This window comes from Pseudophryne corroboree, chromosome 6, assembly GCF_028390025.1.
Source record: "Pseudophryne corroboree isolate aPseCor3 chromosome 6, aPseCor3.hap2, whole genome shotgun sequence".
NCBI lineage: Eukaryota > Metazoa > Chordata > Amphibia > Anura > Myobatrachidae > Pseudophryne > Pseudophryne corroboree.
Window position 1 is genome coordinate 687444335 of NC_086449.1, and position 109170 is coordinate 687553504.

General features: G+C 35.7%; 21 pseudogenes; all 21 read right to left on the bottom strand.

Annotated features, from left to right (window-relative positions):
• Window positions 1-4651: 4651 nt before the first annotated feature.
• LOC134939143 (5S ribosomal RNA) lies at window positions 4652-4770 on the bottom strand (annotated as a pseudogene).
• Window positions 4771-8876: 4106 nt separating this feature from the next.
• On the bottom strand, window positions 8877-8995 carry LOC134937462 (5S ribosomal RNA; annotated as a pseudogene).
• Window positions 8996-13141: 4146 nt separating this feature from the next.
• LOC134937320 (5S ribosomal RNA) lies at window positions 13142-13260 on the bottom strand (annotated as a pseudogene).
• A 4141-nt stretch (window positions 13261-17401) lies between these two features.
• LOC134938573 (5S ribosomal RNA) lies at window positions 17402-17520 on the bottom strand (annotated as a pseudogene).
• Window positions 17521-33792: 16272 nt separating this feature from the next.
• Window positions 33793-33911, bottom strand: LOC134939161 (5S ribosomal RNA; annotated as a pseudogene).
• Window positions 33912-42259: 8348 nt separating this feature from the next.
• On the bottom strand, window positions 42260-42378 carry LOC134937581 (5S ribosomal RNA; annotated as a pseudogene).
• Window positions 42379-46510: 4132 nt separating this feature from the next.
• LOC134937313 (5S ribosomal RNA) lies at window positions 46511-46629 on the bottom strand (annotated as a pseudogene).
• A 4128-nt stretch (window positions 46630-50757) lies between these two features.
• Window positions 50758-50876, bottom strand: LOC134937488 (5S ribosomal RNA; annotated as a pseudogene).
• Window positions 50877-55091: 4215 nt separating this feature from the next.
• Window positions 55092-55210, bottom strand: LOC134937170 (5S ribosomal RNA; annotated as a pseudogene).
• A 4035-nt stretch (window positions 55211-59245) lies between these two features.
• On the bottom strand, window positions 59246-59364 carry LOC134939194 (5S ribosomal RNA; annotated as a pseudogene).
• A 4120-nt stretch (window positions 59365-63484) lies between these two features.
• Window positions 63485-63603, bottom strand: LOC134939195 (5S ribosomal RNA; annotated as a pseudogene).
• A 4114-nt stretch (window positions 63604-67717) lies between these two features.
• On the bottom strand, window positions 67718-67836 carry LOC134939196 (5S ribosomal RNA; annotated as a pseudogene).
• Window positions 67837-71953: 4117 nt separating this feature from the next.
• LOC134939197 (5S ribosomal RNA) lies at window positions 71954-72072 on the bottom strand (annotated as a pseudogene).
• Window positions 72073-76200: 4128 nt separating this feature from the next.
• On the bottom strand, window positions 76201-76319 carry LOC134939198 (5S ribosomal RNA; annotated as a pseudogene).
• A 4120-nt stretch (window positions 76320-80439) lies between these two features.
• Window positions 80440-80558, bottom strand: LOC134937245 (5S ribosomal RNA; annotated as a pseudogene).
• Window positions 80559-84678: 4120 nt separating this feature from the next.
• On the bottom strand, window positions 84679-84797 carry LOC134937246 (5S ribosomal RNA; annotated as a pseudogene).
• A 4120-nt stretch (window positions 84798-88917) lies between these two features.
• Window positions 88918-89036, bottom strand: LOC134937247 (5S ribosomal RNA; annotated as a pseudogene).
• A 4120-nt stretch (window positions 89037-93156) lies between these two features.
• On the bottom strand, window positions 93157-93275 carry LOC134937249 (5S ribosomal RNA; annotated as a pseudogene).
• Window positions 93276-97394: 4119 nt separating this feature from the next.
• Window positions 97395-97513, bottom strand: LOC134937250 (5S ribosomal RNA; annotated as a pseudogene).
• Window positions 97514-101631: 4118 nt separating this feature from the next.
• On the bottom strand, window positions 101632-101750 carry LOC134937251 (5S ribosomal RNA; annotated as a pseudogene).
• A 4119-nt stretch (window positions 101751-105869) lies between these two features.
• On the bottom strand, window positions 105870-105988 carry LOC134937252 (5S ribosomal RNA; annotated as a pseudogene).
• Between the last annotated feature and the right edge of the window lie 3182 nt (window positions 105989-109170).

Genomic DNA, 109170 nt, shown 5'->3' on the forward strand with positions numbered 1-109170 from the left:
AAATAGGAATGAACCACTACCTGTGGTTCATAACAGTATCCCCTCCTTAAGGGTGAGCTCCGAGCACCCCATGACACCCACTGGGAACATAAACAGAAGTATAACATAAAATACAGAACAAAAATGCAAAACAGGAATGAGCCACAGCCGTGGCTCATAACAGACATAAAGTGCAAAAAGTTAAAGTGCTTATCTGAGTCAGAGGTCAAATGCTGCCCCATCATACAGACTTCATCAAGTAGTAAAGGCAGAGTGGGACTGAGCTCATATTTATACCTGCACTGCTCTTAACTCAATTATGACATCATATCCTGTTTAATAAAGGTCTATTTTACTATGTAATAAACTTCAAATATAAATATAACTTCCTCCCTGTGGGCAGATGCTATAGCAAACCACATGAAAAACGAGAGTTTTGGAGCTTAAAATAATGTACAGAACAGATAGTTCTGCCTTGGTCTGCCTTGCTGGTTCTGATCAGGCCCAACACTGCTTTGCTTCCAAGTTCGGTCGAGATTGGGCCTTTCCAGTGTGGTTTGACTGTAGAATATTTTCTTTTTTTAACCATGCCTGTGTTGCCCGCTACAGTGAACTAAGTGGTGGTTAATTGACCATAACAGTGTCAATGACTACCAATACAGTGATATAGTGCAGGATGGGAACATGAGTGTGTGGTGGTGGTAGGGAAAGTGGGGTAGGATATGTGGGGTGGAAAATGGGGAATACTGTTCGCTCTTCAGTGTCATGTTCTTTCATAAAAACAGAGCAATTTCATAGTTCTCATAAAACCCCATCGGGTGTAGAGTCCGTAACTGGAATATCCAGAACATCTCTCTACATGAAAGTTTATTGGCTAAGTCGCCTCCTCTTTCTCCCAGTTTTACCAATTTTATGGCTTTAAAAGTTAGTGATTCTGGATTAGACTTGTGTGTTATGTTAACATGTTTTGAGACAGCATGAGATTCCACCTTGTTCTGTATGTTTCGGATATGTTCTTGTATCCTCATTTTCAATGGTCTTTTCATTTTTCCGACATATTGCTTTCACAGTCTCATTCCAACAAATATATGACAGATTGGGTGTTACAATTGATAAAGTCTTTAATTTTATACTCCTTTTTTTCTGAGTCCTAACCAGATGTAGGAACTTGCATATGTGCATTTAGGTAGTAAACGACTCTCCTCTTGTGCATTAGTTAACATACTTGGGGCCAAAATGTCCTTTAGATTCCGTGATTTTCTGAAAATAATTTCAGGGCGTGGAGGTAAAAGTTCTTTGAGAATCGGGTCCATTAGTAAAATTCCCCGATGGTCATTGAGTGAATTGGCAATGGACGCCTTTTGCCGGTTGTATGTTGTAATGAACGCCGTACAATCTTTTTATTTTCTCTATGTTTATATTCCAGCAATTTTGATATTTCCAAAGTTTTGGCTTTAGTCACCCACATGTACGTGTCTTTCCATCCAAGGTCTTTCAATATGTTTAATACAGAGATTGTATCTTTTAAATAAGATGGTAATTATTTCACATAGGTTTTTAGAAAAACATCGGCATATTCAGATAGATTCGAGGTAAGTCAGTCAATACCTGCCACTATTGGTCTTCCTGGTGGGTTGGACTGATTTTTGTGAATTTTTGGCAGAAAGTGAAATAAAGGGGTAGAGGGGTCTAATCTCATTAAATATTGAAATTCACCTTTAGTGATAGTGTCTGTACATAAACCGTGTAATAATAGTATTCGGAATTCTTCAACAAATGCATCTTTAAGATCGCCTATTAATTTTTCATATGAGGTTTCATTCCCCAATAATCTTAAGGCTTTTTGGTGTATTTGTCGCGATCCATTATGACCAGCCCCCCCCCCCCCCCTTTGTCAGCTTGTTTTATAAATATGCTGTTGTTCTTTTGTAGGTTTTTAAGTGCTTCACTTTCTTGGTTTGTGATGTTCTTCTCCTTTATTTTCTCCTGTTAGGTTTCACAAAGGTCCAGTCAGTTCTTAACAGACTTTAAGATTGCTCCCTTTGGAATCTAACGGGTAGTATTTTGATACCAGTTTCAGACCTGATTTCAACTGATTCTCATAATTGCTCATGATGGCATCTTCCTTCCTAAGAAAATGTCTTTTGAGAGTTAATTTCCTTAAAAATTTATTTAAGTCAATGAATGTTTCAAATTTGTTAACACCTCCCATGGTAGCAAAAGTGAGGCCCTTGTTGAGTAAGGATACCTCTGGTTTCGTTAATATATGTTTTGATAGAATGAATATCCCTTTTTATCTTAGATCCGTTGTTAGTGTTCTTTTCTTGATCTCTCTCCCTCCTGCTGCCCCAATTTACTCTTCTTCTGTGTAGCATCTTTTTAGTGGCGATGCTTGTCTGTAATCTTCTTTCAGTGTATTCCTCATTATTTCTTTTGGCCTTGTTCCTAATCATTTGGGGAAAAAAACATTGTCGGTATTTGATCCCAATATCTGTAGGGCTGTAAATCTGTTTGATGTCCCTTTGTTTGAGGATGGAGTTGTCACATCTGAATTCTGTCTTGGTTTTCTTTTTATGGGTACTGTTTTCCAATATGATTTAACTGTTCTGTCGTTTGGTTGTCCTGTTGCTCCAAATCTACTCCAATTCTTAATTCGTCCTTGTTCATAATCGTATTTGTCCCTGAGAAAATTTTTCTCTTTGCCTTTAGTGACCTCTTCTTCAATGCGTTCTAGTTTTTTGATGAGGACTTTCTCATTGATGTTGTAATCTTCTTTGCCTTTAAATGGTTCCAGTTCTGCCTCTTTGTTTTTGATACTGTTCTCAAATTCTAATAGACATTTTTTCTTCTCCTCAACTAGGAGTTTCATCAGATCAATAGAACAGTTGTGCAACACTTTATCCTATTTTTCTAAAAAGGTTATATCAAGATTTCCAAATGTGGGTTGTTTGGAAATTCTCAGACCTCTTGGTATTTTATCAACTGATATATAGTGTTCTAGGCCTTTTATATCCCTCCACATTTTTACTTCTTTAGTGAGGAGTCTCTCTATTCCCCAGAACAAATCATCTAAGTCGCAAGGTGGGAGGGGTTCACTATTAGGTTTTTTTCTCATTATATATTTTTTTGACACCAATCAATTCTCTTTGTTGTTCAATCTTAATTTCTTAACGTAATTATAATGCTAAATTATTTCCCAGGCTACAGTGATTATTGTTACCAATAAAAATCACAAAAAAACGGAAAAAAACTGTCCCACAAATGCAAATTAAGCTAAAGACTCTGCAACACAACATATATGGCTGTTCTGCTTTGACACTCCCGATATATAGGGTGTCTGCTTATCCCCCAAGTAATACTGGGATGGTAAATCCCTAAATTAATTGAATTTAGGAAGGAAAAGGATGGGGGTAGCGACCGCTGGTGTCTATAAATAAATAAAAAATACTTAAAACAATTAAAACATTTATTAAGAATTCACAATCTTTTTCTAAAAATGGGATACAAGGTAATTTCACATATATAAAAAAAGGACATAAAGTGCAAAAAGTTAAAGTGCTTATCTGAGTCAGAGGTCAAATGCTGCCCCATCTTACAGACTTCATCAAGTAGTAAAGGCAGAGTGGGACTGGGCTCATATTTATACCTGCACTGCTCTTAACTCAATTATGACATCATATCCTGTTTAATAAAGGTCTATTTTACTATGTAATAAACTTCAAATATAAATATAACTTCCTCCCTGTGGGCAGATGCTATAGCAAACCACATGAAAAATGATAGTTTTGGAGCTTAAAATAATGTACAGAACATCTTTAAAAGTTCAGTTTCTGTGTATTGGTGGCACTTTCGCCACACTTCCGGTGTCCGGGTGCATTGAAAGTCCGGAGCACGTCACTTCTGCCCCACTTCCGAATCGTTTCCGTGCATGTGCATGCCTTCTCTTATGGTCTCAGTCAAAGTAGAGCCTTAGCTTCTGCTGTGTATATGTCTCCTGATGTGGCGGCCATCTTTCATTAGGTTTCTCTATATGGTGTATGGTGGCGGCCATTTTTTAGTAGCTTGTGGCAATCATGATATAGGACCTTTTCACATGTCATGGGGCCATTTCCATGGTGGTTAGTGGGAAAAGGAAAACACATTGTAAATTCTCATATACAGTAGTGCTAATATTGCAATCGCTTTGATTAATATTAATAACATTTTGTCAAAAACCATGTATATATGGAACCAATATAGTATTAGGTCTATTTAGAAAAATGTAAATACTGGTAATTGAATGTAGAGATATGTAAAAATAAGTATATAAATAAACATGCAAGGAAAAATATCTATATAAAAATATAAATATAAATATATTAATATGTAAAGAAATACATATAAAAATATATAAAAATTTATACAAATATATAAAGATAAAAGAAAATAGAGATTTAAAGAGGATTGTGATAGTGCCATGACAATTAACATTTTTAATATATCAGTGATATTAAATATTAACGTGAATACGCGCACTATTGTATAGCATTTGTTATAATGGTGCTTTTATGTATTAAAGTGAATATGTGCACTATTGTATAGCTTTGTCATAATGGTGCTTCTATGTGTATTGATATATTAATTATTTGTGTTATCTAGTATGCACAGACAGCATATTCGGTATTACAAGTTTAGTTTACAGCACCTGATCTTCCCAGGTGGTCTGCCTTGCTGGTACTGATCAGGCCCAACACTGCTTTGCTTCCAAGTTCGGTCGAGATTGGGCCTTTCCAGTGTGGTTTGACTGTAGAATATTTTCTTTTTTTAACCATGCCTGTGTTGCCCGCTACAGTGAACTAAGTGGTGGTTAATTGACCATAACAGTGTCAATGACTACCAATACAGTGATATAGTGCAGGATGGGAACATGAGTGTGTGGTGGTGGTAGGGAAAGTGGGGTAGGATATGTGGGGTGAAAAATGGGGAATACTGTTCGCTCTTCAGTGTCATGTTCTTTCATAAAAACAGAGCAATTTCGTAGTTCTCATTAAACCCCATCGGGTGTAGAGTCCGTAACTGGAATATCCAGAACATCTCTCTTCATGAAAGTTTATTGGCTAAGTCGCCTCCTCTTTCTCCCAGTTTGACCAATTTGATGGCTTTAAAAGTTAGTGATTCCGGATTAGACTTGTGTGTTGTGTTAAAATGTTTTGAGACAGCATGAGATTCCACCTTGTTCTGTATGTTTCGGATATGTTCTTGTATCCTCATTTTCAATGGTCTTTTCATTTTTCCGACATATTGCTTTCCACAGTCTCATTCCAACAAATATATGACAGATTGGGTGTTACAATTGATAAAGTCTTTAATTTTATACTCCTTTTTTTCTGAGTCCGTGAAGGTCTTCCTTACCAGATGTAGGAACTTGCATATGTGCATTTAGGTTGTAAACGACTCTCCTCTTGTGCATTAGTTAACATACTTGGGGCCAAAATGTCCTTTAGATTCCGTGATTTTCTGAAAATAATTTCAGGGCGTGGAGGTAAAAGTTCTTTGAGAATCGGGTCCATTAGTAAAATTCCCCAATGGTCTTTGAGTGAATTGCCAATGGACGCCTCTTGCCGGTTGTATGTTGTAATGAAAGCCGTACAATCTTTTTATTTTCTCTATGTTTATATTCCAGCAGTTTTGATCTTTCCAAAGTTTTGGCTTTAGTCACCCACATGTACGTGTCTTTCCATTCAAGGTCTTTCAATACGTTTAATACACAGATGGTATCTTTTAAATAAGATGGTAATTATTTCACATAGGTTTTTTAGAAAAACATCGGCATATTCAGATAGATTCGAGGTAAGTCAGTAAATACCTGCCACTATTGGTCTTCCTGGTGGGTTGGACTGATTTTTGTGAATTTTTGGCAGAAAGTGAAATATAGGGGTAGTGGGGTCTAATCTCATTAAATATTGAAATTCACTTTTAGTGATAGTGTCTGTACATAAACCGTGTAATAATAGTATTCGTAATTCTTCAACAAATACATATTTCAGATCGCCTATTAATTTTTCGTATGAGGTTTCATTCCCCAATAATCTTAAGGCTTCTTTGGTGTATTTGTCGCGATCCATTATGACCAGGCCCTCCCCCCTTTGTCAGCTTGTTTTATGAATATGCCGTTGTTCTTTTGTAGGTTTTTAAGTGCTTCACTTTCTTGGTTTGTGATGTTCTTCTCCTTTATTTTCTCCTGTTAGGTTTCACAAAGGTCCAGTCAGTTCATAACAGGCTTTAAGATTGCTCCCTTTGGAATCTAACGGTAGTATTTCGATACCAGTTTCAGACCTGATTTCGACTGATTCTCATAATTGCTGATGATGATCTTCCTTCCTAAGAAAATGTCTTTTGAGAGTTAATTTCCTTAAAAATGTATTTAAGTCAATGAATGTTTCAAATTTGTTAACACCTCCCATAGTAGCAAAAGTGATGCCCTTGTTGAGTAAGGATACCTCTGGTTTCGTCAATATATGTTTTGATAGAATGAATATCCCTTTTTCTCTTAGATCCATTGTTAGTGTTCTTTTCTTGATCTCTCTCCCTCCTGCTGCCCCAATTTACTCTTCTTCTGTGTAGCATCTTTTTAGTGGCGATGCTGGTCTGTAATCTTCTTTCAGTGTATTCCTCATTATTTCTTTTGGCCTTGTTCCTAATCATTGGGGTAAAAAAAACTTGGTCGGTGTTTGATCCCAATCTCTGTAGGGCTGTGAATCTGTTTGATGTCCCTGTGTTTGAGGAGTTGTCACATCTGAATTATGTCTTGGTTTTCCTTTTATAGGTACTGTTTTCCAATATGATTTAACTTTTCTGTCATTTGGTTGTCCTGTTGCTCCAAATCTACTCCAATTCTTGATTCGTCCTTGTTCATAATCGTATTTGTCCCTGAGAAAAATTTTCTCTTTGCCTTTAGTGACCTCTTCTTCAATGCGTTCTAGTTTTTTTGATGAGGACTTTCTCATTGATGTTGTAATCTTCTTTGCCTTTAAATGGTTCCAGTTCTGCTTCTTTTTTTTTATACTATTCTCAAATTCTGATAGACATTTTTTCTTCTCCTCAACTAGGAGTTTCATCAGATCAATAGAACAGTTGTGCAACACTTTATCCCATTTTTCTAAAAAGGTTGTATCAAGATTGCCAAATGTGGGTTGTTTGGAAATTCTCAGACCTCTTGGTATTTTATCAACTGATATATAGTGTTCTAGGCCCTTTATATCCCACCATGTTTTTACTTCTTTAGTGAGGAGTCTCTCTATTCCCCAGAACAAATCATCTAAGTCGCAAGGTGGGAGGGGTTCACTATTAGGTTTTTTCTCATTATATATTTTTTTTACATCAATCAATTCTCTTTGTTGTTCAATCTGAATTTCTTAACGTAATTATAATGCTAAATTATTTCCCAGGCTACAGTAATTATTGTTACCAATAAAAATCACAAAAAAATGGAAAAAACTGTCCCACAAATGAAAATTAAGATAAAGACTCTGCAACCCAACATATATGGCTGTTCTGCTTTGACACTCCCGATATTTAGGGTGTCTGCTGATCCCCCAAGTAATACTGGGATGGTAAATCCCTAAATTAAATGAATTTAGGAAGGAAAAGGATGGGGGTAGCGACCACTGGTGTCTATAAATTAATAAAAAATACTTAAAACAATTAAAACATTTATTAAGAATTCACAATCTTTTTCTAAAAATGGGATACAAGGTAATTTCACATATATAAAAAAATGACATAAAGTGCAAAAAGTCAAAGTGCTTATCTGAGTCAGAGGTCAAATGCTGCCCCATCATACAGAATTCATCAAGTAGTAAAGGCAGAGTGGGACTGGGCTCATATTTATACCTGCACTGCTCTTAACTCAATTATGACATCATATTCTGTTTAATAAAGGTCTATTTTACTATGTAATAAACTTCAAATATAAATATAACTTCCTCCCTGTGGGCAGATGCTATAGCAAACCACATGAAAAACGAGAGTTTTGGAGCTTAAAATAATGTACAGAACATCTTTAAAAGTTCAGTTTCTGTGTATTGGTGGCACTTTCGCCACACTTCCGGTGTCCGGGTGCATTGAAAGTCCGGAGCACGTCACTTCTGCCCACTTCCGGATCGTTGCCGTGCATGTGCATGCCTTCTCTTATGGTCTCAGTCAAAGTAGAGCCTTAGCTTCTGCTGTGTATATGTCTTCTGATGTGGCGGCCATCTTTCATTAGGTTTCTCTATATGGTTTATGGTGGCGGCTATTTTCTAGTAGCTTGTGGCACTCATGATATAGGACCTTTTCACATGTCGAGGAGCCATTTCCATGGTGGTTAGTGGGAAAAGGAAAACACATTGTAAATTCTCATATACAGTAGTGCTAATATTGCAATCGTTATGATTAATATTATTAACATTTTGTCAAAAAACATGTATATATGGAACCAATATAGTATTAGGTCTAGTTAGAAAAATGTAAATACTGGTAATTGAATGTAGAGATATGTAAAAATGAGTATATAAATAAACATGCATGGAAAAATATCTATATAAAAATATAAATATAAATATATAAATATGTAAAGAAATATATATAAAAATATATAAAAATTTATACAAATATATAAAGATAAAAGAAAATGGAGATTTAAAGAGGATTGTGATAGTGCCATGACAATTAACATTTTTAATATATCAGTGATATTAAATATTAAAGTGAATACGTGCACTATTGTATAGCATTTGTTGTAATGTTGCTTTTATGTATTAAAGTGAATATGTGCACTATTGTATAGCTTTGTCATAATGGTGCTTCTATGTGTATTGATATATTAATTATTTGTGTTATCTAGTATGCACAGACAGCATATTCGGTATTACAAGTTTAGTTTACAGCACCTGATCTTCCCAGGTGGTCTCCCTTGCTGGTACTGATCAGGCCAAACACTGCTTTGCTTCCAAGTTTGGTCGAGATTGGGCCTTTCCAGTGTGGTTTGACTGTAGAATATTTTCTTTTTTAACCATGCCTGTGTTGCTCGCTACAGTGAACTAAGTGGTGGTTAATTGACCATAACAGTGTCAATGACTACCAATACAGTGATATAGTGCAGGATGGGAACATGAGTGTGTGGTGGTGGTAGGGAAAGTGGGGTAGGATATGCGGGGTGGAAAATGGGGAATACTGTTCGCTCTTCAGTGTCATGTTCTTTCATAAAAACGGAGCAATTTCGTAGTTCTCATTAAACCCCATCGGGTGTAGAGTCCGTAACTGGAATATCCAGAACATCTCTCTTCATGAAAGTTTATTGGCTAAGTCACCTCCTCTTTCTCCCAGTTTGACCAATTTGATGGCTTTAAAAGTTAGTGATTCCGGATTAGACTTGTGTGTTATGTTAAAATGTTTTGAGACAGCATGAGATTCCACCTTGTTCTGTATGTTTCGCATATCTTCTTGTAACCTCATTTTCAATGGTCTTTTCATTTTTCCGACATATTGCTTTCCACAGTCTCATTCCAATAAATAAATGACAGATTGGGTGTTACAATTGATAAAGTCTTTATTTTATACTCCTTTTTTACTGAGTCCGTGAAGGTCTTCCTAATCAGATGTAGGAACTTGCATATGTTGCATCTGCCACATTTGTGTGATCCTGTGCATTTAGGTAGTAAACGACTCTCCACTTGTGCATTAGTTAACATACTTGGGGCCAAAATGTCCTTTAGATTCCATGATTTTCTGAAAATAATTTCAGGGCATGGAGGTAAAAGTTCTTTGAGAATCGGGTCCATTAGTAAAATTCCCCGATGGTCATTGAGTGAATTGCCAATGGACGCCTCTTGCCGGTTGTATGTTGTAATGAACGCCGTACAATCTTTTTATTTTCTCTATGTTTATATTCCAGCAGTTTTGATCTTTCCAAAGTTTTGGCTTTAGTCACCCACATGTACGTCTCTTTCCATTCAAGGTCTTTCAATACGTTTAATACAGAGATGGTATCTTTTAAATAAGATGGTAATTATTTCACATAGGTTTTTAGAAAAACATCGTCATATTCAGATAGATTCGAGGTAAGTCAGTCAATACCTGCCACTATTGGTCTTCCTGGTGGGTTGGACTGATTTTTGTGAATTTTTGGTAGAAAGTGAAATATAGGGGTAGTGGGGTCTAATCTCATTAAATATTGAAATTAACTTTTAGTGATAGTGTCTGTACATAAACCGTGTAATAATAGTATTCGTAATTATTCAACAAATGCATATTTCAGATTGCCTATTAATTTTTCGTATGAGGTTTCATTCCCCAATAATCTTAAGGCTTCTTTGGTGTATTTGTCGCGATCCATTATGACCAGGCCCACCCCCCTTTGTCAGCTTGTTTTATGAATATGCCGTTGTTCTTTTGTAGGTTTTTAAGTGCTTCACTTTCTTGGTTTGTGATGTTCTTCTCCTTTATTTTCTCCTGTTAGGTTTCACAAAGGTCCAGTCAGTTCATAACAGACTTTAAGATTGCTCCCTTTGGAATCTAATGGGTAGTATTTCGATACGAGTTTCAGACCTGATTTCGACTGATTCTCATAATTGCTGATGATGGCATCTTCCTTCCTATGAAAATGTCTTTTGAGAGTTAATTTCCTTAAAAATTTATTTAAGTCAATGAATGTTTCAAATTTGTTAACACCTCCCATGGTAGCAAAAGTGAGGCCATTGTTGAGTAAGGATACCTCTGGTTTCGTCAATATATGTTTTGATAGAATGAATATCCCTTTTTCTCTTAGATCCGTTGTTAGTGTTCTTTTCTTGGTCTCTCTCCCTCCTGCTGCCCCAATTTACTCTTCTTCTGTGTAGCATCTATTAAGTGGCGATGCTGGTCTGTAATCTTCTTTCAGTGTATTCCTCATTATTTCTTTTGGCCTTGTTCCTAATCATTGGGGTAAAAAAAACTTGGTCGGTATTTGATCCCAATCTCTGTAGGGCTGTGAAACTGTTTGATGTCCCTGTGTTTGAGGATGGAGTTGTCACATCTGAATTCTGTCTTGGTTTTCCTTTTATGGGTACTGTTTTCCAATATGATTTAACTGTTCTGTCGTTTGGTTGTCCTGTTGCTCCAAATCTACTCCAATTCTTGATTCGTCCTTGTTCATAATCGTATTTGTCCCTGAGAAAATTTTTCTCTTTGCCTTTAGTGACCTCTTCTTCAAAGCGTTCTAGTTTTTTGATGAGGACTTTCTCATTGATGTTGTAATCTTCTTTGCCTTTAAATGGTTCCAGTTCTGCTTCTTTTTTTTTATACTGTTCTCAAATTCTGATAGACATTTTTTCTTCTCCTCAACTAGGAGTTTCATCAGATCAATAGAACAGTTGTGCAACACTTTATCCCATTTTTCTAAAAAGGTTGTATCAAGATTGCCAAATGTGGGTTGTTTGGAAATTCTCAGACCTCTTGGTATTTTATCAACTGATATATAGTGTTCTAGGCCCTTTATATCCCACCACGTTTTTACTTCTTTAGTGAGGAGTCTCTCTATTCCCCAGAACAAATCATCTAAGTCGCAAGGTGGGAGGGGTTCACTATTAGGTTTTTTCTCATTATATATATGTTTTTGACACCAATCAATTATCTTTGTTGTTCAATCTGAATTTCTTAATGTAATTATAATGCTAAATTATTTCCCAGGCTACAGTAATTATTGTTACCAATTAAAATCACAAAAAAAAAAAACCGGAAAAAACTGTCCCACAAATGAAAATTAAGATAAAGACTCTGCAACCCAACATATATGGCTGTTCTGCTTTGACACTCCCAATATTTAGGGTGTCTGCTGATCCCCCAAGTAATACTGGGATGGTAAATCCCTAAATTAAATGAATTTAGGAAGGAAAAGGATGGGGGTAGCGACCACTGGTGTCTATAAATAAATAAAAAATACTTAAAACAATTAAAACATTTATTAAGAATTCACAATCTTTTTCTAAAAATGGGATACAAGGTAATTTCACATATATAAAAAAATGACATAAAGTGCAAAAAGTCAAAGTGCTTATCTGAGTCAGAGGTCAAATGCTGCCCCATCATACAGAATTCATCAAGTAGTAAAGGCAGAGTGGGACTGGGCTCATATTTATACCTGCACTGCTCTTAACTCAATTATGACATCATATCCTGTTTAATAAAGGTCTATTTTACTATGTAATAAATATCAAATATAAATATAACTTCCTCCCTGTGGGCAGATGCTATAGCAAACCACATGAAAAACGAGAGTTTTGGAGCTTTAAATAATGTACAGAACATCTTTAAAAGTTCAGTTTCTGTGTATTGGTGGCACTTTCGCAACACTTCCGGTGTCCGGGTGCATTGAAAGTCCGGAGCACGTCACTTCTTCCCCACTTCCGGACCGTTGCCGTGCATGTGCATGCCTTCTCTTATGGTCTCAGTCAAAGTAGAGCCTTAGCTTCTGCTTTGTATATGTCTCCTAATGTGGCGGCCATCTTTCATTAGGTTTCTCTATATGGTTTATGGTGGCGGCCATTTTCTAGTAGCTTGTGGCACTCATGATATAGGACCTTTTCACATGTCCAGGAGCCATTTCCATGGTGGTTAGTGGGAAAAGGAAAACACATTGTAAATTCTCATATACAGTAGTGCTAATATTGCAATCGCTATGATTAATATTAGTAACATTTTGTCAAAAACCATGTATATATGGAACCAATATAGTATTAGGTCTATTTAGAAAAATGTATATACTGGTAATTGAATGTAGAGATATGTAAAAATGAGTATATAAATAAACATGCAAGGAAAAATATCTATATAAAAATATAAATATAAATATATAAATATGTAAAGAAATATATATAAAAATATATAAAAATTTATACAAATATATAAAGATAAAAGAAAATGGAGATTTAAAGAGGATTGTGATAGTGCCATGACAATTAACATTTTTAATATATCAGTGATATTAAATATTAAAGTGAATACGTGCACTATTGTATAGCATTTGATGTAATGTTGCTTTTATGTATTAAAGTGAATATGTGCACTATTGTATAGCTTTGTCATAATTGTGCTTCTATGTGTATTGATATATTAATTATTTGTGTTATCTAGTATGCACAGACAGCATATTCGGTATTACAAGTTTAGTTTACAGCACCTGATCTTCCCAGGTGGTCTCCCTTGCTGGTACTGATCAGGCCCAACACTGCTTTGCTTCCAAGTTTGGTCAAGATTGGGCCTTTCCAGTGTGGTTTGACTGTAGAATATTTTCTTTTTTAACCATGCCTGTGTTGCCCGCTACAGTGAACTAAGTGGTGGTTAATTGACCATAACAGTGTCAATGACTACCAATACAGTGATATAGTGCAGGATGGGAACATGAGTGTGTGGTGGTGGTGGTAGGGAAAGTGGGGTAGGATATGCGGGGTGGAAAATGGGGAATACTGTTCGCTCTTCAGTGTCATGTTCTTTCATAAAAACGGAGCAATTTCGTAGTTCTCATTAAACCCCATCGGGTGTAGAGTCCGTAACTGGAATATCCAGAACATCTCTCTTCATGAAAGTTTATTGGCTAAGTCACCTCCTCTTTCTCCCAGTTTGACCAATTTGATGGCTTTAAAAGTTAGTGATTCCGGATTAGACTTGTGTGTTATGTTAAAATGTTTTGAGACAGCATGAAATTCCACCTTGTTCTGTATGTTTCGGATATCTTCTTGTAACCTCATTTTCAATGGTCTTTTCATTTTTCCGACATATTGCTTTCCACAGTCTCATTCCAACAAATATATGACAGATTGGGTGTTACAATTGATAAAGTCTTTATTTTATACTCCTTTTTTACTGAGTCCGTGAAGGTCTTCCTAATCAGATGTAGGAACTTGCATATGTTGCATCTGCCACATTTGTGTGATCCTGTGCATTTAGGTAGTAAACGACTCTCCTCTTGTGCATTAGTTAACATACTTTGGGCCAAAATGTCCTTTAGATTCCATGATTTTCTGAAAATAATTTCAGGGCATGGAGGTAAAAGTTCTTTGAGAATCGGGTCCATTAGTAAAATTCCCCGATGGTCATTGAGTGAATTGCCAATGGACGCCTCTTGCCAGTTGTATTTTGTAATGAACGCCGTACAATCTTTTTATTTTCTCTATGTTTATATTCCAGCAGTTTTGAATTTTTCCAAAGTTTTGGCTTTAGTCACCCACATGTACGTGTCTTTCCATTCAAGGTCTTTCAATACGTTTAATACAGAGATGGTATCTTTTAAATAAGATGGTAATTATTTCACATAGGTTTTTAGAAAAACATCGGCATATTCAGATAGTTTCGAGGTAAGTCAGTCAATACCTGCCACTATTGGTCTTCCTGGTGGGTTGGACTGATTTTTGTGAATTTTTGGTAGAAAGTGAAATATAGGGGTAGTGGGGTCTAATCTCATTAAATATTGAAATTAACTTTTAGTGATAGTGTCTGTACATAAACCGTGTAATAATAGTATTCGTAATTCTTCAACAAATACATATTTCAGATTGCCTATTAATTTTTCGTATGAGGTTTCATTCCCCAATAATCTTAAGGCTTCTTTGGTGTATTTGTCGCGATCCATTATGACCAGGCCCACCCCCCTTTGTCAGCTTGTTTTATGAATATGCCGTTGTTCTTTAGTAGGTTTTTAAGTGCTTCACTTTCTTGGTTTGTGACGTTCTTCTCCTTTATTTTCTACTATTAGGTTTCACAAAGGTCCAGTCAGTTCATAACAGACTTTAAGATTGCTCCCTTTGTAATCTAACGGGTAGTATTTCGATACGAGTTTCAGACCTGATTTCGACTGATTCTCATAATTGCTTATGATGGCATCTTCCTTCCTAAGATAATGTCTTTTGAGAGTTAATTTCCTTAAAAATGTATTTAAGTCAATGAATGTTTCAAATTTGTTAACACCTCCCATGGTAGCAAAAGTGAGGCCATTGTTGAGTAAGGATACCTCTGGTTTCGTCAATATATGTTTTGATAGAATGAATATCCCTTTTTCTCTTAGATCCGTTGTTAGTGTTCTTTTCTTGATCTCTCTCCCTCCTGCTGCCCCAATTTACTCTTCTTCTGTGTAGCATCTTTTTAGTGGCGATGCTGGTCTGTAATCTTCTTTCAGTGTATTCCTCATTATTTCTTTTGGCCTTGTTCCTAATCATTGGGGTAAAAAAAACTTGGTCGGTATTTGATCCCAATCTCTGTAGAGCTGTGAATCTGTTTGATGTCCCTGTGTTTGAGGATGGAGTTGTCACATCTGAATTCTGTCTTGGTTTTCCTTTTATGGGTACTGTTTTCCAATATGATTTAACTGTTCTGTCGTTTGGTTGTCCTGTTGCTCCAAATCTACTCCAATTCTTGATTCGTCCTTGTTCATAATCGTATTTGTCCCTGAGAAAATTTTTCTCTTTGCCTTTAGTGACCTCTTCTTCAATGCATTCTAGTTTTTTGATGAGGACTTTCTCATTGATGTTGTAATCTTCTTTGCCTTTAAAGGGTTCCAGTTCTGCCTCTTTGTTTTTGATACTGTTCTCCAATTCTGATAGACATTTTTTCTTCTCCTCAACTAGGAGTTTCATCAGATCAGTAGAACAGTTGTGCAACACTTTATCCCATTTTTCTAAAAAGGTTGTATCAAGATTGCCAAATGTGGGTTGTTTGGAAATTCTCAGACCTCTTGGTATTTTATCAACTGATATATAGTGTTCTAGGCCCTTTATATCCCACCACGTTTTTACTTCTTTAGTGAGGAGTCTCTCTTTTCCCCAGAACAAATCATCTAAGTCGCAAGGTGGGAGGGGTTCACTATTAGGTTTTTTCTCATTATATATTTTTTTGACACCAATCAATTCTCTTTGTTGTTCAATCTGAATTTCTTAATGTAATTATAATGCTAAATTATTTCCCAGGCTACAGTAATTATTGTTACCAATAAAAATCACAAAAAAAACGGAAAAAACTGTCCCACAAATGAAAATTAAGATAAAGACTCTGCAGCCCAACATATATGGCTGTTCTGCTTTGACACTCCCGATATTTAGGGTGTCTGCTGATCCCCCAAGTAATACTGGGATGGTAAATCCCTAAATTAAATGAATTTAGGAAGGAAAAGGATGGGGGTAGCGACCACTGGTGTCTATAAATAAATAAAAAATACTTAAAACAATTAAAACATTTATTAAGAATTCACAATCTTTTTCTAAAAATGGGATACAAGGTAATTTCACATATATAAAAAAATGACAAAGTGCAAAAAGTCAAAGTGCTTATCTGAGTCAGAGGTCAAATGCTGCCCCATCATACAGAATTCATCAAGTAGTAAAGGCACAGTTGGACTGGGCTCATATTTATACCTGCACTGCTCTTAACTCAATTATGACATCATATCCTGTTTAATAAAGGTCTATTTTACTATGTAATAAACTTCAAATATAAATATAACTTCCTCCCTGTGGGCAGATGCTATAGCAAACCACATGAAAAACGAGAGTTTTGGAGCTTAAAATAATGTACAGAACATCTTTAAAAGTTCAGTTTCTGTGTATTGGTGGCACTTTCGCCACACTTCCGGTGTCCGGGTGCATTGAAAGTCCGGAGCACGTCACTTCTGCCCACTTCCGGATCGTTGCCGTGCATGTGCATGCCTTCTCTTATGGTCTCATTCAAAGTAGAGCCTTAGCTTCTGCTGTGTATATGTCTCCTGATGTGGTGGCCATCTTTCACTAGGTTTCTCTATATGGTTTATGGTGGCGGCCATTTTCTAGTAGCTTGTGGCACTCATGATATAGGACCTTTTCACATGTCCAGGGGCAATTTCCATGGTGGTTAGTGGGAAAAGGAAAACACATTGTAAATTCTCATATACAGTAGTGCTAATATTGCAATCGCTATGATTAATATTAGTAACATTTTGTCAAAAACCATGTATATATGGAACCAATATAGTATTAGGTCTATTTAGAAAAATGTAAATACTGGTAATTGAATGTAGAGATATGTAAAAATAAGTATATAAATAAACATGCATGGAAAAATATCTATATAAAAATATAAATATAAATATATAAATATGTAAAGAAATATATATAAAAATATATAAAAATGTATACAAATATATAAAGATAAAAGAAAATGGAGATTTAAAGAGGATTGTGATAGTGCCATGACAATTAACATTTTTAATATATCAGTGATATTAAATATTAAAGTGAATACGTGCACTATTGTATAGCCTATGTTGTAATGGTGCTTTTATGTATTAAAGTGAATATGTGCACTATTGTATAGCTTTGTCATAATGTTGCTTCTATGTGTAATGATATATTAATTATTTGTGTTATCTATTATGCACAGACAGCATATTCGGTATTACAAGTTTAGTTTACAGCACCTGATCTTCCCAGGTGGTCTCCCTTGCTGGTACTGATCCGGCCCAACACTGCTTTGCTTCCAAGTTCGGTCGAGATTGGGCCTTTCCAGTGTGGTTTGACTGTAGAATATTTTCTTTTTTAACCATGCCTGTGTTGCCCGCTACAGTGAACTAAGTGGTGGTTAATTGACCATAACAGTGTCAATGACTACCAATACAGTGATATAGTGCAGGATGGGAACATGAGTGTGTGGTGGTGGTAGGGAAAGTGGGGTAGGATATGCGGGGTGTAAAATGGGGAATACTGTTCGCTCTTCAGTGTCATGTTCTTTCATTTAAATGGAGCAATTTCGTAGTTCTCATTAAACCCCATCGGGTGTAGAGTCCGTAACTGGAATATCCAGAACATCTCTCTTCATGAAAGTTTATTGGCTAAGTCGCCTCCTCTTTCTCCCAGTTTGACCAATGTGATGGCTTTAAAAGTTAGTGATTCCGGATTAGACTTGTGTGTTATGTTAAAATGTTTTGAGACAGCATGAGATTCCACCTTGTTCTGTATGTTTCGGATATGTTCTTGTATCCTCATTTTCAAAGGTCTTTTCGTTTTTCTGACATATTGCTTTCCACAGTCTCATTCCAACAAATATATGACAGATTGGTTGTTACAATTGTTAAAGTCTTTAATTTTATACTCCTTTTTTTCTGAGTCCGTGAAGGTCTTCCTAACCAGATGTAGGAACTTGCATATGTTGCATCTGCCACATTTGTGTGATCCTGTGCATTTAGGTAGTAAACGACTCTCCTCTTGTGCATTAGTTAACATACTTTGGGCCAAAATGTCCTTTAGATTCCATGATTTTCTGAAAATAATTTCAGGGCATGGAGGTAAAAGTTCTTTGAGAATCGGGTCCATTAGTAAAATTCCCCGATGGTCATTGAGTGAATTGCCAATGGACGCCTCTTGCCAGTTGTATTTTGTAATGAACGCCGTACAATCTTTTTATTTTCTCTATGTTTATATTCCAGCAGTTTTGAATTTTTCCAAAGTTTTGGCTTTAGTCACCCACATGTACGTGTCTTTCCATTCAAGGTCTTTCAATACGTTTAATACAGAGATGGTATCTTTTAAATAAGATGGTAATTATTTCACATAGGTTTTTAGAAAAACATCGGCATATTCAGATAGTTTCAATACCTGCCACTATTGGTCAATACCTGCCACTATTGGTCTTCCTGGTGGGTTGGACTGATTTTTGTGAATTTTTGGTAGAAAGTGAAATATAGGGGTAGTGGGGTCTAATCTCATTAAATATTGAAATTCACTTTTAGTGATAGTGTCTGTACATAAACCGTGTAATAATAGTATTCGGAATTCTTCAACAAATGCATCTTTCAGATCGCCTATTAATTTTTCATATGAGGTTTCATTCCCCAATAATCTTATGGCTTCTTTGATGTATTTGTTGTGATCCATTATGACCAGGCCCTCCCCCCTTTTTCAGCTTGTTTTATGAATATGCCGTTGTTCTTTTGCAGGTTTTTAAGTTCTTCACTTTCTTGGTTTGTGATGTTCTTCTCCTTTATTTTGTCCTGTTAGGTTTTACAAAGGTCCAATCAGTTCATAACAGACTTTAAGATTGCTCCCTTTGGAATCTAACGGGTAGTATTTCGATACCAGTTTCAGACCTGATTTCGACTGATTCTCATATTGCTGATGATGGCATCTTCCTTCCTAAGAAAATGTCTTTTGAGAGTTAATTTCCTTACAAATTTATTTAAGTCAATGAATGTTTCAAATTTGTTAAGACCTCCCATGGGAGCACAAGTGAGGCCCTTGTTGAGTAAGGATACCTCTGGTTTCGTCAATATGTTTTGATAGAATGAATATCCCTTTTTCTCTTAGGTCCGTTGTTAGTGTTCTTTTCTTGATCTCTCTCCCTCCTGCTGCCCCAATTTACTCTTCTTCTGTGTAGCAACTTTTTAGTGGCGATGCTGGTCTGTAATCTTCTTTCAGTGTATTCCTCATTATTTCTTTTGGCCTTGTTCCTAATCATTGGGGTAAAAAAAACTTGGTCGGTATTTGATCCCAATCTCTGTAGAGCTGTGAATCTGTTTGATGTCCCTGTGTTTGAGGATGTAGTTGTCACATCTGAATTCTGTCTTGGTTTTCCTTTTATGGGTACTGTTTTCCAATATGATTTAACTGTTCTGTCGTTTGGTTGTCCTGTTGCTCCAAATCTACTCCAATTCTTGATTCGTCCTTGTTCATAATCGTATTTGTCCCGGAGAAAAAATTTTTCTTTGCCTTTAGTGACCTCTTCTTCAATGCGTTCTAGTTTTTTGATGAGGACTTTCTCATTGATGTTGTTATCTTCTTTGCCTTTAAATGGTTCCAGTTCTGCCTCTTTGTTTTTGATACTGTTCTCCAATTCTGATAGACATTTTTTCTTCTCCTCAACTTGGAGTTTCATCAAATCAATAGAACAGTTGTGCAACACTTTATCCCATTTTTCTAAAAAGGTTGTATCAAGATTGCCAAATGTGGGTTGTCTGGAAATTCTCAGACCTCTTGGTATTTTATCAACTGATATATAGTGTTCTAGGCCCTTTATATCCCACCACGTTTTTACTTCTTTAGTGAGGAGTCTCTCTATTCCCCAGAACAAATCATCTAAGTCGCAAGGTGGGAGGGGTTCACTATTAGGTTTTTTCTCATTATATATATTTTTGACACCAATCAATTCTCTTTGTTGTTCAATCTGAATTTCTTAACGTAATTATAATGCTAAATTATTTCCCAGGCTACAGTAATTATTGTTACCAATAAAAATCACAAAAAAACTAAAAAAAACTGTCCCACAAATAAAAATTAAGATAAAGACTCTGCAACCCAACATATAGGGCTGTTCTGCTTTGACACTCCCAATATATAGGGTGTCTGCTGATCCCCCAAGTAATACTGGGATGGTAAATCCCTAAATTAATTGAATTTAGAAAGAAAAGGATGGGGTAGCGACCACTGGTGTCTATAAATAAATAAAAAATACTTAAAACAATTAAAACATTTATTAAGAATTCACAATCTTTTTCTAAAAATGGGATACAAGGTAATTTCACATATATAAAAAAATGACATAAAGTGCAAAAAGTTAGAGTGCTTATCTGAGTCAGAGGTCAAATGCTGCTCCATCATAAAGACTTCATCAAGTAGTAAAGGCAGAGTGGGACTGGGCTCATATTTATACCTGCATTGCTCTTAACTCAATTATGACATCATATCCTGTTTAATAAAGGTCTATTTTACTATGTAATAAACTTCAAATATAAATATAACTTCCTCCCTGTGGGCAGATGCTATAGCAAACCAGATGAAAAACTAGAGTTTTGGAGCTTAAAATAATGTACAGAACATCTTTAAAAGTTCAGTTTCTGTGTATTGGTGGCACTTTCGCCACACTTCCGGTGTCCGGGTGCATTGAAAGTCCAGAGCACGTCACTTCTTCCCCACTTCCGGATCATTGCCGTGCATGTGCATGCCTTCTCTTATGGTCTCAGTCAAAGTAGTGCCTTAGGTTCTGCTTTGTATATGTCTCCTGATGTGGACTGTATGTTTTGGATATGTTCTTGTATCCTCATTTTCAATGGTCTTTTCGTTTTTCTGACATATTGCTTTCCACAGTCTCATTCCAACAAATATATGACAGATTGGTTGTTACAATTGATAAAGTCTTTAATTTTATACTCCTTTTTTTCTGAGTCCGTGAAGGTCTTCCTAACCAGATATAGGAAATTGCATATGTGCATTTAGGTAGTAAACGACTCTCCTCTTGTGCATTAGTTAACATACTTGGTGCCAAAATGTCCTTTAGATTCTGTGATTTTTTGAAAATAATTTCAGGGCGTGGAGGTAAAAGTTCTTTGAGAATCGGGTCCATTAGTAAAATTCCCCAGTGGTCATTGAGTGAATTGCCAATGGACGCCTCTTGCCGGTTGTATGTTGTAATGGACGCTGTACAATCTTTTTATTTTCTCTATGTTTATATTCCAGCAGTTTTGATCTTTCCAAAGTTTTGGCTTTAGTCACCCACATTTACGTGTCTTTCCATTCAAGGTCTTTCAATACGTTTAATACAGAGATGGTATCTTATAAATAAGATAGTAATTATTTCACAAAGGTTTTTAGAAAAACATCAGCATATTCAGATAGATTCGAGGTAAGTCAGTCAATACCTGCCACTATTGGTCTTCCTGGTGGGTTGGACTGACTTTTGTGAATTTTTGGCAGAAAGTGAAATATAGGGGTAGTGGGGTCTAATCTCATTAAATATTGAAATTCACTTTTAGTGATAGTGTCTGTACATAAACCGTGTAATAATAGTATTCGTAATTCTTCAACAAATGCATCTTTCAGATCGCCTACTAATTTTTCATATGAGGTTTCATTCCCCAATAATCTTATGGCTTCTTTGGTGTATTTGTTGTGATCCATTATGACCAGGCCCTCCCCCCTTTGTCAGCTTGTTTTATGAATATGCCGTTATTCTTTTGTAGGTTTTTAAGTTCTTCACTTTCTTGGTTTGTGATGTTCTTCTCCTTTATTTTGTCCTGTTAGGTTTCACAAAGGTCCAATCAGTTCTTAACAGACTTTAAGATTGCTCCCTTTGGAAATTAACGGGTAGTATTTCGATACCAGTTTCAGACCTGATTTCGACTGATTCTCATATTGCTGATGATGGCATCTTCCTTCCTAAGAAAATGTCTTTTAAGAGTTAATTTCCTTACATTTAAGTCAATGAATGTTTCAAATTTGTTAAGACCTCCCATGGGAGCAAAAGTGAGGCCCCTGTTGAGTAAGGATACCTCTGGTTTTGTCAATATATGTTTTGATAGAATGAATATCCCTTTTTCTCTTAGATCCGTTGTTAGTGTTCTTTTCTTGATCTCTCTCCCTCCTGCTGCCCCAATTTCCTCTTCTTCTGTGTAGCATCTTTTTAGTGGCGATGCTGGTCTGTAATCTTCTTTCACTGTATTCCTCATTATTTCTTTTGGCCTTGTTCCTAATCATTGGGGTAAAAAAAACTTGGTCGGTATTTGATCCCAATCTCTGTAGAGCTGTGAATCTGTTTGATGTCCAAGTGTTTGAGGATGGAGTTGTCACATCTGAATTCTGTCTTGGTTTTCCTTTTATGGGTACTGTTTTCCAATATGATTTAACTGTTCTGTCGTTTGGTTGTCCTGTTGCTCCAAATCTACTCCAATTCTTGATTCGTCCTTGTTCATAATCATATTTGTCCCTGAGAAAATTTTTCTCTTTGCCTTTAGTGACCTCTTCTTCAATGCGTTCTAGTTTTTTGATGAGGACTTTCTCATTGATGTTGTAATCTTCTTTGCCTTTAAATGGTTCCAGTTCTGCCTCTTTGTTTTTGATACTGTTCTCCAATTCTGATAGACATTTTTTCTTCTCCTCAACTTGGAGTTTCATCAAATCAATAGAAAAGTTGTGCAACACTTTATCCCATTTTTCTAAAAAGGTTGTATCAAGATTGCCAAATGTGGGTTGTCTGGAAATTCTCAGACCTCTTGGTATTTTATCAACTGATATATAGTGTTCTAGGCCCTTTATATCCCACCACGTTTTTACTTCTTTAGTGAGGAGTCTCTCTATTCCCCAGAACAAATCATCTAAGTCGCAAGGTGGGAGGGGTTCACTATTAGGTTTTTTCTCATTATATATATTTTTGACACCAATCAATTCTCTTTGTTGTTCAATCTGAATTTCTTAACGTAATTATAATGCTAAATTATTTCCCAGGCTACAGTAATTATTGTTACCAATAAAAATCACAAAAAAACTAAAAAAAAACTGTCCCACAAATGAAAATTAAGATAAGGAGTCTGCAACCCAACATATATGGCTGTTCTGCTTTGACACTCCCAATATATAGGGTGTCTGCTGGTCCCCCAAGTAATACTGGGATGGTAAATCCCTAAATTAATTGAATTTAGGAAGGAAAAGGATGTGGTAGCGACCACTGGTGTCTATAAATAACTAAAAAATACTTAAAACAATTAAAACATTTATTAAGAATTCACAATCTTTTTCTAAAAATGGGATACAAGGTAATTTCACATATATAAAAAAATGACATAAAGTGCAAAAAGTTAAAGTGCTTATCTGAGTCAGAGGTCAAATGCTGCTCCATCATAAAGACTTCATCAAGTAGTAAAGGCAGAGTGGGACTGGGCTCATATTTATACCTGCATTGCTCTTAACTCAATTATGACATCATATCCTGTTTAATAAAGGTCTATTTTACTATGTAATAAACTTCAAATATAAATATAACTTCCTCCCTGTGGGCAGATGCTATAGCAAACCACATGAAAAACGAGAGTTTTGGAGCTTAAAATAATGTACAGAACATCTTTAAAAGTTCAGTTTCTGTGTATTGGTGGCACTTTCTCCACACTTCCGGTGTCCGGGTGCATTGAAAGTCCGGAGCACGTCACTTCTTCCCCACTTCCGGATCGTTGCCGTGCATGTGCATGCCTTCTCTTATGGTCTCAGTCAAAGTAGAGCCTTAGCTTCTGCTTTGTATATGTCTCCTGATGTGGACTGTATGTTTTGGATATGTTCTTGTATCCTCATTTTCAATGGTCTTTTATTTTTCTGACATATTGCTTTCCACAGTCTCATTCCAAAAAATATATGACAGATTGGGTGTAACAATTGATAAAGTCTTTAATTTTATACTCCTTTTTTTCTGAGTCCGTGAAGGTCTTCCTAACCAGATGTAGGAACTTGCATATGTTGCATCTGCCACATTTGTGTGATCCTGTGCATTTAGGTAGTAAATGACTCTCCTCTTGTGCATTAGTTAACATACTTGGGGCCAAAATGTCCTTTAGATTCTGTGATTTTCTGAAAATAATTTCAGGGCGTGGAGGTAAAAGTTCTTTGAGAATCGGGTCCATTAGTAAAATTCCCCAATGGTCATTGAGTGAATTGCCAATGGACACCTCTTGCCGGTTGTATGTTGTAATGGACGCTGTACAATCTTTTTATTTTCTCTATGTTTATATTTCAGCAGTTTTGATCTTTCCAAAGTTTTGGCTTTAGTCACCCACATGTACGTGTCTTTCCATTCAAGGTCTTTCAATACGTTTAATACAGAGATCGTATCTTATAAATAAGATAGTAATTATTTCACATAGGTTTTTAGAAAAACATTGGCATATTCAGATAGATTCGAGGTAAGTCAGTCAATACCTGCCTCTATTGGTCTTCCTGGTGGGTTGGACTGATTTTTGTGTATTTTTGGCAGAAAGTGACATATAGGGGTAGTGGGGTCTAATCTCATTAAATATTGAAATTCACTTTTAGTGATAGTGTCTGTACATAAACCGTGTAATAATAGTATTCGTAATTTTTCAACAAATGCATCTTTAAGATTGCCTATTAATTTTTCATATGAGGTTTCAATCCCCAATAATCTTATGGCTTCTTTGGTGTATTTGTTGCGATCCATTATGACCAGGCCCTCCCCCCTGTATCAGCTTGTTTTATGAATATGCCGTTGTTCTTTTGTAGGTTTTTAAGTGCTTCACTTTCTTGGTTTGTGATGTTCTTCTCCTTTATTTTCTCCTGTTAGGTTTCACAAAGGTCCAGTCAGTTCATAACAGACTTTAAGATTGCTCCCTTTGGAATCTAACGGGTAGTATTTCGATACCAGTTTCAGACCTAATTTCGACTGATTCTCATAATTGCTGATGATGGCATCTTCCTTCCTAAGAAAATGTCTTTTGAGAGTTAATTTCCTTACAAATTTATTTAAGTCAATGAATGTTTCAAATTTGTTAAGACCTCCCATGGGAGCAAAAGTAATGCCCTTGTTGATTAAGGATACCTCTGGTTTCGTCAATATGTTTTGATATATGAATATCCCTTTTTCTCTTAGGTCCGTTGTTAGTGTTCTTTTCTTGATCTCTCTCCCTCCTGCTGCCCCAATTTCCTCTTCTTCTGTGTAGCATCTTTTTAGTGGCGATGCTGGTCTGTAATCTTCTTTCACTGTATTCCTCATTATTTCTTTTGGCCTTGTTCCTAATCATTGGGGTAAAAAAAACTTGGTCGGTATTTGATCCCAATCTCTGTAGAGCTGTGAATCTGTTTGATGTCCAAGTGTTTGAGGATGGAGTTGTCACATCTGAATTCTGTCTTGGTTTTCCTTTTATGGGTACTGTTTTCCAATATGATTTAACTGTTCTGTCATTTGGTTGTCGTGTTGCTCCAAATCTACTCCAATTCTTGATTCGTCCTTGTTCATAATCATATTTGTCCCTGAGAAAATTTTTCTCTTTGCCTTTAGTGACCTCTTCTTCAATGCGTTCTAGTTTTTTGATGAGGACTTTCTCATTGATGTTGTAATCTTCTTTGCCTTTAAATGGTTCCAGTTCTGCCTCTTTGTTTTTGATACTGTTCTCCAATTCTGATAGACATATTTTCTTCTCCTCAACTTGGAGTTTCATCAAATCAATAGAAAAGTTGTGCAACACTTTATCCCATTTTTCTAAAAAGGTTGTATCAAGATTGCCAAATGTGGGTTGCCTGGAAATTCTCAGACCTCTTGGTATTTTATCAACTGATATATAGTGTTCTAGGCCCTTTATATCCCACCACGTTTTTACTTCTTTAGTGAGGAGTCTCTCTATTCCCCAGAACAAATTATCTAAGTCGCAAGGTGGGAGGGGTTCACTATTAGGTTTTTTCTCATTATATATATTTTTGACACCAATCAATTCTCTTTGTTGTTCAATCTGAATTTCTTAACGTAATTATAATGCTAAATTATTTCCCAGGCTACAGTAATTATTGTTACCATTAAAAATCACAAAAAAACTAAAAAAAACTGTCCCACAAATGAAAATTAAGATAAGGAGTCTGCAACCCAACATATATGGCTGTTCTGCTTTGACACTCCCAATATATAGGGTGTCTGCTGGTCCCCCAAGTAATACTGGGATGGTAAATCCCTAAATTAATTGAATTTAGGAAGGAAAAGGATGTGGTAGCGACCACTGGTGTCTATAAATAAATAAAAAATACTTAAAACAATTAAAACATTTATTAAGAATTCACAATCTTTTTCTAAAAATGGGATACAAGGTAATTTCACATATATAAAAAAATGACATAAAGTGCAAAAAGTTAAAGTGCTTATCTGAGTCAGAGGTCAAATGCTGCTCCATCATAAAGACTTCATCAAGTAGTAAAGGCAGAGTGGGACTGGGCTCATATTTATACCTGCATTGCTCTTAACTCAATTATGACATCATATCCTGTTTAATAAAGGTCTATTTTACTATGTAATAAACTTCAAATATAAATATAACTTCCTCCCTGTGGGCAGATGCTATAGCAAACCACATGAAAAACGAGAGTTTTGGAGCTTAAAATAATGTACAGAACATCTTTAAAAGTTCAGTTTCTGTGTATTGGTGGCACTTTCGCCACACTTCCGGTGTCCGGGTGCATTGAAAGTCCGGAGCACGTCACTTCTTCCCCACTTCCGGATCGTTGCCGTGCATGTGCATGCCTTCTCTTATGGTCTCAGTCAAAGTAGAGCCTTAGCTTCTGCTTTGTATATGTCTCCTGATGTGGACTGTATGTTTTGGATATGTTCTTGTATCCTCATTTTCAATGGTCTTTTATTTTTCTGACATATTGCTTTCCACAGTCTCATTCCAAAAAATATATGACAGATTGGGTGTAACAATTGATAAAGTCTTTAATTTTATACTCCTTTTTTTCTGAGTCCGTGAAGGTCTTCCTAACCAGATGTAGGAACTTTCATATGTTGCATCTGCCACATTTGTGAGATCCTGTGCATTTAGGTAGTAAATGACTCTCCTCTTGTGCATTAGTTAACATACTTGGGGCCAAAATGTCCTTTAGATTCTGTGATTTTCTGAAAATAATTTCAGGGCGTGGAGGTAAAAGTTCTTTGAGAATCGGGTCCATTAGTAAAATTCCCCAATGGTCATTGAGTGAATTGCCAATGGACGCCTCTTGCCGGTTGTATGTTGTAATGGACGCTGTACAATCTTTTTATTTTCTCTATGTTTATATTTCAGCAGTTTTGATCTTTCCAAAGTTTTGGCTTTAGTCACCCACATGTACGTGTCTTTCCATTCAAGGTCTTTCAATACGTTTAATACAGAGATGGTATCTTATAAATAAGATAGTAATTATTTCACATAGGTTTTTAGAAAAACATTGGCATATTCAGATAGATTCGAGGTAAGTCAGTCAATACCAAGCCTCTATTGGTCTTCCTGGTGGGTTGAACTTATTTTTGTGAATTTTTGGCAGAAAGTGACATATAGGGGTAGTGGGGTCTAATCTCATTAAATATTGAAATTCACTTTTAGTGATAGTGTCTGTACATAAACCGTGTAATAATAGTATTCGTAATTCTTCAACAAATGCATCTTTCAGATTGCCTATTCATTTTTCATATGAGGTTTCAATCCCCAATAATCTTATGACTTCTTTGGTGTATTTGTTGCGATCCATTATGACCAGGCCCTCCCCCCTGTATCAGCTTGTTTTATGAATATGCTGTTGTTCTTTTGCAGGTTTTTAAGTGCTTCACTTTCTTGGTTTGTGATGTTCTTCTCCTTTATTTTCTCCTGTTAGGTTTCACAAAGGTCCAGTCAGTTCATAACAGACTTTAAGATTGCTCCCTTTGGAATCTAACGGGTAGTATTTCGATACCAGTTTCAGACCTAATTTTGACTGATTCTCATAATTGCTGATGATGGCATCTTCCTTCCTAAGAAAATGTCTTTTGAGAGTTAATTTCCTTACAAATTTATTTAGGTCAATGAATGTTTCAAATTTGTTAAGACCTCCCATGGGAGCAAAAGTAATGCCCTTGTTGAGTAAGGATACCTCTGGTTTCGTCAATATGTTTTGATATATGAATATCCCTTATTCTCTTAGGTCCGTTGTTAGTGTTCTTTTCTTGATCTCTCTCCCTCCTGCTGCCCCAATTTCCTCTTCTTCTGTGTAGCATCTTTTTAGTGGCGATGCTGGTCTGTAATCTTCTTTCAGTGTATTCCTCATTATTTCTTTTGGCCTTGTTCCTAATCATTGGGGTAAAAAAAACTTGGTCGGTATTTGATCCCAATCTCTGTAGAGCTGTGAATCTGTTTGATGTCCCTGTGTTTGAGGATGGAGTTGTCACATCTGAATTCTGTCTTAGTTTTCCTTTTATGGGTACTGTTTTCCAATATGATTTAACTGTTCTGTCGTTTGGTTGTCCTGTTGCTCCAAATCTACTCCAATTCTTGATTTGTCCTTGTTCATAATCGTATTTGTCCCTGAGAAAATTTTTCTCTTTGCCTTTAGTGACCTCTTCTTCAATGCGTTCTAGTTTTTTGATGAGGACTTTCTCATTGATGTTATAATCTTCTTTGCCTTTAAATGGTTACAGTTCTGCCTCTTTGTTTTTGATACTGTTCTCCAATTCTGATAGACATTTTTTCTTCTCCTCAACTAGGAGTTTCATCAAATCAATAGAACAGTTGTGCAACACTTTATCCCATTTTTCTAAAAAGGTTGTATCAAGATTGCCAAATGTGGGTTGTTTGGAAATTCTCAGACCTCTTTGTATTTTATCAACTGATATATAATGTTCTAGGCCCTTTATATCCCACCACGTTTTTACTTCTTTAGTGAGGAGTCTCTCTATTCCCCAGAACAAATCATCTAAGTCGCAAGGTGGGAGGGGTTCGCTATTAGGTTTTTTCTCATTATATATTTTTTTTTGACACCAATCAATTCTCTTTGTTGTTCAATCTGAATTTCTTAACGTAATTATAATGCTAAATTATTTCCCAGGCTACAGTAATTATTGTTACCAACAAAAATCACAAGAAAACGGAAAAAAACTGTCCCACAAATGAAAATTAAGATAAAGACTCTGCAACCCAACATATATGGCTGTTCTGCTTTAACACTCCCAATATATAGGGTGTCTGCTGATTCCTTTAAGTAATACTAGGATGGTAAATCCCTAAATTAATTGAATTTAGGAAGAAAAGGATGGGGTAGCGACCACTGGTGTCTATAAATAAATAAAAAGTACTAAAAACAATTAAAACATTTATTAAGAATTCACAATCTTTTTCTAAAAATGGGATACAAGGTAATTTCACATATATATAAAAATGACATAAAGTGCAAAAAGTTAAAGTGCTTATCTGAGTCAGAGGTCAATTGCTGCCCCATCATACAGACTTCATCAAGAAGTAAAGGCAGAGTGGGACTGGGCTCATATTTATACCTGCACTGCTCTTAACTCAATTATGACATCATATCCTGTTTAATAAAGGTCTATTTTACTATGTAATAAACTTCAAATATAAATATAACTTCCTCCCTGTTGGCAGATGCTATAGCAAACCACATGAAAAACAAGAGTTTTGGAGCTTAAAATAATGTACAGAACATCTTTAAAAATTCAGTTTCTGTGTATTGGTGGCACTTTCGCCACACTTCCGGTGTCCGGGTGCATTGAAAGTACGGAGCATGTCACTTCTTCCCCACTTCTGGATCATTGCCGTGCATGTGCATGCCTTCTCTTATGGTCTCAGTCAAAGTAGAGCTTTAGCTTCTGCTGTGTATATGTCTCCTGATGTGGACTGTGTGTTTCGGATATGTTCTTGTATCCTCATTTTCAATGGTCTTTTCGTTTTTCTGACATATTGCTTTCCACAGTCTCATTCCAACAAATATATGACAGATTGGGTGTTACAATTGATAAAGTCTTTAATTTTATACTCCTTTTTTTCTGAGTCCGTGAAGGTCTTCCTAACCAGATGTAGGAACTTGCATATGTTGCATCTGCCACATTTGTGTGATCCTGTGCATTTAGGTAGTAAATGACTCTCCTCTTGTGCATTAGTTAACATACTTGGGGCCAAAATGTCCTTTAGATTTTGTGATTTTCTGAAAATAATTTCAGGGCGTGGAGGTAAAAGTTCTTTGAGAATCGGGTCCATTAGTAAAATTCCCCAATGGTCATTGAGGGAATTGCCAATGGACGCCTCTTGCCGGTTGTATGTTGTAATGGACGCTGTACAATCTTTTTATTTTCTCTATGTTTATATTCCAGCAGTTTTGATCTTTCCAAAGTTTTGGCTTTAGTCACCCACATGTACGTGTCTTTCCATTCAAGGTCTTTCAATACGTTTAATACAGAGATGGTATCTTTTAAATAAGATGGTAATTATTTCACATAGGTTTTTAGAAAAACATCGGCATATTCAGATTGAATCGAGGTAAGTCAGTCAATACCTGCCACTATTGGTCTTCCTGGTGGGTTGGACTGATTTTTGTGAATTTTTGGCAGAAAGTGAAATATAGGGGTAGTGGGGTCTAATCTCATTAAATATTGAAATTCACTTTTAGTGATAGTGTCTGTACATAAACCGTGTAATAATAGTATTCGTAATTCTTCAACAAATGCATCTTTCAGATCGCCTATTAATTTTTCGTATAAGGTTTAATTCCCCAATAATCTTAAGGCTTCTTTGGTGTATTTGTAACGATCCATTATGACCAGGCCCTCCCCCCTTTGTCAGCTTGGTTTATGAATATGCCGTTGTCCTTTTGTAGGTTTTTAAGTGCTTCACTTTCTTGGTTTGTGATGTTCTTCTCCTTTATTTTCTCCTGTTAGGTTTCACAAAAGTCCAGTCAGTTCATAACAGATTTTAAGATTGCTCCCTTTGGAATCTAATGGGTAGTATTTCGATACCAGTTTAAGACCTGATTTCGACTGATTCTCATAATTGCTGATGATGGCATCTTCCTTCCTAAGAAAATGTCTTTTGAGAGTTAATTTCCTTACAAATTTATTTAAGTCAATGAATGTTTCAAATTTGTTAAGACTTCCCATGGGAGCAAAAGGGAGGCCCTTGTTGAGTAAGGATACCTCTGATTTCGTCAATATATGTTTTGATAGAATGACTATCCCTTTTTCTCTTAGATCCGTTGTTAGTGTTCTTTTCTTGATCTCTCTCCCTCTTGCTGCCCCAATTTCCTCTTCTTCTGTGTAGCATCTTTTTAGTGGCGATGCTGGTCTGTAATCTTCTTTCAGTGTATTCCTCATTATTTCTTTTGGCCTTGTTCCTAATCATTGGGGGTAAAAAAACTTGGTCGGTATTTGATCCCAATCTCTGTAGGGCTGTGAATCTGTTTGATGTCCCTGTGTTTGAGGATGGAGTTGTCACATATGAATTCTGTCTTGGTTTTCCTTTTATGGGTACTGTTTTCCAATATGATTTAACTGTTCTGTCGTTTGGTTGTCCTGTTGCTCCAAATCTACTCCAATTCTTGATTCGTCCTTGTTCATAATCGTATTTGTCCCTGAGAAAATTTTTCTCTTTGCCTTTAGTGACATCTTCTTCAATGCGTTCTAGTTTTTTGATGAGGACTTTCTCATTGATGTTGTAATCTTCTTTGCCTTTAAATGGTTCCAGTTCTGCCTCTTTGTTTTTGATACTGTTCTCCAATTCTGATAGACATTTTTTCTTCTCCTCAACTAGGAGTTTCATCAGATCAATAGAACAATTGTGCAACACTTTATCCCATTTTTCTAAAAAGGTTGTATCAAGATTGCCAAATGTGGGTTGTTTGGAAATTCTCAGACCTTTTGGTATTTTATCAACTGATATATAGTGTTGTATGCCCTTTATATCCGACCACATTTTTACTTCTTTAGTGAGGAGTCTCTCTATTCCCCAGAACAAATCATCTAAGTCGCAAGGTGGTAGGGGTTCACTATTAGGTTTTTTCTCATTATATATTTTTTTGACAACAATCAATTCTCTTTGTTGTTCAATCTGAATTTCTTAACGTAATTATAATGCTAAATTATTTCCCAGGCTACAGTAATTATTGTTACCAATAAAAATCACAAAAAAAATGGAAAAAACTGTCCAACAAATTAAAATTAAGATAAAGACTCTGCAACCCAACATATATGGCTGTTCTGCTTTGACACTCCCGATATATAGGGTGTCTGCTGATCCCCCAAGTAATATTGGGATGGTAAATCCCTAAATTAATTGAATTTAGGAAGAAAAAGGAAGGGGCTAGCGACCGCTGGTGTCTATAAATAAATAAAAAATACGTAAAACAATTAAAACATTTATTAAGAATTCACAATCTTTTTCTAAAAATGGGATACAAGGTAATTTCACATATATAAAAAAATGACATAAAGTGCAAAAAGTTAAAGTGCTTATCTGAGTCAGAGGTCAAATGCTGCCCCATCATACAGACTTCATCAAGTAGTAAAGGCAGAGTGGGACTGGGCTCATATTTATATCTGCACTGCTCTTAACTCAGTTATGACATCATATCCTGTTTAATAAAGGTCTATTTTACTATGTAATAAACTTCAAATATAAATATAACTTTCTCCCTGTGGGCAGATGCTATAGCAAACCACATGAAAAATGAGAGTTTTGGAGCTTAAAATAATGTACAGAACATCTTTAAAAGTTCAGTTTCTGTGTATTGGTGGCACTTTCACCACACTTCCGGTGTCTGGGTGCATTGAAAGTCCGGAGCACGTCACTTCTGCCCCACTTCCGGAACGTTGCCGTGCATGTGCATGCCTTCTCTTATGGTCTCAGTCAAAGTAGAGCCTTAGCTTCTGCTGTGTATATGTCTCCTGATGTGGCGGCCATCTTTCATTAGGTTTCTTTATATGGTTTACGGTGGTGGCCCTTTTCTAGTAGCTTATGGTACTCATGATATAGGACCTTTTCACATGTCCAGGGGCCATTTCCATTATGGTTAGTGAAAAAAGGAAAACACATTATAAATTCTCATATACAGTAGTGCTAATATTGCAATCGCTATGATTAATATTAGTAACATTTTGTCAAACACCATGTATAGGTCTATTTAAAAAAATGTAAATACTGGTAATTGAATGTAGAGATATGTAAAAATAAGTGTATAAATAAACATGCATGGAAAAATATCTATATAAAAGTATAGCTATAAATATATAAATATTTAAAGAAATATTTATAAAAATATTTAAAAATGTATACAAATATATAAAGATAAAAGAAAATGGAGATTTAAAGAGGATTGTGATAGTGCCATGACAATTAACATTTTTAATATATCAGTGATATTAAATATTAAAGTCAATACGTGCACTATTGTATAGCATTTGTTGTAATGGTGCTTTTATGTATTAAAGTGAATATGTGCACTATTGTATAGCTTTGTCATAATGGTGCTTCTATGTGTATTGATATATTAATTATTTGTGTTATCTAGTATGCACAGACAGCATATTCGGTATTACAAGTTTAGTTTACAGCACCTGATCTTCCCAGGTGGTCTCCCTTGCTGGTACTGATCAGGCCCAACACTGCTTTGCTTCCAAGTTCGGTCAAGATTGGGCCTTTCCAGTGTGGTTTGACTGTAGAATATTTTCTTTTTTAACCATGCCTGTGTTGCCCGCTACAGTGAACTAAGTGGTGGTTAATTGACCATAACAGTGTCAATGACTACCAATACAGTGATATAGTGCAGGATGTGAACATGAGTGGGTGGTGGTGGTAGGGAAAGTGGGGTAGGATATGTGGGGTGGAAAATGGGGAATACTGTTCGCTCTCCAGTGTGATGTTCTTTCATAAAAATGGAGCAATTTCGTAGTTCTCATTAAACCCCATCGGGTGTAGAGTCCGTAACTGGAATATCCGGAACATCTCTCTTCGTGAAAGTTTATTGGCTAAGTCGCCTCCTATTTCTCCCAGTTTGACCAATTTGATGGCTTTAAAAGTTAGTGATTGCGGATTAGACTTGTGTGTTATGTTAAAATGTTTTGAGACAGCATGAGAGTCCACCTTGTTCTGTATGTTTCGGATATGTTCTTGTATGCTCATTTTCAATGGTCTTTTCGTTTTTCCGACATATTGCTTTCCACAGTCTCATTCCAACAAATATATGACAGATTGGGTGTTACAATTGATAAAGTCTTTAATTTTATACTCCATTTTTTCTGAGTCCGTGAAGGTCTTCCTAACCAGATGTAGGAACTTGCATATGTTGCATCTGCCACATTTGTGTGATCCTGTGCATTTAGGTAGTAAACGACTCTCCTCTTGTGCATTAGTTAACATACTTGGGGCCAAAATGTCCTTTAGATTCCGTGATTTTCTGAAAATAATTTCAGGGCGTGGAGGTAAAAGTTCTTTGAGAATCGGGGCCATTAGTAAAATTCCACAATGGTCATTGAGTGAATTGCCAATGGACACCTCTTGCCGGTTGTATGTTGTAATGAACGCCGTACAATCTTTTTATTTTCTCTATGTTTATATTCCAGCAGTTTTGATCTTTCCAAAGTTTTGGCTTTAGTCACCCACATGTACGTGTCTTTCCATTCAAGGTCTTTCAATACGTTTAATACAGATATGGTATCTTTTAAATAAGATGGTAATTATTTCACATAGGTTTTTAGAAAAACATCTGCAAATTCAGATAGATTTTAGGTAAGTCAGTCAATACCTGCCACTATTGGTCTTCCTGGTGGGTTGGACTGATTTTTGTGAATTTTTGGCAGAAAGTAAAATATAGGGGTAGTGGGGTCTAATCTCATTAAATATTGAAATTCACTTTTAGTGATAGTGTCTGTACATAAACCGTGTAATAATAGTATTCGTAATTCTTCAACAAATGCATCTTTCAGATCGCCTATTAATTTTTCGTATGAGGTTTCATTCCCCAATAATCTTAAGGCTTCTTTGGTGTATTTGTCGCGATCCATTATGACCCCTTATGAACCCTTTGTCAGCTTGTTTTAAGAATATGCCGTTGTTCTTTTGTATGTTTTTAAGTGCTTCACTTTCTTGGTTTGTGATGTTCTTCTCCTTTATTTTCTCCTGTTAGGTTTCACAAAGGTCCAGTCAGTTCATAACAGATTTTAAGATTGCTCCCTTTGGAATCTAACGGGTAGTATTTTGATACCAGTTTCAGACCTGATTTCGACTGATTCTCATAATTGCTGATGATGGCATCTTCCTTCCTAAGAAAATGTATTTTGAGAGTTAATGTCCTTACAAATTTATTTAAGACAATGAATGTTTCAAATTTGTTAAGCCCTCCCATGGGAGCAAAAGTGAGGCCCTTGTTGAGTAAGGATACCTCTGGTTTCGTCAATATATGTTTTGATAGAATGAATATCCCTTTTTCGCTTAGATCCGTTGTTAGTGTTCTTTTCTTGATCTCTCTCCCTCCTGCTGCCCCAATTTCCTCTTCTTCTGTGTAGCATCTTTTTAGTGGTGATGCTGGTCTGTAATCTTCTTTCAGTGTATTCCTCATTATTTCTTTTGGCCTTGTTCCTAATCATTGGGGTAAAAAAACTTGGTCGGTATTTGATCCCAATCTCTGTAGGGCTGTGAATCTGTTTGATGTTCCTGTGTTTGAGGATGGAGTTGTCAAATCTGAATTCTGTCTTGGTTTTCCTTTTATGGGTACTGTTTTCCAATATGATTTAACTGTTCTGTCGTTTGGTTGTCCTGTTGCTCCAAATCTACTCCAATTCTTGATTCGTCCTTGTTTATAATCGTATTTGTCCCTGAGAAAATTTTTCTCTTTGCCTTTAGTGACCTCTTCTTCAATGCGTTCTAGTTTTTTGATGAGGACTTTCTCATTGATGTTGTAATCTTCTTTGCCTTTAAATGGTTCCAGTTCTGCCTCTTTGTTTTTGATACTGTTCTCCAATTCTGATAGACATTTTTTCTTCTCCTCAACTAGGAGTTTCATCAGATCAATTGAACAGTTGTGCAACATTTTATCCCATTTTTCTAAAAAGGTTGTATCAAGATTGCCAAATGTGGGGTGTTTGGAAATCCTCAGACCTCTTGCTATTTTATCAACTGATATATAGTGTTCTAGGCCCTTTATATCCCACCACATTTTTACTTCTTTAGTGTGGAGTCTCTCTATTCCCAAGAACAAATCATCTAAGTCGCAAGGTGGGAGGGGTTCAATATTAGGCTTTTTCTCATTATATATTTTTTGACACCAATCAATCTCTTTGTTGTTCAATCTGAATTTCTTAACGTAATTATAATGCTAAATTATTTCCCAGGCTACAGTAACTATTGTTACCAATAAAATCACAAAAAAAGCGGAAAAAACTGTCCAACAAATGAAAATTAAGATAAAGACTCTGCAACCCAACATAGATGGCTGTTCTGCTTTGACACTCCCGATATATAGGGTGTCTGCTGATCCCCCAAGTAATATTGGGATGGTAAATCCTAAATTAATTGAATTTAGGAAGGAAAAGGATGGGGGTAGCGACCACTGGTGTCTATAAATAAATAAAAAATACTTAAAACAATTAAAACATTTATTAAGAATTCACAATCTTTTTCTAAAAATGGGATACAAGGTAATTTCACATATATAAAAAAATGACATAAAGTGCAAAAAGTTAAAGTGCTTATCTGAGTCAGAGGTCAAATGCTGCCCCATCATACAGACTTCATCAAGTAGTAAAGGCAGAGTGGGACTGGGCTCATATTTATACCTGCACTGCTCTTAACTCAGTTATGACATCATATCCTGTTTAATAAAGGTCTATTTTACTATGTAATAAACTTCAAATATAAATATAACTTCCTCCCTGTGGGCAGATGCTATAGCAAACCACATGAAAAACGAGAGTTTTGGAGCTTAAAATAATGTACAGAACATCTTTAAAAGTTCAGTTTCTGTGTATCGGTGGCACTTTCGCCACACTTCCGGTGTCCGGGTGCATTGAAAGTCCGGAGCACGTCACTTCTACCCCACTTCCGGAACGTTGCCATGCATGTGCATGCCTTCTCTTATGGTCTCAGTCAAAGTAGAGCCTTAGCTTCTGCTGTGTATATGTCTCCTGATGTGGTGGCCATCTTTCATTAGGTTTCTCTATATGGTTTATGGTGGCGGCCATTTTCTAGTTGCTTGTGGCACTCATGATATAGGACCTTTTCACATGTCCAGGAGCCATTTCCATTGTGGTTAGTGGGAAAAGGGAAAACACATTGTAAATTCTCATATACAGAAGTGCTAATATTGCAATCGCTATGATTAATATTAGTAACATTTTGTCAAAAACCATGTATAGGTCTATTTAGAAAAATGTAAATACTGGTATTTGAATTTAGAGATATGTAAAAATAAGTGTATAAATAAACATGCATGGCAAAATATCTATATAAAAATATAAATATATAAATATATAAAGAAATATATGTAAAAATATTTAAAAATGTATACAAATATATAAAGATAAAAGAAAATGGAGATTTAAAGAGGATTGTGATAGTGCCATGACAATTAACATTTTTAATATATCAGTGATATTAAATATTAAAGTCAATACGTGCACTATTGTATAGCATTTGTTGTAATGGTGCTTTTATGTATTAAAGTGAATATGTGCACTATTGTATAGCTTTGTCATAATGGTGCTTCTATGTGTATTGATATATTAATTATTTGTGTTATCTAGTATGCACAGACAGCATATTCGGTATTACGAGTTTAGTTTACAGCAACTGATCTTCCCAGGTGGTCTCCCTTGCTGGTACTGATCAGGCCAACACTGCTTTGCTTCCAAGTTCGGTCGAGATTGGGCCTTTCCAGTGCGGTTTGACGGTAGAATATTTTCTTTTTTAACCATGCCTGTGTTGCCCGCTACAGTGAATTAAGTGGTGGTTAATTGACCATAACAGTGTCAATGACTACCAATACAGTGATATAGTGCAGGATGTGAACATGAGTGGGTGGTGGTGGTAGGGAAAGTGGGGTAGGATATGTGGGGTGGAAAATGGGTAATACTGTTCGCTCTTCAGTGTGATGTTCTTTCATAAAAACGGAGCAATTTCGTAGTTCTAATTAAACCCCATCGGGTGTAGAGTCCGTAACTGGAATATCCAGAACATCTCTCTTTATGAAAGTTTATTGGCTAAGTCGCCTCCTCTTTCTCCCAGTTTGACCAATTTGATGGCTTTAAAAGTTAGTGATTCCGGATTAGACTTGTGTGTTATGTTAAAATGTTTTGAGACAGCATGAGATTCCACCTTGTTCTGTATGTTTCGGATATGTTCTTGTATCCTCATTTTCAATGGTCTTTTCGTTTTTCCGACATATTGCTTTCCACAGTCTCATTCCAACAAATATATGACAGATTGGGTGTTACAATTGATAAAGTCTTTAATTTTATACTCCTTTTTTTCTGAGTCCGTGAAGGTCTTCCTAACCAGATGTAGGAACTTGCATATGTCGCATATGCCACATTTGTGTGATCCTGTGCATTTAGGTAGTAAACGACTCTCCTCTTGTGCATTAGTTAACATAATTGGGGCCAAAATGTCCTCTAGATTCCGTGATTTTCTGAAAATAATTTCAGGGCGTGGAGGTAAAAGTTCTTTGAGAATCGGGTCCATTAGTAAAATTCCCCAATGGTCATTGAGTGAATTGCCAATGGACGCCTCTTGCCGGTTGTATGTTGTAATGAAAGCCGTACAATCTTTTTATTTTCTCTATGTTTATATTCCAGCAGTTTTGATCTTTCCAAAGTTTTGGCTTTAGTCACCCACATGTACATGTCTTTCCATTCAAGGTCTTTCAATAAGTTTAATACAGATATGGTATCTTTTAACTAAGATGGTAATTATTTCACATAGGTTTTTAGAAAAACATCGACATATTCAGATAGATTTGAGGTAAGTCAGTCAATACCGGCCACTATTGGTCTTCCTGGTGGGTTGGACTGATTTTTGTGAATTTTTGGCAGAAAGTGAAATATAGGGGTAGTGGGGTCTAATCTCATTAAATATTGAGATTCACTTTTAGTGATAGTGTCTGTACATAAACCGTGTAATAATAGTATTCGTAATTCTTCAACAAATGCATATTTCAGATCGCCTATTAATTTTTCGTATGAGGTTTCATTCCCCAATAATCTTAAGGCTTCTTTGGTGTATTTGTCGCAATCCATTATGACCCCTTATGACCCCTTATGACCCCTTTGTCAGCTTGTTTTAAGAATATGCCTTTGTTCTTTTGTAGGTTTTTAAGTGCTTCACTTTCTTTGTTTGTGATGTTCTTCTCCTTTATTTTCTCCTGTTAGGTTTCACAAAGGTCCAGTCAGTTCATAACAGATTTTAAGATTGCTCCCTTTGGAATCTAACGGGTAGAATTTTGATACCAGTTTCAGACCTGATTTCGACATTCTCATAATTGCTGATGATGGCATCTTCCTTCCTAAGAAAATGTCTTTTGAGAGTTAATTTCCTTACAAATTTATTTAAGTCAATGAATGTTTCAAATTTGTTAAGACCTCCCATGGGAGCAAAAGTGAGGCCCTTGTTAAGTAAGGATACCTCTGATTTCATCAATATATGTTTTGATAGAATGAATATCCCTTTTTCTCTTAGAGCCGTTGTTAGTGTTCTTTTCTTGATCTCTCTCCCTCCTGCTGCCCCAATTTCCTCTACTTCTGTGTAGCATCTTTTTAGTGGCAATGCTGGTCTGTAATCTTCTTTCAGTGTATTCCTCATTATTTCTTTTGGCCTTGTTCCTAATCATTGGGGTAAAAAAACTTGGTCGGTATTTGATCCCAATCTCTGTAGGGCTGTGAATCTGTTAAAATGTTCCTGTGTTTGAGGATGGAGTTGTCAAATCTGAATTCTGTCTTGGTTTTCCTTTTATGGGTACTGTTTTCCAATATGATTTAACTGTTCTGTCGTTTGGTTGTCCTGTTGCTCCAAATCTACTCCAATTCTTGATTCGTCCTTGTTCATAATCGTATTTGTCCCTGAGAAAATTTTTCTCTTTGCCTTTAGTGACATCTTCTTCAATGCGTTCTAGTTTTTTGATGAGGACTTTCTCATTGATGTTGTAATCTTCTTTGCCTTTAAATGGTTCCAGTTCTGCCTCTTTGTTTTTGATACTGTTCTCCAATTCTGATAGACATTTTTTCTTCTCCTCAACTAGGAGTTTCATCAGATCAATAGAACAATTGTGCAACACTTTATCCCATTTTTCTAAAAAGGTTGTATCAAGATTGCCAAATGTGGGTTGTTTGGAAATTCTCAGACCTCTTGGTATTTTATCAACTGATATATAGTGTTCTAGGCCCTTTATATCCCACCACATTTTTACTTCTTTAGTGAGGAGTCTCTCTATTCCCCAGAACAAATCATCTAAGTCGCAAGGTGGGAGGGGTTCACTATTAGGTTTATTCTCATTATATAATTTTTTGACACCAATCAATTCTCTTTGTTGTTCAATCTGAATTTCTTAACGTAATTATAATGCTAAATTATTTCCCAGGCTACAGTAATTATTGTTACCAATAAAAATCACAAAAAAAACGGAAAAAACTGTCCAACAAATGAAAATTAAGATAAAGACTCTGCAACCCAACATATATGGCTGTTCTGCTTTGACACTCCCAATATATAGGGTGTCTGCTGATCCCCCAAGTAATATTGGGATGGTAAATCTCTAAATTAATTGAATTTAGGAAGGAAAAGGATGGGGGTAGCGACTGCTGGTGTCTATAAATAAATAAAAAATACTTAAAACAATTAAAACATTTATTAAGAATTCACAATCTTTTTCTAAAAATGGGATACAAGGTAATTTCACATATATAAAAAAATGACATAAAGTACAAAAAGTTAAAGTGTTTATCTGAGTCAGAGGTCAAATGCTGCCCCATCATACAGACTTCATCAAGTAGTAAATGCAGAGTGGGACTGGGCTCATATTTATATCTGCACTGCTCTTAACTCAGTTATGACATCATATCCTGTTTAATAAAGGTCTATTTTACTATGTAATAAACTTCAAATATAAATATAACTTTCTCCCTGTGGGCAGATGCTATAGCAAACCACATGAAAAATGAGAGTTTTGGAGCTTAAAATAATGTACAGAACATCTTTAAAAGTTCAGTTTCTGTGTATTGGTGGCACTTTCGCCACACTTCCGGTGTCTGGGTGCATTGAAAGTCCGGAGCACGTCACTTCTGCCCCACTTCCGGAACGTTGCCGTGCATGTGCATGCCTTCTCTTATGGTCTCAGTCAAAGTAGAGCCTTAGCTTCTGCTGTGTATATGTCTCCTGATGTGGCGGCCATCTTTCATTAGGTTTCTCTATATGGTTTATGGTGGCGGCCATTTTCTAGTAGCTTGTGGCACTCATGATATAGGACCTTTTCACATGTCCAGGGGCCATTTCCATTGTGGTTAGTGGGAAAAGGAAAACACATTGTAAATTCTCATATACAGTAGTGCTAATATTGCAATCACTAAGATTAATATTAGTAACATTTTGTCAAACACCATGTATAGGTCTATTTAGAAAAATGTAAATACTGTTAATTGAATGTAGAGATATGTAAAAATAAGTGTATAAATAAACATGCATGGAAAAATATCTATATAAAAATATAAATATATAAATATATAAAGAAATATATATAAAAATATTTAAAAATGTATACAAATATATAAAGATAAAAGAAAATGGAGATTTAAAGAGGATTGTGATAGTGCCATGACAATTAACATTTTTAATATATCAGTGATATTAAATATTAAAGTCAATACGTGCACTATTGTATAGCATTTGTTGTAATGGTGCTTTTATGTATTAAAGTGAATATGTGCACTATTGTATAGCTTTGTCATAATGGTGCTTCTATGTGTATTGATATATTAATTATTTGTGTTATCTAGTATGCACAGACAGCATATTCGGTATTACGAGTTTAGTTTACAGCACCTGATCTTCCCAGGTGGTCTCCCTTGCTGGTACTGATCAGGCCCAACACTGCTTTGCTTCCAAGTTCGGTCGACATTGTGCCTTTCCAGTGTGGTTTGACTGTAGAATATTTTCTTTTTTAACCATGCCTGTGTTGCCCGCTACAGTGAATTAAGTGGTGGTTAATTGACCATAACAGTGTCAATGACTATCAATACAGTGATATAGTGCAGGATGTGAACATGAGTGGGTGGTGGTGGTAGGGAAAGTGGGGTAGGATATGTGGGGTGGAAAATGGGGAATACTGTTCGCTCTCCAGTGTGATGTTCTTTCATAAAAATGGAGCAATTTCGTAGTTCTCATTAAACCCCATCGGGTGTAGAGTCCGTAACTGGAATATCCAGAACATCTCTCTTCATGAAAGTTTATTGGCTAAGTCGCCTCCTCTTTCTCCCAGTTTGACCAATTTGATGGCTTTAAAAGTTAATGATTCCGGATTAGACTTGTGTGTTATGTTAAAATGTTTTGAGACAGCATGAGAGTCCACCTTGTTCTGTATGTTTCGGATATGTTCTTGTATCCTCATTTTCAATGGTCTTTTCGTTTTTCCGACATATTGCTTTCCACAGTCTCATTCCAACAAATATATGACAGATTGGGTGTTACAATTGATAACGTCTTTAATTTTATACTCCTTTTTTTCTGAGTCCGTGAAGGTCTTCCTAACCAGATGTAGGAACTTGCATATGTTGCATCTGCCACATTTGTGTGATCCTGTGCATTTAGGTAGTAAACGACTCTCCTCTTGTGCATTAGTTAACATAATTGGGGCCAAAATGTCCTCTAGATTCCGTGATTTTCTGAAAATAATTTCAGGGCGTGGAGGTAAAAGTTCTTTGAGAATCGGGTCCATAAGTAAAATTCCCCAATGGTCATTGAGTGAATTGCCAATGGACGCCTCTTGCCGGTTGTATGTTGTAATGAAAGCCGTACAATCTTTTTATTTTCTCTATGTTTATATTCCAGCAGTTTTGATCTTTCCAAAGTTTTGGCTTTAGTCACCCACATGTACATGTCTTTCCATTCAAGGTCTTTAAATACGTTTAATACAGATATGGTATCTTTTAAATAAGATGGTAATTATTTCACATAGGTTTTTAGAAAAACATCGGCATATTCAGATAGATTTGAGGTAAGTCAGTCAATACCTGCCACTATTGGTCTTCCTGGTGGGTTGGACTGATTTTTGTGAATTTTTGGCAGAAAGTGAAATATAGTGGTAGTGGGGTCTAATCTCATTAAATATTGAAATTCACTTTTAGTGATAGTGTCTGTACATAAACCGTGTAATAATAGTATTCGTAATTCTTCAACAAATGCATCTTTCAGATCGCCTATTCATTTTTTGTATGAGGTTTCATTCCCCAATAATCTTAAGGATTCTTTGGTGTATTTGTCGCAATCCATTATGACCCCTTATGACCCCTTATGACCCCTTTGTCAGCTTGTTTTAAGAATATGCCGTTGTTCTTTTGTAGGTTTTTAAGTGCTTCACTTTCTTTGTTTGTGATGTTCTTCTCCTTTATTTTCTCCTGTTAGGTTTCACAAAGGTCCAGTCAGTTCATAACAGATTTTAAGATTGCTCCCTTTGGAATCTAACGGGTAGAATTTTGATACCAGTTTCAGACCTGATTTCGACATTCTTATAATTGCTGATGATGGCATCTTCCTTCCTAAGAAAATGTCTTTTGAGAGTTAATTTCCTTACAAATTTATTTAAGTCAATGAATGTTTCAAATTTATTAAGACCTCCCATGGGAGCAAAAGTGAGGCCCTTGTTGAGTAAGGATACCTCTGATTTCATCAATATATGTTTTGATAGAATGAATATCCCTTTTTCTCTTAGATCCGTTGTTAGTGTTCTTTTCTTGATCTCTCTCCCTCCTGCTGCCCCAATTTCCTCTTCTTCTGTGTAGCATCTTTTTAGTGGCGATGCTGGTCTGTAATCTTCTTTCAGTGTATTCCTCATTATTTCTTTTCGCCTTGTTCCTAATCATTGGGGTAAAAAAACTTGGTCGGTATTTGATCCCAATCTCTGTAGGGCTGTGAATCTGTTTAATGCTCCTGTGTTTGAGGATGGAGTTGTCAAATCTGAATTCTGTCTTGGTTTTCCTTTTATGGATACTGTTTTCCAATATGATTTAACTGTTCTGTCGTTTGGTTGTCCTGTTGCTCCAAATCTACTCCAATTCTTGATTCGTCCTTGTTCATAATCGTATTTGTCCCTGAGAAAATTTTTCTCTTTGCCTTTAGTGACCTCTTCTTCAATGCGTTCTAGATTTTTGATGAGGACTTTCTCATTGATGTTGTAATCTTCTTTGCCTTTAAATTGTTCCAGTTCTGCCTCTTTGTTTTTGATACTGTTCTCCAATTCTGATAGACATTTTTTCTTCTCCTCAACTAGGAGTTTCATCAGATCAATAGAACAATTGTGCAACACTTTATCCCATTTTTCTAAAAAGGTTGTATCAAGATTGCCAAATGTGGGTTGTTTGGAAATTCTCAGACCTCTTTGTATTTTATCAACTGATATATAATGTTCTAGGCCCTTTATATCCCACCACATTTTTACTTCTTTAGTGAGGAGTCTCTCTATTCCCCAGAACAAATCATCTAAGTCGCAAGGTGGTAGGGGTTCACTATTAGGTTTTTTCTCATTATATATTTTTTTGACACCAATCAATTCTCTTTGTTGTTCAATCTGAATTTCTTAACGTAATTATAATGCTAAATTATTTCCCAGGCTACAGTATTTATTTTTAGCAATAAAAATAAAAATAAAAAACAGAAAAAACTGTCCAACAAATGAAAATTAAGATAAAGACTCTGCAACCCAACATATATGGCTGTTCTGCTTTGGCACTCCCGATATATAGGGTGTCAGCTGATCCCCCAAGTAATATTGGGATGGTAAATCCCTAAATTAATTGAATTTAGGAAGGAAAAGGATGGTGGTAGCGACCGCTGGTGTCTATAAATAAATAAAAAATACTTAAAACAATTAAAACATTTATTAAGAATTCACAATCTTTTTCTAAAAATGGGATACAAGGTAATTTCACATATATAAAAAAATGACATAAAGTGCAAAAAGTTAAAGTGCTTATCTGAGTCAGAGGTCAAATGCTGCCCCATCATACAGACTTCATCAAGTAGAAAAGGCAGAGTGGGACTGGGATCATATTTATACCTGCACTGCTCTTAACTCAGTTATGACATCATATCCTGTTTAATAAAGGTCTATTTTACTATGTAATAAACTTCAAATATAAATATAACTTCCTCCCTGTGGGCAGATGCTATAGCAAACCACATGCAAAATGAGAGTTTTGGAGCTTAAAATAATGTACAGAACATCTTTAAAAGTTCAGTTTCTGTGTATTGGTGGCACTTTCGCCACACTTCCGGTGTCTGGGTGCATTGAAAGTCCGGAGCACGTCACTTCTGCCCCACTTCCGGAACGTTGCCGTGCATGTGCATGCCTTCTCTTATGGTCTCAGTCAAAGTAGAGCCTTAGCTTCTGCTGTGTATATGTCTCCTGATGTGGCGGCCATCTTTCATTAGGTTTCTCTATATGGTTTATGGTGGCGGCCATTTTCTAGTAGCTGGTGGCACTCATGATATAGGACCTTTTCACATGTCCAGGGGCCATTTCCATTGTGGTTAGTGGGAAAAGGAAAACACATTGTAAATTCTCATATACAGTAGTGTAGTGCTAATATTGCAATCGCTATGATTAATATTAGAAACATTTTGTCAAACACCATGTATAGGTCTATTTAGAAAAATGTAAATACTGTTAATTGAATGTAGAGATATGTAAAAATAAGTGTATAAATAAACATGCATGGAAAAATATCTATATAAAAATATAAATATAAATATATAAATATATAAAGAAATATATATAAAAATAATTAAAAATGTATACAAATATATAAAGATAAAAGAAAATGTAGATTTAAAGAGGATTGTGATAGTGCCATGACAATTAACATTTTTAATATATCAGTGATATTAAATATTAAAGTCAATACGTGCACTATTGTATAGCATTTGTTGTAATGGTGCTTTTATGTATTAAAGTGAATATGTGCACTATTGTATAGCTTTGTCATAATGGTGCTTCTATGTGTATTGATATATTAATTATTTGTGTTATCTAGTATGCACAGACAGCATATTCGGTATTACGAGTTTAGTTTACAGCACCTGATCTTCCCAGGTGGTCTCCCTTGCTGGTAATGATCAGGCCCAACACTGCTTTGCTTCCAAGTTCGGTCGAGATTGTGCCTTTCCAGTGTGGTTTGACTGTAGAATATTTTCTTTTTTAACCATGCCTGTGTTGCCCGCTACAGTGAACTAAGTGGTGGTTAATTGACCATAACAGTGTCAATGACTACCAATACAGTGATATAGTGCAGGATGTGAACATGAGTGGGTGGTGGTGGTAGGGAAAGTGGGGTAGGATATGTGGGGTGGAAAATGGGGAATACTGTTCGCTCTCCAGTGTGATGTTCTTTCATAAAAATGGAACAATTTCGTAGTTCTCATTAAACCCCATTGGGTGTAGAGTCCGTAACTGGAATATCCAGAACATCTCTCTTCATGAAAGTTTATTGGCTAAGTCGCCTCCTCTTTCTCCCAGTTTGACCAATTTGATGGCTTTAAAAGTTAATGATTCCGGATTAGACTTGTGTGTTATGTTAAAATGTTTTGAGACAGCATGAGATTCCACCTTGTTCTGTATGTTTCGGATATGTTCTTGTATCCTCATTTTCAATGGTCTTTTCGTTTTTCCGACATATTGCTTTCCACAGTCTCATTCCAACAAATATATGACAGATTGGGTGTTACAATTGATAAAGTCTTTAATTTTATACTCCTTTTTTTCTGAGTCCGTGAAGGTCTTCCTAACCAGATGTAGGAACTTGCATATGTTGCATCTGCCACATTTGTGTGATCCTGTGCATTTAGGTAGTAAACAACTCTCCTCTTGTGCATTAGTTAACATACTTGGGGCCAAAATGTCATTTAGATTCCGTGATTTTCTGAAAATAATTTCAGGGCGTGGAGGTAAAAGTTCTTTGAGAATCGGGTCCATTAGTAAAATTCCCCAATGGTCATTGAGTGAATTGCCAATGGACGCCTCTTGCCGGTTGTATGTTGTAATGGACGCTGTACAATCTTTTTATTTTCTCTATGTTTATATTTCAGCAGTTTTGATCTTTCCAAAGTTTTGGCTTTAGTCACCCACATGTACATGTCTTTCCATTCAAGGTCTTTCAATACGTTTAATACAGATATGGTATCTTTTAAATAAGATGGTAATTATTTCACATAGATTTTTAGAAAAACATCTGCATATTCAGATAGATTTGAGGTAAGTCAATCAATACCTGCCACTATTGGTCTTCCTGGTGGGTTGGACTGATTTTTGTGAATTTTTGGCAGAAAGTGAAATATAGGGGTAGTGGGGTCTAATCTCATTAAATATTGAAATTCACTTTTAGTGATAGTGTCTGTACATAAACTGTTTAATAATAGTATTCGTAATTCTTCAACAAATGCATCTTTCAGATCGCCTATTAATTTTTCGTATGAGGTTTCATTCCCCAATAATCTTAAGGCTTCTTTGGTGTATTTGTCGCGATCCATTATGACCCCTTATGACCCCTTATGACCCCTTTGTCATCTTGTTTTAAGAATATGCCGTTGTTCTTTTGTAGGTTTTTAAGTGCTTCACTTTCTTGGTTTGTGATGTTCTTCTCCTTTATTTTCTCCTGTTAGGTTTCACAAAGGTCCAGTCAGTTCATAACAGATTTTAAGATTGCTCCCTTTGGAATCTAACGGGTAGTATTTTGATACCAGTTTCAGACCTGATTTCGACTGATTCTCATAATTGCTGATGATGGCATCTTCCTTCCTAAGAAAATGTCTTTTGAGAGTTAATTTCCTTACAAATTTATTTAAGTCAATGAATGTTTCAAATTTGTTAAGACCTCCCATGGGAGCAAAAGTGAGGCCCTTGTTGAGTAAGGATACCTCTGGTTTCGTCAATATATGTTTTGATAGAATGAATATCCCTTTTTCTCTTAGATCCGTTGTTAGTGTTCTTTTCTTGATCTCTCTTGCTGCCCCAATTTCCTCTTCTTCTGTGTAGCATCTTTTTAGTGGTGATGCTGGTCTGTAATCTTCTTTCAGTGTATTCCTCATAATTTCTTTTGGCCTTGTTCCTAATCATTGGGGGTAAAAAAACTTTGTCGGTATTTGATCCCAATCTCTGTAGGGCTGTGAATCTGTTTGATGTTCCTGTGTTTGAGGATGGAGTTGTCAAATCTGAATTCTGTCTTGGTTTTCCTTTTATGGGTACTGTTTTCCAATATGATTTAACTGTTCTGTCGTTTGGTTGTCCTGTTGCTCCAAATCTACTCCAATTCTTGATTCGTCCTTGTTCATAATCGTATTTGTCCCTGAGAAAATTTTTCTCTTTGCCTTTAGTGACCTCTTCTTCAATGCGTTCTAGTTTTTTGATGAGGACTTTCTCATTGATGTTGTAATTTTTTTTGCCTTTAAATGGTTCCAGTTCTGCCTCTTTGTTTTTGATACTGTTCTCCAATTCTGATAGACATTTTTTCTTCTCCTCAACTAGGAGTTTCATCAGATCAATAGAACAATTGTGCAACACTTTATCCCATTTTTCTAAAAAGGTTGTATCAAGATTGCCAAATGTGGGTTGTTTGGAAATTCTCAGACCTCTTGCTATTTTATCAACTGATATATAGTGTTCTATGCCCTTTATATCCCACCACATTTTTACTTCTTTAGTGAGGAGTCTCTCTATTCCCCAGAACAAATCATCTAAGTCGCAAGGTGGGAGGGGTTCACTATTAGGTTTTTTCTTATTATATATTTTTTTGACACCAATCAATTCTCTTTGTTGTTCAATCTGAATTTCTTAACGTAATTATAATGCTAAATTATTTCCCAGGCTACAGTATTTATTGTTACCAATAAAAATCACAAAAAAAAACAACAGAAAAAACTGTCCAACAAATGAAAATTAAGATAAAGACTCTGCAACCCAACATATATGGCTGTTCTGCTTTGACACTCCCGATATATAGGGTTTCAGCTGATCCCCAAAGTAATATTGGGATGGTAAATCCCTAAATTAATTGAATTTAGGAAGGAAAAGGATGGTGGTAGCGACCGCCGGTGTCTATAAATAAATAAAAAATACTTAAAACAATTAAAACATTTATTAAGAATTCACAATCTTTTTCTAAAAATGGGATACAAGGTAATTTCACATATATAAAAAAAATGACATAAAGTGCAAAAAGTTAAAGTGCTTATCTGAGTCAGAGGTCAAATGCTGCCCCATCATACAGACTTCATCAAGTAGTAAAGGCAGAGTGGGACTGGGCTCATATTTATACCTGCACTGCTCTTAACTCAGTTATGACATCATATCCCGTTTAATAAAGGTCTATTTTACTATGTAATAAACTTCAAATATAAATATAACTTCCTCCCTGTGGGCAGATGCTATAGCAAACCACATGAAAAATGAGAGTTTTGGAGCTTAAAATAATGTACAGAACATCTTTAAAAGTTCAGTTTCTGTGTATTGGTGGCACTTTCGCCACACTTCTGGTGTCCGGGTGCATTGAAAGTCCGGAGCACGTCACTTCTGCCCCACTTCCGGAATGTTGCCATGCATGTGCATGCCTTCTCTTATGGTCTCAGTCAAAGTAGAGCCTTAGCTTCTGCTGTGTATATGTCTCCTGATGTGGTGGCCATCTTTCATTAGGTTTCTCTGTATGGTTTATGGTGGCGGCCATTTTCTAGTAGCTTGTGGCACTCATGATATAGGACCTTTTCACATGTCCAGGGGCCATTTCTATTGTGGTTAGTGGGAAAAGGAAAACACATTGTAGATTCTCATATACAGTAGTGCTAATATTGCAATCGCTATGATTAATATTAGTAACATTTTGTCAAAAACCATGTATAGGTCTATTTAGAAAAATGTAAATACTGGTAATTGAATGTAGAGATATGTAAAAATAAGTGTATAAATTAACATGCATGGAAAAATATCTATATAAAAATATAAATATAAATATATAAATATATAAAGAAATATATATAAAAATATTTAAAAATGTATACAAATATATAAAGATAAAAGTAAATGGAGATTTAAAGGGGATTGTGATAGTGCCATGACAATTAACATTTTTAATATATCAGTGATATTAAATATTAAAGTCAATACGTGCACTGTTGTATAGCATTTGTTGTAATGGTGCTTTTATGTATTAAAGTGAATATGTGCACTATTGTATAGCTTTGTCATAATGGTGCTTCTATGTGTATTGATATATTAATTATTTGTGTTATCTAGTATGCACAGACAGCATATTCGGTATTACGAGTTTAGTTTACAGCACCTGATCTTCCCAGGTGGTCTCCCTTGCTGGTACTGATCAGGCCCAACACTGCTTTGCTTCCAAGTTCAGTCGAGATTGTGCCTTTCCAGTGTTGTTTGACTGTAGAATATTTTCTTTTTTAACCATGCCTGTGTTGCCCGCTACAGTGAACTAAGTGGTGGTTAATTGACCATAACAGTGTCAATGACTACCAATACAGTGATATAGTGCAGGATGTGAACATGAGTGGGTGGTGGTGGTAGGGAAAGTGGGGTAGGATATGTGGGGTGGAAAATGGGGAATACTGTTCGCTCTTCAGTGTGATGTTCTTTCATAAAAACGGAGCAATTTCGTAGTTCTCATTAAACCCCATTGGGTGTAGAGTCCGTAACTGGAATATCCAGAACATCTCTCTTCATGAAAGTTTATTGGCTAAGTCGCCTCCTCTTTCTCCCAGTTTGACCTTACTCAACAATTTGATGGCTTTAAAAGTTAGTGATTCCGGATTAGACTTGTGTGTTATGTTAAAATGTTTTGAGACAGCATGAGATTCCACCTTGTTCTGTATGTTTCGGATATGTTCTTGTATCCTCATTTTCAATGGTCTTTTCGTTTTTCCCACATATTGCTTTCCACAGTCTCATTCCAACAAATATATGACAGATTGGGTGTTACAATTTATAAAGTCTTTAATTTTATACTCCTTTTTTTCTGAGTCCGTGAAGGTCTTCCTAACCAGATGTAGGAACTTGCATATGTTGCATCTGCCACATTTGTGTGATCCTGTGCATTTAGGTAGTAAACGACTCTCCTCTTGGGCATTAGTTAACATACTTGGGGCCAAAATGTCCTTTAGATTCTGTGATTTTCTGAAAATAATTTCAGGGCGTGGAGGTAAAAGTTCTTTGAGAATCAGGTCCATTAGTAAAATTCCCCAACGGTCATTGAGTGAATTGCCAATGGACGCCTCTTGCCGGTTGTATGTTGTAATGAACGCCGTACAATCTTTTTATTTTCTCTATGTTTATATTCCAGCAGTTTTGATCTTTCCAAAGTTTTGCCTTTAGTCACCCACATGTACGTGTCTTTCCATTCAAGGTCTTTCAATACGTTTAATACAGATATGGTATCTTTTAAATAAGATGGTAATTATTTCACATAGGTTTTTAGAAAAACATCGGCATATTCAGATATATTCGAGGTAAGTCAGTCAATACCTGCCACTAATGGTCTTCCTGGTGGGTTGGACTGATTTTTGTGAATTTTTGGCAGAAAGTGAAATATAGGGGTAGTGGGATCTAATCTCATTAAATATTGAAATTCACTTTTAGTGATAGTGTCTGTACATAAACCGTGTAATAATAGTATTCGTAATTCTTCAACAAATGCATCTTTCAGATTGCCTATTAATTTTTCGTATGAGGTTTCATTCCCCAATAATCTTAAGGCTTCTTTGGTGTATTTGTCGCGATCCATTATGACCCCTTATGACCCCTTATGACCCCTTTGTCAGCTTGTTTTAAGAATATGCCGTTGTTCTTTTGTAGGTTTTTAAGTGGTTCACTTTCTTGGTTTGTGATGTTCTTCTACTTTATTTTCTCCGGTTAGGTTTCACAAAGGTCCAGTCAGTTCATAACAGATTTTAAGATTGCTCCCTTTGGAATCTAACGGGTAGAATTTTGATACCAGTTAGGCTTTACAAAGGTCCAGTCAGTTCATAACAGATTTTAAGATTTCTCCCTTTGGAATCTAACGGGTAGAATTTTGATACCAGTTTCAGACCTGATTTCGACTGATTCTCATAATTGCTGATGATGGCATCTTCCTTCCTAAGAAAATGTCTTTTGAGAGTTAATTTCCTTACAAATTTATTTAAGTCAATGAATGTTTCAAATTTGTTAAGACCTTCCATGGGAGCAAAAGTGAGGCCCTTGTTGAGTAAGGATACCTCTGATTTCATCAATAAATGTTTTGATAGAATGAATATCCCTTTTTCTCTTAGATCCGTTGTTAGTGTTCTTTTCTTGATCTCTCTCCCTCCTGCTGCCCCAATTTCCTCTTCTTCTGTGTAGCATCTTTTTAGTGGTGATGCTGGTCTGTAATCTTCTTTCAGTGTATTCCTCATTATTTATTTTGTCCTTGTTCCTAATCATTGGGGTAAAAAAACTTGGTCGGTATTTGATCCCAATCTCTGTTGGGCTGTGAATCTGTTTGATGCTCCTGTGTTTGAGGATGGAGTTGTCAAATCTGAATTCTGTCTTGGTTTTCCTTTTATGGATACTGTTTTCCAATATGATTTAACTGTTCTGTCGTTTGGTTGTCCTGTTGCTCCAAATCTACTCCAATTCTTGATTCGTCCTTGATCATAATCGTATTTGTCTCTGAGAAAAATTTTCTCTTTGCCTTTTAGTGACCTCTTCTTCAATGCGTTCTAGTTTTTTGATGAGGACTTTCTCATTGATGTTGTAATCTTCTTTGCCTTTAAATGGTTCCAGTTCTGCCTCTTTGTTTTTGATACTGTTCTCCAATTCTGATAGACATTTTTTCTTCTCCTCAACTAGGAGTTTCATCAGATCAATAGAACAGTTGTGAAACACTTTATCCCATTTTTCTAAAAAGGTTGTATCAAGATTGCCAAATGTGGGTTGTTTGGAAATTCTCAGACCTCTTGGTATTTTATTAACTGATATATAGTGTTCTAGGCCCTTTATATCCCACCACATTTTTACTTCTTTAGTGAGGAGTCTCTCTATTCCCAAGAACAAATCATCTAAGTTGCAAGGTGGGAGGGGTTCACTAATAGGTTTTTTCTCATTATATGTTTTTTTGACACCAATCAATTCTCTTTGTTGTTCAATCTAAATTTTTTAACGTAATTATAATGCTATATTATTTCCCAGGCTACAGTAATTATTGTTACCAATAAAAATCACAAAAAAAGCAGAAAAAACTGTCCAACAAATGAAAATTAAGATAAAGACTCTGCAACCCAACATATATGGCTGTTCTGCTTTGACACTCCCGATATATAGGGTGTCTGCTGATCCCCCAAGTAATATTGGGATGGTAAATCCCTAAATTAATTGAATTTAGGAAGGAAAAGGATGAGGTTAGCGACCGCTGGTGTCTATAAATAAATAAAAAATACTGAAAACAATTAAAACATTTATTAAGAATTCACAATCTTTTTCTAAAAATGGGATACAAGGTAATTTCAGATATATAAAAAAATGACATAAAGTGCAAAAAGTTAAAGTGCTTATCTGAGTCAGAGGTCAAATGCTGCCCCATCATACAGACTTCATCAAGTAGTAAAGGCAGAGTGGGACTGGGCTTATATTTATACCTGCACTGCTCTTAACTCAGTTATGACATCATATCCTGTTTAATAAAGGTCTATTTTACTATGTAATAAACTTCAAATATAAATATAACTTCCTCCCTGTGGGCAGATGCTATAGCAAACCACATGAAAACAAGAGTTTTGGAGCTTAAAATAATGTACAGAACATCTTTAAAAGTTCAGTTTCTGTGTATTGGTGGCACTTTCGCCACACTTCTGGTGTCCGGGTGCATTGAAAGTCCGGAGCACGTCACTTCTGCCCCACTTCCGGAATGTTGCCATGCATGTGCATGCCTTCTCTTATGGTCTCAGTCAAAGTAGAGCCTTAGCTTCTGCTATGTATATGTCTCCTGATGTGGTGGCCATCTTTCATTAGGTGTCTCTATATGGTTTATTGTGGTGGCCATTTTCTAGTAGCTTGTGTCACTCATGATATAGGACCTTTTCACATGTCCAGGGGCCATTTCCATTGTGGTTAGTGGGAAAAGGAAAACACATTGTAAATTCTCATATACAGAAGTGCTAATATTGCAATCGCTATGATTAATATTAGTAACATTTTGTCAAAAACCATGTATAGGTCTATTTAGAAAAATGTAAATACTGGTAATTGAATGTAGAGATATGTAAAAATAAGTGTATAAATAAACATGCATGGAAAAATATCTATATAAAAATATAAATATATAAATATATAAAGAAATATACATAAAATATTTAAAAATGTATACAAATATATAAAGATAAAAGAAAATGGAGATTTAAAGAGGATTGTGATAGTGCCATGACAATTAACATTTTTAATATATCAGTGATATTAAATATTAAAGTCAATACGTGCACTATTGTATAGCATTTGTTGTAATGGTGCTTTTATGTATTAAAGTGAATATGTGCACTATTGTATAGCTTTGTCATAATGGTGCTTCTATGTGTATTGATATATTAATTATTTGTGTTATCTAGTATGCACAGACAGCATATTCGGTATTACGAGTTTAGTTTACAGCACCTGATCTTCCCAGGTGGTCTCCCTTGCTGGTACTGATCAGGCCCAACACTGCTTTGCTTCCAAGTTCGGTCGAGATTGTGCCTTTTCAGTGTGGTTTGACAGTAGAATATTTTCTTTTTTAACCATGCCTGTGTTGCCCGCTACAGTGAACTAAGTGGTGGTTAATTGACCATAACAGTGTCAATGACTACCAATACAGTGATATAGTGCAGGATGTGAACATGAGTGGGTGGTGGTGGTAGGGAAAGTGGGGTAGGATATGTGGGGTGGAAAATGGGGAATACTGTTCGCTCTTCAGTGTGATGTTCTTTCATAAAAACGGAGCAATTTCGTAGTTCTCATTAAACCCCATCGGGTGTAGAGTCCGTAACTGGAATATCCAGAACATCTCTCTTCATGAAAGTTTATTGGCTAAGTCGCCTCCTCTTTCTCCCAGTTTGACCAATTTGATGGCTTTAAAAGTTAGTGATTCCGGATTAGACTTGTGTGTTATGTTAAAATGTTTTGAGACAGCATGAGATTCCACCTTGTTCTGTATGTTTCGGATATGTTCTTGTATCCTCATTTTCAATGGTCTTTTCGTTTTTCCGACATATTGCTTTCCACAATCTCATTCCAACAAATATATGACAGATTGGGTGTTACAATTGATAAAGTCTTTAATTTTATACTCCTTTTTTTCTGAGTCCGTGAAGGTCTTCCTAACCAGATGTAGGAACTTGCATATGTTGCATCTGCCACATTTGTGTGATCCCGTGCATTTAGGTAGTAAACAACTCTCCTCTTGTGCATTAGTTAACATACTTGGGGCCAAAATGTCCTTTAGATTCCGTGATTTTCTGAAAATAATTTCAGGGCATGGAGGTAAAAGTTCTTTGAGAATCAGGTCCATTAGTAAAATTCCACAATGGTCATTGAGTGAATTGCCAATGGATGCCTGTTGACGGTTGTATGTTGTAATGAACGCCGTACAATCTTTTTATTTTCTCTATGTTTATATTCCAGCAGTTTTGATCTTTCCAAAGTTTTGGCTTTAGTCACCCACATGTACGTGTCTTTCCATTCAAGGTCTTTCAATACGTTTAATACAGATATGGTATCTTTTAAATAAGATGGTAATTATTTCACATAGGTTTTTAGAAAAACATCAGCATATTCAGATAGATTCGAGGTAAGTCAGTCAATACCTGCCACTATTGGTCTTCCTGGTGGGTTGGACTGATTTTTGTGAATTTTTGGCAGAAAGAGAAATATAGGGGTAGTGGGGTCTAATCTCATTAAATATTGAAATTCACTTTTAGTGATAGTGTCTGTACATAAAGCGTGTAATAATAGTATTCGTAATTCTTCAACAAATGCATCTTTCAGATCGCCTATTAATTTTTCGTATGAGGTTTCATTCCCCAATAATCTTAAGGCTTCTTTGGTGTATTTGTCGCGATCCATTATGACCCCTTATGACCCCTTATGACCCCTTTGTCAGCTTGTTTTAAGAATATGCCATTGTTCTTTTGTAGGTTTTTAAGTGCTTCACTTTCTTGGTTTGTGATGTTCTTCTCCTTTATTTTCTCCGGTTAGGTTTCACAAAGGTCCAGTCAGTTCATAACAGATTTTAAGATTGCTCCCTTTGGAATCTAACGGGTAGTATTTTGTTACCAGTTTCAGACCTGATTTCGACTGATTCTCATAATTGCTGATGATGGCATCTTCCTTCCTAAGAAAATGTCTTTTGAGAGTTAATTTCCTTACAAATGTATTTAAGTCAATGAATGTTTCAAATTTGTTAAGACCTCCCATGGGAGCAAAAGTGAGGACCTTGTTGAGTAAGGATACCTCTGATTTCATCAATATATGTTTTGATAGAATGAATATCCCTTTTTCTCTTAGATCCGTTGTTAGTGTTCTTTTCTTGATCTCTCTCCCTCCTGCTGCCCCAATTTCCTCTTCTTCTGTGTAGCATCTTTTTAGTGGTGATGCTGGTCTGTAATCTTCTTTCAGTGTATTCCTCATTATTTCTTTTGGCCTTGTTCCTAATCATTGGGGTAAAAAAACTTGGTCGGTATGTGATCCCAATCTCTGTAGGGCTGTGAATCTGTTTGATGTTCCTGTGTTTGAGGATGGAGTTGTCAAATCTGAATTCTGTCATGGTTTTCCTTTTATGGGTACTGTTTTCCAATATGATTTAACTGTTCTGTCATTTGGTTGTCCTGTTGCTCCAAATCTACTCCAATTCTTGATTCGTCCTTGTTCATAATCGTATTTGTCCCTGAGAAAATTTTTCTCTTTGCCTTTAGTGACCTCTTCTTCAATGCGTTCTAGTTTTTTGATGAGGACTTTCTCATTGATGTTGTAATCTTCTTTGCCTTTAAATGGTTCCAGTTCTGCCTCTTTGTTTTTGATACTGTTCTCCAATTCTGATAGACATTTTTTCTTCTCCTCAACTAGGAGTTTCACCAGATCAATAGAACAATTGTGCAACACTTTATCCCATTTTTCTAAAAAGGTTGTATCAAAATTGCCAAATGTGGGTTGTTTGGAAATTCTCAGACCTCTTGGTATTTTATCAACTGATATATAGTGTTCTAGGCCCTTTATATCCCACCACATTTTTACTTCTTTAGTAAGGAGTCTCTCTATTCCCCAGAACAAATCATCTAAGTCGCAAGGTGGGAGGGGTTCACTATTAGGTATTTTCTCATTATATGTTTTTTTGACACCAATCAATTCTCTTTGTTGTTCAATCTGAATTTCTTAATGTAATTAAAATGCTAAATTATTTCCCAGGCTACAGTATTTATTGTTACCAATAAAAATCACAAAAAAAGCAGAAAAAACTGTCCAACAAATGAAAATTAAGATAAAGACTCTGCAACCCAACATATATGGCTGTTCTGCTTTGACACTCCCGATATATAGGGTGTCTGCTGATCCCCCAAGTAATATTGGGTGGCAAATCCCTAAATTAATTGAATTTAGGAAGGAAAAGGATGGGGGTAGCGACCGCTGGTGTCTATAAATAAAGTGCAATAAAGTGCAAAAAGTTAAAGTGCTTATCTGAGTCAGAGGTCAAATGCTGCCCCATCATACAGACTTCATCAAGTAGTAAAGGCAGAGTGGGACTGGGCTTATATTTATACCTGCACTGCTCTTAACTCAGTTATGACATCATATCCTGTTTAATAAAGGTCTATTTTACTATGTAATAAACTTCAAATATAAATATAACTTCCTTCCTGTGGGCAGATGCTATAGCAAACCACATGAAAAACAAGAGTTTTGGAGCTTAAAATAATGTACAGAACATCTTTAAAAGTTCAGTTTCTGTGTATTGGTGGCACTTTCGCCACACTTCTGGTCTCCGGGTGCATTGAAAGTCCGGAGCACGTCACTTCTGCCCTACTTCCGGAACGTTGCCATGCATGTGCATGCCTTCTCTTATGGTCTCAGTCAAAGTAGAGCCTTAGCTTCTGCTGTGTATATGTCTCCTGATGTGGTGAGCATCTTTCATTAGGTTTCTCTATATGGTTTATGGTGGCGCTCATTTTCTAGTAGCTTGTGGCACTCATGATATAGGACCTTTTCACATGCCCAGGGGCCATTTCCATTGTGGTTAGTGGGAAAAGGAAAACACATGGTAAATTCTCATATACAGAAGGGCTAATATTGCAATCGCTATGATTAATATTAGTAACATTTTGTCAAAAACCATGTATAGGTCTATTTAGAAAAATGTAAATACTGGTAATTGAATGTAGAGATATGTAAAAATAAGTGTATAAATAAACATGCATGGAAAAATATCTATATAAAAATATAAATATAAATATATAAATATATAAAGAAATATATATAAAAATATTTAAAAATGTATACAAATATATAAAGATAAAAGAAAATGGAGATTTAAAGAGGATTGTGATAGTGCCATGACAATTAACATTTTTAATATATCAGTGATATTAAATATTAAAGTCAATACGTGCACTATTGTATAGCATTTGTTGTAATGGTGCTTTTATGTATTAAAGTGAATATGTGCACTATTGTATAGCTTTGTCATAATGGTGCTTCTATGTGTATTGTTATATTAATTATTTGTGTTATCTAGTATGCACAGACAGCATATTCGGTATTACGAGTTTAGTTTACAGCACCTGATCTTCCCAGGTGGTCTCCCTTGCTGGTACTGATCAGGCCCAACACTGCTTTGCTTCCAAGTTCGGTCGAGATTGTGCCTTTCCAGTGTGGTTTGACTGTAGAATATTTTCTTTTTTAACCATGCCTGTGTTGCCCGCTACAGTGAACTAAGTGGTGGTTAATTGACCATAACAGTGTCAATGACTACCAATACAGTGATATAGTGCAGGATGTGAACATGAGTGGGTGGTGGTGGTAGGGAAAGTGGGGTAGGATATGTGGGGTGGAAAATGGGGAATACTGTTCGCTCTTCAGTGTGATGTTCTTTCATAAAAACGGAGCAATTTCGTAGTTCTCATTAAACCCCATCGGGTGTAGAGTCCGTAACTGGAATATCCAGAACATCTCTCTTCATGAAAGTTTATTGGCTAAGTCGCCTCCTCTTTCTCCCAGTTTGACCAATTTGATGGCTTTAAAAGTTAGTGATTCCGGATTAGACTTGTGTGTTATGTTAAAATGTTTTGAGACAGCATGAGATTCCACCTTGTTCTGTATGTTTCGGATATGTTCTTGTATCCTCATTTTCAATGGTCTTTTCGTTTTTCCGACATATTGCTTTCCACAGTCTCATTCCAACAAATATATGACAGATTGGGTGTTACAATTGATAAAGTCTTTAATTTTATACTCCTTTTTTTCTGAGTCCGTGAAGGTCTTCCTAACCAGATGTAGGAACTTGCATATGTTGCATCTTCTACATTGGTGTGATCCTGTGCATTTAGGTAGTAAACGACTCTCCTCTTGTGCATTAGTTAACATACTTGGGGCCAAAATGTCCTTTAGATTCTGTGATTTTCTGAAAATAATTTCAGGGCGTGGAGGTAAAAGTTCTTTGAGAATCAGGTCCATTAGTAAAATTCCCCAATGGTCATTGAGTGAATTGCCAATGGACGCCTCTTGCCGGTTGTATGTTGTAATGAACGCCGTACAATCTTTTTATTTTCTCTATGTTTATATTCCAGCAGTTTTGATCTTTCCAAAGTTTTGGCTTTAGTCACCCACATGTACGTGTCTTTCCATTCAAGGTCTTTCAATACGTTTAATACAGATATGGTATCTTTTAAATAAGATGGTAATTATTTCACATAGGTTTTTAGAAAAACATCAGCATATTCAGATAGATTTGAGGTAAGTCAGTCAATACCTGCCACTATTGGTCTTCCTGGTGGGTTGGACTGATTTATGTGAATTTTTGGCAGAAAGTGAAATATAGGGGTAGTGGGGTCTAATCTCATTAAATATTGAAATTCACTTTTAGTGATAGTGTCTGTACATAAAGCGTGTAATAATAGTATTCGTAATTCTTCAACAAATGCATCTTTCAGATCGCCTATTAATTTTTCGTATGAGGTTTCATTCCCCAATAATCTTAAGGCTTCTTTGGTGTATTTGTCGCGATCCATTATGACCCCTTATGACCCCTTATGACCCCTTTGTCAGCTTGTTTTAAGAATATGCCGTTGTTCTTTTGTAGGTTTTTAAGTGCTTCACTTTCTTGGTTTGTGATGTTCTTCTACTTTATTTTCTCCGGTTAGGTTTCACAAAGGTCCAGTCAGTTCATAACAGACTTTGAGATTGCTCCCTTTGGAATCTAACGGGTAGTATTTTGATACCAGTTTCAGACCTGATTTCGACTGATTCTCATAATTGCTGATGATGGCATCTTCCTTCCTAAGAAAATGTCTTTTGAGAGTTAATTTCCTTACAAATGTATTTAAGTCAATGAATGTTTCAAATTTGTTAAGACCTCCCATGGGAGCAAAAGTGAGGCCCTTGTTAAGTAAGGATACCTCTGATTTCATTAATATATGTTTTGATAGAATGAATATCCCTTTTTCTCTTAGATCCGTTGTTAGTGTTCTTTTCTTAATCTCTCTCCCTCCTGCTGCCCCAATTTCCTCTTCTTCTGTGTAGCATCTTTTTAGTGGTGATGATGGTCTGTAATCTTCTTTCAGTGTATTCCTCATTATTTCTTTTGGCCTTGTTCCAAATCATTGGGGTAAAAAAACTTGGTCGGTATGTGATCCCAATCTCTGTAGGGCTGTGAATCTGTTTGATGTTCCTGTGTTTGAGGATGGAGTTGTCAAATCTGAATTCTGTCTTGGTTTTCCTTTTATGGGTACTGTTTTCCAATATGATTTAACTGTTCTGTCATTTGGTTGTCCTGTTGCTCCAAATCTACTCCAATTCTTCATTCGTCCTTGTTCATAATCGTATTTGTCCCTGAGAAAATTTTTCTCTTTGCCTTTAGTGACCTCTTCTTCAATGCGTTCTAGTTTTCTGATGAGGACTTTCTCATTGATGTTGTAATCTTCTTTGCCTTTAAATGGTTACAGTTCTGCCTCTTTGTTTTTGATACTGTTCTCCAATTCTGATAGACATTTTTTCTTCTCCTCAACTAGGAGTTTCATCAGATCAATAGAACAATTGTGCAACACTTTATCCCATTTTTCTAAAAAGGTTGTATCAAGATTGCCAAATGTGGGTTGTTTGGAAATTCTCAGACCTCTTGCTATTTTATCAACTGATATATAGTGTTCTAGGCCCTTTATATCCCACCACATTTTTACTTCTTTAGTGAGGAGTCTCTCTATTCCCCAGAACAAATCATCTAAGTCGCAAGGTTCACTATTAGGTTTTTTCTCATTATATATTTTTTTGACACCAATCAATTCTCTTTGTTGTTCAATCTGAATTTCTTAATGTAATTATAATGCTAAATTATTTCCCAGGCTACAGTAATTATTGTTACCAATAAAAATCACAAAAAAAGCAGAAAAAACTGTCCAACAAATGAAAATTGAGATAAAGACTCTGCAACCCAACATATATGGCTGTTCTGCTTTGACACTCCCGATATATAGGGTGTCTGCTGATCCCCCAAGTAATATTGGGATGGCAAATCACTAAATTAATTGAATTTAGGAAGGAAAAGGATGGGGGTAGTGACTGCTGGTGTCTATAAATAAATAAAAAATACTTAAAACAATTAAAACATTTATTAAGAATTCACAATCTTTTTCTAAAAATGGGATACAAGGTAATTTCACATATATAAAAAAATGACATAAAGTGCAAAAAGTTAAAGTGCTTATCTGAGTCAGAGGTCAAATGCTGTGCCATCATACAGACTTCATCAAGTAGTAAAGGCAGAGTGGGACTGGGCTTATATTTATACCTGCACTGCTCTTAACTCAGTTATGACATCATATCCTGTTTAATAAAGGTCTACTTTACTATGTAATAAACTTCAAATATAAATATACCTTCCTCCCTGTGGGGCAGATGCTATAGCAAACCACATGAAAAACAAGAGTTTTGGAGCTTAAAATAATGTACAGAACATCTTTAAAAGTTCAGTTTCTGTGTATTGGTGGCACTTTCGCCACACTTCTGGTCTCCGGGTGCATTGAAAGTCCGGAGCACGTCACTTCTGCCCTACTTCCGGAACGTTGCCATGCATGTGCATGCCTTCTCTTATGGTCTCAGTCAAAGTAGAGCCTTAGCTTCTGCTGTGTATATGTCTCCTGATGTGGTGGGCATCTTTCATTAGGTTTCTCTATAAGGTTTATGGTGGCGGCCATTTTCTAGTAGCTTGTGGCACTCATAATATAGGACCTTTTCACATGTCCAGGGACCATTTCCATTGTGGTTAGTGGGAAAAGGAAAACACATTGTAAATTCTCATATACAGAAGGGCTAATATTGCAATCGCTATGATTAATATTAGTAACATTTTGTCAAAAACCATGTATAGGTCTATTTAGAAAAATGTAAATACTGGTAATTGAATGTAGAGATATGTAAAAATAAGTGTATAAATAAACATGCATGGAAAAATATCTATATAAAAATATAAATATAAATATATAAATATATAAAGAAATATATATAAAAATATTTAAAAATGTATACAAATATATAAAGATAAAAGAAAATGGAGATTTAAAGAGGATTGTGATAGTGCCATGACAATTAACATTTTTAATATATCAGTGATATTAAATATTAAAGTCAATACGTGCACTATTGTATAGCATTTGTTGTAATGGTGCTTTTATGTATTAAAGTGAATATGTGCACTATTGTATAGCTTTGTCATAATGGTGCTTCTATGTGTATTGATATATTAATTATTTGTGTTATCTAGTAAGCACAGACAGCATATTCGGTATTACGAGTTTAGTTTACAGCACCTGATCTTCCCAGGTGGTCTCCCTTGCTGGTACTGATCAGGCCCAACACTGCTTTGCTTCCAAGTTCGGTCGAGATTGTGCCTTTCCAGTGTGGTTTGACTGTAGAATATTTTCTTTTTTAACTATGCCTGTGTTGCCCGCTACAGTGAACTAAGTGGTGGTTAATTGACCATAACAGTGTCAATGACTACCAATACAGTGATATAGTGCAGGATGTGAACATGAGTGGGTGGTGGTGGTAGGGAAAGTGGGGTAGGATATGTGGGGTGGAAAATGGGGAATACTGTTCGCTCTTCAGTGTGATGTTCTTTCATAAAAACGGAGCAATTTCGTAGTTCTCATTAAACCCCATCGGGTGTAGAGTCCGTAACTGGAATATCCAGAACATCTCTCTTCATGAAAGTTTATTGGCTAAGTCGCCTCCTCTTTCTCCCAGTTTGACCAATTTGATGGCTTTAAAAGTTAGTGATTCTGGATTAGACTTGTGTGTTATGTTAAAATGTTTTGAGACAGCATGAGATTCCACCTTGTTTTGTATGTTCCGGATATGTTCTTGTATCCTCATTTTCAATGGTCTTTTCGTTTTTCCGACATATTGCTTTCCACAGTCTCATTCCAACAAATATATGACAGATTGGGTGTTACAATTGATAAAGTCTTTAATTTTATACTCCTTTTTTTCTGAGTCCGTGAAGGTCTTCCTAACCAGATGTAGGAACTTGCACATGTTGCATCTTCTACATTTGTGTGATCCTGTGCATTTAGGTAGTAAACGACTCTCCTCCTGTGCATTAGTTAACATACTTGGGGCCAAAATGTCCTTTAGATTCCGTGATTTTCTGAAAATAATTTCAGGGCGTGGAGGTAAAAGTTCTTTGAGAATCAGGTCCATTAGTAAAATTCCCCAATGGTCATTGAGTGAATTGCCAATGGACGCCTCTTGCCGGTTGTATGTTGTAATGAACGCCGTACAATCTTTTTATTTTCTCTATGTTTATATTCCAGCAGTTTTGATATTTCCAAAGTTTTGGCTTTAGTCACCCACATGTACGTGTCTTTCCATTCAATGTCTTTCAATACGTTTAATACAGATATGGTATCTTTTAAATAAGATGGTAATTATTTCACATAGGTTTTTAGAAAAACATCGGCATAGTCAGATAGATTCGAGGTAAGTCAGTCAATACCTGCCACTATTGGTCTTCCTGGTGGGTTGGACTGATTTTTGTGAATTTTTGGCAGAAAGTGAAATATAGGGGTAGTGGGGTCTAATCTCATTAAATATTGAAATTCACTTTTAGTGATAGTGTCTGTACATAAAGCGTGTAATAATAGTATACGGAATTCTTCAACAAATTCATCTTTCAGATCGCCTATTAATTTTTCGTATGAGGTTTCATTCCCCAATAATCTTAAGGCTTCTTTGGTGTATTTGTTGCGATCCATTATGACCCCTTATGACCCCTTATGACCACTTTGTCAGCTTGTTTTAAGAAAATGCCGTTGTTCTTTTGTAGGTTTTTAAGTGCTTCACTTTCTTGGTTTGTGATGTTCTTCTACTTTATTTTCTCCGGTTAGGTTTCACAAAGGTCCAGTCAGTTCATAACAGACTTTAAGATTGCTCCCTTTGAAATCTAACGGGTAGTATTTTGATACCAGTTTCAGACCTGATTTCGACTGATTCTCATAATTGATGATGGCATCTTCTTTCCTAAGAAAATGTCTTTTGAGAGTTAATTTCCTTACAAATTTATTTAAGTCAATGAATGTTTCAAATTTGTTAAGACCTCCCATGGGAGCAAAAGTGAGGCCCTTGTTGAGTAAGGATACCTCTGATTTCATCAATATATGTTTTGATAGAATGAATATAACTTTTTCTCTTAGATCCGTTGTTAGTGTTCTTTTCTTGATCTCCCTCCTGCTGCCCCAATTTCCTCTTCTTCTGTGTAGCATCTTTTTAGTGGTGATGCTGGTCTGTAATCTTCTTTCAGTGTATTCCTCATTATTTCTTTTGGCCTTGTTCCTAATCATTGGGGTAAAAAAACTTGGTCGGTATTTGATCCCAATCTCTGTAGGGCTGTGAATCTGTTTGATGTTCCTGTGTTTGAGGATGGAGTTGTCAAATTTGAATTCTGTCTTGGTTTTCCTTTTATGGATACTGTTTTCCAATATGATTTAACTGTTCTGTCGTTTGGTTGTCCTGTTGCTCCAAATCTACTCCAATTCTTGATTCGTCCTTGTTCATAATCGTATTTGTCCCTGAGAAAATTTTTCTCTTTGCCTTTAGTGACCTCTTCTTCAATGCGTTGTAGTTTTTTGATGAGGACTTTCTCATTGATGTTGTAATCTTCTTTGCCTTTAAATGGTTCCAGTTCTGCCTCTTTGTTTTTGATAATGTTCTCCAATTCTGATAGACATTTTTTCTTCTCCTCAACTATGAGTTTCATCAGATCAATAGAACAGTTGTGCAACACTTTATCCCATTTTTCTAAAAAGGTTGTATCAAGATTGCCAAATGTGGGTTGTTTGGAAATTCTCAGACCTCTTGGTATTTTATCAACTGATATATAGTGTTCTAGGCCCTTTATATCCGACCACATTTGTACTTCTTTAGTGAGGAGTCTCTCTATTCCCCAGAACAAATCATCTAAGTCGCAAGGTGGGAGGGGTTCACTATTAGGTTTTTCTCATTATATATTTTTTTGACAACAATCAATTCTCTTTGTTGTTCAATCTGAATTTCTTAACGTAATTATAATGCTAAATTATTTCCCAGGCTACAGTAATTATTGTTACCAATAAAAATCACAAAAAAAGCGGAAAAAACTGTCCAACAAATGAAAATTAAGATAAAGACTCTGCAACCCAACATATATGGCTGTTCTGCTTTGACACTCCCGATATATAGGGTGTCTGCTGATCCCCAAGTAATATTGGGATGGTAAATCCCTAAATTAATTGAATTTAGGAAGGAAAAGGATGGGGGTATCGACCGCTGGTGTCTATAAATAAATAAAAAATACTTAAAACAATTAAAACATTTATTAACAATTCACAATCTTTTTCTAAAAATGGGATACAAGGTAATTTCACATATATAAAAAAAATGACATAAAGTGCAAAAAGTTAAATTGCTTATCTGAGTCAGAGGTCAAATGCTGCCCCATCATACAGACTTCATCAAGTATTAAAGACAGAGTGGGACTGGGCTCATATTTATACCTGCACTGCTCTTAACTCAGTTATGACATCATATCCTGTTTAATAAAGGTCTATTTTACTATGTAATAAACTTCAAATATAAATATAACTTCCTCCCTGTGGGCAGATGCTATAGCAAACCACATGAAAAACGAGAGTTTTGGAGCTTAAAATAATGTACAGAACATCTTTAAAAGTTAAGTTTCTGTGTATTGGTGGCACTTTCGCCACACTTCTGGTGTCCGGGTGCATTGAAAGTCCGGAGCACGTCACTTCTGCCCCACTTCCGGAACGTTGCCATGCATGTGCATGCCTTCTCTTATGGTCTCAGTCAAAGTAGAGCCTAAGCTTCTGCTGTGTATATGTCTCCTGATGTGGTGGCCATCTTTCATTAGGTGTCTCTATATGGTTTATGGTGGCGGCCATTTTCTAGTAGCTTGTGTCACTCATGATATAGGACCTTTTCACATGTCCAGGGGCCATTTCCATTGTGGTTAGTGGGAAAAGGAAAACACATTGTAAATTCTCATATACAGAAGTGCTAATATTGCAATCGCTATGATTAATATTAGTAACATTTTGTCAAAAACCATGTATAGGTCTATTTAGAAAAATGTAAATACTGGTAATTGAATGTAGAGATATGTAAAAATAAGTGTATAAATAAACATGCATGGAAAAATATCTATATAAAAATATAAATATATAAATATATAAAGAAATATACATAAAAATATTTAAAAATGTATACAAATATATAAAGATAAAAGAAAATGGAGATTTAAAGAGGATTGTGATAGTGCCATGACAATTAACATTTTTAATATATCAGTGATATTAAATATTAAAGTCAATACGTGCACTATTGTATAGCATTTGTTGTAATGGTGCTTTTATGTATTAAAGTGAATATGTGCACTATTGTATAGCTTTGTCATAATGGTGCTTCTATGTGTATTGATATATTAATTATTTGTGTTATCTAGTATGCACAGACAGCATATTCGGTATTACGAGTTTAGTTTACAGCACCTGATCTTCCCAGGTGGTCTCCCTTGCTGGTACTGATCAGGCCCAACACTGCTTTGCTTCCAAGTTCGGTCGAGATTGTGCCTTTCCAGTGTGGTTTGACTGTAGAATATTTTCTTTTTTAACCATGCCTGTGTTGCCCGCTACAGTGAACTAAGTGGTGGTTAATTGACCATAACAGTGTCAATAAATACCAATACAGTGATATAGTGCTGGATGTGAACATGAGTGGGTGGTGGTGGTAGGGAAAGTGGGGTAGGATATGTGGGGTGGAAAATGGGGAATACTGTTCGCTCTTCAGTGTGATGTTCTTTCATAAAAACGGAGCAATTTCGTAGTTCTCATTAAACCCCATCGGGTGTAGAGTCCGTAACTGGAATATCCAGAACATCTCTCTTCATGAAAGTTTATTGGCTAAGTCGCCTCCTCTTTCTCCCAGTTTGACCAATTTGATGGCTTTAAAAGTTAGTGATTCCGGATTAGACTTGTGTGTTAAAATGTTTTGAGACAGCATGAGATTCCACCTTGTTCTGTATGTTTCGGATATGTTCTTGTATCCTCATTTTCAATGGTCTTTTCGTTTTTCCGACATATTGCTTTCCACAGTCTCATTCCAACAAATATATGACAGATTGGGTGTTACAATTGATAAAGTCTTTAATTTTATACTCCTTTTTTTCTGAGTCCGTGAAGGTCTTCCTAACCAGATGTAGGAACTTGCATATGTTGCATCTGCCACATTTGTGTGATCCTGTGCATTTAGGTAGTAAACAACTCTCCTCTTGTGCATTAGTTAACATACTTGGGGCCAAAATGTCATTTAGATTCCGTGATTTTTTGAAAATAATTTCAGGGCGTGGAGGTAAAAGTTCTTTGAGAATCAGGTCCATTAGTAAAATTCCACAATGGTCATTGAGTGAATTGCCAATGGATGCCTGTTGACGGTTGTATGTTGTAATGAACGCCGTACAATCTTTTTATTTTCTCTATGTTTATATTCCAGCAGTTTTGATCTTTCCAAAGTTTTGGCTTTAGTCACCCACATGTACGTGTCTTTCCATTCAATGTCTTTCAATACGTTTAATACAGATATGGTATCTTTTAAATAAGATGGTAATTATTTCACATAGGTTTTTAGAAAAACATCAGCATATTTAGATAGATTCGAGGTAAGTCAGTCAATACCTGCCACTTTTGGTCTTCCTGGTGGGTTGGACTGATTTTTGTGAATTTTTGGCAGAAAGTAAAATATAGGGGTAGTGGGGTCTAATCTCATTAAATATTGAAATTCACTTTTAGTGCTAGTGTCTGTACATAAAGCGTGTAATGATAGTATTTATAATTCTTCAACAAATGCATCTTTCAGATCGCCTATTAATTTTTCGTATGAGGTTTCATTCCCCAATAATCTTAAGGCTTCTTTGGTGTATTTGTCGCGATCCATTATGACCCCTTATGACCCCTTATGACCCCTTTGTCAGCTTGTTTTAAGAATATGCCGTTGTTCTTTTGTAGGTTTTTAAGTGCTTCACTTTCTTGGTTTGTGATGTTCTTCTCCTTTATTTTCTCCGGTTAGGTTTCACAAAGGTCCAGTCAGTTCATAACAGACTTTAAGGTTGCTCCCTTTGGAATCTAACGGGTAGTATTTTGATACCAGTTTCAGACCTGATTTCGACTGATTCTCATAATTGCTGATGATGGCATCTTCCTTCCTAAGAAAATGTCTTTTGAGAGTTAATTTCCTTACAAATGTATTTAAGTCAATGAATGTTTCAAATTTGTTAAGACCTCCCATGGGAGCAAAAGTGAGGACCTTGTTGAGTAAGGATACCTCTGATTTCATCAATATATGTTTTGATAGAATGAATATCCCTTTTTCTCTTAGATCCGTTGTTAGTGTTCTTTTCTTGATCTCTCTCCCTCCTGCTGCCCCAATTTCCTCTTCTTCTGTGTAGCATCTTTTTAGTGGTGATGCAGGTCTGTAATTTTCTTTCAGTGTATTCCTCATTATTTCTTTTGGCCTTGTTCCTAATCATTGGGGTAAAAAAACTTGGTCGGTATGTGATCCCAATCTCTGTAGGGCTGTGAATCTGTTTGATGTTCCTGTGTTTGAGGATGGAGTTGTCAAATCTGAATTCTGTCATGGTTTTCCTTTTATGGGTACTGTTTTCCAATATGATTTAACTGTTCTGTCATTTGGTTGTCCTGTTGCTCCAAATCTACTCCAATTCTTGATTCGTCCTTGTTCATAATCGTATTTGTCCCTGAGAAAATTTTTCTTTTTGCCTTTAGTGACCTCTTCTTCAATGCGTTCTAGTTTTTTGATGAGGACTTTCTCATTGATGTTGTAATCTTCTTTGCCTTTAAATGGTTCCAGTTCTGCCTCTTTGTTTTTGATACTGTTCTCCAATTCTGATAGACATTTTTTCTTCTCCTCAACTAGGAGTTTCATCAGAACAATAGAACAATTGTGCAACACTTTATCCCATTTTTCTAAAAAGGTTGTATCAAAATTGCCAAATGTGGGTTGTTTGGAAATTCTCAGAACTCTTGGTATTTTATCAACTGATATATAGTGTTCTAGGCCCTTTATATCCCACCACATTTTTACTTCTTTAGTAAGGAGTCTCTCTATTCCCCAGAACAAATCATCTAAGTCGCAAGGTGGGAGGGGTTCACTATTAGGTATTTTCTCATTATATGTTTTTTTGACACCAATCAATTCTCTTTGTTGTTCAATCTGAATTTCTTAATGTAATTAAAATGCTAAATTATTTCCCAGGCTACAGTAGTTATTGTTACCAATAAAAATCACAAAAAAAGCAGAAAAAACTGTCCAACAAATGAAAATTAAGATAAAGACTCTGCAACCCAACATATATGGCTGTTCTGCTTTGACACTCCCGATATATAGGGTGTCTGCTGATCCCCCAAGTAATATTGGGATGGCAAATCCCTAAATTAATTGAATTTAGGAAGGAAAAGGATGGGGGTAGCGACCGCTGGTGTCTATAAATAAATAAAAAATACTTAAAACAATTAAAACATTTATTAAGAATTCACAATCTTTTTCTAAACATGGGATACAAGGTAATTTCACATATATAAAAAAATGACATAAAGTGCAAAAAGTTAAAGTGCTTATCTGAGTCAGAGGTCAAATGCTGCCCCATCATACAGACTTCATCAAGTAGTAAAGGCAGAGTGGGACTGGGCTCATATTTATACCTGCACTGCTCTTAACTCAGTTATGACATCATATCCTGTATAATAAAGGTCTATTTTACTATGTAATAAACTTCAAATATAAATATAACTTCCTCCCTGTGGGCAGATGCTATAGCAAACCACATGAAAAACGAGAGTTTTGGAGCTTAAAATAATGTACAGAACATCTTTAAAAGTTAAGTTTCTGTGTATTGGTGGCACTTTCGCCACACTTCTGGTGTCCGGGTGCATTGAAAGTCCGGAGCACGTCACTTCTGCCCCACTTCCGGAACGTTGCCATGCATGTGCATGCCTTCTCTTATGGTCTCAGTCAAAGTAGAGCCTTAGCTTCTGCTGTGTATATGTCTCCTGATGTGGTGGCCATCTTTCATTAGGTGTCTCTATATGGTTTATGGTGGCGGCCATTTTCTAGTAGCTTGTGTCACTCATGATATAGGACCTTTTCACATGTCCAGGGGCCATTTCCATTGTGGTTAGTGGGAAAAGGAAAACACATTGTAAATTCTCATATACAGAAGTGCTAATATTGCAATCGCTATGATTAATATTAGTAACATTTTGCCAAAAACCATGTATAGGTCTATTTAGAAAAATGTAAATACTGGTAATTGAATGTAGAGATATGTAAAAATAAGTGTATAAATAAACATGCATGGAAAAATATCTATATAAAAATATAAATATATAAATATATAAAGAAATATACATAAAAATATTTAAAAATGTATACAAATATATAAAGATAAAAGAAAATGGAGATTTAAAGAGGATTGTGATAGTGCCATGACAATTAACATTTTTAATATATCAGTGATATTAAATATTAAAGTCAATACGTGCACTATTGTATAGCATTTGTTGTAATGGTGCTTTTATGTATTAAAGTGAATATGTGCACTATTGTATAGCTTTGTCATAATGGTGCTTCTATGTGTATTGATATATTAATTATTTGTGTTATCTAGTATGCACAGACAGCATATTCGGTATTACGAGTTTAGTTTACAGCACCTGATCTTCCCAGGTGGTCTCCCTTGCTGGTACTGATCAGGCCCAACACTGCTTTGCTTCCAAGTTCGGTCGAGATTGTGCCTTTCCAGTGTGGTTTGACTGTAGAATATTTTCTTTTTTAACCATGCCTGTGTTGCCCGCCACAGTGAACTAAGTGGTGGTTAATTGACCATAACAGTGTCAATGAATACCAATACAGTGATATAGTGCAGGATGTGAACATGAGTGGGTGGTGGTGGTAGGGAAAGTGGGGTAGGATATGCGGGGTGTAAAATGGGGAATACTGTTCGCTCTTCAGTGTCATGTTCTTTCATTTAAATGGAGCAATTTCGTAGTTCTCATTAAACCCCATCGGGTGTAGAATCCGTAACTGGAATATCCAGAACATCTCTCTTCATGAAAGTTTATTGGCTAAGTCGCCTCCTCTTTCTCCCAGTTTGACCAATTTGATGGCTTTAAAAGTTAGTGATTCCGGATTAGACTTGTGTGTTATGTTAAAATGTTTTGAGACAGCATGAGATTCCACCTTGTTCTGTATGTTTCGGATATGTTCTTGTATCCTCATTTTCAATGGTCTTTTCATTTTTCCGACATATTGCTTTCCACGGTCTCATTCCAACAAATATATGACAGATTGGGTGTTACAATTGATAAAGTCTTTAATTTTATACTCCTTTTTTTCTGAGTCCGTGAAGGTCTTCCTAACCAGATGTAGGAACTTGCATATGTTGCATCTTCTACATTGGTGTGATCCTGTGCATTTAGGTAGTAAACGACTCTCCTCTTGTGCATTAGTTAACATACTTGGGGCCAAAATGTCCTTTAGATTCTGTGATTTTCTGAAAATAATTTCAGGGCGTGGAGGTAAAAGTTCTTTGAGAATCAGGTCCATTAGTAAAATTCCCCAATGGTCATTTAGTGAATTGCCAATGGACGCCTCTTGCCGGTTGTATGTTGTAATGAAAGCCGTACAATCTTTTTATTTTCTCTATGTTTATATTCCAGCAGTTTTGATCTTTCCAAAGTTTTGGCTTTAGTCACCCACATGTACGTGTCTTTCCATTCAAGGTCTTTCAATACGTTTAATACAGATATGGTATCTTTTAAATAAGATGGTAATTATTTCACATAGGTTTTTAGAAAAACATCAGCATATTTAGATAGATTCGAGGTAAGTCAGTCAATACCTGCCACTATTGGTCTTCCTGGTGGGTTGGACTGATTTTTGTGAATTTTTGGCAGAAAGTAAAATATAGGGGTAGTGGGGTCTAATCTCATTAAATATTGAAATTCACTTTTAGTGATAGTGTCTGTACATAAAGCGTGTAATAATAGTATTTATAATTCTTCAACAAATGCATCTTTCAGATCGCCTATTAATTTTTCGTATGAGGTTTCATTCCCCAATAATCTTAAGGCTTCTTTGGTGTATTTGTCGCGATCCATTATGACCCCTTATGACCCCTTATGACCCCTTTGTCAGCTTGTTTTAAGAATATGCCGTTGTTCTTTTGTAGGTTTTTAAGTGCTTCACTTTCTTGGTTTGTGATGTTCTTCTCCTTTATTTTCTCCGGTTAGGTTTCACAAAGGTCCAGTCAGTTCATAACAGACTTTAAGGTTGCTCCCTTTGGAATCTAACGGGTAGTATTTTGATACCAGTTTCAGACCTGATTTCGACTGATTCTCATAATTGCTGATGATGGCATCTTCCTTCCTAAGAAAATGTCTTTTGAGAGTTAATTTCCTTACAAATGTATTTAAGTCAATGAATGTTTCAAATTTGTTAAGACCTCCCATGGGAGCAAAAGTGAGGACCTTGTTGAGTAAGGATACCTCTGATTTCATCAATATATGTTTTGATAGAATGAATATCCCTTTTTCTCTTAGATCCGTTGTTAGTGTTCTTTTCTTGATCTCTCTCCCTCCTGCTGCCCCAATTTCCTCTTCTTCTGTGTAGCATCTTTTTAGTGGTGATGCTGGTCTGTAATTTTCTTTCAGTGTATTCCTCATTATTTCTTTTGGCCTTGTTCCTAATCATTGGGGTAAAAAAACTTGGTCGGTATGTGATCCCAATCTCTGTAGGGCTGTGAATCTGTTTGATGTTCCTGTGTTTGAGGATGGAGTTGTCAAATCTGAATTCTGTCATGGTTTTCCTTTTATGGGTACTGTTTTCCAATATGATTTAACTGTTCTGTCATTTGGTTGTCCTGTTGCTCCAAATCTACTCCAATTCTTGATTCGTCCTTGTTCATAATCGTATTTGTCCCTGAGAAAATTTTTCTCTTTGCCTTTAGTGACATCTTCTTCAATGCGTTCTAGTTTTTTGATGAGGACTTTCTCATTGATGTTGTAATCTTCTTTGCCTTTAAATGGTTCCAGTTCTGCCTCTTTGTTTTTGATACTGTTCTCCAATTCTGATAGACATTTTTTCTTCTCCTCAAATAGGAGTTTCATCAGATCAATAGAACAATTGTGCAACACTTTATCCCATTTTTCTAAAAAGCTTGTATCAAAATTGCCAAATGTGAGTTGTTTGGAAATTCTCAGACCTCTTGGTATTTTATCAACTGATATATAGTGTTCTAGGCCCTTTATATCCCACCACATTTTTACTTCTTTAGTAAGGAGTCTCTCTATTCCCCAGAACAAATCATCTAAGTTGCAAGGTGGGAGGGGTTCACTATTAGGTATTTTCTCATTATATGTTTTTTTGACACCAATCAATTCTCTTTGTTGTTCAATCTGAATTTCTTAATGTAATTAAAATGCTAAATTATTTCCCAGGCTACAGTAGTCATTGTTACCAATAAAAATCACAAAAAAAGCAGAAAAAACTGTCCAACAAATGAAAATTAAGATAAAGACTCTGCAACCCAACATATATGGCTGTTCTGCTTTGACACTCCCGATATATAGGGTGTCTGCTGATCCCCCAAGTAATATTGGGATGGCAAATCCCTAAATTAATTGAATTTAGGAAGGAAAAGGATGGGGGTAGCGACCGCTGGTGTCTATAAATAAATAAAAAATACTTAAAACAATTAAAACATTTATTAAGAATTCACAATCTTTTTCTAAACATGGGATACAAGGTAATTTCACATATATAAAAAAATGACATAAAGTGCAAAAAGTTAAAGTGCTTATCTGAGTCACAGGTCAAATGCTGCCCCATCATACAGACTTCATCAAGTAGTAAAGGCAGAGTGGGACTGGGCTCATATTTATACCTGCACTGCTCTTAACTCAGTTATGACATCATATCCTGTTTAATAAAGGTCTATTTTACTATGTAATAAACTTCAAATATAAATATAACTTCCTCCCTGTGGGCAGATGCTATAGCAAACCACATGAAAAACAAGAGTTTTGGAGCTTAAAATAATGTACAGAACATCTTTAAATTTTCAGTTTCTGTGTATTGGTGGCACTTTCGCCACACTTCTGGTCTCCGGGTGCATTGAAAGTCCGGAGCACGTCACTTCTGCCCCACTTCCAGAATGTTGCCATGCATGTGCATGCCTTCTCTTATGGTCTCAGTCAAAGTAGAGCCTTAGCTTCTGCTGTGTATATGTCTCCTGATGTGGTGGGCATCTTTCATTAGGTTTCTCTATATGGTTTATGGTGGCGCCCATTTTCTAGTAGCTTGTGGCACTCATGATATAGGACCTTTTCACATGTCCAGGGGCCATTTCCATTGTGGTTAGTGGGAAAAGGAAAACACATGGTAAATTCTCATATACAGAAGGGCTAATATTGCAATCGCTATGATTAATATTAGTAACATTTTGTCAAAAACCATGTATAGGTCTATTTAGAAAAATGTAAATACTGGTAATTGAATGTAGAGATATGTAAAAATAAGTGTATAAATAAACATGCATGGAAAAATATCTATATAAAAATATAAATATAAATATATAAATATATAAAGAAATATATATAAAAATATTTAAAAATGTATACAAATATATAAAGATAAAAGAAAATGGAGATTTAAAGAGGATTGTGATAGTGCCATGACAATTAACATTTTTAATATATCAGTGATATTAAATATTAAAGTCAATACGTGCACTATTGTATAGCATTTGTTGTAATGGTGCTTTTATGTATTAAAGTGAATATGTGCACTATTGTATAGCTTTGTCATAATGGTGCTTCTATGTGTATTGATATATTAATTATTTGTGTTATCTAGTATGCACAGACAGCATATTCGGTATTACGAGTTTAGTTTACAGCACCTGATCTTCCCAGGTGGTCTCCCTTGCTGGTACTGATCAGGCCCAACACTGCTTTGCTTCCAAGTTCGGTCGAGATTGTGCCTTTCCAGTGTGGTTTGACTGTAGAATATTTTCTTTTTTAACCATGCCTGTGTTGCCCGCTACAGTGAACTAAGTGGTGGTTAATTGACCATAACAGTGTCAATGACTACCAATACAGTGATATAGTGCAGGATGTGAACATGAGTGGGTGGTGGTGGTAGGGAAAGTGGGGTAGGATATGTGGGGTGGAAAATGGGGAATACTGTTTGCTCTTCAGTGTGATGTTCTTTCATAAAAACGGAGCAATTTCGTAGTTCTCATTAAACCCCATCGGGTGTAGAATCCGTAACTGGAATATCCAGAACATCTCTCTTCATGAAAGTTTATTGGCTAAGTCGCCTCCTCTTTCTCCCAGTTTGACCAATTTGATGGCTTTAAAAGTTAGTGATTCCGGATTAGACTTGTGTGTTATGTTAAAATGTTTTGAGACAGCATGAGATTCCACCTTGTTCTGTATGTTTCGGATATGTTCTTGTATCCTCATTTTCAATGGTCTTTTCATTTTTCCGACATATTGCTTTCCACAGTCTCATTCCAACAAATATATGACAGATTGGGTGTTACAATTGATAAAGTCTTTAATTTTATACTCCTTTTTTATTGAGTCCGTGAAGGTCTTCCTAACCAGATGTAGGAACTTGCATATGTTGCATCTTCTACATTGGTGTGATCCTGTGCATTTAGGTAGTAAACGACTCTCCTCTTGTGCATTAGTTAACATACTTGGGGCCAAAATGTCCTTTAGATTCTGTGATTTTCTGAAAATAATTTCAGGGCGTGGAGGTAAAAGTTCTTTGAGAATCAGGTCCATTAGTAAAATTCCCCAATGGTCATTGAGTGAATTGCCAATGGACGCCTCTTGCCGGTTGTATGTTGTAATGAACGCCGTACAATCTTTTTATTTTCTCTATGTTTATATTCCAGCAGTTTTGATCTTTCCAAAGTTTTGGCTTTAGTCACCCACATGTACGTGTCTTTCCATTCAAGGCCTTTCAATACGTTTAATACAGATATGGTATCTTTTAAATAAGATGGTAATTATTTCACATAGGTTTTTAGAAAAACATCGGCATATTCAGATAGATTTGAGGTAAATCAGTCAATACCTGCCACTATTGGTCTTCCTGGTGGGTTGGACTGATTTTTGTGAATTTTTGGCAGAAAGTGAAATATAGGGGTAGTGGGGTCTAATCTCATTAAATATTGAAATTAACTTTTAGTGATAGTGTCTGTACATAAACCATGTAATAATAGTATGCGTAATTCTTCAACAAATGCATCTTTCAGATCACCTATTAATTTTTCGTATGAGGTTTCATTCCCCAATAATCTTAAGGTTTCTTTGGTGTATTTGTTGCGTACCATTATGACCCCTTATGACCCCTTATGACCCCTTTGTCAGCTTGTTTTAAGAATATGCCGTTGTTCTTTTGTAAGTTTTTAAGTGCTTCACTTTCTTGGTTTGTGATGTTCTTCTCCTTTATTTTCTCCTGTTAGGTTTCACAAAGGTCCAGTCAATTCATAACAGATTTTAAGATTGCTCCCTTTGGAATCTAACGGGTAGTATTTTGATACCAGTTTCTGACCTGATTTCGACTGATTCTCATAATTGCTGATGATGGCATCTTCCTTCGTAAGAAAATGTCTTTTGATAGTTAATTTCCTTACAAATGTATTTAAGTCAATGAATATTTCAAATTTGTTAAGACCTCCCATGGGAGCAAAAGTGAGGCCCTTGTTGAGTAAGGATACCTCTGATTTTATCAATATATGTTTTGATAGAATGAATATCCCTTTTTCTCTTAGATCCGTTGTTAGTGTTCTTTTCTTGATCTCTCTCCCTCCTGCTGCCCCAATTTCCTCTTCTTCTGTGTAGCATCTTTTTAGTGGTGATGCTGGTCTGTAATCTTCTTTCAGTGTATTCCTCATTATTTCTTTTGGGCTTGTTCCTAATCATTGGGGTAAAAAAACTTGGTCGGTATGTGATCCCAATCTCTGTAGGGCTGTGAATCTGTTTGATGTTCCTGTGTTTGAGGATGGAGTTGTCAAATCTGAATTCTGTCTTGGTTTTCCTTTCATGGGTACTGTTTTCCAATATGATTTAACTGTTCTGTCGTTTGGTTGTCCTGTTGCTCCAAATCTACTCCAATTCTTGATTCGTCCTTGTTCATAATCGTATTTGTCCCTGAGAAAATTTTTCTCTTTGCCTTTAGTGACCTCTTCTTCAATGTGTTCTAGTTTTTTGATGAGGACTTTCTCATTGATGTTGTAATCTTCTTTGCCTTTAAATGGTTCCAGTTCTGCCTCTTTGTTTTTGATACTGTTCTCCAATTCTGATAGACATTTTTTCTTCTCCTCAACTAGGAGTTTCATCAGATCAATAGAACAATTGTGCAACACTTTATCCCATTTTTCTAAAAAGGTTGTATCAAGATTGCCAAATGTGGGTTGTTTGAAAATTCTCAGACCCCTTGGTATTTTATCAACTGATATATAGTGTTCTAGGCCCTTTATATCCCACCACATTTTTACTTCTTTAGTGAGGAGTCTCTCTATTCCCCAGAACAAATAATCTAAGTCGCAAGATGGGAGGGGTTCACTATTAGGTTTTTCTCATTATATATTTTTTTTGACACCAATCAATTCTCTTTGTTGTTCAATCTGAATTTCTTAACGTAATTATAATGCTAAAATATTTCCCATGCTACAGTAATTATTGTTACCAATAAAAATCACAAAAAAAAATGGAAAAAACTGTCCAACAAATTAAAATTAAGATAAAGACTCTGCAACCCAACATATATGGCTGTTCTGCTTTGACACTCCCGATATATAGGGTGTCTGTTGATCCCCCAAGTAATATTGGGATGGTAAATCCCTAAATTAATTGAATTTAGGAAGGAAAAGGATGGGGGTAGCGACCGCTGGTGTCTATAAATAAATAAAAAATACTTAAAACAATTAAAACATTTATTAAGAATTCACAATCTTTTTCTAAAAATGGGATACAAGGTAATTTCACATATATAAAAAATGACATAAAGTGCAAAAAGTTAAAGTGCTTATCTGAGTCAGAGGTCAAATGCTGCCCCATCATACAGACTTCATCAAGTAGTAAAGGCAGAGTGGGACTGGGCTCATATTTATACCTGCACTGCTCTTAACTCAGTTATGACATCATATCCTGTTTAATAAAGGTCTATTTTACTATGTAATAAACTTCAAATATAAATATAACTTCCTCCCTGTGGGCAAATGCTATAGCAAACCACATGAAAAATGAGAGTTTTGGAGCTTAAAATAATGTACAGAACATCTTTAAAAGTTCAGTTTCTGTGTATTGGTGGCATTTTCGCCACACTTCTGGTGTCCGGGTGCATTGAAAGTCCGGAGCACGTCACTTCTGCACCACTTCCAGAACGTTGCCATGCATGTGCATGCCTTCTCTTATGGTCTCAGTCAAAGTAGAGCCTTAGCTTCTGCTGTGTATATGTCTCCTGATGTGGTGGCCATCTTTCATTAGGTTTCTCTATATGGTTTATGGTGGCGGCCATTTTCTAGTAGCTTGTGGCACTCATGATATAGGACCTTTTCACATGTCCATGGGTTATTTCCATTGTGGTTAGTGGGAAAAGGAAAACACATTGTTTATTCTCATATACAGAAGTGATAATATTGCAATCGCTATAATTAATATTAGTAACATTTTGTCAAAAACCATGTATAGGTCTATTTAGAAAAATGTAAATACTGGTAATTGAATGTAGAGATATGTAAAAATAAGTGTATAAATAAACATGCATGGAAAAATATCTATATAAAAATATAAATATAAATATATAAAGAAATATATATAAAAATATTAAAAAATGTATACAAATATATAAAGATAAAAGAAAATGGAGATTTAAAGAGGATTGTGATAGTGCCATGACAATTAACATTTTTAATGTATCAGTGATATTAAATATTAAAGTCAATACGTGCACTATTGTATAGCATTTGTTGTAATGGTGCTTTTATGTATTAAAGTGAATATGTGCACTATTGTATAGCTTTGTCATAATGGTGCTTCTTTGTGTATTGATATATTAATTATTTGTGTTATCTAGTATGCACAGACAGCATATTCGGTATTACGAGTTTAGTTTACAGCACCTGATCTTCCCAGGTGGTCTCCTTTGCTGGTACTGATCCGGCCCAACACTGCTTTGCTTCCAAGTTCGGTCGAGATTGTGCCTTTCCAGTGTGGTTTGACTGTAGAATATTTTATTTTTTAACCATGCCTGTGTTGCCCGCTACAGTAAACTAAGTGGTGGTTAATTGACCATAACAGTGTCAATGACTACCAATACAGTGATATAGTGCAGGGTGTGAACATGAGTGGGTGGTGGTGGTAGGGAAAGTGGGGTAGGATATGTGGGGTGGAAAATGGGGAATACTGTTTGCTCTTCAGTGTGATGTGCTTTCATAAAAACAGAGCAATTTTGTAGTTCTCATTAAACCCCATCGGGTGTAGAGTCCGTAACTGGAATATCCAGAACATCGCTCTTCATGAAAGTTTATTGGCTAAGTCGCCTCCTCTTTCTCCCAGTTTGACCAATTTGATGGCTTTAAAAGTTAGTGATTCCGGATTAGACTTGTGTGTTATGTTAAAATGTTTTGAGACAGCATGAGATTCCACATTGTTCTGTATGTTTCGGATATGTTCTTGTATCCTCATTTTCAATGGTCTTTTCGTTTTTCCGACATATTGCTTTCCACAGTCTCATTCCAACAAATATATGACAGATTCGGTGTTACAATTGATAAAGTCTTTAATTTTATACTCCTTTTTTTCTGAGTCCGTGAAGGTCTTCCTAACCAGATGTAGGAACTTGCATATGTTGCATCTGCCACATTTGTGTGATCCTGTGCATTTAGGTAGTAAACGACTCTCCTCTTGTGCATTAGTTAACATACTTGGGGCCAAAATGTCCTTTAGATTCCGTGATTTTCTGAAAATAATTTCAGGGCATGGAGGTAAAAGTTCTTTGAGAATCGGGTCCATTAGTAAAATTCCCCGATGGTCATTGAGTGAATTGCCAATGGACGCCTCTTGCCGGTTGTATGTTGTAATGAACGCCATACAATCTTTTTATTTTCTCTATGTTTATATTCCAGCAGTTTTGATCTTTCCAAAGTTTTGGCTTTAGTCACCCACATGTACGTGTCTTTCCATTCAAGGTCTTTTAATACGTTTAATACAGATATGGTATCTTTTAAATAAGATGGTAATTATTTCACATAGGTTTTTAGAAAAACATCGGCATATTCAGATAGATTCGAGGTAAGTCAGTCAATACCTGCCACTACTGGTCTTCCTGGTGGGTTGGACTGATTTTTGTGAATTTTTGGCAGAAAGTGAAATATAGGGGTAGTGGGGTCTAATCTCATTAAATATTGAAATTAACTTTTAGTGATAGTGTCTGTACATAAACCGTGTAATAATAGTATTCGTAATTCTTCAACAAATGCATCTTTCAGATCGCCTATTAATTTTTCGTATAAGGTTTCATTCCCCAATAATCTTAAGGTTTCTTTGGTGTATTTGTTGCGATCCATTATGACCCCTTATGACCCCTTATGACCCCTTTGTCAGCTTGTTTTAAGAATATGCCGTTGTTCTTTTGTAAGTTTTTAAGTGCTTCACTTTCTTGGTTTGTGATGTTCTTCTCCTTTATTTTCTCCTGTTAGGTTTCACAAAGGTCCAGTCAATTCATAACAGATTTTAAGATTGCTCCCTTTGGAATCTAACGGGTAGTATTTTGATACCAGTTTCTGACCTGATTTCGACTGATTCTCATAATTGCTGATGATGGCATCTTCCTTCGTAAGAAAATGTCTTTTGATAGTTAATTTCCTTACAAATGTATTTAAGTCAATGAATATTTCAAATTTGTTAAGACCTCCCATGGGAGCAAAAGTGAGGCCCTTGTTGAGTAAGGATACCTCTGATTTTATCAATATATGTTTTGATAGAATGAATATCCCTTTTTCTCTTAGATCCGTTGTTAGTGTTCTTTTCTTGATCTCTCTCCCTCCTGCTGCCCCAATTTCCTCTTCTTCTGTGTAGCATCTTTTTAGTGGTGATGCTGGTCTGTAATCTTCTTTCAGTGTATTCCTCATTATTTCTTTTGGGCTTGTTCCTAATCATTGGGGTAAAAAAACTTGGTCGGTATGTGATCCCAATCTCTGTAGGGCTGTGAATCTGTTTGATGTTCCTGTGTTTGAGGATGGAGTTGTCAAATCTGAATTCTGTCTTGGTTTTCCTTTCATGGGTACTGTTTTCCAATATGATTTAACTGTTCTGTCGTTTGGTTGTCCTGTTGCTCCAAATCTACTCCAATTCTTGATTCGTCCTTGTTCATAATCGTATTTGTCCCTGAGAAAATTTTTCTCTTTGCCTTTAGTGACCTCTTCTTCAATGTGTTCTAGTTTTTTGATGAGGACTTTCTCATTGATGTTGTAATCTTCTTTGCCTTTAAATGGTTCCAGTTCTGCCTCTTTGTTTTTGATACTGTTCTCCAATTCTGATAGACATTTTTTCTTCTCCTCAACTAGGAGTTTCATCAGATCAATAGAACAATTGTGCAACACTTTATCCCATTTTTCTAAAAAGGTTGTATCAAGATTGCCAAATGTGGGTTGTTTGAAAATTCTCAGACCCCTTGGTATTTTATCAACTGATATATAGTGTTCTAGGCCCTTTATATCCCACCACATTTTTACTTCTTTAGTGAGGAGTCTCTCTATTCCCCAGAACAAATAATCTAAGTCGCAAGATGGGAGGGGTTCACTATTAGGTTTTTCTCATTATATATTTTTTTTGACACCAATCAATTCTCTTTGTTGTTCAATCTGAATTTCTTAACGTAATTATAATGCTAAAATATTTCCCATGCTACAGTAATTATTGTTACCAATAAAAATCACAAAAAAAAATGGAAAAAACTGTCCAACAAATTAAAATTAAGATAAAGACTCTGCAACCCAACATATATGGCTGTTCTGCTTTGACACTCCCGATATATAGGGTGTCTGTTGATCCCCCAAGTAATATTGGGATGGTAAATCCCTAAATTAATTGAATTTAGGAAGGAAAAGGATGGGGGTAGCGACCGCTGGTGTCTATAAATAAATAAAAAATACTTAAAACAATTAAAACATTTATTAAGAATTCACAATCTTTTTCTAAAAATGGGATACAAGGTAATTTCACATATATAAAAAATGACATAAAGTGCAAAAAGTTAAAGTGCTTATCTGAGTCAGAGGTCAAATGCTGCCCCATCATACAGACTTCATCAAGTAGTAAAGGCAGAGTGGGACTGGGCTCATATTTATACCTGCACTGCTCTTAACTCAGTTATGACATCATATCCTGTTTAATAAAGGTCTATTTTACTATGTAATAAACTTCAAATATAAATATAACTTCCTCCCTGTGGGCAAATGCTATAGCAAACCACATGAAAAATGAGAGTTTTGGAGCTTAAAATAATGTACAGAACATCTTTAAAAGTTCAGTTTCTGTGTATTGGTGGCATTTTCGCCACACTTCTGGTGTCCGGGTGCATTGAAAGTCCGGAGCACGTCACTTCTGCACCACTTCCAGAACGTTGCCATGCATGTGCATGCCTTCTCTTATGGTCTCAGTCAAAGTAGAGCCTTAGCTTCTGCTGTGTATATGTCTCCTGATGTGGTGGCCATCTTTCATTAGGTTTCTCTATATGGTTTATGGTGGCGGCCATTTTCTAGTAGCTTGTGGCACTCATGATATAGGACCTTTTCACATGTCCATGGGTTATTTCCATTGTGGTTAGTGGGAAAAGGAAAACACATTGTTTATTCTCATATACAGAAGTGATAATATTGCAATCGCTATAATTAATATTAGTAACATTTTGTCAAAAACCATGTATAGGTCTATTTAGAAAAATGTAAATACTGGTAATTGAATGTAGAGATATGTAAAAATAAGTGTATAAATAAACATGCATGGAAAAATATCTATATAAAAATATAAATATAAATATATAAAGAAATATATATAAAAATATTAAAAAATGTATACAAATATATAAAGATAAAAGAAAATGGAGATTTAAAGAGGATTGTGATAGTGCCATGACAATTAACATTTTTAATGTATCAGTGATATTAAATATTAAAGTCAATACGTGCACTATTGTATAGCATTTGTTGTAATGGTGCTTTTATGTATTAAAGTGAATATGTGCACTATTGTATAGCTTTGTCATAATGGTGCTTCTTTGTGTATTGATATATTAATTATTTGTGTTATCTAGTATGCACAGACAGCATATTCGGTATTACGAGTTTAGTTTACAGCACCTGATCTTCCCAGGTGGTCTCCTTTGCTGGTACTGATCCGGCCCAACACTGCTTTGCTTCCAAGTTCGGTCGAGATTGTGCCTTTCCAGTGTGGTTTGACTGTAGAATATTTTATTTTTTAACCATGCCTGTGTTGCCCGCTACAGTGAACTAAGTGGTGGTTAATTGACCATAACAGTGTCAATGACTACCAATACAGTGATATAGTGCAGGGTGTGAACATGAGTGGGTGGTGGTGGTAGGGAAAGTGGGGTAGGATATGTGGGGTGGAAAATGGGGAATACTGTTTGCTCTTCAGTGTGATGTGCTTTCATAAAAACAGAGCAATTTTGTAGTTCTCATTAAACCCCATCGGGTGTAGAGTCCGTAACTGGAATATCCAGAACATCGCTCTTCATGAAAGTTTATTGGCTAAGTCGCCTCCTCTTTCTCCCAGTTTGACCAATTTGATGGCTTTAAAAGTTAGTGATTCCGGATTAGACTTGTGTGTTATGTTAAAATGTTTTGAGACAGCATGAGATTCCACATTGTTCTGTATGTTTCGGATATGTTCTTGTATCCTCATTTTCAATGGTCTTTTCGTTTTTCCGACATATTGCTTTCCACAGTCTCATTCCAACAAATATATGACAGATTCGGTGTTACAATTGATAAAGTCTTTAATTTTATACTCCTTTTTTTCTGAGTCCGTGAAGGTCTTCCTAACCAGATGTAGGAACTTGCATATGTTGCATCTGCCACATTTGTGTGATCCTGTGCATTTAGGTAGTAAACGACTCTCCTCTTGTGCATTAGTTAACATACTTGGGGCCAAAATGTCCTTTAGATTCCGTGATTTTCTGAAAATAATTTCAGGGCATGGAGGTAAAAGTTCTTTGAGAATCGGGTCCATTAGTAAAATTCCCCGATGGTCATTGAGTGAATTGCCAATGGACGCCTCTTGCCGGTTGTATGTTGTAATGAACGCCATACAATCTTTTTATTTTCTCTATGTTTATATTCCAGCAGTTTTGATCTTTCCAAAGTTTTGGCTTTAGTCACCCACATGTACGTGTCTTTCCATTCAAGGTCTTTTAATACGTTTAATACAGATATGGTATCTTTTAAATAAGATGGTAATTATTTCACATAGGTTTTTAGAAAAACATCGGCATATTCAGATAGATTCGAGGTAAGTCAGTCAATACCTGCCACTACTGGTCTTCCTGGTGGGTTGGACTGATTTTTGTGAATTTTTGGCAGAAAGTGAAATATAGGGGTAGTGGGGTCTAATCTCATTAAATATTGAAATTAACTTTTAGTGATAGTGTCTGTACATAAACCGTGTAATAATAGTATTCGTAATTCTTCAACAAATGCATCTTTCAGATCGCCTATTAATTTTTCGTATAAGGTTTCATTCCCCAATAATCTTAAGGTTTCTTTGGTGTATTTGTTGCGATCCATTATGACCCCTTATGACCCCTTATGACCCCTTTGTCAGCTTGTTTTAAGAATATGCCGTTGTTCTTTTGTAAGTTTTTAAGTGCTTCACTTTCTTGGTTTGTGATGTTCTTCTCCTTTATTTTCTCCTGTTAGGTTTCACAAAGGTCCAGTCAATTCATAACAGATTTTAAGATTGCTCCCTTTGGAATCTAACGGGTAGTATTTTGATACCAGTTTCTGACCTGATTTCGACTGATTCTCATAATTGCTGATGATGGCATCTTCCTTCGTAAGAAAATGTCTTTTGATAGTTAATTTCCTTACAAATGTATTTAAGTCAATGAATATTTCAAATTTGTTAAGACCTCCCATGGGAGCAAAAGTGAGGCCCTTGTTGAGTAAGGATACCTCTGATTTTATCAATATATGTTTTGATAGAATGAATATCCCTTTTTCTCTTAGATCCGTTGTTAGTGTTCTTTTCTTGATCTCTCTCCCTCCTGCTGCCCCAATTTCCTCTTCTTCTGTGTAGCATCTTTTTAGTGGTGATGCTGGTCTGTAATCTTCTTTCAGTGTATTCCTCATTATTTCTTTTGGGCTTGTTCCTAATCATTGGGGTAAAAAAACTTGGTCGGTATGTGATCCCAATCTCTGTAGGGCTGTGAATCTGTTTGATGTTCCTGTGTTTGAGGATGGAGTTGTCAAATCTGAATTCTGTCTTGGTTTTCCTTTCATGGGTACTGTTTTCCAATATGATTTAACTGTTCTGTCGTTTGGTTGTCCTGTTGCTCCAAATCTACTCCAATTCTTGATTCGTCCTTGTTCATAATCGTATTTGTCCCTGAGAAAATTTTTCTCTTTGCCTTTAGTGACCTCTTCTTCAATGTGTTCTAGTTTTTTGATGAGGACTTTCTCATTGATGTTGTAATCTTCTTTGCCTTTAAATGGTTCCAGTTCTGCCTCTTTGTTTTTGATACTGTTCTCCAATTCTGATAGACATTTTTTCTTCTCCTCAACTAGGAGTTTCATCAGATCAATAGAACAATTGTGCAACACTTTATCCCATTTTTCTAAAAAGGTTGTATCAAGATTGCCAAATGTGGGTTGTTTGAAAATTCTCAGACCCCTTGGTATTTTATCAACTGATATATAGTGTTCTAGGCCCTTTATATCCCACCACATTTTTACTTCTTTAGTGAGGAGTCTCTCTATTCCCCAGAACAAATAATCTAAGTCGCAAGATGGGAGGGGTTCACTATTAGGTTTTTCTCATTATATATTTTTTTTGACACCAATCAATTCTCTTTGTTGTTCAATCTGAATTTCTTAACGTAATTATAATGCTAAAATATTTCCCATGCTACAGTAATTATTGTTACCAATAAAAATCACAAAAAAAAATGGAAAAAACTGTCCAACAAATTAAAATTAAGATAAAGACTCTGCAACCCAACATATATGGCTGTTCTGCTTTGACACTCCCGATATATAGGGTGTCTGTTGATCCCCCAAGTAATATTGGGATGGTAAATCCCTAAATTAATTGAATTTAGGAAGGAAAAGGATGGGGGTAGCGACCGCTGGTGTCTATAAATAAATAAAAAATACTTAAAACAATTAAAACATTTATTAAGAATTCACAATCTTTTTCTAAAAATGGGATACAAGGTAATTTCACATATATAAAAAATGACATAAAGTGCAAAAAGTTAAAGTGCTTATCTGAGTCAGAGGTCAAATGCTGCCCCATCATACAGACTTCATCAAGTAGTAAAGGCAGAGTGGGACTGGGCTCATATTTATACCTGCACTGCTCTTAACTCAGTTATGACATCATATCCTGTTTAATAAAGGTCTATTTTACTATGTAATAAACTTCAAATATAAATATAACTTCCTCCCTGTGGGCAAATGCTATAGCAAACCACATGAAAAATGAGAGTTTTGGAGCTTAAAATAATGTACAGAACATCTTTAAAAGTTCAGTTTCTGTGTATTGGTGGCATTTTCGCCACACTTCTGGTGTCCGGGTGCATTGAAAGTCCGGAGCACGTCACTTCTGCACCACTTCCAGAACGTTGCCATGCATGTGCATGCCTTCTCTTATGGTCTCAGTCAAAGTAGAGCCTTAGCTTCTGCTGTGTATATGTCTCCTGATGTGGTGGCCATCTTTCATTAGGTTTCTCTATATGGTTTATGGTGGCGGCCATTTTCTAGTAGCTTGTGGCACTCATGATATAGGACCTTTTCACATGTCCATGGGTTATTTCCATTGTGGTTAGTGGGAAAAGGAAAACACATTGTTTATTCTCATATACAGAAGTGATAATATTGCAATCGCTATAATTAATATTAGTAACATTTTGTCAAAAACCATGTATAGGTCTATTTAGAAAAATGTAAATACTGGTAATTGAATGTAGAGATATGTAAAAATAAGTGTATAAATAAACATGCATGGAAAAATATCTATATAAAAATATAAATATAAATATATAAAGAAATATATATAAAAATATTAAAAAATGTATACAAATATATAAAGATAAAAGAAAATGGAGATTTAAAGAGGATTGTGATAGTGCCATGACAATTAACATTTTTAATGTATCAGTGATATTAAATATTAAAGTCAATACGTGCACTATTGTATAGCATTTGTTGTAATGGTGCTTTTATGTATTAAAGTGAATATGTGCACTATTGTATAGCTTTGTCATAATGGTGCTTCTTTGTGTATTGATATATTAATTATTTGTGTTATCTAGTATGCACAGACAGCATATTCGGTATTACGAGTTTAGTTTACAGCACCTGATCTTCCCAGGTGGTCTCCTTTGCTGGTACTGATCCGGCCCAACACTGCTTTGCTTCCAAGTTCGGTCGAGATTGTGCCTTTCCAGTGTGGTTTGACTGTAGAATATTTTATTTTTTAACCATGCCTGTGTTGCCCGCTACAGTGAACTAAGTGGTGGTTAATTGACCATAACAGTGTCAATGACTACCAATACAGTGATATAGTGCAGGGTGTGAACATGAGTGGGTGGTGGTGGTAGGGAAAGTGGGGTAGGATATGTGGGGTGGAAAATGGGGAATACTGTTTGCTCTTCAGTGTGATGTGCTTTCATAAAAACAGAGCAATTTTGTAGTTCTCATTAAACCCCATCGGGTGTAGAGTCCGTAACTGGAATATCCAGAACATCGCTCTTCATGAAAGTTTATTGGCTAAGTCGCCTCCTCTTTCTCCCAGTTTGACCAATTTGATGGCTTTAAAAGTTAGTGATTCCGGATTAGACTTGTGTGTTATGTTAAAATGTTTTGAGACAGCATGAGATTCCACATTGTTCTGTATGTTTCGGATATGTTCTTGTATCCTCATTTTCAATGGTCTTTTCGTTTTTCCGACATATTGCTTTCCACAGTCTCATTCCAACAAATATATGACAGATTCGGTGTTACAATTGATAAAGTCTTTAATTTTATACTCCTTTTTTTCTGAGTCCGTGAAGGTCTTCCTAACCAGATGTAGGAACTTGCATATGTTGCATCTGCCACATTTGTGTGATCCTGTGCATTTAGGTAGTAAACGACTCTCCTCTTGTGCATTAGTTAACATACTTGGGGCCAAAATGTCCTTTAGATTCCGTGATTTTCTGAAAATAATTTCAGGGCATGGAGGTAAAAGTTCTTTGAGAATCGGGTCCATTAGTAAAATTCCCCGATGGTCATTGAGTGAATTGCCAATGGACGCCTCTTGCCGGTTGTATGTTGTAATGAACGCCATACAATCTTTTTATTTTCTCTATGTTTATATTCCAGCAGTTTTGATCTTTCCAAAGTTTTGGCTTTAGTCACCCACATGTACGTGTCTTTCCATTCAAGGTCTTTTAATACGTTTAATACAGATATGGTATCTTTTAAATAAGATGGTAATTATTTCACATAGGTTTTTAGAAAAACATCGGCATATTCAGATAGATTCGAGGTAAGTCAGTCAATACCTGCCACTACTGGTCTTCCTGGTGGGTTGGACTGATTTTTGTGAATTTTTGGCAGAAAGTGAAATATAGGGGTAGTGGGGTCTAATCTCATTAAATATTGAAATTAACTTTTAGTGATAGTGTCTGTACATAAACCGTGTAATAATAGTATTCGTAATTCTTCAACAAATGCATCTTTCAGATCGCCTATTAATTTTTCGTATAAGGTTTCATTCCCCAATAATCTTAAGGTTTCTTTGGTGTATTTGTTGCGATCCATTATGACCCCTTATGACCCCTTATGACCCCTTTGTCAGCTTGTTTTAAGAATATGCCGTTGTTCTTTTGTAAGTTTTTAAGTGCTTCACTTTCTTGGTTTGTGATGTTCTTCTCCTTTATTTTCTCCTGTTAGGTTTCACAAAGGTCCAGTCAATTCATAACATATTTTAAGATTGCTCCCTTTGGAATCTAACGGGTAGTATTTTGATACCAGTTTCAGACCTGATTTCGACTGATTCTCATAATTGCTGATGATGGCATCTTCCTTCCTAAGAAAATGTCTTTTGAGAGTTAATTTCCTTACAAATTTATTTAAGTCAATGAATATTTCAAATTTGTTAAGACCTCCCATGGGAGCAAAAGTGAGGCCCTTGTTGAGTAAGGATACCTCTGATTTCATCAATATATGTTTTGATAGAATGAATATCCCTTTTTCTCTTAGATCCGTTGTTAGCGTTCTTTTCTTGATCTCTCTCCCTCCTGCTGCCCCAATTTCCTCTTCTTCTGTTTAGCATCTTTTTAGTGGTGATGCTGGTCTGTAATCTTCTTTCAGTGTATTCCTCATTATTTCTTTTGGGCTTGTTCCTAATCATTGGGGTAAAAAACTTGGTCGGTATGTGATCCCAATCTCTGTAGGGCTGTGAATCTGTTTGATGTTCCTGTGTTTGAGGATGGAGTTGTCAAATCTGAATTCTGTCTTGGTTTTCCTTTTATGGGTACTGTTTTCCAATATGATTTAACTGTTCTGTCGTTTGGTTGTCCTGTTGCTCCAAATCTACTCCAATTCTTGATTCGTCCTTGTTTATAATCGTATTTGTCCCTGAGAAAATTTTTCTCTTTGCCTTTAGTGACCTCTTCTTCAATGTGTTCTAGTTTTTTGATGAGGACTTTCTCATTGATGTTGTAATCTTCTTTGCCTTTAAATGGTTCCAGTTCTGCCTCTTTGTTTTTGATACTGTTCTCCAATTCTGATAGACATTTTTTCTTCTCCTCAACTAGGAGTTTCATCAGATCAATAGAACAATTGTGCAACACTTTATCCCATTTTTCTAAAAAGGTTGTATCAAGATTGCCAAATGTGGGTTGTTTGAAAAATCTCAGACCCCTTGGTATTTTATCAACTGATATATAGTGTTCTAGGCCCTTTATATCCCACCACATTTTTACTTCTTTAGTGAGGAGTCTCTCTATTCCCCAGAGCAAATAATCTAAGTCGCAAGATGGGAGGGGTTCACTATTAGGTTTTTCTCATTATATATATTTTTTTTACACCAATCAATTCTCTTTGTTGTTCAATCTGAATTTCTTAACGTAATTATAATGCTAAAATATTTCCCATGCTACAGTAATTATTGTTACCAATAAAAATCACAAAAAAAATGGAAAAAACTGTCCAACAAATTAAAATTAAGATAAAGACTCTGCAACCCAACATATATGGCTGTTCTGCTTTGACACTCCCGATATATAGGGTGTCTGCTGATCCCCCAAGTAATATTGGGATGGTAAATCCCTAAATTAATTGAATTTAGGAAGGAAAAGGATGGGGCTAGCGACCGCTGGTGTCTATAAATAAATAAAAAATACTTAAAACAATTAAAACATTTATTAAGAATTCACAATCTTTTTCTAAAAATGGGATACAAGGTAATTTCACATATATAAAAAAATGACATAAAGTGCAAAAAGTTAAAGTGCTTATCTGAGTCAGAGGTCAAATGCTGCCCCATCATACAGACTTCATCAAGTAGTAAAGGCAGAGTGGGAGTGGGCTCATATTTATACCTGCACTGCTCTTAACTCAGTTATGACATCATATCCTGTTTAATAAAGGTCTATTTTACTATGTAATAAACTTCAAATATAAATATAACTTCCTCCCTGTGGGCAAATGCTATAGCAAACCACATGAAAAATGAGAGTTTTGGAGCTTAAAATAATGTACAGAACATCTTTAAAAGTTCAGTTTCTGTGTATTGGTGGCACTTTCGCCACACTTCTGGTGTCCGGGTGCATTGAAAGTCCGGAGCACGTCACTTCTGCACCACTTCCAGAACGTTGCCATGCATGTGCATGCCTTCTCTTATGGTCTCAGTCAAAGTAGAGCCTTAGCTTCTGCTGTGTATATGTCTCCTGATGTGGTGGCCATCTTTCATTAGGTTTCTCTATATGGTTTATGGTGGCGGCCATTTTCTAGTAGCTTGTGGCACTCATGATATAGGACCTTTTCACATGTCCATGGGTTATTTCCATTGTGGTTAGTGGGAAAAGGAAAACACATTGTAAATTCTCATATACAGAAGTGATAATATTGCAATCGCTATGATTAATATTAGTAACATTTTGTCAAAAACCATGTATAGGTCTATTTAGAAAAATGTAAATACTGGTAATTGAATGTAGAGATATGTAAAAATAAGTGTATAAATAAACATGCATGGAAAAATATCTATATAAAAATATAAATATAAATATATAAAGAAATATATATAAAAATATTTAAAAATGTATACAAATATATAAAGATAAAAGAAAATGGAGATTTAAAGAGGATTGTGATAGTGCCATGACAATTAACATTTTTAATATATCAGTGATATTAAATATTAAAGTCAATACGTGCACTATTGTATAGCATTTGTTGTAATGGTGCTTTTATGTATTAAAGTGAATATGTGCACTATTGTATAGCTTTGTCATAATGGTGCTTCTATGTGTATTGATATATTAATTATTTGTGTTATCTAGTATGCACAGACAGCATATTCGGTATTATGAGTTTAGTTTACAGCACCTGATCTTCCCAGGTGGTCTCCTTTGCTGGTACTGATCCGGCCCAACACTGCTTTGCTTCCAAGTTCGGTCGAGATTGTGCCTTTCCAGTGTGGTTTGACTGTAGAATATTTTATTTTTTAACCATGCCTGTGTTGCCCGCTACAGTGAACTAAGTGGTGGTTAATTGACCATAACAGTGTCAATGACTACCAATACAGTGATATAGTGCAGGATGTGAACATGAGTGGGTGGTGATGGTAGGGAAAGTGGGGTAGGATATGTGGGGTGGAAAATGGGGAATACTGTTCGCTCTTCAGTGTGATGTGCTTTCATAAAAACAGAGCAATTTCGTAGTTCTCATTAAACCCCATCGGGTGTAGAGTCCGTAACTGGAATATCCAGAACATCGCTCTTCATGAAAGTTTATTGGCTAAGTCGCCTCCTCTTTCTCCCAGTTTGACCAATTTGATGGCTTTAAAAGTTAGTGATTCTGGATTAGACTTGTGTGTTATGTTAAAATGTTTTGAGACAGCATGAGATTCCACATTGTTCTGTATGTTTCGGATATGTTCTTGTATCCTCATTTTCAATGGTCTTTTCGTTTTTCCGACATATTGCTTTCCACAGTCTCATTCCAACAAATATATGACAGATTCGGTGTTACAATTGATAAAGTCTTTAATTTTATACTCCTTTTTTTCTGAGTCCGTGAAGGTCTTCCTAACCAGATGTAGGAACTTGCATATGTTGCATCTGCCACATTTGTGTGATCCTGTGCATTTAGGTAGTAAACGACTCTCCTCTTGTGCATTAGTTAACATACTTGGGGCCAAAATGTCCTTTAGATTCCGTGATTTTCTGAAAATAATTTCAGGGCATGGAGGTAAAAGTTCTTTGAGAATCGGGTCCATTAGTAAAATTCCCCGATGGTCATTGAGTGAATTGCCAATGGACGCCTCTTGCCGGTTGTATGTTGTAATGAACGCCATACAATCTTTTTATTTTCTCTATGTTTATATTCCAGCAGTTTTGATCTTTCCAAAGTTTTGGATTTAGTCACCCACATGTACGTGTCTTTCCATTCAAGGTCTTTTAATACGTTTAATACAAATATGGTATCTTTTAAATAAGATGGTAATTATTTCACATAGTTTTTAGAAAAACATCGGCATATTCAGATAGATTCGAGGTAAGTCAGTCAATACCTGCCACTACTGGTCTTCCTGGTGGGTTGGACTGATTTTTGTGAATTTTTTGCAGAAAGTGAAATATAGGGGTAGTGGGGTCTAATCTCATTAAATATTGAAATTAACTTTTAGTGATAGTGTCTGTACATAAACCGTGTAATAATAGTATTCGTAATTCTTCAACAAATGCATCTTTCAGATCGCCTATTAATTTTTCGTATAAGGTTTCATTCCCCAATAATCTTAAGGTTTCTTTGGTGTATTTGTTGCGATCCATTATGACCCCTTATGACCCCTTATGACCCCTTTGTCAGCTTGTTTTAAGAATATGCCGTTGTTCTTTTGTAAGTTTTTAAGTGCTTCACTTTCTTTGTTTGTGATGTTCTTCTCCTTTATTTTCTCCTGTTAGGTTTCACAAAGGTCCAGTCAATTCATAACAGATTTTAAGATTGCTCCCTTTGGAATCTAACGGGTAGTATTTTGATACCAGTTTCAGACCTGATTTCGACTGATTCTCATAATTGCTGATGATGGCATCTTCCTTCCTAAGAAAATGTCTTTTGAGAGTTAATTTCCTTACAAATTTATTTAAGTCAATGAATGTTTCAAATTTGTTAAGACCTCCCATGGGAGCAAAAGTGAGGCCCTTGTTGAGTAAGGATACCTCTGATTTCATCAATATATGTTTTGATAGAATGAATATCCCTTTTTCTCTTAGATCCGTTGTTAGTGTTCTTTTCTTGATCTCTCTCCCTCCTGCTGCCCCAATTTCCTCTTCTTCTGTGTAGCATCTTTTTAGTGGTGATGCTGGTCTGTAATCTTCTTTCAGTGTATTCCTCATTATTTCTTTTGGGCTTGTTCCTAATCATTGGGGTAAAAAAACTTGGTCGGTATGTGATCCCAATCTCTGTAGGGCTGTGAATCTGTTTGATGTTCCTGTGTTTGAGGATGGAGTTGTCAAATCTGAATTCTGTCTTGGTTTTCCTTTTATGGGTACTGTTTTCCAATATGATTTAACTGTTCTGTCGTTTGGTTGTCCTGTTGCTCCAAATCTACTCCAATTCTTGATTCATCCTTGTTCATAATCGTATTTGTCCCTGAGAAAATTTTTCTCTTTGCCTTTAGTGACCTCTTCTTCAATGTGTTCTAGTTTTTTGATGAGGACTTTCTCATTGATGTTGTAATCTTCTTTGCCTTTAAATGGTTCCAGTTCTGCCTCTTTGTTTTTGATACTGTTCTCCAATTCTGATAGACATTTTTTCTTCTCCTCAACTAGGAGTTTCATCAGATCAATAGAACAATTGTGCAACACTTTATCCCATTTTTCTAAAAAGGTTGTATCAAGATTGCCAAATGTGGGTTGTTTGAAAAATCTCAGACCCCTTGGTATTTTATCAACTGATATATAGTGTTCTAGGCCCTTTATATCCCACCACATTTTTACTTCTTTAGTGAGGAGTCTCTCTATTTCCCAGAACAAATAATCTAAGTCGCAAGATGGGAGGGGTTCACTATTAGGTTTTTCTCATTATATATATTTTTTTACACCAATCAATTCTCTTTGTTGTTCAATCTGAATTTCTTAACGTAATTATAATGCTAAAATATTTCCCATGCTACAGTAATTATTGTTACCAATAAAAATCACAAAAAAAATGGAAAAAACTGTCCAACAAATTAAAATTAAGATAAAGACTCTGCAACCCAACATATATGGCTGTTCTGCTTTGACACTCCCGATATATAGGGTGTCTGCTGATCCCCCAAGTAATATTGGGATGGTAAATCCCTAAATTAATTGAATTTAGGAAGGAAAAGGATGGGGGTAGCGACCGCTGGTGTCTATAAATAAATAAAAAATACTTAAAACAATTAAAACATTTATTAAGCATTCACAATCTTTTTCTAAAAATGGGATACAAGGTAATTTCACATATATAAAAAAATGACATAAAGTGCAAAAAGTTAAAGTGCTTATCTGAGTCAGAGGTCAAATGCTGCCCCATCATACAGACTTCATCAAGTAGTAAAGGCAGAGTGGGAGTGGGCTCATATTTATACCTGCACTGCTCTTAACTCAGTTATGACATCATATCCTGTTTAATAAAGGTCTATTTTACTATGTAATAAACTTCAAATATAAATATAACTTCCTCCCTGTGGGCAAATGCTATAGCAAACCACATGAAAAATGAGAGTTTTGGAGCTTAAAATAATGTACAGAACATCTTTAAAAGTTCAGTTTCTGTGTATTGGTGGCACTTTCGCCACACTTCTGGTGTCCGGGTGCATTGAAAGTCCGGAGCACGTCACTTCTGCACCACTTCCAGAACGTTGCCATGCATGTGCATGCCTTCTCTTATGGTCTCAGTCAAAGTAGAGCCTTAGCTTCTGCTGTGTATATGTCTCCTGATGTGGTGGCCATCTTTCATTAGGTTTCTCTATATGGTTTATGGTGGCGGCCATTTTCTAGTAGCTTGTGGCACTCATGATATAGGACCTTTTCACATGTCCATGGGTTATTTCCATTGTGGTTAGTGGGAAAAGGAAAACACATTGTAAATTCTCATATACAGAAGTGATAATATTGCAATCGCTATGATTAATATTAGTAACATTTTGTCAAAAATCATGTATAGGTCTATTTAGAAAAATGGAAATACTGGTAATTGAATGTAGAGATATGTAAAAATAAGTGTATAAATAAACATGCATGGAAAAATATCTATATAAAAATATAAATATAAATATATAAAGAAATATATATAAAAATATTTAAAAATGTATACAAATATATAAAGATAAAAGAAAATGGAGATTTAAAGAGGATTGTGATAGTGCCATGACAATTAACATTTTTAATATATCAGTGATATTAAATATTAAAGTCAATACGTGCACTATTGTATAGCATTTGTTGTAATGGTGCTTTTATGTATTAAAGTGAATATGTGCACTATTGTATAGCTTTGTCATAATGGTGCTTCTATGTGTATTGATATATTAATTATTTGTGTTATCTAGTATGCACAGACAGCATATTCGGTATTATGAGTTTAGTTTACAGCACCTGATCTTCCCAGGTGGTCTCCTTTGCTGGTACTGATCCGGCCCAACACTGCTTTGCTTCCAAGTTCGGTCGAGATTGTGCCTTTCCAGTGTGGTTTGACTGTAGAATATTTTATTTTTTAACCATGCCTGTGTTGCCCGCTACAGTGAACTAAGTGGTGGTTAATTGACCATAACAGTGTCAATGACTACCAATACAGTGATATAGTGCAGGATGTGAACATGAGTGGGTGGTGATGGTAGGGAAAGTGGGGTAGGATATGTGGGGTGGAAAATGGGGAATACTGTTCGCTCTTCAGTGTGATGTGCTTTCATAAAAACAGAGCAATTTCGTAGTTCTCATTAAACCCCATCGGGTGTAGAGTCCGTAACTGGAATATCCAGAACATCGCTCTTCATGAAAGTTTATTGGCTAAGTCGCCTCCTCTTTCTCCCAGTTTGACCAATTTGATGGCTTTAAAAGTTAGTGATTCCGGATTAGACTTGTGTGTTATGTTAAAATGTTTTGAGACAGCATGAGATTCCACATTGTTCTGTATGTTTCGGATATGTTCTTGTATCCTCATTTTCAATGGTCTTTTCGTTTTTCCGACATATTGCTTTCCACAGTCTCATTCCAACAAATATATGACAGATTCGGTGTTACAATTGATAAAGTCTTTAATTTTATACTCCTTTTTTTCTGAGTCCGTGAAGGTCTTCCTAACCAGATGTAGGAACTTGCATATGTTGCATCTGCCACATTTGTGTGATCCTGTGCATTTAGGTAGTAAACGACTCTCCTCTTGTGCATTAGTTAACATACTTGGGGCCAAAATGTCCTTTAGATTCCGTGATTTTCTGAAAATAATTTCAGGGCATGGAGGTAAAAGTTCTTTGAGAATCGGGTCCATTAGTAAAATTCCCAGATGGTCATTGAGTGAATTGCCAATGGACGCCTCTTGCCGGTTGTATGTTGTAATGAACGCCATACAATCTTTTTATTTTCTCTATGTTTATATTCCAGCAGTTTTGATCTTTCCAAAGTTTTGGCTTTAGTCACCCACATGTACGTGTCTTTCCATTCAAGGTCTTTTAATACGTTTAATACAAATATGGTATCTTTTAAATAAGATGGTAATTATTTCACATAGTTTTTAGAAAAACATCGGCATATTCAGATAGATTCGAGGTAAGTCAGTCAATACCTGCCACTACTGGTCTTCCTGGTGGGTTGGACTGATTTTTGTGAATTTTTGGCAGAAAGTGAAATATAGGGGTAGTGGGGTCTAATCTCAATAAATATTGAAATTAACTTTTAGTGATAGTGTCTGTACATAAACCGTGTAATAATAGTATTCGTAATTCTTCAACAAATGCATCTTTCAGATCGCCTATTAATTTTTCGTATAAGGTTTCATTCCCCAATAATCTTAAGGTTTCTTTGGTGTATTTGTTGCGATCCATTATGACCCCTTATGACCCCTTATGACCCCTTTGTCAGCTTGTTTTAAGAATATGCCGTTGTTCTTTTGTAAGTTTTTATTGCTTCACTTTCTTTGTTTGTGATGTTCTTCTCCTTTATTTTCTCCTGTTAGGTTTCACAAAGGTCCAGTCAATTCATAACAGATTTTAAGATTGCTCCCTTTGGAATCTAACGGGTAGTATTTTGATACCAGTTTCAGACCTGATTTCGACTGATTCTCATAATTGCTGATGATGGCATCTTCCTTCCTAAGAAAATGTCTTTTGAGAGTTAATTTCCTTACAAATTTATTTAAGTCAATGAATGTTTCAAATTTGTTAAGACCTCCCATGGGAGCAAAAGTGAGGCCCTTGTTGAGTAAGGATACCTCTGATTTCATCAATATATGTTTTGATAGAATGAATATCCCTTTTTCTCTTAGATCCGTTGTTAGTGTTCTTTTCTTGATCTCTCTCCCTCCTGCTGCCCCAATTTCCTCTTCTTCTGTGTAGCATCTTTTTAGTGGTGATGCTGGTCTGTAATCTTCTTTCAGTGTATTCCTCATTATTTCTTTTGGGCTTGTTCCTAATCATTGGGGTAAAAAAACTTGGTCGGTATGTGATCCCAATCTCTGTAGGGCTGTGAATCTGTTTGATGTTCCTGTGTTTGAGGATGGAGTTGTCAAATCTGAATTCTGTCTTGGTTTTCCTTTTATGGGTACTGTTTTCCAATATGATTTAACTGTTCTGTCGTTTGGTTGTCCTGTTGCTCCAAATCTACTCCAATTCTTGATTCATCCTTGTTCATAATCGTATTTGTCCCTGAGAAAATTTTTCTCTTTGCCTTTAGTGACCTCTTCTTCAATGTGTTCTAGTTTTTTGATGAGGACTTTCTCATTGATGTTGTAATCTTCTTTGCCTTTAAATGGTTCCAGTTCTGCCTCTTTGTTTTTGATACTGTTCTCCAATTCTGATAGACATTTTTTCTTCTCCTCAACTAGGAGTTTCATCAGATCAATAGAACAATTGTGCAACACTTTATCCCATTTTTCTAAAAAGGTTGTATCAAGATTGCCAAATGTGGGTTGTTTGAAAAATCTCAGACCCCTTGGTATTTTATCAACTGATATATAGTGTTCTAGGCCCTTTATATCCCACCACATTTTTACTTCTTTAGTGAGGAGTCTCTCTATTCCCCAGAACAAATAATCTAAGTCGCAAGATGGGAGGGGTTCACTATTAGGTTTTTCTCATTATATATTTTTTTTTACACCAATCAATTCTCTTTGTTGTTCAATCTGAATTTCTTAACGTAATTATAATGCTAAAATATTTCCCATGCTACAGTAATTATTGTTACCAATAAAAATCACAAAAAAAATGGAAAAAACTGTCCAACAAATTAAAATTAAGATAAAGACTCTGCAACCCAACATATATGGCTGTTCTGCTTTGACACTCCCGATATATAGGGTGTCTGCTGATCCCCCAAGTAATATTGGGATGGTAAATCCCTAAATTAATTGAATTTAGGAAGGAAAAGGATGGGGGTAGCGACCGCTGGTGTCTATAAATAAATAAAAAATACTTAAAACAATTAAAACATTTATTAAGCATTCACAATCTTTTTCTAAAAATGGGATACAAGGTAATTTCACATATATAAAAAAATGACATAAAGTGCAAAAAGTTAAAGTGCTTATCTGAGTCAGAGGTCAAATGCTGCCCCATCATACAGACTTCATCAAGTAGTAAAGGCAGAGTGGGACTGGGCTCATATTTATACCTGCACTGCTCTTAACTCAGTTATGACATCATATCCTGTTTAATAAAGGTCTATTTTACTATGTAATAAACTTCAAATATAAATATAACTTCCTCCCTGTGGGCAAATGCTATAGCAAACCACATGAAAAATTAGAGTTTTGGAGCTTAAAATAATGTACAGAACATCTTTAAAAGTTCAGTTTCTGTGTATTGGTGGCACTTTCGCCACACTTCTGGTGTCCGGGTGCATTGAAAGTCCGGAGCACGTCACTTCTGCACCACTTCCAGAACGTTGCCATGCATGTGCATGCCTTCTCTTATGGTCTCAGTCAAAGTAGAGCCTTAGCTTCTGCTGTGTATATGTCTCCTGATGTGGTGGCCATCTTTCATTAGGTTTCTCTATATGGTTTATGGTGGCGGCCATTTTCTAGTAGCTTGTGGCACTCATGATATAGGACCTTTTCACATGTCCATGGGTTATTTCCATTGTGGTTAGTGGGAAAAGGAAAACACATTGTAAATTCTCATATACAGAATTGATAATATTGCAATCGCTATGATTAATATTAGTAACATTTTGTCAAAAACCATGTATAGGTCTATTTAGAAAAATGTAAATACTGGTAATTGAATGTAGAGATATGTAAAAATAAGTGTATAAATAAACATGCATGGAAAAATATCTATATAAAAATATAAATATAAATATATAAAGAAATATATATAAAAATATTTAAAAATGTATACAAATATATAAAGATAAAAGAAAATGGAGATTTAAAGAGGATTGTGATAGTGCCATGACAATTAACATTTTTAATATATCAGTGATATTAAATATTAAAGTCAATACGTGCACTATTGTATAGCATTTGTTGTAATGGTGCTTTTATGTATTAAAGTGAATATGTGCACTATTGTATAGCTTTGTCATAATGGTGCTTCTATGTGTATTGATATATTAATTATTTGTGTTATCTAGTATGCACAGACAGCATATTCGGTATTACGAGTTTAGTTTACAGCACCTGATCTTCCCAGGTGGTCTCCTTTGCTGGTACTGATCCGGCCCAACACTGCTTTGCTTCCAAGTTCGGTCGAGATTGTGCCTTTCCAGTGTGGTTTGACTGTAGAATATTTTATTTTTTAACCATGCCTGTGTTGCCCGCTACAGTGAACTAAGTGGTGGTTAATTGACCATAACAGTGTCAATGACTACCAATACAGTGATATAGTGCAGGATGTGAACATGAGTGGGTGGTGATGGTAGGGAAAGTGGGGTAGGATATGTGGGGTGGAAAATGGGGAATACTGTTCGCTCTTCAGTGTGATGTGCTTTCATAAAAACAGAGCAATTTCGTAGTTCTCATTAAACCCCATCGGGTGTAGAGTCCGTAACTGGAATATCCAGAACATCGCTCTTCATGAAAGTTTATTGGCTAAGTCGCCTCCTCTTTCTCCCAGTTTGACCAATTTGATGGCTTTAAAAGTTAGTGATTCCGGATTAGACTTGTGTGTTATGTTAAAATGTTTTGAGACAGCATGAGATTCCACATTGTTCTGTATGTTTCGGATATGTTCTTGTATCCTCATTTTCAATGGTCTTTTCGTTTTTCCGACATATTGCTTTCCACAGTCTCATTCCAACAAATATATGACAGATTCGGTGTTACAATTGATAAAGTCTTTAATTTTATACTCCTTTTTTTCTGAGTCCGTGAAGGTCTTCCTAACCAGATGTAGGAACTTGCATATGTTGCATCTGCCACATTTGTGTGATCCTGTGCATTTAGGTAGTAAACGACTCTCCTCTTGTGCATTAGTTAACATACTTGGGGCCAAAATGTCCTTTAGATTCCGTGATTTTCTGAAAATAATTTCAGGGCATGGAGGTAAAAGTTCTTTGAGAATCGGGTCCATTAGTAAAATTCCCCGATGGTCATTGAGTGAATTGCCAATGGACGCCTCTTGCCGGTTGTATGTTGTAATGAACGCCATACAATCTTTTTATTTTCTCTATGTTTATATTCCAGCAGTTTTGATCTTTCCAAAGTTTTGGCTTTAGTCACCCACATGTACGTGTCTTTCCATTCAAGGTCTTTTAATACGTTTAATACAAATATGGTATCTTTTAAATAAGATGGTAATTATTTCACATAGTTTTTAGAAAAACATCGGCATATTCAGATAGATTCGAGGTAAGTCAGTCAATACCTGCCACTACTGGTCTTCCTGGTGGGTTGGACTGATTTTTGTGAATTTTTGGCAGAAAGTGAAATATAGGGGTAGTGGGGTCTAATCTCATTAAATATTGAAATTAACTTTTAGTGATAGTGTCTGTACATAAACCGTGTAATAATAGTATTCGTAATTCTTCAACAAATGCATCTTTCAGATCGCCTATTAATTTTTCGTATAAGGTTTCATTCCCCAATAATCTTAAGGTTTCTTTGGTGTATTTGTTGCGATCCATTATGACCCCTTATGACCCCTTATGACCCCTTTGTCAGCTTGTTTTAAGAATATGCCGTTGTTCTTTTGTAAGTTTTTAAGTGCTTCACTTTCTTTGTTTGTGATGTTCTTCTCCTTTATTTTCTCCTGTTAGGTTTCACAAAGGTCCAGTCAATTCATAACAGATTTTAAGATTGCTCCCTTTGGAATCTAACGGGTAGTATTTTGATACCAGTTTCAGACCTGATTTCGACTGATTCTCATAATTGCTGATGATGGCATCTTCCTTCCTAAGAAAATGTCTTTTGAGAGTTAATTTCCTTACAAATTTATTTAAGTCAATGAATGTTTCAAATTTGTTAAGACCTCCCATGGGAGCAAAAGTGAGGCCCTTGTTGAGTAAGGATACCTCTGATTTCATCAATATATGTTTTGATAGAATGAATATCCCTTTTTCTCTTAGATCCGTTGTTAGTGTTCTTTTCTTGATCTCTCTCCCTCCTGCTGCCCCAATTTCCTCTTCTTCTGTGTAGCATCTTTTTAGTGGTGATGCTGGTCTGTAATCTTCTTTCAGTGTATTCCTCATTATTTCTTTTGGGCTTGTTCCTAATCATTGGGGTAAAAAAACTTGGTCGGTATGTGATCCCAATCTCTGTAGGGCTGTGAATCTGTTTGATGTTCCTGTGTTTGAGGATGGAGTTGTCAAATCTGAATTCTGTCTTGGTTTTCCTTTTATGGGTACTGTTTTCCAATATGATTTAACTGTTCTGTCGTTTGGTTGTCCTGTTGCTCCAAATCTACTCCAATTCTTGATTCATCCTTGTTCATAATCGTATTTGTCCCTGAGAAAATTTTTCTCTTTGCCTTTAGTGACCTCTTCTTCAATGTGTTCTAGTTTTTTGATGAGGACTTTCTCATTGATGTTGTAATCTTCTTTGCCTTTAAATGGTTCCAGTTCTGCCTCTTTGTTTTTGATACTGTTCTCCAATTCTGATAGACATTTATTCTTCTCCTCAACTAGGAGTTTCATCAGATCAATAGAACAATTGTGCAACACTTTATCCCATTTTTCTAAAAAGGTTGTATCAAGATTGCCAAATGTGGGTTGTTTGAAAAATCTCAGACCCCTTGGTATTTTATCAACTGATATATAGTGTTCTAGGCCCTTTATATCCCACCACATTTTTACTTCTTTAGTGAGGAGTCTCTCTATTCCCCAGAACAAATAATCTAAGTCGCAAGATGGGAGGGGTTCACTATTAGGTTTTTCTCATTATATATTTTTTTTTACACCAATCAATTCTCTTTGTTGTTCAATCTGAATTTCTTAACGTAATTATAATGCTAAAATATTTCCCATGCTACAGTAATTATTGTTACCAATAAAAATCACAAAAAAAATGGAAAAAACTGTCCAACAAATTAAAATTAAGATAAAGACTCTGCAACCCAACATATATGGCTGTTCTGCTTTGACACTCCCGATATATAGGGTGTCTGCTGATCCCCCAAGTAATATTGGGATGGTAAATCCCTAAATTAATTGAATTTAGGAAGGAAAAGGATGGGGGTAGCGACCGCTGGTGTCTATAAATAAATAAAAAATACTTAAAACAATTAAAACATTTATTAAGCATTCACAATCTTTTTCTAAAAATGGGATACAAGGTAATTTCACATATATAAAAAAATGACATAAAGTGCAAAAAGTTAAAGTGCTTATCTGAGTCAGAGGTCAAATGCTGCCCCATCATACAGACTTCATCAAGTAGTAAAGGCAGAGTGGGACTGGGCTCATATTTATACCTGCACTGCTCTTAACTCAGTTATGACATCATATCCTGTTTAATAAAGGTCTATTTTACTATGTAATAAACTTCAAATATAAATATAACTTCCTCCCTGTGGGCAAATGCTATAGCAAACCACATGAAAAATGAGAGTTTTGGAGCTTAAAATAATGTACAGAACATCTTTAAAAGTTCAGTTTCTGTGTATTGGTGGCACTTTCGCCACACTTCTGGTGTCCGGGTGCATTGAAAGTCCGGAGCACGTCACTTCTGCACCACTTCCAGAACGTTGCCATGCATGTGCATGCCTTCTCTTATGGTCTCAGTCAAAGTAGAGCCTTAGCTTCTGCTGTGTATATGTCTCCTGATGTGGTGGCCATCTTTCATTAGGTTTCTCTATATGGTTTATGGTGGCGGCCATTTTCTAGTAGCTTGTGGCACTCATGATATAGGACCTTTTCACATGTCCATGGGTTATTTCCATTGTGGTTAGTGGGAAAAGGAAAACACATTGTAAATTCTCATATACAGAAGTGATAATATTGCAATCGCTATGATTAATATTAGTAACATTTTGTCAAAAACCATGTATAGGTCTATTTAGAAAAATGTAAATACTGGTAATTGAATGTAGAGATATGTAAAAATAAGTGTATAAATAAACATGCATGGAAAAATATCTATATAAAAATATAAATATAAATATATAAAGAAATATATATAAAAATATTTAAAAATGTATACAAATATATAAAGATAAAAGAAAATGGAGATTTAAAGAGGATTGTGATAGTGCCATGACAATTAACATTTTTAATATATCAGTGATATTAAATATTAAAGTCAATACGTGCACTATTGTATAGCATTTGTTGTAATGGTGCTTTTATGTATTAAAGTGAATATGTGCACTATTGTATAGCTTTGTCATAATGGTGCTTCTATGTGTATTGATATATTAATTATTTGTGTTATCTAGTATGCACAGACAGCATATTCGGTATTACGAGTTTAGTTTACAGCACCTGATCTTCCCAGGTGGTCTCCTTTGCTGGTACTGATCCGGCCCAACACTGCTTTGCTTCCAAGTTCGGTCGAGATTGTGCCTTTCCAGTGTGGTTTGACTGTAGAATATTTTATTTTTTAACCATGCCTGTGTTGCCCGCTACAGTGAACTAAGTGGTGGTTAATTGACCATAACAGTGTCAATGACTACCAATACAGTGATATAGTGCAGGATGTGAACATGAGTGGGTGGTGATGGTAGGGAAAGTGGGGTAGGATATGTGGGGTGGAAAATGGGGAATACTGTTCGCTCTTCAGTGTGATGTGCTTTCATAAAAACAGAGCAATTTCGTAGTTCTCATTAAACCCCATCGGGTGTAGAGTCCGTAACTGGAATATCCAGAACATCGCTCTTCATGAAAGTTTATTGGCTAAGTCGCCTCCTCTTTCTCCCAGTTTGACCAATTTGATGGCTTTAAAAGTTAGTGATTCCGGATTAGACTTGTGTGTTATGTTAAAATGTTTTGAGACAGCATGAGATTCCACATTGTTCTGTATGTTTCGGATATGTTCTTGTATCCTCATTTTCAATGGTCTTTTCGTTTTTCCGACATATTGCTTTCCACAGTCTCATTCCAACAAATATATGACAGATTCGGTGTTACAATTGATAAAGTCTTTAATTTTATACTCCTTTTTTTCTGAGTCCGTGAAGGTCTTCCTAACCAGATGTAGGAACTTGCATATGTTGCATCTGCCACATTTGTGTGATCCTGTGCATTTAGGTAGTAAACGACTCTCCTCTTGTGCATTAGTTAACATACTTGGGGCCAAAATGTCCTTTAGATTCCGTGATTTTCTGAAAATAATTTCAGGGCATGGAGGTAAAAGTTCTCTGAGAATCGGGTCCATTAGTAAAATTCCCCGATGGTCATTGAGTGAATTGCCAATGGACGCCTCTTGCCGGTTGTATGTTGTAATGAACGCCATACAATCTTTTTATTTTCTCTATGTTTATATTCCAGCAGTTTTGATCTTTCCAAAGTTTTGGCTTTAGTCACCCACATGTACGTGTCTTTCCATTCAAGGTCTTTTAATACGTTTAATACAAATATGGTATCTTTTAAATAAGATGGTAATTATTTCACATAGTTTTTAGAAAAACATCGGCATATTCAGATAGATTCGAGGTAAGTCAGTCAATACCTGCCACTACTGGTCTTCCTGGTGGGTTGGACTGATTTTTGTGAATTTTTGGCAGAAAGTGAAATATAGGGGTAGTGGGGTCTAATCTCATTAAATATTGAAATTAACTTTTAGTGATAGTGTCTGTACATAAACCGTGTAATAATAGTATTCGTAATTCTTCAACAAATGCATCTTTCAGATCGCCTATTAATTTTTCGTATAAGGTTTCATTCCCCAATAATCTTAAGGTTTCTTTGGTGTATTTGTTGCGATCCATTATGACCCCTTATGACCCCTTATGACCCCTTTGTCAGCTTGTTTTAAGAATATGCCGTTGTTCTTTTGTAAGTTTTTAAGTGCTTCACTTTCTTTGTTTGTGATGTTCTTCTCCTTTATTTTCTCCTGTTAGGTTTCACAAAGGTCCAGTCAATTCATAACAGATTTTAAGATTGCTCCCTTTGGAATCTAACGGGTAGTATTTTGATACCAGTTTCAGACCTGATTTCGACTGATTCTCATAATTGCTGATGATGGCATCTTCCTTCCTAAGAAAATGTCTTTTGAGAGTTAATTTCCTTACAAATTTATTTAAGTCAATGAATGTTTCAAATTTGTTAAGACCTCCCATGGGAGCAAAAGTGAGGCCCTTGTTGAGTAAGGATACCTCTGATTTCATCAATATATGTTTTGATAGAATGAATATCCCTTTTTCTCTTAGATCCGTTGTTAGTGTTCTTTTCTTGATCTCTCTCCCTCCTGCTGCCCCAATTTCCTCTTCTTCTGTGTAGCATCTTTTTAGTGGTGATGCTGGTCTGTAATCTTCTTTCAGTGTATTCCTCATTATTTCTTTTGGGCTTGTTCCTAATCATTGGGGTAAAAAAACTTGGTCGGTATGTGATCCCAATCTCTGTAGGGCTGTGAATCTGTTTGATGTTCCTGTGTTTGAGGATGGAGTTGTCAAATCTGAATTCTGTCTTGGTTTTCCTTTTATGGGTACTGTTTTCCAATATGATTTAACTGTTCTGTCGTTTGGTTGTCCTGTTGCTCCAAATCTACTCCAATTCTTGATTCATCCTTGTTCATAATCGTATTTGTCCCTGAGAAAATTTTTCTCTTTGCCTTTAGTGACCTCTTCTTCAATGTGTTCTAGTTTTTTGATGAGGACTTTCTCATTGATGTTGTAATCTTCTTTGCCTTTAAATGGTTCCAGTTCTGCCTCTTTGTTTTTGATACTGTTCTCCAATTCTGATAGACATTTTTTCTTCTCCTCAACTAGGAGTTTCATCAGATCAATAGAACAATTGTGCAACACTTTATCCCATTTTTCTAAAAAGGTTGTATCAAGATTGCCAAATGTGGGTTGTTTGAAAAATCTCAGACCCCTTGGTATTTTATCAACTGATATATAGTGTTCTAGGCCCTTTATATCCCACCACATTTTTACTTCTTTAGTGAGGAGTCTCTCTATTCCCCAGAACAAATAATCTAAGTCGCAAGATGGGAGGGGTTCACTATTAGGTTTTTCTCATTATATATTTTTTTTTACACCAATCAATTCTCTTTGTTGTTCAATCTGAATTTCTTAACGTAATTATAATGCTAAAATATTTCCCATGCTACAGTAATTATTGTTACCAATAAAAATCACAAAAAAAATGGAAAAAACTGTCCAACAAATTAAAATTAAGATAAAGACTCTGCAACCCAACATATATGGCTGTTCTGCTTTGACACTCCCGATATATAGGGTGTCTGCTGATCCCCCAAGTAATATTGGGATGGTAAATCCCTAAATTAATTGAATTTAGGAAGGAAAAGGATGGGGGTAGCGACCGCTGGTGTCTATAAATAAATAAAAAATACTTAAAACAATTAAAACATTTATTAAGCATTCACAATCTTTTTCTAAAAATGGGATACAAGGTAATTTCACATATATAAAAAAATGACATAAAGTGCAAAAAGTTAAAGTGCTTATCTGAGTCAGAGGTCAAATGCTGCCCCATCATACAGACTTCATCAAGTAGTAAAGGCAGAGTGGGACTGGGCTCATATTTATACCTGCACTGCTCTTAACTCAGTTATGACATCATATCCTGTTTAATAAAGGTCTATTTTACT